The sequence below is a fragment of the Macrotis lagotis genome, chromosome 6 (assembly GCF_037893015.1).
Source record: "Macrotis lagotis isolate mMagLag1 chromosome 6, bilby.v1.9.chrom.fasta, whole genome shotgun sequence".
Classification (NCBI taxonomy): Eukaryota; Metazoa; Chordata; class Mammalia; order Peramelemorphia; family Peramelidae; genus Macrotis; species Macrotis lagotis.
In genome coordinates, this window is record NC_133663.1 from 104,817,474 (window position 1) to 104,961,652 (window position 144,179).

Consider the following 144,179-nt stretch of genomic DNA (forward strand, 5'->3'; position numbering starts at 1 on the left):
ACCTAAAATGTCATTAAAACTCAACCTTATCAGAAGCAGGAATTTCTTCAAAGATATCTCCCAGAAGTGGTTATTCAATCTTCAACTGAATATTTGTAGAGATAAAACCATTAACTTATGCTTCAGAATCTTCCACTTTTAAAGATAAAATCTTCTGCAAATTTTATCCATTGTTGCTATTTCTAACCCTCTGGAACCAAATAGAACAAACCTAATCACTCTTCCCTATGACATTTCAAATATTTGAAGATAGCAATCATGTGTCTCCTAAATTATCTCAACTTCATCAGAAATAGTCTTAACTTTTTGTCCAGTTCTTATATGATATTGTTTCAAGTCTCTCCATCATGTTCCTCATAGGAACTTAGATTTAGACATGAAAGAAATCTTATCAAAGATGCAATCTAATCTCTTTTTAAAGATAGACAATTGAAGTCCAGTTAGCTGAAGTGACTTGTACAAGGTCATGTGTGTAATAAATATATATACATTCATATACTTTAACTCCCAAACTGTTTTGACTTAATTTGTAAGACATTAAGTACTCCATGCTGGACCATGAACCTATTAATTTCCCCAATTTATAAATCAGAGGAAAAATATGAGAAAAAAGAGATTTAAGTAAGTGAAGAAGAGGGAGAAATGAGGAAATTGAAGATTGTGTTCTGAGGTGTGGGATATTAAAAATTCAAAACCACGGAGGTGGTAGAGTAATGGGAGATGGTAAGATCTAGGTTATGTCTATTCCTGTGGATAACTTAAGTAGAATAAATAAATTACAAGTCATGGGATGGGAAGAGTTTAATAAAGTGGAAGTCCAGGCAATTTCTAGAGAAATGTATATGTATAATCAAATTCTCAATATAAGGGCTGGGTAGAGAAAGATCATAAAATAGAAACAGAAGACCTTATAAAGGAGGGTGAAAGCCATGAAGGCTTGTAGATCAAAGCAACAAGATACAGTAAGATAATATAGAGTTGGAGCAAATCCCAAAGGAAGAGAGTTTGCTGAATCCTAATTTCAAGTGAAAGGGTCAGAAAATAGTGAAGGAGAACAATGATTACATCAATTTCTTTAGATCCAGTGTAAGGAATAAACAAACAGGCCTAGAAAGAATCACAAGAAATATTTTATTTTAGTGTCTCTGTATCTTTCCTGAATCCTTTGCCTTCAGTGATGAAAGGTGATGAAATCAGCACCTGTCATACTAACGTCTTTAGTTTGTTTGTTTTTTTACAAAAGACTTCATCAATTTTGTTCAATATTGTTTTTTAGTAGAAACAATTGCACCCACATAAATCACCAAAAGTGGACAGCAGTCATGTGGTTTGACAAGTCCTGGTAGTTTCTCTCTTGGGTTTTATGTGGTGACTCAGGAAGACAGCAGAGTTTCTTGTTTTTACAGGGATCAATTGCTGCCTCATCAAATCCTCAGCAGAATGCTAGTCACCATTTTTGGGTACCTTCTTCCTCTGACAGTGTATTGTCTTTTACATGACAGCACCAGTAGTTCTGTATCATTACACAGTTATTTCCTCTTCAGGTGGTCCAACTGCTGAACCACTTTGGGAAAAGTGTCCTATCAATTACACAATTTTTAAGTGTTTAGCAATTTTTCCTTTTCCTTCTCTTCTAGTGGCCAAATTTTTCTCCCTCCAAACTCCTCACATGCAGCAAGCTCCCTCCTCATCTCCATTTTTTACCTCTGATACCTTTTTTTTGTTCTTTTTTCCATTGAAATCTTTCTGTTTTTTAAACTATTTCTTCATTCCTCTCTACTAGGTGAAACTTCTGCAGGTTCAGTCGAAGCAAAACTACTTCCTGGAATAACATTACAGGTATACAACAGGATTGGGATTTGAATCCAGGATTTTAAAATTCAAATCCAAGATTCATTCCATTAAGTCATTACTGGGTGTAGGGGAAGTGGTAGGTGTAAAAGAGGGAATTGAAGACTTCTCCAAATCAACTCTCCTTGATTCTTCCCAAGGTTCAAGCAATAAAATATATCATTTGTTGATATAACAGATACTCAGATTTCAAAATCTAGCTTTTAAAATCTAAATTATGACTTGTGGTTAAATTGTAATCAATTCTAGGTGAAATATTCAATCTGGATACTAGATGGGCAACCTTGGTTTAGAGAATTAAGAAATTAATCCTGTTAAAATATAACCACTTTAAAATGTCTTTGAAATATTGAAAGATGAATGATTTCCATCCTAAAAAATAATAATCCAAAGTATTTACCACCTATTCCTTTTTGTTTTATCCTCCCTGGGTGGGGGAGATCCTTATTCACTTACAGGTGATTTAAATTCATATAAATTCATTTTTAAGGAATTGAGCCCTGGAGGCTATTAATTATTAGAAGAGTTACAGTACTTTTATAAATGATACATAGCAATGACTGCTAGAAAAGAATGGATCCTATCCAAACAGCATGGAAATAAATGTTGCATTGATATATAAGGGAGGCTGTTTTAATTCTATTATTATTATTACCATTTTTTTAAAAATAGCAATACAAGTACACGGTAGCTACCATAATTATTGTCATAGGTTGGAAGGTTGCACGAAAGCAAGAACATTTTTATAGATTAACAATCTCTTGAGGCTGTGGAGAACCAAATGGGTTTCTCCTCTCTTAGGGGGGAAAATTGAGCTGAAACTGATTAAATCTGAACAACCTCAGCTCTAGCATTGAGAGTCTAACGAGGAAATGCGATTTAGAAGCTGTAAAACTCATCCAGTTCAACCACAGTAAATACTGCTTTGCGGCAGTGAAATCTTAATTAGTATTTGCTGCCAGTTAACTATTCCAGTGGTTAAGAGACACTGAGCTAGCATTATTTGCTTTTCCAAACATGCCCTTCCATTGTCCTAGTCTTTTGCATTGCTTATCCTCTCCCTTTAGGTTTCCAGAGGGAAAGCTATCCATAAATTAGAAGTAACTGACCACAATATTATATAATTATTGTCTAACTGCAGCAGATTCATCATCTTTACTTTTTCATTTCCTATTCACAGTATCTTATTGAATACAATATCGGAGCCTATTTCCCTCAGGTCAGGTAAAGTGAAAGAGTGTTTATTATAGATGACAACAGGCATCTCTCATAGAATGATGCAATAGAAACTTATGTTACATTAATCAATGTATTTGTGATTCATTTAATCATGTGTGACTATAGTTTGTTTTTGAAGAACTAAGACATTTTCCATTTATCATCATATTACCTGTGCAAAATCATCTAATTATGTTCCAAAGTGTCGTTATAACTATAAGAGTAGAAAGTATTATTATCTCTCTTATAACAGGGGAGTGGTAAGAGAAAATAACTTTTTAAAGTTCATTACCAAGACATTGTGGCAGCTAGGTGGCTAAGGGGATAAAGCACTGGATCAAACACTTTTTGACTGCATGACCCTGGACAAGTCATTTAACCTCTGTTAAATGCCTTAAACACTGGAGAAGGAAATGGCAAACTAGTAACTTTGCCCAGAAAGTCCCCTGGACATTATTGACTTATGATGGTCCACAGGGTCATGAAGAGTCAGACTCAATGTAATGGCTGAACAACAACAACCAAGACCGTAATATAATCGCAAAGCATGGATTCTTATGGGATGAACTAAAGCACCAGAAGATATAATTCAAGTATACCTTACAAACTAATGAAAATAATCAGATACTTTGCTACACTATCCTCTCAGTCCCTCCAGTTCATAACCTTACAGAGGTCCTAGACTTTTCATTGTCTCTCGTTGTCCTATATCTAAGCTGTAGCCAAGGAATTCTCTTCTTTGACACTGCTATCACTATAGGTCAAACCCTCATCATCTCACTCCTTGATTATTTCAGTAGCTTGATGGGAAGTTGACTTGGCTCAGGTCTCTTCCCACCCCAAACTGTCTTCTATTCAACCACTACAGTAATTTTCCTAAAACACAGGTCTGATCATGCAACCCCTTCTCAATAAACTCTGGTGGCTCCTATGGACTCGAGGAGCAAATACAAAATCCTCTAGCATTTAAAGACCTTCCAAGCTCAACCCCCTCCTACCTTCCCAGTCTATTTATATCTTACTTTTTTTTCATAAACAAGACAATACATTTCTCTGCTGTAACCATTTTCTCTGACTACTAAACTCCTTGAATTCCTTTATGTCTTAAAAATAATGTCACCTTATACAGGTGAGATTTCCCAACTCCAGGGAAACTAGGTGGCACTGTAGTCCTGAAATCAGGAGGACCTGAGTTCAAATTTGACCTCACTAGCTGAGTGATCCTGGGCAAGTCACTTAACACCAACAATATTCCCAAAAATAAATAAATAAAAAGAGATTTCCCAATGCCAACCCTTTCCATCCCTCTTGATTCCAATGCCTTCCCTGATATTTCCTATTCATCATATATATAGCTTCCTTTGTAAATATTTGTATTTTGCCTTCCTCATCAAATAAGATACTGCTTAAAGACAAGGACAGCTAGGTGGTGCAGTGGATAGAGCACCAGCCCTGGAGTCAGGAAGACCTGAATTCAAAGCCAGCCTCAGGCACTTAATAATTACTTAGTTGTATGACCTTGAGCAAGTCACTTAACCCCATTGCCTTGCACAAAAACAAAAAACAACAACAAAAAAAGACAAGGACTTGTCTTTTACCTCTTTTTTGTGTCCCTGGTGCTTAGAACAGTGATTGGTTTAGGCACTTAATAATATTTATTGTTTAAATAATTGATTATTCATTTCTTATCACATATAACATCCTATTACACTCACAGTCTATCCTATGTTTTAACCAGTTCTCAGGCACTGGGTTGATAATTCATTTCCAGCATTTTGCTAAAGTTGCTATTTTTTTCCCCTGAAGTCACTATTATCTAAAGCACCTAGATTCTTGATGTTCTCTTTAACACATAGCAAGGGCAGACTTCCTGCAGTACAGATATGAAGCTAGGAAATTATAGAACATTTGGTTGATAATAATAGCAAGCAGCATAGGATATTTTACCCTCTCATTTCTAGAGATCATAATGTTGAGGCACTCTTTGCACTCCCAAAGGATACTCAATGCAAATTGTGTAAATCATTATGCTAATGAAATGGGAGCCAGTCCTCTTGAGCTATTGTTGATGTCATCTCAGTCCTCTTCAGTGTGGGGGGGAAACAAAGAGGTTGTGAAGCCCAGGCCCATGGGATGCAGCTGAGTAAGGACATCAGTCAAATCTCTATTTGCACTCTCTCTCTCCTAGAATGAACTTTATTTTGGTCATAGATTAGGAGATAAAAACAGTGTCCTAGATGTTAAATCATACTCTCCTCTTTTATAAATGATTATTGCCATTATTATTATTGTTAATAGCAATAACTTCATTTTTATTGAGTTTTATACCTTCACAGTGCCTAAACACCTTTCATAGCTCCTTGCTTCATAAATATTATATGTTGAATAAGGACAGTTATATGAATGAATGTATGTATAAGATAATATGAATTCTATGTTTAAAATGAAGAAATGTGAGAATATAGTACAGATATTATAAATATTGTAAAAATTATGAATTAATCTTCATTAATTAAAATTAAAATGATTAAGCAATATTGTATATAGAAAATTGTTAGGCAATGGAGGAGAAGCAAAATTTAAAGATAATATGGTTTGTGCTATCATGAAACTTAGAATCTTGAAGAGGACCAAGATAAATATATAAAATTACAATGACCTTTATGATAAGGCAAATTAAAGTGACAAGTTAAATAAAAAAGAGGTTATATGAAGTTTAAAGGCAAAAGTCATTATTCAAAGTAGGAATCATGGAAAGCTTCATGACGAAGGTCGCATGTGAATTAATCTTTTTAGAGTTTGGTAGGAAAGAAACGAAAAAAATGAAACTGAAAATCTTGGAACTGAAAGAAGATAGGTAATATTCAGGGGCAGTGTGATCTAACTTGAATTTTATAGTTATTTTGAGATGATTGATATGAGATAAGAATAGAAAGATCAGATAATGGAAGGTATTTAATAGTTAAAAACATCTTGAAGAGGACCAAGATAAATATATAATATTATAATGTATTAGATCTCCTTGTTTTCCAGGATTTTGGAAGAGACAACATATGAATATAAATAAGAAATATACAGGATAAATAGGAGGCAATCTCAGAAGGAAGACCCTAGAATCAGGAGCTGGCAAAGGTTTATTGAAGAGGGTACAATTTTAGTAGAGACAAAGGAAACCGATAAAACTAAGAGACCAAGTTAAAGAGGGACTGCGACCTATAAACCCTCCTACCTACCTACCTACCTACCTGCTATTTAAAAATCTAACCTCCCACCTCCTTACAGAATGCATCCATTGAATGTTTACCATTATCTCAGATATAACATATTCCAAACAGATATCAAACACTTCCTTGTTTAATGACTATCTTGGTTACTCAAACTTCTTCTTTTATTTTTTCCCTTTCTTTCATGCTCTGTATAAAAATAATAATGAGGTTCTATCAACTGTTCTTTCAGAATAAGTTACATATGTATCCTTACTGAGTATTGTCATAACTGTCTTGAAAATTAAATCATGTTAAGATTATTGCAGTAGTCTTTTAACTTGTCTCTCTCCTTCCAGAGTCCATTCCTTTCCATATAAGACAACAATCATTTATAAGTACTTAATATGTTCTAGGCTTAGTGCTAAATAAGGAATATTTCTCCATGCAAGGCTCTCACAATCTAATGAGGAAGACAACATGAAAACATTTATAAACAAACAATATATTTAGATAATACTTGGAGATGATCTCAAAGTGAAGGTATTGACATTGAAGGAGAAGGGAAAAGATTTATCTTGCAAATATACAACTGGTAAAAATGTTTGTTCAGCATGTTATTTTGTTTTGTGTGCAAACACATGCACACCTTACATCCCCCACCACCACCACCGCTATAACCATAAAATCCAGTGACTTCCCTTTGCCGTCAGAGTAAAATCCAACTCCCTGGCTTCCCATTGAAAGCTTTAAATAATCTGTGCCTACTCTACCTAGACATTTTACATACCACTATCTATCTATTTAAATCTTCTGTTCAAACTGGAATTATATCCTTAAATGTTCCTCACTTGTGCCAAAAGAAAAAGATTATGACCTTTGAAAAGTAGACAGGACCAGGACTCAGAAGGCTTATACATACTTACATACATATATACATACAAACACACACACACACATTATAAATATATATATATATATATATGTGTGTATATGTATGCTCTCTCATTATATTATTATTATCATTATTATTATTATTATTATTATCAATATCATTACCATCTTCTTCACTATTCACTGTGGAAAAGGGAATAGAGAGCTGATAGTCAGGATAATCCACTTTCAAATCCTAGAGGTAATATACCCTGAGTAAATCTCATAGTCCCAGAAATGTGCAAAGACTACAAGTACCTAAAATGAGAGAAGGAATGTTTGTCACTGAGTCATCCTTATAATGACCTACAAAATTATCATCTTTGATAACATGTGAGGTTTAAGTTCAATGTCAAGTGATTAGTCATGTTATGTCCCTTGTTGAGAATTCTGTCCATTCCTATACTCACTCCATAATCTTTACAATGGACTTCAAGATGAAATTCAAATCTGTCTTTCATATGGGCCTTATCTGCTCCGTGAGCAGTTCCAGCTTGTGTGAACTCCCCTTTCTCCGAATTTCAATCATTCTTATTCTATTCCTTCAAGTACTATTTATGTTCTATCCTACTATTGTCAAGGTCATTCAAGTAGGGTACTCAAGTTTAACTCAGAGGTAAGATTTTCATTCTGAAATTCTTATTTAGCTATTATATGTTTGTGTATAGGTGGATATCTACACACATATAGTATTGGTAAATTCAGAAAATTCAATTTGGTAAATAGTTATTAAATACCTATAATATGTCAGATGTTTTGGTCAATAGTCTGCTAAGCTGAGTCTTTTTACCCTAATTAGTATATAATTAGAGAGCATAGGTCACATTTCATGACTTTTTTTTAAGTACTCTATTGTTTTACTCTGCATATGCTGTTTACTCAATAGAAGTTTGCTGAATAAATATTTCAAACTTCTCTGTACAAGAACTTGTATCACACATTCTGCCATCTAGGAGAAAAAGACCGTCAGATAGCCCCTTTTTTTGTTGTTGCAACTGTACAAAATAATCTTGCCTACACTGGAGAATCAGGAAGGCAGGAAGAGTACTCTTGATAAGTAATTGTAAACACTCTCCAGGATTAAAAAGTGGAAAATTTAACCCCTTTTCTAGCCACATGGAACACATGGTAGAAATAGGTGTGGTAAGAAATACAGAAACACAGTCATGTTGCCCATTCAGCTCACCAGTGACAGCAGGAAAACAGTTTCCCAAGCATATAGCTACTGTTCCTATCATTCTCATCCCCTCCTAGATGCAGCCATGCTAAATATGCTTGCACAATTTTCCTTTCTACAGGGCTCTCAGTATGAAACAAAACTCAATGTGCATAAATAACATAATATTGTCAAAATTTTTGATACCATGCAATTTTTTTTTCATATTCTTATGATGAGGAAGGGGGAGGGAGAATCTTCCTTACTGTCCAATAGGTCTTAAATAATAAAGTTTACTTTGGAAGATTAATCTTTTTGTTGTTGTTATTGGGTTTTTTTGTAAGTCAATGGGGTTAAGTGGCTTGCCCAAGGCCACACAACTAGGTAATTATTAAGTGTCTGAGGCCAGATTTGAACTCAGGTAGTTCTGATTCCAGGACCGGTGCTCTATCCACTGTGCCACCTAGCTGCCCTTGGATGATTAATCTTTTTTTTTTAGATTTTTTGCAAGGCAAATGGGGTTAAGTGGCTTTCCCAAGGCCACACAGCTAGGTAATTATTAAGTATCTGAGACCGGATTTGAACCCAGGTACTCCTGACTCCAAGGCCGGTGCTTTATCCACTACGCCACCTAGCCGCCCCCTTGGATGATTAATCTTAAGAATCCTGTTCACACACCTGTACCCTAATGTCTTAAATCATATCCCACCTTATGACTTATGGCTTTGACATGGAACTCTGAGGATTCAGTTAATACTGAAATCAATAATTCGGATATTAAAAAGGATATGTGCTACTAGAACAAGGTAACAATATAACAATTGAAAGAATCCACAGAACCCTCCAGAAGGGAGACCCCAGATTAAAAACTCCAAGGGCTTGTAATAGCCAAATTCCAGAACCTTCAAATAAAAGAGAGAATATTTGCAAGCAGCAAAAAAGAAAATAATTCAAATACAAAGGGAGCACAATCAGACTAACACAGTACCTATTAGCCTTAACATTGAAGGATCAGAAGAACTGGAATAACATGTTTCAGAGAGCTAAGGACATGGGATTACAATCTAGAATGTACTACCCTGCAAAATTCAGTATATCCTGTCAGGGAAAAAGATGGATGTTCAATGAAATCAGGACTTCCAGAACTTCCTGACATAAAGAACAAAACTAAACAGAGAATTCATTCAATTGCCTGAATGACTGAAGAGTTACATAAAAAAAGGGTAAATGAAAAAGAGGACTGAAAAACAAAATTGTTTTAAACAAACGTTGGTCCCAAAAGGGGAAGATATAACAATTCTAATTCTTTAAACCTTTATTTCTCTAAGGAAAATTAGAGGGTAGAATATAATTGAAGAGAATGAACCTAAAAGATATGTGTAAAATTGGGTTTTGTCTCTCAGTTGAAGAGGTCCAAGATCACATCACTATGTTTGAGACAAAAAGCCCTGAAAAAATAAGTAGGAGTGTTAACTTAAAAAAAAAGATATATGTGTGTGTAGGTACCTTCCTCTCTCCTTTCCCGCACCTATTCCCTATTCTTGTTTTAAAAGACTTTAAGCAAATACGATCTGGTGCATTGGTGAGCACCAATGTATGTTTTTAAATGTACATTTTTATTATCAGTTCTCAGGTGTAAATTGTTACAGCTTATCAAAAAATATTTTTTAGGTATTCTAAATCACAGACTTAAGATAGATATGAAAAGGTCATGATGTCCATCCCTCTGTCTTTGGGAAGAATTGCACCAAATTTTAATGAGAATTGAAAATGTATCCTCTAAAGAAACTCTGTGTGCCTGTGTGTGTGATAGATAGAGAGAGAGAGAGAGAGAGAGAGAGAGAGAGAGAGAGAGAGAGAGAGATCATTGCCATTGATGCCTTACTGTACTCCTGATCATATGGTTTTCCTCTCTATTTCTCTAATGAAACTTCTCTTTTCCCCTATGTAACAAGTATTTATTAAAATACTTCTCACCACATTGCAGAGGATTACAAAGGCAAACCCCAAAACTATCCCTACCTTAATGATCTTATTGTTACACATTCTCTTTGCAAAGTCATTTATGATGTTCTTATTACTAAAACCAATGACTTTTTATTTTCCTCATACAACTTCCTTGACCTCTCTCTATAGGATTTGTCCTCAGGATTAACACTTGGGTTGCATCCTTTAACTTCCTTGATAATGTACTCTTCCTTTCTGACTATTCTTTATTTGCCTCTTTTTTTGTTTCCTTTTCTTCCTCTCACTCTTTTTACTTGGTTATTCCCCATAGTTCTGTCCTTTTTTTTGTCCCTATACTTTCTTTCTCTCTTTGTGTTACCTTATCCACTTACATTTCTTTCACTATCACTTTTAAATCTCAATCTTTAGCTCTTCATTTTCTCAGAGCTTTAGACCTATTTTCACTTCCTACCACTAGGATATCATGCTGTCACTTCTGTCTCATCATTTTCAAAATGGAAATCATCATAAATCTGATTCCTGTACTTCCCTATTTTTTGCTAATATCATCAGTCTCAAAATGAGCCAAATTTATAATCATAAATCATCTTTGATTCCCTCTCCCATCCACCTCCATTCAATTACATTTTAACAATACAATCACATTTTAACACTATGTAACAGCCACTTTGTCCAGTTTTGAGATTGCATATAGAAACAAATAATATTATCACTGCCTTCAAAGAGCTAACAGTCCAATTAGAGAAGACAACAAATGAACTACTGGAAAGAAAGGGACATGAATTTCTCTGCAGAGAAATGCAATAGCAACTAATTTCTCCTTATATAGCACAAAAGGCTCACCTTGGGTCTGGAGAGCCAGACCTTGAGTTTTTATTTTTGGTGATGTCAAAGTAGTCATAGAATGAAATCACACTGAAGAGTGCAGGAAGTTGCAGCAGATAAGGTAAGAGATTTTTTTGTCAGGGTTTAAAGGGAAACTAAAGTATCATTCTACTTTGCATGGGTACGGCACACTGGAATCTACAACTGTACTGATTTTTCTGTTTCCATCTTTCTGCCACTAAACTTTCATTTAGCCTAAGAATTTTTTTCCTGCCTCTACTATAGCTTTTCTATTTTATTTACTTCCTACAAAATTCTTATGCCTTTCTGATTGTATTGTCTTTTAAAAATGACAAAACAGATTGCCCATTAATCAAATATGAAAGCTTTGTTCTGGTATTCGAGGCCTCCAACAATCTGATTTCAATATATCTTTGTAGCATTATTTTATATAATTCTTCTGTATTCTAACTAGATCATTTTCCATCCCTTTCTCTTTTTATCATCAACTCCCCCTCTATTTATAAATTTTAAAAATGTTGACTCATAACCATAATGGCAATCCCTCTCCCCATCTCTTTATATTTAATCCCTCCATTCTTTCACATATGAGCTGTGTCAGTTAAACTGTGAAACCTTCCTTGATCCTACAGAATGATAATGCTTCTTTCTTCCTCTATTTTTCCATAATGTATTTGCTATATCTCTTTATTGCACTTATCAGATTCCCACTCATTTCATAGCTATTTGTGTGCTTAGTAAATATGCCTTTTAAGCTTTGGGACTTTTTAAAAGACATATTCTATATTATATCAATTGTGTGTCTTCAGGAAGAATCCAGTATGGTTTTAAAACATTTTTGTTTAATTGAATTGAACTGAATTGAATTATCTCATCATTGGAGATGGAAATAGTAATGGAGAGATGGAGCATAACTATAATATATTTAAAGAGTGGTGGTGATATTTCCCCTGATATTTCTTTTCTTTAAACAAAATTAGCATCATATTAATGTTTCTTTATTGTGGTTCACCTAAAAATACATAATGTAATGTATTTCCTCATAGTATCATCATCATCAAGAAAGTATAATGTAACAAACATAACACTGTGGTGGAGTTTAGAGTTTACAAATTCTAGGTCTACCTCTTTCATTAGCTTTTTGATCTTGGAAAAGTTTTTTTAAAAATATTTATGAATCAGGCATCTAGGTGGTGCATTGGTCAAAGCATCAGCCTCAAAGTCAGGAGAACCTGAGTTCAAATCTGGCCTCAGACACTTAATAATTACCTAGCTGTATGGCCTTGGGCAAGCCACTTAACCCCACTTGCCTTGCAAAAAAAAAAAAAACCTAAAATAATTTATGGATTCTCAACCAATCTGGAGAACAATTTGGAACTATGCTCAAAGGCCTATGAAACTGTGCATACTCTTTGATCCAGAAATACCCTCTAGGTCTATATTCTACAAATATAAAAAAAAAGTCAGGGGGGCAGGGGAACATAATTGTACAAAAATTTTTATAGCAGTTCTTTTTTTGATGTATAAGAATTGAAAATTGAAGTGATGCCCATTATTGGGGAATGGCTAAACAATCTGTGGTACATGATTGCACTGAAATATGATTTTTCTATAAGAAATGAGAGGTAGGAAGCTTTTAGAAAACCCAGAAATACTTGTGTAAACTAATGAAAAACGAAATAAACATAACCAGGCAAACATTGTACACAGTAACAATAGTATATTGTACAGGAAAGAACTGTGAGTGACAGAGCAATGATTCAAGACAATCCCAAAGGGTTAATGATGAAGCATATCTTCTGAGAAAGAACTGATATTGTTTGAATTCAGACTGAAGTACATTGTTTTTCACCTTCTTTCTTTTATTTGTCTATATAAATGATTAATATGGAAATGTTTTACATGATTGCTGTTGTATAACTGATATTGGATTACTTATAGAAGGAGGAAAGGAAGAGAGGACACAATTTGCAACTCAAAACTTTAAAAAAATGTTAAAATTGTTTATCATAAAATTTGGGGAAAATGAAATGTGTTAAATTTTTAAAAGGATCGCAATTTTGTCCTTTCTAAAATTGCAGGATTATTAGATGAACTTTAGCTTTCCTTCCTAAAATTCATGTTAAATCCTAGCTCCACTATTTTCTAACTGTGTAAATATGGGCAAGTTTTCCCTGTGAAACTCAGTTGCTTCATCTGCCAATTTGGGTGATAATTTCTGTTTTGTCTTTTTCATTGTAAAACAAAATTTTCAACCATCATTGCTCAAATATTTTAATCAGCTCTTTATTTCTTGTTTCCATCTGTCTTCTGATAGTTGTACCTTTAACAGGGTACATGAGCATCCTTTCAATCATAGTGTCTTAGACTTTTTTATGTGGGCAACCATGCAGTCTCTGGCCTGATCATTTCTTCCAACCTCTCACACCAGCAGATCTAGGTTCCTAGAAAAACTAGCATCACCATGCATTTATACTCAGATTGATTCAGGGTTCCATGGCTAATTTTGATGAGAACACATATGTCCATGTCCCCATTTTATATTAAGCCCCAACTGAAATTCTTCCTTTAGAAAACAACCCTATCAAACATTACATTGACACATTTGGATTTTAAACATATGCATTTATTTAAAAATGAGGCAAAGGAAATAATGATATCACACAAAATGATGTATTAAAATAAATAAATAAATAACAATAGATCTTAAATTTACTCATATTTTTGGATTAAGTCTTCTGCCAATGTTCTCAGTATTTGTAGGGACAAAGGGCAAACACTTACAGAAATCTAATGAGACAGAAGAAAGGGAATTTCAAGTAATCAGGGTAAGACTCAACTACAGATCAGTACATTTCACTATTCTCTTCCTATTTCAAGAACCATGCATAAAAATTACTTGATATATCTAGAGTCTATCTTGAGTAGATGCTTCTATTGTTGGTTGAGTAGATTCATACCATTTTTGACCATCATATCACTGGAAAGTACATATTAGCCAAGATAGTTGATCTGAGTGATTTTCTCTTACTCTCTACTTCCAAACTGTCCTTATGCTCAGCTTTTCGTTCTATTCTTTAATATTATTATTAAAAATTTGACTGAAAGTGCGACTATCTTATTAAATTTGAAATGGCATAAAACCAGGAGATACCATTGATTTTTTTAATGACAGAGTCCATATCCAGATAGATTTCCATAGGTCAGAATCTTGAAAAAAACTTTAATAAAGTGAAGTTCAATGGTGATAAATCTGAAGTTCAGACAGCAGTGTCAATGTTCAGTTCAATAAGTAGAGGGTGCTGAAATTATAGATAGATATGAAGTTATGTAGTAAAGATATGGAAGGTTCAGTTTGCTACTAGCTCCATTTAGCAGTGTATCATGACAAACAAAAAGGGCTAATGTCATCTTGGGTTGCATTAAAACAAATGTAGAAGCCTATTATTTTTGCCCTATTTAGAGAATAGCATGATACAGTATAATGCATTTGGTGTTTGAGACTTCAAATCACAGCTCTACCTTTTATTATTTTTTGACCTAGGGAAAGTAACAACTTTTCTTTTGCCTCAATTTCCTCATCAGCAAAATGAATAGATTAGGTGACTTCTGCAGTTTGGCTTTAAATACAGAATCATATACATACATGCATATATATATATATATATATATATATATATATATATATATATAAAATTTCTTCAACTTTAGGTGCCACATTTTTGGAAGGATATTGATATGTAGTCTACTGTTATTAACACAAATATGACATATTTTAGTGTCTAAAGTTACTCATTTATAATGGAAGTTGCTAGCTCATGTTTTCTCTCAGAATTGGAATTCTTTTACAATCTGTGTATTTGTCCTGTTTATATCAGCATGGTAACTAAACAATTCAACTATCCAATTAGACTAATTATAAAATCAGGAAAAGAGAAGGGAAAATATCTCAGCTCCTTTTCTGTAACTGATTGTGGTAATGGATAAGTGGATCCACCAGCTCACAAACTATTTTTAAGCATTATGGATGTAATTATACAAAAACAAATGAATAATATGCCATATTTAATTAGTAAATGCCATGTTTCAGGACTGAAAAGTCTACTTAAATGAATCTAGATATTTTCTTCATGTGTCTTTTCCATATAAAAATCAATCTTTTCTTATCTTCCTTCACTAAGATACATTTTTTCAATTCACTCTTTTTATTATACATACAATTTAGACTAAACAATTTCATGGGTCTTGACTCCAATATATTTACCCAAATGTCTATGGCCTAACCTAGTTGAAAATGGTCTTAGAATAAAAATTAAGTTTTATATATCCATAAGACAGACCCAAATCTAAGGATACATAAATGAAAATATTCACATTCTATATTTCATTATAAAATGTCATTACAACCTACTCAGTTAATTAGCATTTATTAAGTGCCAAAGGTTGAGAGTTGGAGGAAACTGTGGAAGCTAGGAGACATAGGTATATAGAGACAGTGTCACAGACATGGGTGGCAGTCAGTGAAAATGATTAGTATCAAGAGGTAAAGTATTATGTATAAGGAACAGCAAGGAGGCCAGTATCATTGGATTGCAGAGTATGAAAAGAGGAAAAAGGTGTAAGGAGACTGGAAAGACAGGCAGAGGTCAGGAATTGAAGGTTTTTATAATCAAACAAAGAATTTTATAATTTATTCAGTTGTAGAGGTAGGAGTGTGGTCAGATAGCAGGATTAGACTGAAGTGAGAATTGACTGGAGGAGGGAGACCAGCTAACAATCTGTTGCAGTGGTTCAGGCATGAGGTGGTAAGAATCTATTCCAAACTTCTTTAAGTGTAAAAAAGAGAGGACAATTAAAAAGGAATGCTATAAAGATAAAGTAGATAGGCTGTGGCAATAGACTGGATTAGGAGGATGAGAGAGAAAAAACTAAAACTGATATCTAAATGATAAACTTGAATGACTTTGAAAATAGTAGTCAATAGTAATAATGAAATAAGGAAGAGGAAAGAATTGGGAAAAATTAATGAGTTTAGTTTCAGTTGTGTTTAAGAAATCTATAGGATATCTAAAGCAAGATTTCTCAAAACCAGTTTGAGATGTAGGTTTAGAGGTCAGGAAAGAAGTTAGAGCTGGACAAGTTGATCTGAGAATCATCTGCATGAAAAAGATAATTGAAATCATGTAGCCTGATGAGGTTGTCCTTTGAAAAAAAGTAGAAGAGAAGAGGGCCCACAAGAGAGACTTAGACTACCCCCATTCTAAACATATTACATGGATAGAGATCTAGAAAAGGATACAGGAAAGGACTGGTTAGATAAGTAGGAAGAGAACCAGAAGGGTCATGAAAAATAGAGAAAGAAGACACTATTAAGGTAAAGAGGATGATAGCCAGCAACAAAAATTATGGAAAGCTCTAGAGAATAATGAATAAGAAAATACTAAAATATTTGTCACATGTATAAGATACCATCAAAAACTTTGGAGAGAGAGCAGAATCAGTTGAATGTTGAGGTCAGAAGTCATATTACAAAGAGGTAAGAAGTTAGGAAGATGAAAGGAAGTGAACTGTATTTTATAATTGGTCTCAAAATATAATCATCAAAAAGGGAAGAAAGATATAAAATGATCATGAGCAGGAACAGAACAAATGAACTGTTTCTGTTTGTTTTAGAATTGGAAATAAATGGGACTATCTGTAGATAGTAAAGAAGCAGTCAATAGACCGGATGATTGAAGATTAATGAGCACTGAGGAATTATTGAAGGAGTAATTTGATGGAGAAGACAATGCAAAGGGATCACTTGAGGCTAGTCTTGTTAAGGAAAAGGTCCATTTTTTTCATATAAAATGTAGATGAAAAAAGAGATGGCAATAGAAGGTATCCAAAAGATATGAAAAAAGTAATAGGGGGAGAAGAATGAGCTCTTAGTGAATAGTTTCTTTTTTTCAGTGAAATATGAAGCACTGTTTTTAGCTAAGAAAATGGAAGAACTGGGGGATCAGTTTGAGGAAGGATGAAAACATTTGAAAAAGTAATTCTGATAAGTGGAAAAGTGAATCAATTAAGGAGGATTAAGATTTCCTTGCAGCAGTGTGAACACCATTAAACCAATCAATATGATTTCTTGATATCTCTAGTTCTGTTCAGTAACATGTAAAAATGAACAAAAGATAATTGATGGCAGAAATAATGCAAGGCTAGAGTTTGGAATGGTAAGATCTTCAATATGATAAAGTGAAAAGGGAATCTAAAAAAGAGTACAGTGTAAAGTTTAACTGGCTTACCAGCATATTGAGCTAGGAAGGGAATATATCTTGTTCAGGGGTGATAGCTTAACAAAGAACTGAGAGAGTCTTTGAAGTTACAAGATAGAAAGAAAGATGGAACAGAAAATGAATGGTTTGAAAGAGGAAATTTCAGAATGCAAGAACCTAGATATGGAACATTTTTGGGTGAAGGAAAAATCAAAGGTATGATTCTGTGTGTAGCTTTGGTGTAGTTGAGGGGTAAATTATAAGAAATGTGTAAGTTAGGGAATTTTGAAGTTAGGGTATTTGAGGGCCTATCAATATGTATTTGTAAGTCCCCTAAAATGAAGGCAAGATTTGGGAGAGAGGAAGTACTGAACTTACTTTTGAAGGAAGAGAATATATCTATAGACAATAGCTACTATAATTTAATTGGGTTTTCACTAAATTAATCTCAAAGAAAGAGTTACTAAAGGATAGAGGTAGAACCTGACAGTGGTAATGGAATACAGTTTTCTTAGCTACTCTTTTTTCCTGATTTTTTCCTGATTGCTCTTTCTGTCGCTCCGCCCAGGGCACTAGTCCTAGTAAGAGAATAGATATACTCCTAAGCAATTGTTAGAGAACTAGATTTCTATCAGTTTTTTAAATATCTTTCTTCATCATAAATTCTTTTAATATCATTTTATAATATTAATGAAATAAGTGAAATGTAAACAAGACAGGATGAAATTAGAAAATAAGCTACAAATTTGAGAATTTGGAGGATTAAAGGAAGTCATTGGTCACTCCAGATTTTAGTTTCTATAACTGTACTATGGATATAAATGACAAAAACAACTAAATTATTTTTTTTTTCTGAACCAGACCTGCATTTTTTCTGGTATAGGAAATTCCTGGTGACAGGACCAACTATCTATTTGTCATTCTCTACTGATCATAGAGGCAATAATGCACAGGAATTTGATATGGAAGGGAATTTAGTAACTATCCAGTCTTAGTAGCTTATAATACATGACTTCCTCAATTTTACACATCTTGCTAGATAGGCACTGTTCTGTATAAGTGGTTCTGATCTAGGTATTATACTCATTAAGAAGGGATAGTATAGAGAGTAGATAAGAGATATCAGCACTCTGGAGTAAAAAGTGGTTTTTCCACTTTTTTGAGATACTAGATTCTTATATGAAGGGGCTAGGGAGAGTGGGGGTGAATGGACTATGGAAAGGTCCTACTCACAAAGAAAAGAAAGGTTTTCATTTTTGAACATTTCAGTATTTAATGTTGTCATAAATCTAGTTTTGTTGCAATATATTGATAAAAGATGAAACATTTATTTTTGTATCCAATTATTTACTCTTCCACTTAGTTTCTAAGTACATAGAGTTAAGTGAAAACTTTAATTTGTATTTGAACGTAGACTATAGATTTTCAGTCTGATAATAGTACCATAATCAGAACATTTACCCATATATTTATATGTCCTCATATATATCCACTCATATGTATAAATTTACATATACATATATCTATTTATACCTCTATATCTATACATGTGCATACATATCTACATAGACGTAGATATAGAAGTCATAATAGTCTTTCAGGGTTCAAAGGTATTTTCTTTATTGTTAAATTATTTTATGTTTTCCTATATCATTTTGTTGCTAAATTATTTTAGGATTAGCATATATTTCAGGAAGCAGAAAAATAACTACATAAGTGTTGATGGACTTTGATAAATTAAGTGAAATATTTTCATTTACAATTGCATGTCAAATTCTTGCACATATTTATGAGAATGTGTTAGGTCTACAAAGATTCATTAAGTAAAGAAAACAATATACTGAGTTTAAAAAGGAACTCATATATTCTTCTTAAAACAACACCACAAGTTGGATAATGATAATCAAATTGATTGTAAACAAGTAGAAATAGATGAAAATTATGAAATGTAGCTCCACAGATCTTTAGAAATACAGTTAAAGTGATATTTTAACAAAAGAAGTTCAATTGCATCTCATTTTCTAGGAAAAGCTATTAAGGAAAGGAATATAATAGAAAAGTTTGAATTCTTTGTTTGATGCTCCATAAAAACAAATTCAAGAATGGACCTCTGATCTAAAATGTTTACCCAGTGCCCTCTTACTAAATCTATTATCCTACAATGCTATTTTATTTTTCTCTGGCACCCATTCCTGTCTGTCTGAGCCTTAACATTTGATCATCAGTCCCAGAAAGCTGATACTCCAATGTGTTGTCTGCTACTGTAAAAAGACTTAAGAGAAAATCTATAAGCAGATAGTTTGGAGAAGCTTTCTACCCTTGGAACTTTCCCCAAGGAAATCTCATGTTGGAACTAAATAGAATCGCATCACATTCACACAGTTCCTATTTAATAACAAGAAAATGGGAGAGCAAATCAGCAGAGTAACCAGTGGTTTCATTTTATCAAAAAGAAACAAGTATTTCCCATCAAAATTACCTGAAGAGAAATTGAATAGAGGAATAGAGTTATAATGCAAGATTCTGAGTGGACATGCTAGGAAAAAATATTATTGCTGCCCTTTTAACATTCTTGAAAAGTCTTCCCTGATTAACTCAAAATCAGATTTCTCATATTTTTGTAACACTAAATATCTTAAATATAGGTTGTATCTCTGAAATAAATATTTTATAAGCCTCATTCTCTGCTCCTCTTAAAAGACCACATAAACAACTGGAAAAGATGATTTTAGCAAGTTTAATCATTAGAGTGTGGGTTTAACATATTAATAACTAAGCAGGAAATAGTAAAGTAATTGGTTGAGGAAAACACAACATGCAAGTGAATTCAATTGCTTCTCCATTTTAAAGTCAGAGATCAAAAATCAAATAATAATTTTGTTTTGTCATCAAATTGTTTATTTCGAAATAAATTGTTCATTCATTTTGCCTCTAACAATCATTTGTTAATGTATAAATATGGTTTGTTAATCCAGTGATGCAGTCATTGTAAACATGAGGGAGGAGGGGAGAGTTTGTTTTTTCTATAAAAACGCAACATCAGAATTTCAAAGTAGCTGCGACAAATAATTCCAAAATGCAGGTACAACTATTATATCTAGAGAAAAGCTTACATTTTCTTTCATCTCTACTGAAAGTACATCATGAATCTCAGAATACAGACTCATAGATACATATAAAGACTTGGACAAGGATAACAGGATAAGGTATATCTATAACTATGATTATGATAATGAAGCCCAAAAGAGAGTACCAGGGCTGGACTGGAAAGACCCATAAATATTATCTAGCTTTATTTTCTAAACTATCTAGTTCTTGTAAATTTATCTTTCTAAGATGCTACTGGAATCTTTATCTTTTTTCTTTTTTTTTCCCTTTTTTTAATTCATTTTTTTCATCCACATCCACATGTATGTTTTTAAGTTACAAAATTTCCTTCCCTTCCCACACCCTCCCCTCAGCAGCAGTTGGGTTAGCATTGTACATATATGTTTATGATAAAAATGTTTACAGATTAGTTATTTTTGGTAAGAGGAATTAGGATTAAGGGAAAGAGATACATAAAAGAAAATTTTTATAAAGTGCTCATCAGATTCTGAAGAGTTGCTTTTCTTTGTTTTGTTTTATTTTATATATATATATTTTTTGTACTGTTTTACTTTTCTGGATGGGGATAACATTGTCCATTGCCAGTCTAATATGATTGTCCTAGCTCTCTGAACTGCTGCAGATTTGCTGCTTTCCTCAAGGTTGGCCATCTCACAATGCTGTTAATGTGCACTTTATTTTTTTTCTAAAAACCAATTCCAGACCTAATGTTTAACTGATTCTACTGACTAAAAAGTCAGGATACCTATCACTTAAAATATGCACTGACATTTTCCATACAAAAGCAATTGAGATTAGAAAGTTTTTGCTTTTGTTTTAATCAAATTCATAAGCACCTATTGATAGATTTTCAAGTAATTAACTTAGTTAAATTTTGTTTCAGTTTAATAGAAAAAATGCCCATCCTGACCACTTTCCTAGTGATAAATCTGCAGTGTCTTTGTTTGTGCAACAGATTTGGACAGGATATTCAGTGCTCTAATGAGTTAGTGACCCATCTAATCATTAATCACTCCACAAATAAACTTTGTGCTAGTGAACTTCTGTTTGACTATAGGTATTAAATAAGGCTAAAAGAATACTGTTTATCAGGTAACATTGAATCTCTCATCTTACATATGAAAATGGGTAGAGATAACTGTTATTTGAACCAATATGCATGGTTCCAGGGGAGCAAATTGTGAATATCTGTTTTTCTGTCTCAATTACTCTGGCTGCTTGCCTACCTCTGTTTGACCCTCTAGCTTTGTCTTCCTGTTTCACTTTGTTTCCTACTCTGTGTTCCAGTCTGTCTATCTCTGTCTGAGTCTCTCTTCATTCTGAATCTAAAACAGCAGGGATTTTTAAGTTGGATCAGTTTCAGTAACAATTCCTAATGACAATAATCCATTTTAAAACAATTTGTTATCCTTTTCAAAGATAACAAGATCATGCAATTTAGTTGTACACAGCTACTTCTTTTCAGTCCTTGAAGACATGAAAGTCCTAATTACCCACTCATCTTTGGTTCAAAAGATATTACAATTTTTAAAATCAAATTCTTCTGAAAAGTACCAAAGACTGAAATCTTTGCTTGATGGGAAAATGGGAAAAAAGTCATTTTTCTGACTTGATACTATCATGTACTTACTTTGATGTCTAAATATTTATTACAATGCTGGATGATTCTACATAAAGTATTTCAAATTACTACTAACAGTACTTAATGATTATGTGGCACTTTAATCATTATTAAGCATTTAGGGATTACAGTTATTCCATGAAGCATCTTGCTTAGGTAAATCAGTATTACTGTCATTGAGGCCATTTCTTTATTCACTCAGAAGAATAAATGAATCAGAATAAAGTCTTTCATTGAGGTTTGACATAGCCCATCTTCACAATAATTAGGGATTGATGTTGCCATATCAGTCATATGCAATCCATATTGACTTTGAGACCAGATGAATCTGAGACTGTGCATATTCAAGGTGAAGAGGTCAAATTCATTCTGATTTACTTAGCTAATTTGTCTACAGTAAACAAAATGAATTTGCTGGGAATTCCCTTTCTTTTCAGATTTCACTTGAAGAAGTAGCATCATGTTTGAACTTAGAAGAACCAAGTTCCAAAAATTAACTGTATCTTAAACTTTCTGAACCTGTTTCCTTATCTGTATAATGAAGGCACTTATAAAAATCTATATTATATAGTCTGTAACCATTTATTGAGCCCTGAAAGTTCTAACTTATATTAAAATAGGCCCTGTTTACTGAACTAGATGCCCAGAAAAAATAAGCAATGTAACTTATAGTTCAGTCCATGTTACCCTGTACAACCAAGACGATAGACTAGGGGTCAAGAATCAGAAGACTTCTATGCTTTTGACTACCATTGTATGTTATTGATAGATTCATATATAAGAAAGAAATAAAGGGAGAAGTGAAAGAAAAAAAAACTTATGCAAATAAAAAAGAATGAAAAAAGTCAGAAGGGAAGAGTGGAAAAGCCATACTAGAGAAAATGCAAAACTACAAAGAATAAGGAGCGATAAAATATTTCAATAGGTAAAAGTTATTTGTTCTTGATACACATTGTGTATTGTATTTATTTCATTCAAGGTATAGGGTATCCTACTGATCAGAATAAGAAATTTGGATTATTAACTTATTTCTTTTGATGTTATTCTTACTGTTCATCCATTTCCTTTACATCAGTTTTTTTTTCTTCTTAAATAGAAATCTTATGAAAGACCCCCCTATTTCTCTTTTTTTCTCCTTTCTTCCTTTCCCCCCTCTTCTCTCTTTTCCAGGAGTCTTGATCCAGTTCCATCTCTGTTGATTTCATTTTATTTATCACATTCCTGATGTGTTTTAATTATTGACACAGCTCTCCTCTCCTTTTTCCCCCAGCATTATGGAAAGAGGTAGCAAGGGTATAATGCTTCTACCTCTAGAAGGGGCTGCATTCCAGGACTATATTGAGAACGACTTTCCTCAATCTCTCTCAAAACTGACATCCATAAAATAGGAGCTCTGAAACTAACAAACTATAATTAAGAGGAAAAATTATTTATGACAATTTCTTTCATACTCTATGCTCCAGTTTAGTGATCTGTGCTATGTATTTAAAAAAAAAAAGAATATCTCTCCTGACCTTTTGCTTGATGTCTGTAATTCTCCTATAGCTTTTTATCCCTTAAGCTTAAGACTTTGATCCCTGCCAAAATGTAAATACCCCTGGGACAATAATGCTTCTAGCTACCAGGAATTTTCTCATTGTGCCTGATGTTTTTGTTTTTATTTATTTATTTTCATCCCTATGTACATGCACATTTCCAAGTTACAAAATTTCCCTCCACCCTCCCTTCCCATGGCCCTGCCTTCAGCAGGAAACAGTCAGGCTAACATTTTACATACATATTTTATTAAACATCTTTACAAATTAGTACAAATTTTAGGCATGAAGAATTAAGATTAAGGAAAAGAGAGATACACAAGAGATAATTTTTATATAGCATTCATCAGATTCAGAAAGGTTTTTTTCTTGTGTGTTTTGTTTTGTTTTGTTTTTCTTCCTCTGATTGGGGATAGCATAGTCCATAACCAATTAGATATAATTGCCCGTGCACTCTGGACTGCCAAGAGGAGCTGCTTCCATCAAGGTTGCTGTTATCACATTGTTGTTGATGTGTACACTGTTCTCTTGGTTCTTCTCCCTTCGCTCAGCGTTAGATCCCATATGTGCCGGGTTTTTAAGACTTCCCTGAAATAGACTTTGATAGTGAGTAGGATATTATCAGAAAGGCCAAAGCCCTAAGAAGCATGAGACTGTGAAAACACAAGACTGTTTCACATTTTGTTTTCAGATGGACTTTGTTTAAAGATTTTTCCCTCCTTATGAATGTTCAGTTTCAGAATAAAGCAAACATAACTTATCATCAGAGATGGCCAAAACCAATTGTTGAAAGTTGATTGTTTTTTTTAATTTTTATTAAATTTTCATTGTGAACATTTAAACCTTGGAAATTAACAAATGCTTCATTTAGGACTTGTTTAATTATTTCCTTGACTGTTTAGATTTTTGCAAGTTAAGAAGAAAATGTTAATAATACAAATTAAACTTTAAAAGTATAGATATCCCCTGGAGAGTCATTTGTTAAACATTTAGCAGCACATTTGTGATTTGATTTATTCCTAGCACTGAATTATAATACTAATTTCTCTTTTTGTCTTTTACCTGAATATTAGAGGGCAATAGAGTGTGGCAGAAGGAGAGAGTCTGAGAAGAGCAAGAGTTTTTATTTTTTTCTTTTTTTTCCCCTGGTCCCCTTTGATCTACAACTAAATAAAAAAAGATTCTTCCCAAATTAGGTTATTAAATAATTCTTAGTTTATGAGACAGTTATGAGAATTAATAGAAATTCTAAATCATTTTTCATTTTTTGAAAAAAAATAGTTTTTCTAGTGCTTACTAGAGGTTTGACTTTTTGATTTGAGCTTTTTTCTTGCTTCCTTGCTTCTGATGTTCCCTGAGAAAAGAAAGTACTGTGGTATACAGTAAATGACACCAACTTTAGAATCAGACAACCGATTGTACTTAGAGTTGTGCCATTAACTAGTTGCATGACTTTGGACAATTAATTTACTTGACCTTTCCTCACCTCAGTTTTCTCATCTGCAAAATGAGTGGGTTGCACTAAGTGGTCTGAAATCTTTATGTCTTACAACTCTAAAATGCTATCATATTTTGCAAATTGGAAAGATAATTATGTGCAAAGTAATTTAAGCTTCTTTGAGGAAAATACATTAAAAATAAAAGTATCAATGTTCCATTCATCAAATGTGAAAATGAAACATTAAGAGGTTAAGTGACTTGCCCTAAGAAGAACATCTAGTCAAAACCCATAAATGGGTTTTGTATGTTGAATTCCTAGCTTTGAATTCATTTTTCATACCATAAGGCCAAACATCCTTTAAAAATTTCAAATATCATACTTAAAAAAACTATAAATTTAATTTCATTTTCAAATTGCAAATGCATGAGGATACAAATCTAATAATCAATTTCTTATCTCCTAAATATCATGGTGGGGGGAGTTTTTAAAAGATATTAGTTTAGTCTTTAATTATATGTGAATATTCCATTAAGATTCAATTTTCCAAGAAGTTTACATAAGGTTATTTAAAATACATGATTTGGCTATTAAAGCCCTCTGTGCTTGAGCCCTTTCTTACATTTCTAGTATTCTTTCACTTACCACATATTCCCACCATTTCCTCAATCAAGCACACAGACATATTTTGGAATGTACTGACATGGGTCTTCTTGGTGCTTTTTTGCACAAGACACTATAAGTGACCTGGATATTTTGTTTGCCTGTACCCACTGCCTGGAATGTTCTCCCTCTTCATCTCTGCTTCCTAGATTTCCTGTCTTCTTTCAAGATTCAGCTAAACTTCTGCTTCTAGAATAAGCCTTTTCCAGATCCTAGGTCTCCCTAAATGACTTCTGAGATTTTCTTTAATTTTTCCTGTTTTCACCTTGTTTTTAAATAGTTGTTTGCATGATGCACAGTGAATTTCTTGAGTGCAACAAGTTTTTCTCCTCCTCCTCCTCCTTGTTATTACTATTATTATTAATATTATTGTCCTTGTTCTCATTCTTCTTCTATTATACACACACACACAAGGCTGAATGTCTAATCTCTCTTCAATTATTGATGCATGCATTATCATTATGGTAATAATTAATATGTATGGGGGAGGAATATGATCATAGTCCATGAAAATGACTAAGTCAATCATGGTGGAATGGAAAGAAAACTAGATTTAGAGTAATATGAATCTTGATCCTGGCTTTAAACTCTGTGATCATTTATTAATCACTGAGCTTCCCAATGCCTCATTTTCCTCAACTTTAAAATCTATGAGCTTTTATTTCTTTGTCTGACATGACTCTATATAAGGAATTTGGGTCGAAGTCATAAATGATTATATTTGATAGTGTGTGTAATTACATAGACTCACACACATATCCACATACCAATACACAACTTATCTGCCCACATTCTGATATAGTAGCCATCTACCTCCTAGCTGTTCTTTGTATAAAAGACTCCATCTCTTGACTCTGCTAATTTTCTTTTGTTCAATTGATATTTTACTTTTTCCATATACATGTTATAATAGTTTTTCAACATTCATCCATATGCACATTTGTAACACATACATGTTACAAAATTTCTTTCCATCCTCTGAGATTTTTCATTGTCTTTCATGCTTGGAATGTTTCCCTTCATCTCTGACTGTTGGTTTCCCTGGATTTTTTCGGGTCCCAACTAAAGTTCTATTTTTGAAGCTTTGAATAATGTACTCAAGAGATTGTCATTTCTTCTAAGATTTTCCTCAATTTATGGTGCATATTTCTTATTTGAACATATTAATTTGTATGTTATCTTCTCCATTACACCAAGTCTTTGAGAATAGACATCTCCCTTCTCCTCCTATAAATTTTCTCCATTATAGATTTTCATGACACTATTTGTTTCTGGTTTGCCTTCTACCTGTCTTACTGCTTTTATTTCAGTTTTCTTTGCTGTTTTTTTTAAATCATCCATACCATGCTTCTTATCTGTGAGTTTACCCCTAGGTTCAGTCTTGAATCCTCTTGTTTTCCACCTGAACTCACTCTCATTTAGTAGTTTCATATACTTCTATGAATTTAAATATAATCTAGACAGAATTTCAATAGAAAATTCTGAGTGTTATTTACACAGTCATAGTCTCTAATCTAAGCTCTTTTCCTAAATCACCAACTGCCTAGTAGACATCCTGAATTGGATACTCTCTAAATATCCCAAACTTAATTGTTGAAAAAAGCATTTAATAAATGATATTTTTATCCAGAACTCATCTCCCAGTCCTACCTTCCAATTCTCCTATTTCTCTGAAAGGCACTATCATATTTCTGTTCTCATTAGTTCAAAATGTTGTTGACATTATTCTTGTACTAACTCACCTCACATGGCTAATCATTTACCCCAATCTTTGCAATTTCTATTTCTTTAATATCTCTCATATCCTTTATTCACATCAGGATGAGGCCACCATAGTGTGGTGACTACCACTCTATTTATTGCATGCCCTCTTAGCTCTCACCTTAGTCTATTGAAATGCCTTCTTAATCAACTTCCTTACTTTGTCTCCTTCTATTCCTGTCTATTATCCATATAGTTACAAGACCATAATGAAATAAAGTTATTTTCGCAGTGGACAAGCCTGGGCATAATATTACCATGTTCAGAAAACTTCAATATCACCAAGATGCCTAGAGAATCAAATATATTTTCATCTGTCTAGATATTAAAGTCTCATATAATCTGGCTCTATTTTACCTTCTTAACTATGTATTGCATTGTCCCCTGAAAGATAATTGCTCCTTACATACAACACTCTATCTCCCATCATTCTGCCTTTGTGCTGACTGTTCCACCTACCTAGATTTAGGGTGGTGTGGAACCAGCTCATATAGACTTCAGAATCAATATTAAATTTTCAAAGTTAATTTTAAAACTCAGAAGTAGGTAAATATTAGACGTTAGGGTTTGATTTGTTGTTTTGTTGTCTAAATTTAAAATGATGGCAAAATATCTTGGATTAAAATTAAAATTATGATCTGAGTATATTTTTGTCCTGGTTAGCAAGTTGTTATAGATTTACGATATTTCTTGGTCTCCCAAGGTACACTCTTTATTGTTTTGTGTTGATTTTACATATACATATATATAGGTACATGTTATCTCTCCCCTCCCTCTGCCAATCAAATGTCAGCTCCCTTGAGGGTAGGAATTATTTTCTTTTTATGTTTGTATCTGCAGTGCATAGCAAAGTATCTGGAACATAATAAGTTTTGAAAATATGTCTTTTGTTTACCTAAATCCTAATAAGAACTCATTGTAAAAAGGTATATTCATGCAAATAAAGGGCCATAAGTCAGAGATCATAGGTATTGACAGTGGATAGAACATACATTTATTTGATAAACTTGCAAGACAGTCAAAGCCTGACCTATCTACTTACTTAAATTGACCAAATGCACCTGAGGTATAAATCTTGATGTCTAGCCAAAACATAATAACTTAGAAGAAGGAGGGAGAGGGCACAGACACTGGACCATGATAAATTCTACCTTACCTGATAGGTCAACTCCCTGTCTTTTTAGTGGCATAGAATTACACTGGCTCATAGAATGTGCAAATTATGAGCATAGGAAAGTTTCTTTGAGGAGACTTAAGGGTAGCACCTGATATCTGTGGTAGACATATTCTTGATACATTGCTGAATTCAAAGAAACCAAAGACCTATGATTTTGAGCACCACATTGCTTCTATGATGAGAGGACCACATCATTTCTCTCCTTTAAGATCCTAGAAGCAAGAGTGATTGATCTCTCTGTTTATCTTTTCAAAAATTGGCCATAATACCTGCACCTTTGAGGGCAGTGTAAAAACTCTTTGGTAACCACAAATACCAGAAGAATTCTATTGATATTTTATGATATATTCCTTAAAAACTCTCTACTTCCCAGTGAAGAATAAACATCGATCTTAGATTACAGTAAGTACTGAGCAATTTCTCTCAGTGTCTTCTATCTACTAAAACATAAGCAAACAATCAAACATTTGATAAGAACATAAATTTAGAGTAGAAGGCATGTCACAGGTCATCTAGCCCACCCACCCCTCACTTTGCAATTGAGGAAACTCAGGCCTAGAGTAAACTGCTTTCTTATGGTCACTCAGGTAGTAATAGAAGCACGATTTGAACTTAATTTCCCTGAAAATCAGTGCCTTTTCCACTCCATCTACTTAACTAGTCTATAAATTCATTTCTTTTTATTGTTCTGCAGTCTCTACATGGACAAAAAATTTCTAATTTGTATAATTATTATAACATATTTCAATTATTTAATCTGTTGAATAAGATATAATATGTTAAAATGTAAGAAGTTAGATGAGTCTCTTCACATATTTATTATGTATATATTCATATTAAAATATAATTCAGAAGATCCGCATGTCATTGTTATATCTTGGCATTACTGTCACAAATAACCTCTTAAACTTTATGAGATTATTCTTATTATCTATAAAAAGGGAACAATGGTACAATGCAATCAGAAAGTAAACAAGATTTATTAAATGTTTCCTATAGACCAGGTACCATGGTAACCACTGGAAATGTCAAATACAAACAGAATGGAATATAGTTTTTACCCTCAAAGGGCCTACATTTTATAAGGGAAGACAACCCAGAAAAATGGAGATGAAATGTGAGATGGGAGGGGAAGAGGAAAGGGAAGGGGTCATAGTAGAAAAATAAGTGAACTTGAATCAGTAGGACAGACTAGAGAGTAAAGAAAGCATAATTTTGTCCCCAACCTATGTCATTGGACTGTTGGGAAAAAAATGTTTTATAAATTCTTCTACTTGTAGAGTTCAGAGTCAGCTTAGACAAGGATGAGGAAATGATGTTGACAGCAGTGAAAGTCATAAATTAAATTCAAACAAAGTCCCCAAAAGGAAGGAGAGAATAGCCATTCCCCACCCTGATAGGATAAAGAGTCAGTTTTTCAGAGAATAAATGTATGGTATTAAGAAACTATGCATAAGATGCACAGGATCATGGATAGGACTCTGCACTTACCTAAGGCTATTCTACTCCATCTTCATTTTCTCTTTTCCCTCCCAGAAACTAGGAAATCTCAATTTAAAAGGCAAGTAGAAAATGTAATCTTCTGTTTTAAAGGAAAAGATTGCTTTTTTTGGCACTTTATGTGTGTGTGTGTGTGTGTGTGTGTGTGTGTGTGTGTGTGTGTGTGTGTGTGTTTATATTGGGGCAGGGAGAGGGACCAGAAAGTACAGGGAGTTTTGCCTTGAAAAATTAACTCATAGTAAGTACTTAATAAATTCATAAATTGATTAATTAATTGATTGATTGAAAAGACATGAAAGTAGGCTTGGACTTTCTGCAGTTTTTATGAAAAATAATTTCTTCTCTGTAAATGGATAATTTTGTTCGGCTCTATTGGGCTAAACTACCAATTTCTTGGTGCTAAGCAAATCAGAACATGAGACTAGGAAGGTACCATAAAATCAGGGAGAGACCATATGAGCCCTGTGGCATCAGGTTCCACGACTGCTTTGCCAAATCATTCTTGTAGTGAACAAGCTTGACTTTGGGTGCCTCGGTCGATCTAACTTATCCATCTCATAGGATTCAACAGATTTGGAGAAGGGAGTGATGATGGAAATATATTTGAAATCTATTATACATTTAATCAGTGTTTGTTCAATCAAAATCCTCATATGCTTTAACGAATAGTATTCTCTAAACTAATTCTCTAGAGTATTGGGTTGCTAGCTATAGGCTAGATGACATACTGCAAAGCCATATTGTGACAGTGTGTTTCTAGAATCTTATAACCTGAAAAAGCATGTGGTCCCTAATCATTGGGCAAAAAGCTTCCAGCTATCTATCCCTAAGGCACTATTTGTTATGCATCTCCTGATAGATGAAAGCTATATACATCTTAGTGAACGAGAATAAGAACTGGATCTGGGAATAAAATGATATTTCCTTTCCTAATGAAAGCTGGCACATTCTTAACAATTCGTGACCCTAGAAAGTTTCCCATAGAAATTAAAATTTGCATGATATTCCTCTGGTCACACAGCTAATATGCATTAGAGTCCAGACTTGAATAATGACCTTTCAAGGTTTAACAGTTGAGGAAACTGAGGCAAACCTAAATTAACTTGTCTGCCCAATGTCACAAAGTTACTAATTATCTGAATCTAAATTTAAAATTAGTACTATGTTGACTCCAGGTCCTGTACTGTATGCAGCACACCACCAATATGACTCAGAGAAATCACCCTTGAGCAAGCAAAGGAAGAAGAGAAAGATCAGGTGATATTTCTTTAGTTAGGCTCACTAATCCCCTTTCAACTTCAGAGAACCTAAGTAGAAAATTCAATACTCTTTAGGTTTCTGGAGCCAAAGAATTAATCACTTAGTTGCCAAGCCCTGCTGGATGAGTCTCTCTGAACTAGCTTTGCTGATTGTGAATCAACAGATAAAATCTGGTTCCCCAGCCATACTCACAGACTTTTGAGCTGAGTGCTTTTAGAACATGTGTTCTACTCAAAGAATCTAGAGTTGGTTTATATAATGAAGATGAGGAAATGATGTCGACAGCAGTGAGAGCAGTAAGTTAAGTTCAATCAAAGCCCCCCAAAGGAAGGAGCAGACAGTTCCCAACCTAGTAAGATGAAGAGTCAGCTTTTCAGATAATACATTGAACTCGAGAGTATGAAAAGGATCTAAGGAATACTCTCATCAGTACAATCACAAATCTGGAGCCATAAAGATCTCAGAGGAAGTTCAGCCCTCCAATTTTACCAGTGAGGAAACCGAGACTCAGAGAGGTTGAGTGTCTTGCCCAGTTCTACACAACAGGAATAGGAAGGTCCTGAATCCAGGTTCTCTGAGTCCAAAGCTCATATCCTTTACATTGTGTCATTATCAACATTTTATTCATCTTGAAATGAAAAAGTCTGACATATGCCTAAGCAGATAGAGGGGAGCAGAACCAAATATTTTCTCATGAAATGTCAGTTTTTCTATTCTACTATGTTATGGAAATACTAGTTTTATTTCTTAAGTTTGGAATAAAATTAATTAATTAAAAAACAAAGTACTTAGCACAGCAAAAAAAAAAAAGTCAAGGAAATTATTTACTTTATTTGCATCATTCCAAAAAGCCATAAACAAAACATAGAAAGCATATGCTTTCCTATAACAAAGGTCTGTGCCCAAATACTGCAACATTCTTTCTGTTTCATTGTAGCACTCAAGACTGTCTCCATATTTTCTAAACCTCATCCGGGCTTGAAAATGCATAATATTTAATTTTTGCCCCTCTGTTGTCAATCTGCTTTTCTCAGGGAGCCTATTATGAATAGAAATTTCAAAGTCCAAAATGTTGGAGGTGGGAAGAGACAAAACAGATTTTTGCCTCTTCCTAATGTTCTCTGCAACATGTGAAAAGCCCTGCAGGAAATAACATTTTGGACGGCAAACTCTCATTACCACATTAATTGCCTCTGTCATGACAGTTTGGGCATCAGCAAATGGTTGGGCTCCTACTGTGCTTCTCCAGAGAGCAATGAAGGGCAAAGAAAAGTGGGTTCCTTGTTCCTCAATCAGCCTGTACCCCCAAAAAAGGAGCTATTCCTTGAAGTGTGTGTTAGATGAGTCTTGGCCATGGGGTTCACTCTTAGATTTAGGTAAGTATGTGTTCTATAAAATGATTAGGAAGTTATTCACACACAAAGAGAAAGAAAGGGTGGGCTGGGGAGTGAGGTGAAGAATAATATCACATTTCTAACAACACAGCTCTCACCATAAGTGAATTTTTAACTAAGTAGTGTGTCAAAACTGGAGAGATGAGGGAAAGGGAGTCAAAGATAAAAGCTCCAAGTGTGCTCCCCGCTTCACTTACTCTCCATCTGAACATTCGCCATATAATCAGTGGGACTCTAGAGGGGACAATTTGAACAGAGTGGAGAATAAGTAGCATTTGAAGTTAAAGAACACATGGAAGAAAAATCCATTTCAACTTTTTTTCAAATATCATTAGCTTTTAAATTATTCTATTTAATTAATATAATTAACAGATTGAGTAATGCTAGTCAGATTGGTTGAAGATGTGAAGTGTTGTATAATGAATATAATTGTTATTCGCCCACTTTTTCAGCAGCATAAAAAGAAAAACAAAAGATTTTCATTTATTCTCTTTTTCTTACAACTTGAGAACCATTTGTATCCTTGAATCATAAAGCGGTGAATCTAAAGTAGAAGTTAATGGGCAAGACAAATGAGAGACTGAAGACCACAGGAAAATAAGCAACAGAAAAATGTGTAGTAGAAAGATTTACATTTATATTTAGAGCAATGAACTTGGGTTTAATCTTGCTTTACTACATGTATGATCTAGATTAAGTCATTAAAGTTCTCTGATCCTTAGTTTTCTCAATTGTAAAATAAGAGAAATGGACTAAAGGTCCCTTCTTGTTCTAAATTTTATGCTCTTCAAAGTTGACTTAAAATTATCTTAGATCTTAAATGAAATAAATATCTACCTATTTAGGAATATTTGGGGAAAAGAGAATTAGCATTCAAATATATATATATATATATATATATATATATATATATATATTAGCATGAACTTTTCTTGCTTAGACCTGAAGATATGATGTATTTGGATGAAAAATTAATATTGTCCCTCAGTTATAAATTTTAGGGTCATGTAAACACAGATTTGAGTATGATGGTATGTTCATTATCTGTTGTTAAAGAATCATTCAAGTTTCTATGGCTTCATTTCTTCAAATGGAAAACATAGATAATTAACAATTGATTTTAATTCTCTCATTTGCAGGGAGACAGTGAAGTATCAAGTCCCTGTGAGAAATACAAAATTTCTGTTAGCAGATGTGACTCTTTCATATGCCAAAGGGAGTCATCTGTCCAGGGGCAGCTTTTTGAAGCTAATCAACTTGTCTCTTAGTCACCCTATTTGAGGAAGGGAAGTAAGGAGAGGAAAAAGAACATTAACCCTTTCCTTCTCCATTATTTAACAGTCAATCACAACAACTAAAAATGAGGATCTAGGTCCAAAAAGGTAGAGTTGTTGAATTCATTGCCACCATGGAGGTGATTTCAGTACACACAAGTTAAAACTGATTACCCAAAGGGTTATAAATTTGTTCTTGTAGGAAAACGTTCGCAAATTTATCCTCTGCATATATTTATCTTTTCAATAGCAACAAAAATGACATCATGAATAGGTAGAATTTATATACTACTCTAAAATTTGCAAATATTTTTATCTCATTTTATTGTCACTACAAATTAGGAAGGCAGGTGGTATTATCACCTAAACAACTAATTATCCAAATACCTAATGTCACATAACTTGAAAGTATCTAAAGCTGGATTTGATCTGAAGTCTTTTTGACTCCAAAATCAATGCCATCATCCACCATACCAGTTAGTCTGCAAAAGCTGAATTAGCAAGTTGTCCTCATTTTGATTTTGGTTAATCATTAAATAACACATTTCATTATTACTTTGAAGGCAGATCTATTGGAGTCAACTAAAAGAATGGCTAATTCAAAAATTATAACATCCAGGTTTTGAGTCAAATCATACATTTTAAATAAATTCTAGTTACAGTTATATATGCATATAAAAAGACATACTGTAGAATTATATATGAAACTATATAAGGTGGATGATTCTTCAATATTTTAAGAGACTATGATTTGGAATAAACTCTGCACAGCAGAAAAAAGCAATGAAGACCTGGGTTCACACCCCATTTTGTATATTTACTTCCTGCATTAATTTTAGCAAGTCACAACCTCTCTGGGCATGATGTCCTGTACCTATAAAATGAGGGGGATATGATTTCCAGGGTTACTAAATCTGAGACTTATGTGTGATTTCATTGGCATGGCTAATTGCACCATCTATACTTATTATAAAGCCTTGATTTAGAAATTTCATGAGATATTATCAAGAAAAAAATATATCTTTAACTTTTTTAAACCATTAACTTATAAAGGATAACAAACAACCATAGCTGGACCAAATGAGCCTTGGGAAACTAACCCTCATCTACTTTTGGATCTTCTACTTTAGTGCTGAACCTATATACTCAAACCGGGTTCAGTCTTGAGAAATTTAAGAGTGGAACTTAAAGTAATTTAAAGAGAGGAGTAAGGCTCCTTTTCTTGAATTCTCTGGCTCTTTACCCCTACCTCTGTGACCAAGAGAATCATTTAAAACCTACATTGACTAATGTCCAGAATCTTCCTCTAAGTGGATAGGAAAGAAAAGGAAATTCAATATACACTGTAAATCAGATATAGGACACCTATTTATTTCCTTTATGCAACAGAACTGCCAAGTGCAAAAGATTGACAAGCCCACCGCTCATAAAGAAAAAAAAAGAAACAACTTAAGAAGCAGTAAATTACAAACCTTACTATAGTATAGTATAGTCCCTAGTAGATTATTACTATTCCTAGAGGAGTTTGAATACTTAAAATTGTCTAACATGAAGCATTTTTTAAAACTGCTTTTCTTTGGAACTATAATGTCTCTCTCAAGATCATATCTTTTGGCAATCAGAGCAGTTGGTCTGCTTTTTCTTGTCAGTGATCATCCTCTTCTCCAAGAGATGCTATAATGGATGCAAGTGGCATCTTCTTTGGTATAGTAGGAACTTACAGATGACCCTCAAAATTTCTGACCTCTTAAATTCACAAAATGACTTCTAAGGCTGGAAACACCTAGCATAGGATTATTGTTAGTTCACTTAATTTCAAGAAAGAAACACAAACTTAAACAGCATCTAGGAGGTTGATAGCTATCTCAAACTTACTTAGGTATTTATGATCAATTTGTCTTTACTACTAGAGGATAGAACAAACCTCCCCAATGTCTTCTGGGAAGCCCATCTGGAGATATTCAAAGATTCTTGACAAAGGGAAACAAAAAGGAAGAAGAGAGGTTGCTCTTTTTAAAGAAGTTGGAAGCTTTTCCTAGCTTAATGTCCCCCTCCTTTCAGAATAAATCTACCCCCAACTTCAGAGACCCTCATTCAGGGTAACTTAGTCTTTAGTCTTTCTTTTTAATTGTTTTCTTTTCTCTTTTTCTTTTTTTTTAGTTTTTTCTTGGCAAAGCAATGGAGTTAAGTGGCTTGACCAAGGCCACACAGCTAGGTAATTATTAAGTGGTTGAGGCCGGATTTGAACTCAGGTACTCCTTACTCCAGGCTCAGGGCTCTATCCACTGTACCACCTAGCTGTCCTAGTCTTTAGTCTTAATACAAGTCTTTGAGCACTAATTGAACATGTGTGACTCACTTGAAAATACCAGACAAGAGGCAACGAGGTGGTACAGTGGATAGAGTCACAGCCCTGGAGTCAGAAGGAACTGAGTTCAAATATGACTTCAGACACTTAATAATTGCCTAGCTGTGTGACCTTGGGCAAGTCACTTAACCACATTGCTTTAAATAACTAAAATTTAAGAAAAAATGGACAAATGTATCACTAAAAGAAGTCCTGCCTCCATGGGCATTGCTCTTTAGCTCTATTTAGAGCCAAAGGCAGTGATGAGGGAGGAAGGGGATTCCCTATAAAGGACCTTTCTTAGATGAACTATTCTAGGTCACAAATGGGAGGCAAAATTTCTATCACTGAATTGACACTTGAAACTACCACATTTTGAAAGACTATGTTACCAAGCTATATAAACAATATAACCACATATGAAACATTAAATACCTATGTAAATAATATAATGATGATGACCTCAATTCAATTGTTATTCCTATAGTGCCTCCATAGAAGATTACCTTGCTTTTGACTTTGTTTACTAAAATGAATATGACTATTTGACATGACAAATGAGAAATTTATCCCTTTCTCCTTCCATTTTAAAAATATTTCTTACACAGATTTATTCCTCAAAACTAAGAGGAAAAGATTTCATTTTCATAACTAACCTCTTTATAATTGTTCTCAAATTTATGTCCTCTTGCCTTATTCAGACCAATCCCTCAATTATCCCCCTCTAAACCTTCAATTATTTCCTATGGACTATTTTTTCTCAGTTTTCAATGAAAAAAATGACAAAGGTTTGGTTGTCATAAAAACAACACAATAAATACATGCCTTTGATTCTACTGACCTGTCAAGCCAAGCTACATGCCCTCTCCTTTCTTTTAGGGGGAAGAAGGGAATAAATATCTATTAAATAGCTACCATGTCCTAGCTAACAATGAACAAATTTTATGTCTAGCTAGCCTTTGAGGGACAGACATATATTTGACAGACAAAAATAGATAAGAAATGGAACACTCCTAGTATTAGTGATTGATGCATTGGATATCACAGCCCTTGAGACATAGAAGGTGCTTAATAAATAGTCTCTCAAATTTATTTATTAAAAGTCACAAGAATGGGAATTGGTCTGTGATTTTCCTGGTGAAGGAATTTTGTCTACCAGTAGGATCGACACCTTTTCTGAAATTTCTAGCCTTAAAGAATTACCTAAAGGAAGCACCTAGAGAACCTGTTCATCATCACATAGTCAATATTTGTTAAAAGCAGGACTGGAATTTTGGTCTTCATGGCTTTGAAACTTCCTCTCTACTTTATATGATTGGATATAAAAAGCATGAGAACAAAATACAACAATTTTATAGGGAAGCATTAAAAGCAAGAAAGAGATACTTAATGCCAAATTAATCTCATAATCAATAAAGCCTGAGACTCAAGTCCTGCTTTTGACACATACTGATGATTTAATTATGTTCAAAGTATTTAACTTCTCAATGTCCCCAGGTATGCCTTAAAGATTATAATTTGCAAAGGAGGTATCTATCTACATTTTTGAAAGAAATTTCCAAATAGATGAGGAGATTAGGGAGGACTAGTATCTCTGGTGTGAAGGTTTAATGAGTCTTTTTCAGAACAGCTCATCCCCTTTTTAATATCCACCCTCCAACCAACTCTTACCTATGGCTTTGAGATGTTGAAGTATTCTCAGAGGCCACAGCCTGGTAAAAATCATCTCAGCAGACAAAATTAACCAACTTGAGGATAATTGCCAGGACTCAAACCCATTGATAAGTTAGAGGAATGTCTACCCGAAGCATGTGAAGATTTCCCCCAACAGAATACGTAGATGAGTACAATTTATTCCGATGACAGTAAAAGTAACTAAAGCAGGTTCAGTGAAGCCCTTTGAGCTTGGTCAGGCATCTAAGACACCAAAGTCATTTACTGCATCTCAGGTCATCCCCAGTCATCCTGATTTTTATCTTCTCACTGGATTTTGATGACTGATGAGTGAGAGAGGCTGATAATTTTGTGCAACTCTGTCTCAAGTAAATTCAATAAATACACAATAAATCACCTCATGCTATCATTAGTCTTCTTTAAAAACAAAGGATGAACAATAACAATAAAATAAATTTACTCAGTGTGAATTATCTATACTGATGAAAATCTCAGGACTGATAAATATATAGAAAGGCAACTAGGTGACTGAGAGAATAGAGTACTAAACTTGGAATCCAAAAGAGCTAAGTTCTCAAACACTAGTTGTGCAACTCTGGGCAAGTCACTTAAACCTTTCTTTATCTCACTTTCCTCATCTATAAAATATAATAAGATTTTATGTTATTAATGTAAAAACTGTAAAATATAATAATAGCACCTATATTATACAATTTTTATGCAAAATACATAAGATGATATTTAAAAAGTACTTAGCAAATTGACTTACATTTTGTAGGTCCTATATGGGAGGTACTACATAGGTGCTTATTTCCTTCTCCTTCTATTCTCTCTCTCTCGCTCTCTATGTGTGTGTGTGTATATATATATATATATATATATATATATATATATATATATAAATATTTATTGTATATATTTCCACAAAAACACACACACACACACACACATATATATATATATATATATATATAGTTAAATTGTCTAATTTGGCTTGAATTATATTATAGATTGGTCAGCAAGGTCACAAATTAGATAGAGTTCTGAGGCTAGAGTCAAAAGGATCTGAGTTCAAATTCATCTTCAGAAACTTTCTGGCTGTATGATCCTGGATAAGTCACTTAAGCCTGTTTGCCTCAGTTTGCTCATCTGTGAAAAGAGGTGGAGAAAGAAATATCAAACCATTGGAATATTCTTGTCAAGAAATCCTCATATAGGGTCACAAAGAATCAGAGATGAGAACTGAACAATAACAAATAGCTCCTATTACCCTAAGGAAAGTAACAATTAAAAACACACATTTTACATTACTTTAAGGCAAAACTTTGTGAAACAAAGCAGGTATGGAAGATTGGATCAGGAGAAGAAAGTCCTCAAATATAAAGTCTTAAGAATACAAAGTAGTTTAGGGAAAATAACATTGACCTAGGAGTCAAAGCTCACTCACTTCACTTTTCTGGGCTTCAGTTTATCCTTATGTAAAATGTTAGTATTTAATTAGATAATCTCTGAGATACCTTTTAGATATAAATCCAGGGTTTGAAGCAGTCATTTTCTACAGGGCAGTGATTTGATAAGAACTTGACCTGTGTCTCTACCTCTGGGCCCCTCTCCTCTACTGGAAGACTCGAGGTCAATGTGCAAATTCAACACATTTGAAAATGAAATTTATCATCTCTTCCACACTGTATTCCATTTCCCAATTCCTAGATCTGCCTATAGTCTCTGATTTCCCAATTCTAATAAATCTTCCATTAATCTCCTAGCTATCAAATTGGTGCTAAATAAAACAAATTTGTCTTCTCATTTTCTACATAACATTAATCAGTTAGCTAATGAAGCTAATTAAATAAAATGAGTATCTGAAAAATAATGATACTTAAAAATGTTAATATACACTTGACTTTGGATGGGTCTATACATTTGAATTGAAGAATCAAAGCAATTGTCTATATAATGCAAAGTAAAAAAATACTTAATCTCACTATTTGAATAATTGAAGTAGTATTGATTATATTAATCCAGATAATAACTTCATTTCTCTGCCCTGCTTTCTTCATATTATCAAGTCCAAGATCTGGTCCTTTAGCTAAAAATTATATATGTATATGTACACATATAAATCTAGATTTACATTTATATTTATTTTGTGTTTGTATAGCAAACTATTAGCAATAAAGAGACAGTTAGATCAATGGGAAGAGATTGATGAGAACATCAGTGGGTCAAGGCAGACCTTGAATGACACAGTATCTATTATTCATTTCCCAGTCATATCCAGCTCTAAAGTTATGGGAAATGAATTGACAGACAGGACATGGAGGTAAATTGCCCATTCTGTGATATAATCTAATACCGCAGAAACCTTTCAGAAAGGAAGAGATACCACAAAAACCATTTTTATAGTCAGCATCCTAAACACTGAATTGCCCTTAGTAATGTAGGAGACATTGTAGACCTTTTCATTTTCAGAGGTCACAAATTGGCAGAACTTGATGAAACATTATATGGAACTGTAAAAAGATCCCACAACCACCAAACTTCCCTGGAGACTTCTGTGGCCTCTCAAATTCTCTCACAAACCATTTCTGAGGCCCTAAGATCTGAGGGTGAAAAAAATATAACTCATCATTGGCAAGTGGTTGTGTCCACCACCCGCTCTTCAGGTACAGTAGGACAGACAGCTCAGAAAATTTATCCAACGTTTAATCTGATTTCTATGACGGCCCACCAGGTTTCTCATTCAGTAACCAACATCTATTAGTAAGTAACAATCTATGTGTTCAGTTTAAAAAAATCTGGAACAGTAACAAATGTGTTGCAGGAGCTGCATGAAAAGATTATTGAGCAGCTCACCCCTTGTTCTCTCTCTCCTGTGCTTCATGCTCCCAATGAGACCCATTTGGGCTATGTGCCACCTGAGATGGGCAATTTGACTATGTGCCATGCTTTCACACTTCCTTAATTAGATTGTCCATGATTTCTAAACCAGCTGATAGAATATAGAAAATATTCCAGCTTCTGGGCTTACATAGGCTTCCCATTTTTCCTTAGTCTGACAACTTCTTGGCAAATACTTGAAGATTAAGCAGAAATGAACCTTGTCGAACACAGGTGGGAGGTCAGAGAGGTGGAGTCAAACCTTCTATAAAACAGAATAACAATTTGTATAATAGTCAGCCAATCGGAACTTCCAAATTCAAGTCCAAGTGTGAAGAGATCCCAAACAATAAAGGCAACCATCCTCTCCAAATTCTTTAGAAGGAGAACCTCATTGGGGGATGAGCCAGGATGCTGCTGGCTTGAACCAATCCATCCATTTTTATCTGCCTGCCAGAGAGAACAAGGAGCAAGTTGCTCAGAAGGGACTGATGCTGTGGCTATTGCTGCAGGAGCCCATCAGTGAGGCTGTACATTGGGCATGGGGAAACAGGATTCTTGTGGAGTGTATGGCAAAGCATCAGAAAAGCAATGCTTGTTGATATGGAAGAGACAAGCAATTAACCTGAAAAAAGAAGGAATCACAAGCTGCTGACCTGCAAATTTATTCCTGTACTTTAATCCTTCAGGCATCTGGGAGGAAATCAGTACCTCTTGATGATCTATTCTCTCCACAGAAGCAGACTGAATCCATTCCATAAGTAAAAACAGATTTCAAAAATATTGCTTGGAACACACTCCTAATTTCTTATGTGAACTGTTATTTTAGCATATGTAAAACTCAATGTATAAAGCTAGTTATAGGAAATGGACTGCTGGTACTGGAGATGTTCTTTCCCAAGTACCCAAACTCCTTATAAGCCTCTCTATCTAACAAGGTAGGCACTCAGAAAACAGACTTACATAAAGACTTTTTAAAATTGGTTTTTACAAGGCAATGAGGTTAAGTGAGTTGCCCAAGGTCACACAGCTAAGTAACTGTTAAGTGTCTGAAACAAGATTGAACTGAGGTCTTCCTGACTCCAGGGCTGGGGCTTTAATCACTGCACCACCTAGCTGCCCCAGACAAAGAGTTTTGAATTTCCAGAGCTTTGGTTTGTTGAAATGTTTTTTTAAGAATTCAGGGTCACATTTTGAGAAAGGTTTGAGAAGGCACAGAATGGAATTACCTGGTGATTAAAAAAAAGTGAGTTCAAATCTGGCCTCAGACACATAATAATTACCTAGTTGTATGACCTTGGGCAAGTCATTTAACCCCACTGCCTTTCAAAAAAACAAACGAAAAAAGAATATCCCAAATGGGGTCACAAAGAATCATAAATGACTGAAATAAACTGTAAGATCCATTTGTGAAGTATGGAAAAAGTTTCTTGAGTGAATTAGAAAAGAGACATTGCAGGGGTTAAGGGTTTGGGGTAGGGAGGATTGGTTACACCCTTGAGAATTTTAAATATTTTCTGGTGCTGGCATTCAAGGAAGGGACATATTTCAAGAGTTGAAGTCATTCCTAGTTGGAAGTATCCTGGTAAAAAAAGACCCTAGTGTCTACACTTTTAGGTAGAGGATGAAGGACCCTTCCTGCATTTAGTATGACTAGGTTTTAGGGAGGGCTAGCAGGAGAACTGGCAAAAGGATGGGGATACACAGGCTATGTTCATTATCTCTTTGACTTCTATTAAAGATATCTCCTTGCTCATACAGGGGCAAAAGGTGTCCACACCAATTGACACCAATGTCACATTCTCAGTTTTAAACCTTCTGCCTTATCCCTTTCCCCTGGGAGTTGTGGAGATTTCTAGTGAGACCATTGTAGCCTGTGTTTCATAACCATTCTCCCCTTTTATTGTAGAAATCAGGGCCTTTCATCCTTCTATTCTACTCTTTAGACAGTTTCCCTAGACAGGCAATTCCATTTGACCCAGGAGAAACCACTTTCCTGTGGTCCTTATCCCTGACACCCTCTGTAACATCCTTTTGACCATCTGGCTCTTGATAAGGGAAAGGAATTTCCTTGTCCTTTCCCTCTACCTCTTTGGCCATGGTATCTTAGAGTGGTATTTGCTGAGTAGGAGACAAACGCTTTCCCCCTGAATTTGTAAATCACTATTTAGACATAGACACATAGAGAAAATAACTGAAGACAAGAAATACATGTAAGGGAGTTTACTTCTGGAAACAGAGAAGATGGGCAGCTGTAGTGGACAGAGCACTTGGAATTAGGAAGACTATCATCATGAGTTCAAATCTAACTTCAGACTCTTATTAGTTGTGTGATCCTGAGCAAGTTATTATACTCTATTTGCCCATTTCCTTTTCTGTAAAATGAGCTGGATAACACATCAAACTACTTGAGTATCTTTGCCTGCCAAGAAAATTCCAAATGGGATCATGAAAAGTCAGTATTGAAAAACAGCAGTTAGCAAAAAAGAGAGACAACTGTCCAAGGAAGAGAAGATTAGTTACTATTTGCTAGGCACTATCTTAAGTGCTTTATAGATATTATTCTCACCTAATTCTCACAACAACCTTGTGAGGTAAGAGCCATCATTATTCCTATTTTACATTGGAGAAATTGAGGGGAAGCAGGTTAGGTGACTCTTGAAGGTTTTGTCATCTAGTAAGGATTTGGAGTCATATTTGAACTCAGGTCTTCCTCTCTCCAGGGCCAGGGTTATATCTCTTACACCACCTGGTTGCCAAGAAAGAACTTGCTCTTGGCAATAAAGAGTTGAGGTGTGAAGGATAGACTCTGGGAAACCACCTCTCAGAGATGCTGAACCAAAGGGGAGCTTCTTGAAGGAGAAAAGAAAGAATACAGAAGGCAAATATCTCTAGAGGCATAAATTATTTGTACACCTGTGTTTCCTAAAGTATGTCTTACTAACATTTTACTTGAATCTTTCCAAGGTGGAAAAGTTTAGCTATTTAAAGTCTTTTGGAGGCATGATCAGTTTCCCTAAACTCTTCCCATGAATACTGTGAATGCTTATGGGAGAGGGCACCATAGATTTATGGCAGGAATATTTTGCAGTTACTGTTCTTTCTATGCCACCTGAGTAAATATCAATGCTTTGAGCTAATTGGCACAGCTATAGATTTAAAGCAAAAACTTAGAGGTAATTACTTGAAATTGTGAATAGCAACCTCTGAAAACCTAAACCAAAAAAGTGCAAGGGGGCGGCCAGGTGGCGTAGTGGATAAAGCACCGGCCTTGGAGTCAACAGTACCTGGGTTCAAATCCACTCTCAAATACTTAATAATTACCTAGCTGTGTGGCCTTGGGCAAGCCACTTAGCCCCATTTGCCTTGCGGAAAAAAAAAACCATCTAAAAAAAGTGCAAGAGTAGAAGGTATTCTATCTCTTTATGCACTATAAATAAGGACAGAATATTTCTCACCTGTACATAGGATAGGGATAAGGAATGAACTTATGAATGCATTAGTACAGGGAACACTCAAGTTGGATGGAGGAGACTCCCTCTAACAATGTAGTTTGAAACCTTCTCTGAAATTTTCTAGTATCAAAAAATTGCCAAAACAACTGAGAGGTTAAGTGATTTGGCCAGCATCACTGACACATCATATGCCAGATCTCCCTGTATTTGAGTGTGATTCTTTATCCACTCTTCCACATATTGTTTCTCTATATAAGACAAATGGTTAATAGTAAAATGTTTCATATGCATATTAATTCTCTACTGAAATTATAACATACAAATGGAGGTTCAATCTTTTCAAATCTCCTCCCATTTAATAAAACCCAATGACTTATTTTCTCCAAAATCAGACAAAATTTATCTGGGTGACTTTTAAAGTCCTTCAAATACTGTATTCTTCTACCTTTAGAGTCTTCTTATATCTTACTCCTCTTATACCTTACTGCTCTTTAGATACTCTTTGATCCAGTGATTCTGGCATCTTTCTTGCTGTTTCTGGAAGACAACACTCGATCTTCCAACCCTGGAAAATTTCATTGACTGTCCCAAATGCCTAGAATATTCTAGTACCTTTATGTTACATCTCCTAGCCTCCCTGACTTCCTTCAAATCTCAGCTAAAGTCTCATCTCCTGCAAGATGTTTTCCCACATATCCTTATCTTTTGACTTTCCATCTCAGAACAACCTCAAATTTTATACATAACATATATGTAATTATATAAGTAATCATACATGTATATACATGATTTTATTGTTTTCATAGTATATATGAAAAATACATATACACAGATGTATGTTCAAATAAGACATATGCATGCACCTACATTTATATATGCACACATACATATATGTAATGTGCATTTGTGTATTATGTGTATGTATATTTTGCTTATACATAATGATTTACTTATTTTGTTAATTAGACTTGGAGCTCCTTGAGAACAGGGATTTTTTTGCCTTTCTTTGCATTCTCAGTGTGTTTAACAATGGCTGAAACAGAATAGGTGGATTACAATGACTTGCTGATTGACTCACTAATGTCTCTATCCACTCACACTACTTCCCAGTGTAGAAAGAGATAATATCTTTCTTGTCCTGGACTGATTTTTTTTTTTTTTTTTGCTTTGGGACAAGTGATCCGTATTCCCTTTGTTATCTAATACTGGCTTCTTTGGCATTATGGACCACTTGTCCATGACTCCAGAGTTGTTATTGCTGTAATTGATACAGGTCTCCAGGCTCTCTTCAAAATAAGAATGGTAAAGAAACTCCAAACAAGGATGTATCACAGTTTCATTTTTCCTGAGTAACTTCTTTGGCTATATCCTTTCCTAGAAGTAAGAAGTAGTTAAAAGGGCCAATATCTGGGACAGGTTCTTTTACCAATAATATAATAAGCATCCCATTCTGAGCTATCAGTAAAGTTCAGTTATTTGACTCTCTTCTCCTCAAATATTTCTTGGTAAATAGGAATTTGTTATAAATGTTATAAATGCTATAAAAATTCAGCCTTAATTTCTAAGAATTAATGCAGAAATATGAAGATTTATCAGAGAAAATGGAGATTAAAAGATGCAAAAGAAGCAAAAAAAAAGGCTTTAAGCCATGACTGTTTCTATACTCCTAAATTTTAGGATTTAACCTACTGTGGCTTTCAGATAAAATAAGCTATAGCCTCTCCACAAACAGCCTAGCTGGCAGAATCATAAACAGTACCAATCTGCTTACTAAATGCAACATTGGTTTGTTGGTAGATGAGCTACCAAAATTAGATTAAAATAAAAGTCAAAACAAATGTTTTCCTAAAGACAGAGCATATAGTAACCATTCCTTTGATAAAATAAAGTCCCAGGGCAGCTAGGTGGCACAGTGGATAAAGCACTGGCCCTGGAGTCAGGAGTACCTGGGTTCAAATCCGGTTTTAATAATTACCTAGCTGTGTGGCCTTGGGCAAGCCACTTAACCCCATTTGCCTTGCAAAAAACCTAAAAAAAAAAAAGCAAAAAATAAAGTCCAGAAAGCAAAGGGAGAAAATAAATAGTTAAACATCTCAAAACTGAAACTGATATTTTTTGAACAGCAGTTGATCATTAAAATCTAATTCAATTAGCTACTAATATCCAAATACTGAAAAACATAAAATGTTTCAAAACATATTGGATGAAAAAATATCTATTGTTAGAGGCAAAAAATAGCACTGAAAATGACTGGATGCTCAAATGTAGGAGATATTCATTGAGTCCATAAGAAGAAAGAGAGAAAAAACTAATAGCTATCCACATTCCCACAAAAGAAGCTGATATTTCAAACAAGTGATTCTATGATTACCTTCAGATTGAATACTAAAGTTCAGACTAATCTGCTTTTAGACCAAACATGCAGAGCTTGGAAACAAAGACTGTGACAAATCTGTATGATTATATGCTACAAAAATTTTTTTCAGCATTATGGATCTCTGAAATCCTTGATAACCATAAAAACAAAGTAGAAGCAGTGATTTTTGTACTCTATATTGGTAGTTAACACCAGGATTGTTAAACATAGTAGGAATTAGCTACCTCTTTGATTTTAGAAAATAACATTCATGGTTTCTCACAACCTCTGATCTTTAACCCCAAGCTCCTTTAGCTTTCTTACTTTAATCTTCAAACATTCATGTAACTTAATGAACACATATCACATTCCCAACTTTGTTTACTTAAGCAACTGGTAGTTTAAGAATGCTTTTCATTTCTACATCCCTAAAAGGCATTTTATGAGCAAGCAAACTTGCATCAGTGAAGTCATATAGTGAGTTCGAACATCAGAATTTGTCTTACATGCATGGTCTCTTCAGATGGGAAAAGGAAAAAAAAAAACTTCTCTTATTTCTACTCAAAATGTAGAGAGCTTTGGAATAATAAGACATGTGCAGGTCACTGCAAAGCAAAAGATAACACAGTGGCAACCTGAATATGTTTGCTGATGTGTTTAAAGGGATTATGTTTCTTTATAATACAGTGTATGCAACTAAAAGAAATTGTAGAGCCGGTGATTCATGCAATGAGAAAAAAATACCAGTGCCACTGAAGACCAGACTGAAATATGAGTTGAGTTGAATGATAGAAAATAGAATCATTCTGTAAGACACAGGTCCTTTCTGACTGGATTCACACAAAAATAATTATTGAGAAACAGATGGTAACTGTTGAATTTGCACAGATGCAAAGAAACAAAGTGACCATGTTTTTTTAAGGAGAAAAAAACACCAATTAACCTGTTATTTAAAAATTGTTAGAAATGGTTACAATTTTATATTTTATAATTTTTAATACTTTTTAAAGATTACCTTTTATCTTTCATAGTCACACTACATTCTCAACACACACACACACACACAGACACATTCATAAGAAGATGATCTGAAGGCTATTTTGTAAATAAAATTATAAAAAATCAATTTGTATACAAGGCTGTAGTCAAAGCAAGGACAAAATATTAAACCATTATCCTTCTAGTTTTCTACCAACATGATCTTCATTTCACTGATATTATTCCTTGCGCATTGTTATCACTTTAGTTGTGTCTGACTCTCAATGAATACATTTGGAGTTTTCTTGGCAGACATACTTGGGAAATTTTCTATTTTCTTCTCTGGCTCTGGCTTTACAAGATGAAGAACTGAGGCTATTCCAGGTCACACATCTAATAAAGGGTTGAGTCTAGATTTGAACTCACCACCATGGTCTCACTGACTTCAGTCCTTCAAAGTACCTACTGCATAACCTAGCTTCCCCCCTTGCATGTAGCAGGCACTAAAAAATTGTTTGTTGATTGAAAAAGTGATTTTGAGTTAGGAAAAAAAATTAATATTAATTTGAATTTTAAAGAAATGAGAGCAATAATGAGAAAATAGCTTCATCAACAACAGCCTCTATCAGACCAACTCTATTTTTCTTTTATTTTCAATCTCTTCAGCTGCTATATATTATTGCATTATATATCTTGTAGATTACAGAAATGTCATAGAACTACATCGTTTAGATTTAAAGAAAATTTTTGACCAAATCTGTCAGGCAATTCCTGTGGAAACAAGAGAGTTGGGCCTCTATGAAATCATAGGTGAATTCAGAAGTGGTTGAAATATAGGATAGGAAAAGTCATTAATGAATCATAACTCACTTGGATGAAATTGCTATTGAACCTTGAATGTGGATTCTCTCTTGTTCATTTGCTATTTAACATTATAATCAATGATTTATATGATGGCATAGATGGGTTAGTTGTCAGATTTGCAATGACCAATAGGGAGGGATAGTTGATGTGTTGAGTTAATCAGAGGTAAAAATTAAATAGAGTATAAATATAAAGTAGAATATTGAAATGTAGCTAAAAGTAATAAATATAAAATTCTATGCAAGAATCAAAAAGTAATCTTCAGAAAAAGATAAACAAGACAACTTTGAAACTAACATGTATAATTTAGCATACTTTGAAAAGAAATTCTAAGTAAAGATTTGAGGTTTCAAAAATAATCCTCCTTATCTGTATTACTTTAAAATATTCTTATTTTGGTTTTAATTGTATTCACTATACAAATAAAAATTTTAATAATAACAAATAATCAGCATGAGAAAGATTTGGTCTACAACTAAAATATCAATGTGATCTCAGCAAACTATTGATATTAAAAATGAAGAGAAGAAAAGGACATAAATGAAGACTACAAAATTAGCTTAGAGAATTAGAAAAGATTAGAAAAAAGGTAAATGTCTTAAGCTTTTTTTAGAGGATAAGAGAAGATTTTGCAAATTTTAATGTTGACTATAATCACTAGGAAAATTATAGAAAGTGATGTTTAGTTAGAATCTAGAAAAAGAATTGTTAATTACTGAGAATCAGCATTGTTTTTATCAGAAAAACAAAAAACAAAAATCCTGTCATGGTAGGCTAATTTTCCTTTTTTATAATTGTTTTTACTTCTATTTATATTTCCATTTAAAGGTAATCTTCAACATTCATTTTTGCAAAGGTTTCTCCCTCCTACCCTAGGATAGCAAGGACTCTGAAATAGGTCATATATGTACAATTCCTTTACATATATATTTCCACATTAGTCATGTTGTGAAAGAAGAGTAAGTACAAAAGGGAAAAACTGAGAAGAGGAAAGCAAAAAACAACTATAGAAAAATAAAAAATAGATATCTGCATTCAGATTCCTTAGTTCTTTAGCTGAATGCAGATGACATTTTTCATCACAAGTCTTTTGGAATTATCTTTGCTTCTAACATTTCTGAGAAGAGCTAAGTCTAACATAGTTGATCATTTCACAATATTACTATTAAGGTGCAAAATGTTCTCCTGATTCTCTTGGTTTCACTTAGTAATAGTTTATGTAATTTCTTTCAGGCTTTTCTGAAATCTGTCTGCTTATTTTTTCTTACAGAACAACAATATTCAATTATATTCACAATACCACAGTTTGTTCAGTCATTCTTCAACTGATGGACATCACCTCCTTTTCCACCACAAAAAAGAACTACTATGTATATTCTTATAGATGCAGTTCTTTTTCCTGTTTGTGTGATCTTTTGGGGACATAAACCTATGACTGAATCAGTTTTATTGCCCTTTGGGTATAATTCCAAATTCCTCTCCAGATTGATTGGATCAGTTCACAACTCCACTACCAATTCATGAGTGTCTCAGTTTTCTCACATCACCTCCAACAATGATCAATGATAGGTGTGAATTGTTTTAATTTTCATTTATCTAATTGACAGTGACTTAGAATATTTTTATTTGACTATAGATAGCTTTAATTTCTTCTTCTGAAAACTGCCTGATCAAATCCTTTGACCATTTATCAATTGGGGAATGATTTGCCATCTTATAAATTTGTCTCAGTTCTATATATTTTTTTGAGATTGAGCCTTTATTAGAAATACTGGCTGTAAAAATTGTTTTCCAGGTTTATGCTTTCCTTCTAATCTTGATTAAATTGGTTTTGTTTGTGTAAAACTCTATCAATTTAATTTTGTCTTAATTATCCATTTTGTATTTTATAATTAGAAGTCATTAATTCTGCAGTCAAAATAAATGAGTCCATTAACTGTATATCTTTAGAAAATTTGCATATTTACAAAAGTACCTTTCCCACTGTCTTATAGCTACTTTTTGTCAAGGTTTATATTTGCTGATGCTCACTACAAAGTCATGGACAAAATCAAATTATTATGTTTATTGGGAAGGGAGGGTAGAAGGAAATTATATAACATAACAATATACATATACATGTGGATGAATGTTGGAAAAACTTTATGACATGTTTCTGGAAAAGTAAAATATCAATCAATAAAATAAAATAGAGTACCCCTCCAAAAAATAGTTATTCCCTTTGTCATGCTAGTTGCCTCCTTGTCCATGAAATTCAACTGAAAAAAAAAATACAAGAATTCTAAATTCTGATAAAATTAATTTGTAATACCAGGAAGATTATTCAACTTTCCCCTGAAATTAGCATAGAATCATAGATGTAAAACTTATATTAGTAACTATTGGTGGCAGCTAGGTAGCACAGTGGATAGAACACTGGCTCTGCAGTCAGGAAGACCTGAGTTCAAACCCAACCTCAGACACCTAGCTATGTGACCTTGGCCAAGTCACTTAACCCCTCTGTCTAAAAATAAATTTTTCAAAAGTAACCATTTCATCCAAATTCCTCATTTTGTAGATGAAAAAAAGCCTATTGATTTTGACTGTCTTGGCCAGATCTTGTTCATTTTTTTTTCAAAAAAGCAGTCTTGTGTTTCTCATCTACCCCCCATAATTAAAATAACAGAAAAATAAAATTATGGACAGATTTTAGCTATGTGAGATCATAGATATTAATAGTTGAGATAAAGAGTTTAAACCATTTCCTATTTATTTTTTCAGAGAAAAAAGAGAATGCTTTATGATCAATAACTGGTGGATTAATGGAAATGATACCTAGATGTTTAAACCGCCTTAAATCTTGTTTATAATTGAGTATCATTATTTTAAATAGTAGTGATTAACAGTTGTTTATGCTTGCTTATTTTAATAAAGGGTTTCTATTTTTATATAATAGTCCTAATTGAGTAGTACAGTGTGTGGCTTGATTCAGTTAAACACACTTATAGAAAGCTAGAAGTCCTACTTTCGTCTGCTGAAAGAAAGTTATGTAGCAGAAGGTGCTAGAGAAAGAGACTTTGAAATGAATAAGAAAGGGAAAAAACTGAGAAGGTGATTGAAATAGATGTTTGCTTATGAGGATAAAGAGGAATTTAGTTCGTGGAGGAGAAATTGGGAAGAATTTGGTGTAATATTGGAGAACATTGAATCAAAGGAAAAGAATGGGTCAATCTGAAGAAGCACAAAAAAGAAAAGAATTTGAAGAGAAGAATCCTGGGAGAAGGTAGAGAATAAATAAAAGACAAGCACAACAAATTTCTCTAAAACAAGATAGGTGACTAGTACAACAATGGAAAGGGAAATAGATGTGACTGATAAGTTATTAGTAATAGGTGAAAATGAATAAATGCTTCAATAGTGGCATAAGAGGTTCATTGTAAAGCACAATATCCAATGATTTGTGGTGAATGTGCAATATTTGTATTTTTGCTTATAGTGATTCCTATCTATGATCATAGTATAACTTGGTTTCCCTCATAAAGAAGGTTGGAGTCAGCTGACAAGGTGTTCCTGCAAATTGGGAAATTTAGGGGACTCATTGTCTGTTCCAGAGAGATCTCAGCTAATATGTCCCAGTTAGAGGCTGCCTCCAAGGGAAAACCATCCAACATATCAGGAATCTAAGCAGATTGCATGAGTCCCCTCAGTTCATGAACTTGATAACTGCCACTGGTGGCTCCATCAAGTTGGGCCAGGAAAATATTAAAACCAAAACAAACACCCCCCTCCAAAAAGAAAACCCATTGATATCTCAGGCATATTGATCAAGCTGAAGAAGGAAGAGATGGAAACTCAGGGGAAAGTGCTATAACTGGAGATGGTAGAGTATGAGAGGTGACTGGAGAAGCTTCTCAAGAGACATTATGGATCAGTTGAGGAGGAGCCGAGATGGTGACATGAAGAGATCGAGTCTTAGGAGCTCTCTGATAAAAACTCATAAGCTAAGGACTCTAACTAAACTTTCGAGAGACAGAACCCACAAAGGGACCCAGTGAGGCAGTTCTCCTACTCAAGGTAACCTGGAAAAGAGCAGAAAGGCTCTGCTCCCCCAGGGTCGAAAGGGTGGCCCACCGGAGGGGTGGCCCACCAGAGCGAAAGAACTTCAGCCTCCGGGAGGCAGGCCCAGGCCGCTGGGAGTGGAGGCAGCCCCAGGGTACTGGGAGCCGAGGCTCACAGCAGCGGGGGAGTCTCCTGAGCTACACCCCGGGGAAAACTGGGCACAAAGTGGGGGAACAGCGGGGGACCTCTGCCAGAGCGAGCACGTGGAGCGCAGCCCTCAGGGCATGCAGGGAGCAGCTTGGTCTTTCAGCAGCCCAGACCTGGAAACAGAGGCAGGGGAGCTGGTAAACAGGAGCCCCCAGGGCATGAGCCCATTGAGCTGAGGGAGGGGAGTGAAGAGAGACTGCAGAGCTCTGTCCTCTGCCCCTGGAACAGGACTCTGGGGCTCTCACCACATTCAGATCCTGATCACAGTCTAGGCCCCCCATAGAACAACAGGGCCCCCCCACCTTGGCCCCGAGGCAGAGGGGGGAGCTTATGGTCATTCACAGACAGGAGGGAGGACAGAGCCTCACATACACTGAGACCCTTGTGGGAGTGTCCCAAAAGCTCAGGAAGCACCCCCAAAAACAGGCTTAGACTGGGAAAATGAGCAAGCAAAGAAACAAGAGGAAGACCATTGAGAAATATTTTGCAAATGAGCCCAAGAAGGATCAAAATACTCAGTCTGAAGATGAGGAAGCACAAGCTCCTGCATCTAAAGACTCCACGAAAAACAGAAATTGGGCTCAGGCTATGACAGAGCTCAGAAAAGACTTTGAAAATCAAATGAGAGAGTTGGAAGAAAAACTGGGAAAAGAAAGGAGAGAGATGCAGGAAAAACATGAAAATTGAGTCAGCAGCTTAGTCAAGGAAATCCAAAAAAATGCTGAAGAAAATAGCATGCTAAAAACCAGCTTAGGTCAAATGGATAAAACAGTTCAAAAAGTTATTGAGGAGAAGAATGCTTTAAAAAGCAAAATTGGCCAGATGGAAAAAGAGATAAGAAAACTCTCTGAGGAGAACAAATCCTTCAGACAAAGAATAGAATTCAGGGAGATTGATGAATTTCAATACTTCAAAACCAAAAAAAAAAAATGAAAAATATATCTCACTGAAAAAACAACTGATATGGAAAACAGACTTAGGAAAGATAAATTAAAAATTATTGGAATACCTGAAAGTCATGATCAGGAAAAGAGTCTTGACATTTTCAAAGAATTACTACAGGAAAATTGCCCTGATATTCTAGAAGCAGAGGGCAAAATAGAAATGGAGAGAATCCATCGATCCCCTCAAGAAAGAGATCCCAAAAAACCAACCCCCAGGAATATTATAGCCAAGTTCCAGAACTCCCAAGTCAAAGAGAAAATATTACAAGCAGCCAGAAGGACACAGTTCAAATCTCGTGGAGCTGCAGTCAGGATCACACAGGACTTAGCAGCAGCTACATTGGAAGCTCATAGGGCTTGGAATACAATATAACAGAAGGCAAAAGAGCTTAGAATGCAGCCAAGAATGAACTACCCAGCAAGGCTGAATGTCCTCTTCCAGGGAAAAAGATGGACTTTCAATGAACCAGGGGAATTTCAAATGTTCCTTTTGGAATGGCCAGAGCTGAACAGAAGGTTTGCTCTTCAGATATAGGACTCAGGTGAAGCATGGAGATTGGAGGAAAGGGGGGAAATATGAGGGACTTAATGAGGATGAACTGCATGTATAGAAAAATGATACTGATAATATTCATATGAACCTTCTCAGTTAATAGAGCAGGTAGAGGGAGTTTTTATAGTTGAAGCACAGGAGAAAGCTGAATTCGAAGATAAAAAATGGTGTAAAAATGGAGTCAATAGGAAAAAAAGGGAAATGGAAGGGGAGAAAGAAAAGGGAGAGGGGGAATAGTCCAAGATATTTATTACAATGAGCTATTGCAATGATATGGAAGGGGGGAGGCAAGGGGAATGAGGGAACCTTTGCTCTCATCAGAGGTGGCTAGAGAGGAAACAGCAAATATACTCAATGGGGTATACGACATCTGGAGTAAGAAGGAGGGGGGGAGCAGGGGGAAGGGGTGGGGATATGAATAAAGGAGGAGAGGATGGACCATGGCGGGGGAGTGGTCAGATATAACACATTTTCTTTTTTACTTCTTGAAAGGGGCTGGGATTGGGTGGCCTGCCCAGGACCATAAGGCCAGGTGGATTCTGAACCTAAGGGGTGGTATGGGGGCTCAGGGCTTCTTGGCCCCAGGACCAGGGATCTGTCTGCTGTGCCACTCAGTGACCCTACAGCAGAGTCAGAGTGAAAGAAGAGAGAAAATATAGTGCATGGTAATGGAGAAATAAGAAAGGAGGGAGTTGTGATCAGCAATGGCAACGTTGGAAAAATATGGCAGTAACTTTTGTGATGGACTTATCATAAAGAATGAGATCCACCCATGACAGAGTTGTTGGTGTTGGAACAAAGACTGAAGCACATTTTTTGTTATTATTTGGGGGAGGGTGCAGGGCAAGTCGGGCTGGGTGGTCTGCCTGGGGCTGCATAGCAGGGTGATCTTTGGGTGTTTGGTGCTGGATTCGGACCCAGGTGCTCCTGGCTCAAGGGCCAATGCTCTGTCTGCCAACCAGCCACCCCTACTATGATTACTATTTTATCTTATTATGGATTTTTTTTTCCCTTCTTTTTGGTTTTTGCAGGGCAGTGGAAATCGGGTGGCTTGCATGTCACATGGCTGGATGATTATTGGGTTTACGAGGCTGGATATCGACTCTGGTGTTCGTGGCTCCAGGGCTGGTGCTTTGTCCATTGTGCTACCTGGCCATACCTACAATTATTACTATTATTTTTTTAATTTTAATTTTTTTTCTCTCCCCTTTACTTTTTTTCACCCAAGCAAGTCTATCTATATTCATGGGGGGAGGGGTATTTTGTTTACTTGTAAACAAGAATATTTTATTAATGTAAAAAACATTTGTACAAAATGAGAATAAAAAATAAATTAAAAAAAAAGAGAGACATTATGCCCCAGCTGGAGTAATTGAGTAGATGGCTTAGTAGGGGCAGCAGTTAAGTCACCCCATCACCAGCTCTCCACAGGGTGGGGAATCTGATCGTCTCCATTAGCTCAGAAGACCACCCTGGTACCCAAGTTAGATATCCAACATGAGAAGAAGGATGGAGTCAACAGATCCACCTTATGGATTCTAAATTCTATCTTTAAAGAGAAAAAGAGACTGAGGGGCCCTCCCTGACACCAGGGAGATCAGGTAGATTCCTTCCTAGCTCCCTTTTACTCAGTGACCAAGCTATTGTAGGCCTTGGGGATGGAGAAGAAATGTGGATCCCAGAACCAGGAGTTACCTCTGTTTTATACATTTCATAGCTAGATTTTTCCACAGTTTTCTGTGGCATCTTCTTCACCCTCAGTGACTCTGACTCCCTTTGGGGCAGTCCACTTAATGGGCTCCTGAGTAAAGCAGGGGGCAGGAAGCTTATTGAGAAAGATTTTCATTGCTCTAGAGCCAGTGAGTGGCACAAGAGATGTACTGGACATTTTCCATCCTAGATGTGATTCTTTATTTATATGCAATAAAAAAAAATTGTCTTAATTCAGCAAGGTTTCCTACCAACCAGAGCTGGAATCTTTAGCGGGGATACATGATGTTTTTAAAATATGGAGTTAAATCTTTTCTCTACTATTTTATATTCAGTGTGCTGGGTACAGGGTCTGCACTAGGCCTGACCTTTACTGTCTCTTTATGATTACAACTTTTTGGGGAGGTAGAGGGGAGCATTTAGCAGCATCTCTAAGGAGATTTTTTTAAAAAAGAAGAGTCCAACAAAGTGATATAGCTTATTTGCACAGTTGTTGCAGGTGTAGGTCACACTTATGCTTGTATACGCAATTATTCATAAGTGTACATGTACATGTATGTGGGATATATTATATGTATACATATATACATCTATGTGCATAATATGTATATGAACACTTGATGGCTAGCTAGATCACTAAATATACAGGTAGATAGGTAGATAGACATACACACACATACACACACACAGAGACATAAACAAGCAGGAAGGCAGACAATCAGTCAGCCAGCAGCCAGTCAGACAAACAGTCAGACAGCCAGTTAGCGAGACAGACAAACAGACAGATAGATGATAGATAGATTGATAGATAGATAGATAGATAGATAGATAGATAGATAGATAGAAAGATAGATAGAAAGACACAGACAAACAGGCAGGCAGACTGATAGCCAGACAGCCAGTTATCCAGTCAGACAGACAGCTAGATACAGAGCTAGAAAGGAATATCTGATGTTTAGAAGGGAAGCCTCGTTATCAGGAAGTTACAGTGGACAAGAACATTGGATAGAAGAGAAATAGAAGTTCAGTATAGATTGAACATAACTATAAATAAATTCTTAAATAATTGGAAGCTAGATACTCAAGGAATGATTAAGTAGATCTACAGGTATAGCCAACTGAGAGATCATAAAGTAAGGGTAAAAGAACAAAGAGAAGATGAGCAATGGTTAATTTCTTCTTGCTTAGAAGTACTGAGACCTATTGATAATAAAAATAGAGAGATCTGTTTTTTTTTTCCCTTGGGTGGATATCAAAGATATAATAGAACCTTCCAAGACTTTTCAAAACATATGACTACTGCCCACTTCTAGTGAATCACATAGGTCCATATGCTTCCAGATGGAATTTAGAATTGCCAAAGATGAAAATGAAGACCAAAGGAATACAGGTAGTGTTTTCTTCATATCAAAGCAAGGGATAAATAAGAGAAGAGTTGATCTAGGAGGGAAAACTGGCCAGAAAAATCATGCCTAGAAATGGAATTTTGAACCAATAAATTAAAATAGATAAATGACAGTCTTTTGGCCATGCATAGATTTCAGTAACAAATGCTGTTAGGAAGAAATTTACCCAGAGCCTTTCTAATCTAATCAAAAGTGCTTTAAGTGATGAGGGAGACAGAAAACTGACTGCATATATTCAGAAAGCTAGTTTGTCAGTCAGATGAAACCTAATAGTGATTGAGATACCTGGGAGCTGAAGGGGAACAAAATTTTTGGAAAAAAAAGGAGATACACAAATGCATGTATTCAACTATATACAGTGAAATCAAAATTTAGGCAATGAATAAAAAAAGTACAATTAGAAGTCCTAGTATATTAGTATATGGAAGAAAATTGGTGAGACTTAATGGGATGAGGCTTATAGATGGAATGTTGCTTTGAATGAATATATATATACATATATATATATATATGTGTGTGTATATATATATATACAAATGGAAAGAAAAAAGATAAGAAAAGGGGAGGAAAATCATTTTATATTAAGTACAAATACTCACGTGAGAAAATCTAAGACCCAGAGGGGAGAAAACATGATAGAGACCATTTGAGTGAAGATCAGTGGAGGGAGAAAGAGAAATGACTCTATCCCACAGATACCTAGAAGGAGACAAAAATAAATGAGTTTGGGAAATAAATCATAATACTGGAATAGGGGCAAGATATTGCTGTGATGAGTGTCTTCAGTTATCTAGGTATCTGCTGGAACTCTCACTACTGAAATAAGAGCAGTTAGTAACTCCTTTGCTTTATTTAATGATAATTTCATAAATGTCAAAAGATGGAGGAATCCACAAGGGGAGATTCTATTCCAGATCTCCTTCTCACTAGAAGGGAAGCATAGGCTGTTGAAAGGCAAAAATGATGGGAAGGTTCATGGTGCAACTGACCACTCCTTTGTAGAGTTTGTGATAGAGATGAAGAAGTAATTAAATAAATTGGCATATGTATGTGCATATACATATAAATATATGTCATCAGGGAACTGATGCTATGACAAGCACATGTATTGGATTTGAGTGAGTGACTTGCCCAAGGTCACACCACTAGTAAGTGTCAAATATCTGAGATCAGATTTGAGCTAATTAGTTCAGTTGCTTATAGAGTGGTAATAATGCCAAGTTCACAGGTTCAATTCCCATAAAGATCATATCAACATATACATCTATATAGGTTATATATATATATATATATATATATATATATATATATATGCATGCAACTTGAAGTTTTGAGACATAGACAGACAGATAGACAGGAGAAATAAACATAGGCAAAAAGAAACATCCCAGGAAGAACAGGAAAGACTAAAGAATACATCTAAAAACACAGAAATAATTCCAATTAAAAGGAATAGACATAGTTACCTGAAGGCACTGATTTGGATCACAGAAAACTCACTAAAGAAATTAGTTTTTTTTTAAAATATGTTTGATACAATAGTTGGAAGTTAGATCAAATTATAGAGAAAGATTTCATAAGCTTGTTATGATATAATAAGAATAGAATCAGATTGCTAAAACTTAAGGTAAACTGAGTTTCTCAAGGAAAACTAAGGACAACAGAGACAGGTTTTAGTTACTTTGTTTCATTATATAACTATCTTGAAGAAAAGAAGAGCAACAGAAAAGGAAGAGGACCTTGTTCTATGTGACAGAGATAACAGCTAATGCTAGAGGTAGCAAGGCTGAAGAATCCCAATTTTGCTTCAAAATTCTAAGCTAATAAACTGGATGTAACAAAACTAGCTACTAGGAAGTAGATTCCTAATAAAAAGAAGGCTACAGAATAACTGGTTTCTTTGATGAATTTGAGTCATGAGGCTAGGTGAAATATATCCTCAGCTAACAGAAAGGACTTGCAGTTATGATTGCTGATCCACTGTCAGTGAGCTTTGAAATATTATGGAGAAAGACAGAAGCACTATAAGACTTGAGAAGGGCAAATGTCCTAGTTTTGGATGATTTTGGAAGGAATAGAATCTGAAAAATATTTATAATTCAGTGAGGATGAATTTAATTCCCTCTAAAATTCTAGACTGTAATATTAGAAATAGTATAGTGAATATCTAAAAAAAGAAACATGATTAAAAAAGAGACAACTGGGCTTCATCAATAACAGGGCAGACAAAGCTTATTTAATAAAACAAAACAAAGCAAAATCCCTCAATTATTACACTGGTAGGTAAGAGGAAATAAATACTATATAGCTTTAGAGGCAGGTAGGTGGCTTATTGGAAAGAGCACTGGGACTAGAATCAGAAAAAAATGGTTTTGAATCCAGCCTCAGACACTGACTAGCTGTATGACCCTGGCCAAATCATTTAAACTTTCTTTGCCTTGGCATCTAGGTAGATCTCTTGGCTATGATGTGAGGAAGACATTTACCCAGAACCTTACTAATCTAATCAAAAGTACTTTAAGTATTGAGGGAGGCAAATCCACTCCAATATCTTTGCCAAGGAAACCTCATGCTTATTATTGGGGTGATATGATTCACAGAATCATGAAAGGCCAGACATGACTGAACAACAAAAATGTAATTTATTATAATTTTTGCAATGGTTTTGTAGAAAAAATGAAGAAAGGTAGGCTGGAAGATAATGTAATTAGTCAGATTAAAAGCTTGTTTAATAATGCCACTTAAAGTACCAGTCATTAATGGTTTGGGGCCTCCTTGATTTTAAAAACATAGGCCTCTGCTTCAGGTAAAGTTGGGGTTCATAATTAGGATTAGAAGAACAAAAACTGCTTTGTTAATTTACATTATTTCCCCCTTCCTATCTACTTCTGTGCCAAGCTTGTCCATATAAATATACAACATCTATCTAACTGTAAATTTTATTCTGGATAATCTTCATTAGTCATCTACTTGATGATTACTAAATGTCTGTAGCATTTTTGAATGACTGTGATCTCATTTAAGAGGCACTACATTGTTCTAGGGCTTAATGTAATCAGCCCAACACCTGCAAGGGACAACTGCAGAACTTCATCATTTTATTTTAGGTTTTTGCAAGGCAAAATGGGTTAAGTGGCTTGCCCAAGGCCGCACAGCTAGGTATTTATTAAGTGTTTGAGACCAGATTTGAACCCTGGTAGTCCTGACTCCAGGGCTGGTGCTTTATCCACTGCGCCACCTAGCTGCCCCTGAATTTCATCATTTCTAAGGGATCCCTTTTCCAGTTGAATTCTGCTCCAAACCTTCTTTCTGAAAATAGAAGCATTTTAATAAGTGTATATTCCCCTATAGTATTTCTTGATTTACAATAATGTTCATCAAGTTATCTATTCCTGTTTTAATATCTTTCAACAAATATTGAATGACTTTGACAAATTAAAATCTTCAATGGGACAGATCCTTTAAGATGAGGTTTTGTTCTACCAAGTCAAACACTTAAAAAATTGTCAGCAAACAATGAAAATACCATAATCTGTCATTTATGACATTTTGAAGATATTAGTCACTATAATAAATAAATAAACACACTAAAATAAATACATATGTGTTACTATAAAGAATAAATAAATACATATCCATTACTTAAGATGAGAATTAGCTTTATTTCCTCAAAGATATAGTAGTATTTATATACAACATCATTACAATTACATGGGAGACGCTGGCAAAGGACTGCCAAGCAAGATATGCCTGCATCAAGCAAGGTCCTGTGCTCTGTGAATGAAGCAGAATTGAGGTAGCTAAAAGGATATGTTCCCAAATTTAGAGGTCTCTTATACTACAAATGTTAATGTGAACTCTTTGTGTCTGACCTGCAGTAGAATCTCCCAAGTCCCTATTCATCTGATCAGTCACAATCAGACACACTATATCTTGACTCCAACATAGTGTTAATATTTTGGTCCTCTGAGTATGAAGGCCAATAATCATTAAAATACAATGATACGGCTCTCTAAGATTTTGGGTTATGCCAAATCTCAGTAATATAGTGAGTGACTGCTATATTAAAAGTCTGAGAAAGAATTATAATTTTTTTTGTTGCAGGATTATTCAGAAAATGATTACTATGATTTGATTCTCTAATAGACATACCTTTGGATGATCATAGATCTACATACCACATACACTCAAGGTAAAATTATAACTATTTAAATAGCACAATGTATTAAAAATAAGTGAATATTCTTCAAACTGTAATTCTATTTCATTCTAACTCAAAAGACTAAGGAATCTGATATCGTCTCTTTTTTAATTCTCTAGATAAAAATGCTATTAATAAAGACTATGGACTGACACTCTTGATGGCTGTTATTTTAAAGAACATCTTAGCCCAGAGGCCTGTTAATTACAGACACCTCCAATTGTTTAGAGCTGGAAAGAAATTTATTGAGATAGATCATTTAGTCTAACTCCTTTATTTTATAGATAAACTGAAGTTTATAGATGACTTAAAGAGGTGAAGAGATTTGACTCCAATCTAGGGAGAAGAGATTGCTATTCTAGGGAAACACATTGGTGAATCAAGACTTTTTTAAAATAATAATTAAAAAGGAGCCAAGAAATCATCATTTGCAAGACAATTTGACAGTTCCCATCAGACAGTATAATGAGTAGTGAGAAACTACAGAAGTAATGAGAACAATTATCCTCAGGTTATTTATAATGCAGACAGATTCAATAATACAAAATGAAACAACAAGCATACCAAGGATGAGAATAGGTACCAATTCTGAAAATGAAGTTTCAATTATTAACCAAGGTCTTATGCCTGAGAACTATATTAGCTAGTATTTTTTCCAAGAAAGTATCTGAACCAATAAATCTGATCAAAAAAGGAGGTGAATTAAAAAGAGCATCAGTCTGTAAATAAATATGTATTAAGTATCTACTTTGCTCCAGATAGGGGCAGGCAGATTAATCACTGTACCTGGAGGCGGGGAAAACTTGAGTTCTGTTGAGGCTTAGACATTTACTAGCTATGTGACCCTAGGCAAGTCATTTAACATTGTTTGTCTCAGTTTCCTCCTCTGTAAAACAAGCTGGAGAAGGAAAATGCAAAGTACTCCAATATTTTTGCCAAGAAAACCTCAAATGGGGTCATGAAGAATCAGATACAACTGAAAAATAATTTAGCAAATGTGCCAGACACTGTGGCAATCCCTGGAGGAGGGTGGCATCAGAGATATCATAAAAGGCTGTACCCACTTAGCTGAAATTTCCAAACATTTGTGGGTTTACAGAAAAGATAACAAAAAAGGATAGAAATGTGGAAAGGGAGGATTTCTGTAAAAACAAGTGCTCAAGAAACTTAAGATAAACACTGTGTGTGGGGGCAATGAAGAGAGTGGATGTGGGTTGTGGTGAATAAGTGATTAGTCACCAGAGATTTGAGTGGCAGGGGAGTACAGATTGACTTCCAGTTCAATAGATAGGAGACACTCAAGAGAGTGGGCGTGGAAGCAACAAGAAATTCTCACTCAAGTTGCCCAGAAGCAGTCAGTCTGAGTTAGCAGTTAAATCAATAAAGGCAAATTGTTTGCAGCTGCTCTCTGAGTATTTCTCGATAAACAAGGTTTTGCTATTAAAGATTACAGAAAAGAGAAATAATAAGTGTGGGTTAATAAATCACATGTTGATCCCATTGAGAAGCAAGCCTAACACATTGACTGGTTCTGCATTGGGCTTTCATAGACTTTAATCCTTATGAATGTCCTTCCTATGTAGACAATGATGATGATCAAAGTTTAAAATTTTTGCCTATACTAACCTTTAATATCTCCCTTTTCTTTTTTCCTTGTAGATACTGAAGCATTGACTTAAACACTACCAAGTTTGGATGCTTATCTAACTGTACTAATAGAAAAAGAAAAATTAAGAAAGGTCAAGATAGAAATTTTTCTAGAAATAAAATTTATCAAAAAATGTTATCAAGGTATGCAAAAATGAATGTTTTCTTTCCCAATTCTCCTTCTCCTTTCCTTAAATCAATTACTTACACACACACACACACACACACACACACACACACACACACACACAGAACAAACACACAAACATAGAGTAAAGATTAGGAAAATGAATGGATATGATAAAATGTAAATGATAAAATCTAAATTGGAACTTTTAAGACTCCAAGAATAATTATAGGGACTGAAGAAAGATTTTTAACAATATTTCAAATAGATCAAGTGTAAGAACAGTTGAATTCAAATTCCATCTCTGAACTTTGCTTACCTGGGTGACCTTGGCCATAACATTAATCGGCATTGGTCTCAGTTTCCTCATTTGTAAAACAAAGAGCTTGCACTAGGTGATCTCAAGTTCCCTTCCAGATTTGAATCAATTTTTTTTATTAACTTTATTTCAATGACATGGAATTGTGTATAAAATGGAAACTGACCCTAATAGTGCATCATTGGGAAGAGGAACAAAGAAGCTGTGAATAAAGAAGTCATCTCATGGGGACTGAAAACAGAATTCTTTTCCAAATCATAGAAAAGGGCAATTCAGAGAATTTTTGCGAAGAAATTCCAGGACTTCCATCCAAGACAGCATATGGGTAACTTTGAGGAGAGTAGATTGGACCTGAAGCCAATGGGATCAGAACCAGAACTGATGGAGACAAAGATCCCGCTTCTCCAAAAACCAAAGGAGAGATAGTTCAGGTCTAAGCCAATGGAGTGATTTTTTTAAAAAAGTAGCAACCACTAAGGTTTGGAACATGTTTTTAAAGCTAATATGAACAAGATTGCATTGAGAGGATTTCTAACTAAATTCAGATCCTTATTTTTCTGAATTTGCACTTCATTTTCTCAAAATAATTGATTTATAACCATCAGGCAGGATATCATTAGGCTCAGTGACCAGTTAAGCTTCTAGACTAGCTGAAGGCTGGCTCAGTGTAGGATAGTTGCTAAGAAGGTGCATCTCATAGAGGCATGATTAACTTCCCAGAAAATAAAAAAAAATGTTGGTATTTCACACTAGAATAAATAAAATATCACCAAAAACAAAAGCAAAATCTGTGATGTTGAGGAGAGGGTCAGAGGAGTGAGAGTGTTGAAATAGTCAATGAATTTGCTTTTTTAAGAGATTTGTTCTTGAGGTTTCTTTTTTACACCCTCCATCCACTCTTGATTCTCAAAGGCATAAACTACTGGAACTTAGAACTATCTCATCTGACTAACTTTGTGGTGATCAGTTATGCTTCATTTCTTTACAAATGTCTTTAAACATTGATTCCCCCCACCCACTAATATAGGCTGCTATTCCTTCTAGGTCAAGTTCAATCTGAATTGGTGAATTTGATGTATTTAAGTTTGATTCCAACAAATCATACAATCAAAGATTTAAAGCTGGACGGAATTACAGATATGACCTAATTCAATCCTCTGCTTTTACAGATGAGGAAACTGAGGCCTGGAAAGCTTCAGTGACTCCACTGGCACTGTATAGATTAGTGTAGTAGAATAGATAGGATTATAAGCTTCATTTTTTGAACTTTAAACTTAGAGCTCCACAGCCTATCACCATTATTTTAAACAGTCAAGCAAAGAATTTCAGAAGTGGAAAAGAATTATTTTATTTTTTGTCTTTTTTTATTCTCAGTTGCTGACACATAGTAAGCACATTGTAAATAATTATTGATTGATTAATGCTTAGTCTCAAAAACATACTTGAGTAAATATTGCATAGTCCCCTCAATGAACAAAAATGTTTTCTACAATATCCCAGCAAGGTTTTTATATATTATTTTCACCCATATTCACGTGTATATTTTGAAGTTACACGATTTCCCTCCAACTTCCCTTCCCAATCCCCTCCCCTCAATGGTAGTCAGGTTAGTATTGTGCATACATATCTTTGATAAACATGTTTACAAATTAGTTATTTTCAGTATGAGGAATTAGGATTAAGGGAAAGAGATACCTTTTTATAAGAGAAAAATTTATAAAGAGATAATTTTTATAAAGTGTTCATCAGATTCTGAAGGGTTGGTATTTTTTTTTTGTTTTTCTTCCTTTGGATGGGGATAATATAGTGCATAAGAGATAAATTTATAAAGAGATGAGTTTTATAAAGTGTTCATCAGATTCTGAAGGGTTAAAATTGTTATTTTGTTTTGTTTTTCTTCCTTTGGAAGGGGATAATATAGTCCATAACCAGTCAAATACAGTTATCCTGAGTCTCTGAACTGCTGAGAGAAGCTGCTTCTATCAAGGTTGTTCATCTCACAATGTTTTTGTTGATATGTACCTTGTTCTTTTGGTTCTATCCCCCTTTGCTCAGCATCAGATTCTGTGACTCTAGAGTCCAACCATTCTTTCTTTCTTATAGAACAATAGTATTCCACAGCATTCATGTACAATAACTTGTTTAGCCATTTCCCAATTGATGGACATCCCCTCACTTTCCAATTCTTTGCCACTACAAAAAGAGCTGCTATGAATATTTTGGAACATGTAGGACTCTTCCTTTTTTATAATTTCTTGTGGATATAGATCTAGAATTGGAATTTCTGAGTCAAAGAATATGAACAGTTTTATTGCTCTTTGGGCATTGTTCCATATTGCCTTCCAGAAAGGTTGGATCTGTTCACAACTCCGCCAACAATGCATCAATATCCCAAACCCCCCCACAAACTCTCCAACATTGATAATATTCCTTTTTTTTCATCTTGGCCAGTCTGATATGTGAGGTATCATTCACTGTTATTTTGATTTGCATTTCTCTAATCAATAATGATTTGGAGCATTTTTTCTTATGATTATATATAGCTTTAATTTCTTTGAAAACTGTTCATATGTTTTTACCATTTATCAATTAGGGAAGTCCCAGCAGGATTTGGCAAAGTCTGCTTGAAGAACTCCATTCCATTCCCGAAAACCACTACTTTCCAAGGCAGCTCATTACACTTTTAGATGACTCTATTAAGATTTTTTTTTTTACATTTATCCTAAATCTACCTATCTACTTCTTCTCACTGACCATCAGTTATCTGGGGCCAACCTGAACAATCTAACTATCATTCTCTGTGCTAAACTTTTTTTTTGTTTTCTGTTTATTTAAAATTTCAATACATAGAACAAAACAAGCATTTCCAAAACACATTATAATAAAAACAATGATGATAGGGATAGAACCCTTTTCCCCTAAAATGTTCTCTAGATTCAATATCCCAGGTTCCAAAATATTGAGCCCAATCTATACTATTCTTGTTGCTCTCCTCCTGATCATGGAAGTATATATTTATAGGTCCAGGTTACTTGAGTTACACACTCACTAGATATGTGAAACTGGACAAGTTATTTAATCATTCTGGGTGTCAGGATAAAAAAAAAGATATCATTGGTAAAAAGTTTCACAAACCTTAAAGCTCTCTGTAAATGCTAGCTATTGACAGCTAAAGCTAGCTATACCCAAGATCACTGAGACTTTCCATACTGATGCTAATCCTTTCATGAGATCACAGAGATTTTTGTGAATTTTCCCACAGAATAAAGACTATTAATAAGCACTGTGATGATAGACTCTGAATGAAAATTCTGAGGAGACCATTATTTGTGAAGAGCATTATTTGCTTTGAGATTACAGTCTTGAAGAAGGAGCTATAAAACAACTTTAGGATACAGAAAAGAAGTTTCAAACACAAGAATTATAAAAATTATAAAGGAGGAGACAGCCATGTGTCAGAAAAGCAGACAAGTTGAAGATGAAACAAAAAGTTGCAACAGTTGAAAATAGTGACATCGAATTAAAAGTTCTCTCCTGCTTTTCCAGATCACAAAAAAAAAAGACTGTCTGCAAACCCCATGGAAGGTTTATACCTCATCTTTTTAAATTCATTTTTTCTTTTAAATTTGTCTGACATTTATCTTTATCTTCCTCCTCCTTCCCTCTCCATATAAAAAGAAAAAAATAAAAAAAAATATGTGACAAATAGGTATAAACAGAGCAAAACAAATTCCTACATTGGCCAATTTCAAAAATGCATATCAACTTCTTCAACTTGAATCCATCACTTCCCTTGTCTGGAGAGAAGTCCTCTGGATTCCTATCTGGTCATTCTATTGAACAATTCTCAAATCTTTTAAAGCTATTTGTTTTTAGAACATCATTATTATGCTAATTGCTGCCCTGGTCTCCTTGATAGTTTGACTATCTTCCTATGATGTCTAGGGCAATACATTGTTTAAATGCTGTCTGTTTCTATTTATAATTGAATTGCTATAGCAATGGTTATTAAAAAATAGTGCATCACTATTGAAGCAATTTTGTCTAAAGTATCAAGAAGAAAAATGACCCGTGGTTTTCTCTAATTTAGACTAAAGGAAGAAGGGAAAGACTGAACCCATGTGAGAAAGACTATTCAAGAGCATAAACTGTAGACTAATTTCAATAGAGAATTTGTCAGTAGTTAAGCCAATAACACAGTGAGAAGTGGAAATTTGATGTACTTTCTCCTGAATGGACATGAAAAATAATGTCCAGAACTTAGTATTCTACTTATGACCCACACATCTCTACATGTGAATATAAATTTACAATAATGTGCCTCTATGTATATTTGTTTCTGTGGCTTCTCCCTCTTAGGTTTACCATTGAATCTATTCAAGAAAAGAAAATTGTTAAGTCATCTTTATTATTGCCTTCTCCCTCAGTCTTTTCTACTCACCATAAACCTATCATTCATGCCTATACCTGTTTAAAAATATTTTTATTTTTTTATGCTATGCATATGTCTAAATGCTATGCCTATGCATATGTCTAAGTTAAAAAATTCCCTTCCACCCTCTCTTGCCACCCCTCCCCTCAGCAGCAAACAGTCAGGTTAAAATTGTACTTAATATTTTTGTTAAACCCCTTCACAGGTTAGCCATTTTTGATATGAAGAATTAGGATTAAGGGAAAGAAATACATAAGAGATATTTTTATTTTTTAAAAAAGTGAATGTAGTGTGTCTCAGATTCTGAGGGATTTTGTTTTGTTTTGTTTTTAATTTTTTCTTGCTCTGGATGGGGATAGCATTGTCTGTAGCCGGTCTAATAGGGTTGTCCTAGCTCTCTGGACTACTGAGAGAATCTGCACCCATTGGAATTGAACATCTCACAATGTTATTGTAAATGCATACATTGTTCTCTTGGTTCTGTTCCCTTAGCTCAGCATCAGATCCCGTAAGTCTTTCCATGCTTCTCTAGAGTCTGACCATTTTTGGTTTCTTATAAAACAATGGTATTCCATAATATTCATACCTTTTTTATAGAATGATGGATATATATGTACATGTTTACACACACACATGTTTTTATTTATACCTTTTGTTCAACAATACAGTTCCAGTTACTTCTCAGTTACATTTCAGAGGATCACATATTTCAAATTAGAAGGGGCCTTAAAGCCTTCCTATTTCAATTTTCTCATTTATAGTTAAAGAAATTGAGGACCAAAAAGGTCAAGTGATTTATAGATGGTCACATAGTTAGTGAGTGTCAGAGTTGGGAAATGAGTTCTAGTACTTTCTCTTTGAATTCAAAACCCTCTCCCCTAAAGAATGCTTCAAGGCCATATTTTCAAGTTTCCTTTGTGTAGAGATGATGTTTTCTTTTCCTTTTCTTTATTTGTCCTTCATTTTTGTAGAAGACCACAACCTCATGGAGGTCATGCCATGACAAATACATGAATTTAGTTTGAGTGAGGGATTGCTGTGTTAAATCACCAATCTCACTTTCTTCTCCAGAACTATCTGGATCCAGTGGCCAGATATGAATCAGGATGACTGTAAAAGCATGGGAGGCCATCAGGATTAAGATCATACAGCTAGTAAGAGTTGAGTATCTGAGCCTGGATTCAAACTCTTGTCCTCCTGATTCCAGGGCCAGTGCTCTATCCACTGGGCCACCTAGTTGCCCCTCCAGAGATAAACAAATGATTGAGTCACCATTAGGTATTACATTTACATTTGTTTACTCAGCAAAAATAATAAGAGTTAACACTTACATATACTGGTCACTAGGATAAGCATTTGGTAATCTTCATCTCATTTGATCCTTTCAACAATCCTAGGAGGTAGGTACTTTATCCCAATTTTTAGAGATGAACAAACAAAGGTTAAGTGATTTACAGGGTCACAGTTAGCAAATGTTTGAAGTAAGATCTGGTAGGTGGTGCAGTGGATAGATCACTGACCCCATTGGATTCAGGAGGCTGGGAGCTGGAAACTGGCTTCAGACACTTGCCACTTACTAGCTGTGTGACCTTAGGCAAGTCACTTAACCCTGATTGCCTTGCATCCAGGGCCATCTCCAGTCATCCTAATTCATATCTGGCCACTGCACCCAGAGAAAGTAAGGCTGGTGACTTAACACAGCCTTCCCCTCACTCAAATCCAATTCATATGCTTGTCATGGAATCACCTCCCTAATGTTATGATCTTCTTCAAAAATGAAGGACAAAAACATTATTAAATATTGAAGCACAATTTGAACTCGGGTCTTCCTAAATCTATATCCAGAACTCTATCTATTGAAGCATCTAGTTGTTTTCTTGAAAGGATATGGACAACACTTCTAGGAGGTAGATATTTAAAATACCAAACTAAGTTTTTTATACATGAATCCTAGGAGCACACTTAAAATACATTTCAATCAATTGATTAAAATTTATTAAGGGTTACCATGGTCCTATCAATTTGCTAATCATATTGATCTTTTTTACTTCACTATCACAGCCATTTCCAGGAAAAAAAATCTTACCCTTAATTTATTGAATAAGACTTTCCTTGTGGAAATGTGGGGGGGGGTATAAGGAAAATTAATAGACTCATCAACCATGAATGATAGTACATGAATTATTCCAGAACCAAAGATCCTTACCTTTTCAATAAAAAGAGATACATTTCTACTCATAGGAAAAACTCTAGAAATTTAAACAGATTAGTCTCATTGATCTTTCCTTCTTTACAGTAATAATCATTGTATATCCCTAGTCTGATTTTCCTCTCATAATTCTGCATCAATTCAATCAGTCAACCTTTCAGTCAATAAGTATTTATTAATCACTTCCTATGGGCCAAGTAACATGCTTAAGTGCTGATAATATGAATACAAGAAAAAAAGATCTCTTGTGCCCCAAGGGGGCAAATGTGGATGGATGGATGGAGATGTGGGGAAGGAAAGACCACAAACAGACGGGCACTACAAAGCAGGGAATGGGTGGGGTTAAGGGACCTGTCACAGGGGTATAGTAGATAAAGACTTGTAGAGGTATAAGCAGTGCATCTTAGAGAGGCTAATTTAAATACATCAAATGCATCTTCTCTTAATTCTCAGTGATTATTATTTCTTATGTTATAATAATATTTCATAGCATTCATATATTACTCTTTCTTTAGCAATTTTCCAATAGAACACTTTGTTACCAGCTAATTTGTCTCAACAAAAGTGCTGCTATGTATGTTTAAGCTATATTTGAAACCTTTTCCCCTCTCTTTAACCAAGTTTGGATACCTATCTTAGCATAGTAATATACAGGTTGAAAGGTATATAAATATTACTTTTTTACCTAATTTAATGTTATTTTTCTAGACTTATTGGAAAAATTAACAGATATGTCAATAATTTATCAGGTGGTTGTCTTCTGAGAGTCCCTACAGCTCATTTTCCCCCATCTTGTTATTTTGGTAAATCTATCATATGTGTGGGGAAAATAATTGTTTAATTTGTATTCTCCTTAATAGTAGAGATTTGAATTCATTATTCATATGTTAACCAACAGCTTACAATTTTTCTTCTGAGAACTACTTACTCACATACTTTCATCCTGTATCCTTTTTGGAATGACCTTTGCTATTATAAATACCTTTGGTTTTTGTATAATTGGTGTGTTTAATTCCTTTTATAGCTGGATATTTGAATTTTATTGAACAGATATAATATTTTTTCAATTAATAGTTTCTATCCTTTGTCCATTTGCATTGTTTGTTCACAAAAATATTTCTACTTTCACATCATCAATATTATTGTGTGACATCTCTATCCCTTGTTCAGTTGTTCCTTTTTAGTCTAGCAATAATTGAGCTATTTCTATTTATTTTTGAGGAATAAAAATTCGATTCCCCCTTTTCCCACTTATTCTTCATTTGTTCCCTTTGTGATTACAAACCTTTTATATTTTGAAATGAATTTTGTTATTTTGTCCTGGTCTATAAAATACACTCTTAATAGTTTGATTGTTGTGGCACTAAATTATAAATTAATTAAGCATTTATCATCATTTAAAAATATTTTCATGGCAAATTCAAAGAGAGCATTTTTGATTTAGAGTGTGTCTATGATTCTGGAAGAAATTTCTAGAGCCTCTCCTTTAGAGAAAGGGTCCTATACCTCCTTTCCCCTATCTGTCAGCGAAAGATGTTGCCTTTTGTTTTATTGAAAAATCCACAACAACAGCAACAACAAACTAACAAGTCTTTCACCATAAACTCCCTTTTCTTCATCTCAATACCTTTGAAATGATCCTCCACTTTTTCCTCCTTTAGGCAATGGTAATGTAATGACTTTTCACAATGCTAAAGGAAATTCTTCTGTGTCCTCAATCTTTACCACTCTTCTAATCTCCAGGTGACTGTTCTGTTAAACTCTCTCTGTGTCTCTCTGTGTCTCTGTGTCTCTGTGTCTCTGTCTCTCTGTGTCTCTGTGTCTCTGTGTCTCTGTCTCTCTCTCTCTCTCTCTCTTTCTCTCTGCCTCTGTCTCTCTGTCTCTCTGTCTCTCTGTCTCTGTCTCTCTGTCTCTCTCTCTCTCTCCATCTATTAAGTTGTGTTGTGGTTTTTTCATACTATCTTCGAATATACTAATTCTTGCCATCATTTATTTTCAAATAACAGACCAAAGGAAACAATGAACTTGACTAATTCTTACTGTCCCCTCAATTTATGACCTTTTATATTCTTTTTCTTAGATAAACTTCTAAACAAAAGCTTTCTACACTAATGGTCTCAACTTCTATTCCTCACCTCTCAGCAATATGGCTTCTGATCTTATCAATTATCTCAATTTATTTTCAGTTGCCAGTAAAATCAGATAGTAATTGTAAAACATTTTGTTAGCACTCTGAGTGACACATAGTTGGCATTGAATAAATAAATGCTTATTCTTTTTCTGTCTTCTTTCCTTTCTCCTTCTTCCTTCCATACTTCCTTCCTTCCTTCTTTTCTTCTTCCTTTCCTTACTTCATTCTTCTCTGTCCTTTCTGCTATATTAATCTTTAATTAGTTGGAGGAGGTTGTATTTAATGTTTGAATAAAATATAGCAAAACTAAAAGAATATTAGTATTAAAAAGATTGCACAAGTGATTAGGTGGCACAGTGGAAAGACCATCAGACCTGGACCAAGAAGATTCACTTCAAATATGCCTTCAGAATACTATGTGACCTCGGGGAAGTTATTTACCTCAGTTTCCTCATCTGTGAAATGAGCTGGATAAAGAAATAGCAAGTCATTACAGTATCATTGTGAATATTATTTTTTAAATTATTAAAGAAACAAAAAATTTTGATTTGACAGAATGAAATGTCATTTTACATTCTCTTCTAAATGAGGTTCTCCTATCTATATATCAAAATTATTATTGAAAGATAAGGAGGAAATGGGTTAAAAACTAGAAGAAACTTCTGAGGATATCTTGGCCACCCTTCTCGTTTTTCAGATGAGAAAACTTTAGAACTAGGAAGACTGAATAACTTGGTTCAGGTCATATATATAAATGGCAAGTTTTAAAAGAAGAATTCTGATTCTTTATCCATAACATCAATGCTTTTTTCACTATCTCAGTGTAAATTTAAAAATTAAGCTTGGTCTTTGACCATCCCACCACCACCACGATTCCCACAAAGTATAGAAATTGCAAACAGATACCAAATAGCATGCTGGATCCTATGAAAGAAGATGTGACCTCAATGATATAAAAGACTAGGCCAGAAGACTTTTCCTTGTACTGCTACTCTTTTTGAAGACCTTCTTTCTTGATGTTTGTATTCATATCTGTGTGCTCACAATACAGGTGACATCTTTAAAAATATATACATACTTTTCAGATTAGAGGGATGGGACAAAATGCCATTGACATCAAAGAGCAGCGAATATAATGGATAATCAATTGACTATCTAATATTTTTAAAATTTTAAAATTCTATTAAATTTTAAATAAATGAAAGTGTTTCTAGAATCAGGGACCCCTTAGGCCCAGAGGAACATGTCCTCTACCCGCAACACTAAGAAACAAATCTACACCAGCTGTTTCTGAAATCTTTCCATGTGACTGGAAGCCAGCAATTACATGCCAAATTATCTTTCAATAATTTTGATTATTTGGGTTAAGATACATAAGTTGTGTCTGGGTTGTCCTTTACTTTAGAATATAGCTGCTGACTTACCTAAAAAGCAACCATTTAGATATCACTTGCTGGTAAATGGTAGGTTATGTTGCTAGAACAGCTTAATCTTGTCTCTTGTCTCCAATAAAACAGCTGGCCCTTCCAATCACCAAACCTTTTGATACATATGTGCATATGGAAGAGTCTCAAACTGGGATATATGCATTTCAAAATAGAACTAAGCAGTTCCAAGTGAATAATAAACATTAAATAAAGGCTTGGTGATGATGCCATGTGAGTTTCTGATCAGGGTACTTTCAATATAAATTTGTTTACCATTTAAGAACTATAAAAAATTCTAATCATGCTGTGTCCTCAAACTATCAAGTTGGCCTCCATTACCAAGATATGGCTCTGAAGTGTGAAGTTTATTTCATTGCTCATTTATTTTATTCTCTGCTTTATTCATTTGTTTTCATAGGCTGTAGATCTTAGCTTTCTCCGTCTATGTAAGTATTGTTCTTGGCTGTTTTCTTCTACCTTTTTTTTATTTCTTGTTTTTGTGGGCACTATGCACAATGGCATTAGGGCAATCTATTAATATAATTAATGAGGTTTTTTTGTTGTTGTTAACACAATGGGGTAAAGTGACTTACCCAGGGTCACATAGCTAGGTAATTATTAAGTGTCTGGGTTATTATTAGTGTCTAAGGTAATTGTAACTATAAGGTAAGTGTCTAAGGTAATTATTAAGTGAGGTCAGATTTGATCTCAGGTCCTACTGACTCCAGGACTAGCTCTTTTTCCACTGCATCACCTACCTGCCTCCAGTTTTTGGTTTGTTTTTTTTTTAACTTTCTAGGATTGTGATATTATTGTCCAAATATTTTACATATATACACATATTTATATGTATATTAGGAATATTCATTATATATGTTCACATGCATGCATATGTAATTGTATAAATACATATATTTTCAAATATATGACAAATATGCAAATGTATGATACATATGTATATATTTTACATGCATATATTATAGCTGTCAGTGAAGCTACCATTTAAAAAGCTGCAACTTTTACATATTTCCTTGGAATAATATCAATCCTTAAAAAGCATGGATTGAAAAACAGAATCAGGAAGCTAGGTGATATTAGTAAAGAGAGTGCCAGATATAAAAACAGAATGATTTGAGTTCTTATATGACCAAGGGGAATTACTTCCTGAGTGACCTTGGGTAAGTCACTTAAGCATGTTTGACTCATAGTCTTCCTCTGTAAAATTAGATGGAAATGGAAATGACAAAACCACACTTTGCTAAGAATCTTTGCTAAGAAAATCCCTAATTGGGTTGTGAAGAGTCAGAAAGAAGCAATTGAATAACAAATGATTGTGAAAGTACGAAATATAGATAGATAGATGCATAGATCCATAGATCCATAGGTTCATAGGTTCATAGAAACATAGACACATAGATAGTCCTATAGATGGATGGTTAGATAGAAGATTTCATTTTAAAGGACAGAACTGAAAAAAATAGTCAAATACTCTCATATGGATGTGTGAACTCATCATCATGAATATTACCTTCTTTTGTGAAGTTTGAACTTCAATCTATGCTGCCTATTTTGTGTAACTGTTGCATATTGCTGCCCATAAATTTGTTATAGGAGATGGCAAGCAAAGTGTGTTTGAAAGGGTTATGACAATAGCATTGTTCTCTAGGAGATGAATTTTGGGGTGGTATTTGGGATGCAAATCATGAAAATCATCTACTGTGTGGACACTGTTTTAGTACAAGTGGAAGTCACTTATAGAACTTTAGAAGTATCAGATCATTCCAATATAAACTAACTTCCCTACTATTTCTTTGTGAAAATGAAAGTTTAAACAGGGATTATTATCAATATTTCTCAATTCTTCTGCTCCCAGATGGTGTTCTGAGGGGAGATGTTGGGCAAAAAGTGGTGCTGAGAAAAATCAATAACTAAATGTGAAAAAAATTGAGCTTAATCTCTTTTTTACCCCCCTCTTCTTAATGACTTCATGACCCCCCCCCAAGTAATCATATTTTCTTTTCCAACAGGATCAGTCAAATTCTCATTGGCTTAATGTGTTTGAAGGCAGATACTGACCCTGACTTCAATTGTATATTGTATGGTATCACTGAGGTTCTACATAATTACTTCTATAGAAAAATATACAAGGGAAAGAAAGATTTAAAGTTACCTACTCAGATAGCATGGTGTTTTCTGAGTTGAGTAAAGATCAGGAGGAAGTGAAACCTGTACATTTTGTTTCTATGTACAACTGAGTCAAAGTTCCAGATGTTCTATCAGCTAATATATAAGTCAGACTAGTCTTCCAAGGATACACAGAGACTCTAACTTGGGGAACAAACAACAAATTTTGTCAGAGAGTTTGTCCTTGACACATTCAGAAACTCCTGAATCCAGTGTTTCTAGAAAATATGACATTTCAAAAGGACAAATTCAAAGGGCCCTTTAACAGCCTTTAACAACATATAACACACATACACACACATACACACACATATATGTATATATATATACATATATGTATATATATATATATATATGTACATATAAAGATATATGCATACCCTCCTTTTCCTTTGAAAAAGGTCTTCATGGCCCAGAACCTTTTCGTTATCCTTCTCTTTGTTTCCTGGAGCTTGCTTAAAAGATTGCCTGCTAAAACACCCGTGGCTAATTAGATCAACCTTTGCCAGCCCTTGTTTCCTGTTTGGCCCTATTTACCCTCTCTTTTCTTTTCAGGAACAGTAGTATGGATTCAGAGCAAGTCCCTAGCTCCCCCAACTGATGAAAATGTCTACAAAAAAATTCTGCTCTTTCATTAGAAGTTTTTTAAGACTATTGGCTGGTTAAAAATTAAGATATCCCTGCACCCAAGCTCCAGGTTTATGAACTTCAGTCTAGAGTTGCCATTTACATCTTTCACATGATCTGGTTGGAATTAACTCTTTCTACCCCTTATACAATTAACACCTATTACCATCCTATTGTTACTCATTATAGATATGAATTCTTATTAAACTATTAAAGTATAAAGTATTTTATAAGTTTTCCCATTTCATTCTCAAAAAACTTTGAAATAGCAATAATATTCCAATTTTACAGATGGGAAACTGAGGTTCAAAGAATATAAATATGTAAGCAATGTATTGTAGTTTCTGCAAGGCAAACAGGGTTAAGTGGCTTGTCTAAGGCCATACAGCTAGGTAATTATTAAGTGTGTGAGACCGGATTTGAACCCAGGTACTCCTGACTCCAAGGCCGGTGCTTTATCCACTACGCCACCTAGCAGCCCCATGAGTGAAGTTTTTAAAAGCATTGTGCTAATTATTGAGGATACAAATAGAAAAATTTGCCACATTTTAATGTGATGAACAATTCACATGGAAAGTTTCAACAGCAAGTCAGATGGAACTGTTTTCATGGTCCTTAGGGTACAGGGGCAAAGCAGATGTTAATGACTCTTCTTTATGCCATTGCCACTGACAAAAATTATCTGTTTCTAAAGTTAAATCATTTGGTGGCAAGAAATTTCTGTCTTCTGTCAGTGTCAGGAGCAGTAGAACCTTCAGGAATACTTGTCATGCTGCATCTCCAAAATATTGCTTCCCAGGATGAAAAGAGATTTCATGGGGCTATTGTTTAGGTGTTGCTATTTTCAAGACCCTTAGATTTGTAATTGTGGCCTCTCTGAGGGGAGATGTTGGGCAAAAACATGGTGCTAGTTTGACGTCCTATCTTTCTGTCAGGGTGTGTTACAGATTCAGGTAGATTGGAATGGGAATAACATGGCTCAAATCCTAGTTCAGCCACTTATCAACTGTGTGACTGCAAATCAAGGGGATTGGATTAGATAATGTGTAAGTCCTCTTTCAGATCTGAGTCTGTGATCATAAATGACCTGCCCAGGATTTCTTCTCCAGTAAATCAAATGCAGAATTTAAAATCAATTCTTCCTGACTCAAAGGGAATAATCCTATGCTCCCCTTAACCCATACAAAGGGCAATGGAAAAACAAACAAACCAAAAAAGGGAAATTGTAACAATTAGAAGCTTTCCAATTTTGTGGTCATTTTGATCACTACTATCACCACAGAACAGTATATATTTCATTAAGATTTCAAAGATCATTAAAGTTTTTTATTATACATTTCACAAACTATTTGGAATATGAATATTTCACTATTGTATATTATGAAGCAGTATTGGCTAGTAGTATGGTTCCTAAGTGTTCAAAAGAATCAAATCTAGTCAACAGGAATTTATAAAGTGGTTACTATATGATAGGCATTATGTTAAGTTCTAGGGAAAAAAGTGAAGGCATATTCTGCCAAGGAGCTAACCTTCTATATATAAAACATCAGCATGGTGAAGTTTAAGAGAGTTATGAGTAGAGAGGAGTGACTGTAACTGGCTTCAATAGATTCAAAGTTGTTGCTATAGGAAGAATTTAACAAATAGATGATGGGTCTTAGAGGCCCAGGGAGAAGACTGTACCCATCATTAAAAAAAATTCATCTACACACTCAGTATCTGTGTATTTATTTATGTAATGAATACTGTGTTAATACATGTTAACATTATAAAATTTACAAAAATAGAAATCAAAAATAATTTGATAAAGTTGAAAGAATATTTGAGCTTATAAAGACAGTTAATGGAAATGTGTTGAATAGAGTAACAATACGATTTTAGACTTGCAGTTAATGTATATCTATTTAGGAAGTGTGTGGCATATGAATTGGTCTGGGAAGATAATTAGGATGAAGGATATGAATTAGTAGGCTGTTACTGTGGTCCAGGTTAGAATGGATAGCAGCCTGAAAGAAGTGGTTATTCTCTGATTAGAGAGAAGAATATGGATCTGAGATATTTTCTAGAGATAGAGCTGACAAGACTTGGTAATCAATTGCATTGTGAGTTGAGTGGAATGAGTACAAGGGCAACAAGATTGTGTAACTGGTATCTGAAATGATAGAGAGGGTTAAGGAGAGGGCTAAAGAGAGGGATGAGCTGATATTAATTGAAGTCCATACTTAGTTTCTCATTTTGTATGACAGGCTGATCTATTGAAAATGAAAAAGAGATAAAGGATGTCTTATTCATTATTAGATATTTGATCAGAGAAAAGAAAGAAATCAAAACAAACAAAAAAACACTAAAACTTTGAGACTCAGTTTCCTCAACTTTAAAATAAGGATTATAACTATTTCTCTCTCTCTCTCTAGGTTATTTCTATTATCAAATGAGTATAGTATGCACATGTTAAAGTAGTACCTAATCAACTCTTTTTATGATCTCTGTTAAGCTTCATAAATAAAAAAAACCCTAAAACTACAAGAAATAAAATTTCTTGCCAATTGTTATATAATTGCTAAATTTCAAAGGCAGCCTGTAGGCCTGCACAGTGGCTCAAAATAAGTGCCCACATTTAGAACAAGGAACAAGCCTGCAGGACCCGCTAAAGGCCTTCCCTACAGAATGAATTTGAAATGTCATAGGGAATATTTGGGAGATTGATTCAAATACAGAATTCCATCTACTCCTGCTAGTGTGTTCATCTTCAGAAATCTGAACATCATGCTGAACAGGGGTGGGACTGACTAGACACCCTTCTTTATTGGGAACCACAATCAATAAGGCCACAAGAAATGCAACTGAATCCCACTGAATATGACCTGAAATGGGAAGCTACAAAATCCTTGTGGAGTATTTCAGAAGTTTCAGCAAGTTTACAACCACTCCTTTTTCCTTTAAAATTGCCCTTTTGAGCTGGTCTGAGAACACATTTCATTTGAGTGAGTGAGTGAGTGAGTGAGTCTTCACTGCCACTGAAATTTTGCCAAGTGAATTATTTGTGGGGAAAAAAAAGTTTCTTCCATTGACACAGCCAAATGTCTCTGCAGATGCTTACACCAGTTGGCCTCCAAACAACAGGAGACCTATGACAACATTTTCAAACATGTTTTCTCTGTCCCATAAAAGTAAATAAACATAATGCCTCCCCAAACCCCAAAGCATCATTAACATTTCCAGTTTTTTTTTTAGCAAAATAATGTCTATGACAAATGAGCTATTTGACAAAGGGAAAAATAATAGTGGTTATTGTACATGTGTATGTGATCCAATATGTAAATACATACATTTACTTATAGACATGTATACATATACATATATATACAAATATTAATAAAATGTTAATGAATTTTATGCTGTCTATTAGTGTATTATATAAACACATACAGAGACATAATATATGCACAAAATCCATCATATTGTTTCTCAATAGAAAATAGACAAACAAAAGATATGTGGTTTTTCTCAGAATAGGAAATTTCCAGTACAACAATGCCCTCCATAGACAGATACCAATTTGTCTATAGCATACTAGATAAGAATTAAGTAAGTATTTAAGGGATATAGACATCAAGTGACTCAGTTGGACATACATCATATATCAGAGAGAGTCAGAAATCTGATCTTCATAACTCAAAGACTAACCTTTAGCTACTATGCCATGATACCTCTGTCTTTTTCTATTTTTTTCTTTATGATCTCTGTCTTTAAAATATAATTATTTTTGAAACGTGTGTATATATGTATATTTACATATATAACTTTACATATCTAGATGAATTTATGTCTCTGAAAATTATATGTGTATATATATATGTATGTCTGCTTTAATTATATTTTGCTTCTTAAAATCAACTCCACATTGAGATTCATAATAGATGAAATATATTTGTGAGCCATTGTATATTTAGCCTTCAAACCTAACTCTTTATCATTTAAAAAACCAAAATGAATAATAGCCTTTGATGGACAATAGAGCAAATACAGACTTTTATTGAGGTAAATGTGAAAATATATTTATACAATAGGTTAATATTGTTCACTGAAGGGAGTCCTGGTAATTCTTGAATTGCAAAATTAATAATAGCTAGTGTCAACTCTGTGTTTTTTCTTTATCAAAAAAATTACATTCAAATGAATGTGGGAATTAATTTATGACATGTAAACTTGTCATTGCATTCACTGCTAGTGAGGGAATCAACAAAACATATCTCCATGCATTGTTACTGATTTTCAATTGCTCACTTCTGAAGAAGAAAGAAAGAGAAATGACCTGAGTCGTATTGTGCTATTGCGGCCAATCACAAAACAGGATTTTCTTCTCTGGCATCAAATATTGAGGCCACAGAACATGCATTAATCATAAAACTATTTCATATACCTTTATTGTGAGTTTGTCCTGAAAGGTTATGGAAACAAAAATATTTGCAGAAATAATGTAGTCAATAAGCCACCTGAGGGAACCTATGCTTGGAGAACGACAAGATAAAGAATATTAGATTTAAATATAAAACTAGCTTTAGGAAAGCAGTATCCAAATTTCAGCTCTTTCTGAACCAAGATGAGTTCAGCTAGTGTGATTTGACTATTAAAAATAAACCTAGAAATGCATCCAATGCAGTGACTTTCTGAATTATAGCCACGTATTCAACCAATTTATCAGTGTAGGATAAATGCCTTGTTAATAAGTATTCATTCATTAGGAAATTGCCTGAGAAAATGAAATTAACTTTTTTTATTAGTTCCTGGGATTAATTAGTGAATACCTATTGATTAAATTGTTGACATTAACAAAGAGAAATGCATTATCAATGGGGATTAATGAAAATTTTATTAATTTTCTTTCTTTTCAATGCTTGCAATACATAGGGGTAGGAAATCTAGTATATTTCCTTGTTGTTTATTTATATATTATGTGATTCTCTCTCTCTCTCTCTCTCTCTCTCTCTGTCTCTGTCTCTCTCTGTCTCTCTCTGTCTCTCTCTCTCTCTCTGTCTCTCTCTCTCTCTCTCTCTCTCTCTCTCCTCTCCCCTTTACTTTTTGCAAGTCAACTAAAATTGTGAATACTTATATCCCATCCTTCCTTCTGTTCTTATCACTGACTAACATCATGTTTATTTCATGCTCAGATGATACTAAGCAATCTTCACTCTCTAAGTATATGATGGTAAGCATGTAACATGTTGTTCAGCACTATTTTTCAGTTAGATTTAGAATGGATATTATTTTATTGGGAAAGCACATAAACAAGAAAGATTTGGGACAGAGATAGAGGTGTTATTTGCTTTATAATAACACTAACCGGAAATCTGTATAAAATCAACATGACCGGAAATCTGTATAAAATCAACATGTAGCAAAAGGAGAAAATAAATATTGTCCATTAGCTCTTCTATTAACTACCATGTGAAGCTGGAAGGTAAGAAGAGCTGTAGCCAGTGAAGAAATAACAATGAGCCTGCTTGTCATCTTTTTCCATATCCCATACAGAGTTGAACTGAGCTTCTCCTTAAGTAAAAAAAGATATGCCATGCTTTGCCTTTGGATTTGAAATTCAAGATGCAAAGTTCAATATTATCTTTCCTCCCCTTTACCCTCTTACCTTTAGTTATTTGTATGAAAGTTACTCAGAAGAAACTCTAAAAATGATTATATTCTGAAAAATAACTTACATGGAGTCAGGTCTCCTTGGTCTGACACCATTATGTTCCAAGTCTTTATGAAGTTGATATGAACACAAATTACAACTGCACACAAATATATATATGTAACAGGAATATAAAAATTGTGAAATTGAATTCAGTAACCTCTGATACAACAGCCAAATGTAAGACACAAAGAGAAACAAGGTAAAACTACTGAAAGAATTTATAAAGGAAAAAGAATTATTCTTGTCTGTGGCCAATTTGTCTTCAGGGCTATGTTTGGGATCTCAAGGGAATTGATATACTTCTGTCTCACAACTAGGCTTGTATCCCTGGAAGTATACTACTATAGCTGCCATATCATTGTTTTCCCAGAGAGTACCTAATGAAAATGCATTAAAGTAAACTGTATTAATTAAATCATAATGTTCTGGAGAAAGGTGATACTACTATTATTCTTATGTCATCATTAACACTCAGAACTGGAAGACAACTCAGAGAAACTGTATTCTAACCTGAAACTGGACCATAATCTCTCCCTATCCCATAGCATTCCTTACAAGTCATCATCTAGCCTCCAACTATGGACATCTACTGATTAGAGCAGACTACTTCTTTTAACATTTTTTTATTTCATTAAATAATTTCCAATTAAAGACAAAAAAATTAGCATTTAAATTTTTTGTAATTTTGAATCAAAATTATTTCCTTTCATCTCTTTCCTCACCTCTCTTTGAGAAGGCAAACAATCTGACATAATTTATACATATACCATCATGCAAAACATGTTTCCAGATTTTAGTAATCTGCTATTTGATAAACCCAAAGAGCCCAACTTTTGGGATAAAAACTCTCTTTTGATAAAAAAAAAAACTTCTGGGAAAATTGGAAGTTAGTATGGAAGAAACTTAGATTAGACCAACACCTCACACCCTTTACCAAGATAAGATCCAAATGAATACAGAATTTAGACATAAAAACAATACTACAAGCAAATTAGAAGATCAAGGACTAGTTTACCTGTCAGATCTATGGAAAGGGGAGCAGTTTATGACTAAGGAAGAGATGGAGAACATCACCAAAAACAAGCTAGATGATTTCGATTACATTAAATTAAAAAGCTTTTGCACAGATAAAACCACTTTAAGCAAGATCAAAAGAAATGTAGTAAACTGGGAAACAATCTTTACAACTAATGATTCTGACAAAGTGTTCATTTCTAAAATATACAGAGAAATGAGTCATGTTTTTTTTTTAAAGCCATTCCCCAGTTGAAAAATGGTCAAAGCATATGCAAAGGCAATTTACAGATGAGGAGATCAAAGCAATCCATAGTCATATGAAAAATTGCTCTAAATCATTAATTGTTAGAGAAATGCAAATTAAAACTTCTCTGAAGTACCACCTCATATATCTCAGACTGGCCAATATGACCAGAAAGGATAATGATCATTGTTGGAAGGGTTGTGGAAAATCTGGAACACTTTTACACTGTTGGTGGAGCTGTGAACTCATCCAACCTTTCTGGAGAGAAATTTGGATCTATGCCTGAAGGGCATCAAAAATGTGCATACCCTTTGATCTAGCAATACCACTACTGGGTCCATAACCTGAAGAGATGATGAAAAAGGGTAAAAACATCACTTGTACAAAAATATTCATAGCAGCCCTGTTCGTGGTGGCAAAGAATTGGAAATCAAGTAAATGTCCTTCAGTTGGGGAATGGCTTAACAAATTGTGGTATATGTATGTCATGGAACACTATTGTTCTATTAGAAACCAGGAGGGAAGGGAATTCAGGGAAACCTGGAGGGATTTGCATGATTTGATGCTGAGCGAGATGAGCAGAACCAGAAAAACACTGTAAACCCTAACAGCATCATGGGGGTGATCATCAACCTTGATGGACTTGCTCATTCCATCAGTGTAACAACCAGGGACAATTTTGGGCTGTCTGCAGTGGAGAATACCATCTGTATCAACATAAAGAACCATGGAGTTTGAACAAAATTCGAGGACTATTCCCTTTAATTTAGGAAAAAAAAAACAGATATCTTATTGTCTGATCTTGTTATCTCTTATACTTTTTGTTTCTTCCTTAAGGATATGATTTCTCTCTCATCACACCCAATTTGGATCAATGTACAACATGGAAACAAAAATAAAGACTGAAAAATTGCTTTCTGTGGGGGGTGTGGGGAGGGAAGTAAGATTGGGGGAAAATTTGTAAAGCGCAAAATAAATAAAATCTTTAGTAATAAAAAACATGTTTCCATATTAGTCAGTTTGCAAAAAAATTAAAAATAAGAAAAATAGGGAAAGCAATAAAAGAATGTTTTAAAATGTATTCAGAGTTCATCAATACTCTTTCTAAAGACTAATGCCATTTGTCATCATGGGTTCTTTGGAACTGATTTGATTGTCTTGATTAACTTTTTTTTTAGGTTTTTGCAAGGCAAATGGGGTTAAGTGGCTTGCCCAAGGCCACACAGCTAGGTAATTATTAAGTGTCTGAGACCGGATTTGAACCCAGGTACTCCTGACTCCAGGGCCGGTACTTTATCCACTGTCTTGATTAACTTAACTATTTTTTTTATTATTGATCATCCTTACAATCTCTCTGTTACTGTGAACAATATTCTCCTGGTTCTTCTTACTTCACTTTGAATCAGTTCAAATAAGTCTTTCCAGGTTTCCTGAAGCATCCCCACTGATTACTTATTATAATACAATAGTATTCCATCACAATCATAAACCAAAACTTATTCAGTTATTCTCCAATTGATATGCCATCCTCCAACTTCAGATGCTTTGTTATCACAAAAAGATCTGTTATAAATATATCTGAAAAACTACATCCATTCCTTTCCTTTAATCTCTTTGGAATACAGATCTAAGAGTCTTATTTCTGAATCCAAAGTCTCTACACAGCTATATAGTCTTTGTACAGAGTTCTAATTGCTCTCCAGAATGGTTGAATTAATTCATAACTCTCCCAATAGTGCATTATTGTACCAACTTTTCCACTTCCCTGCCATCATTTTTCATTTTCTTTTTTCTGTCATGTTAGGTAATCTGATAGGGGATAAGATATAAAGTTTTCATTAGATTTAGAGTAAGAAAATTTCTTTGAGATATACTAGTTTAGATCATAGATTCAGACTGGAATGCACAAAGATTATGTATGCTTATTCTCTCATTTTCCAGATGTGCGAAATGAGGTCCATAAAAATTTAGTGACTTTCCTTAGGTTACTTATGTGGTAGTTACTATAGTTTTGATTCCACTCCTATTTTTCTTATTCCAAATCCAGTGTTCTAGCCTCTCTTCATGGACAAAATCATTGTCTATTCTTGGAAGACTGTTTCTTACATAAAGGAGTCAATTTATTCACCTTGGCTTCAAAGTCTAAAACTAGGATCAGTTTGGTTAAATTATAGGGAATTATATTTTGGTTGAATATGTGGAAGAAATTTTAGCCAATTGGAACTATTAATTGTTAAATAATAATAAAGGAGGCAGCCAGGTGACACAGTGGATAGAGTATCAATCCTGAAGTCAGCAGGAACTGAGTTCAAAACCATCATCAGACACTTAATAATTACCTAGCTGTGTAACCTTGGGCAAGTTACTTATCCCCAATGCTGTGCAAAAATAAAAATAAAATAAAATAAGTAATCATATATTTGTAATTATCAATCACTAGGTTGTAACTTCCATGTCACTGGAGGTTTTCATGCAAAAGTAGTAAAACAGGAAATGATACTATAGAAGAAATTAATATATCAATTATGCCTTCAAGTAGATGATTTCTACCAATTTTATGATCCCATGATTCTGTGGGAGGACAATGAATAATAAATATCTTTTTTTATCCTAAGTATAAAAGGCATAGCTGATACCTTCTTATACATAAATGAGTTTTTTCATACTGCCTAAAAACATTTCCCCCATATTATTATTTTATTTATATTTTCCTAAATCACATGGACATCAATGAACATTGTTCTAAAATCAATTTTAGTAATAGTTTGTATGTAAAGCTTTGCTTTCCATTCAGAATCCTCCTATATATTTTATGACAACTGTCCTCTAGCTGTTATCTTTGCCTATTAAAGAGAAAATAATTGGAAGCAAAAAGAATTTGAGGTGACACAGACAATAAGCAGTAATTATTTCTGGAGTATTTAATTCAATTCATCAAGTGTGTTTTAAGGGATTACTATGTGTCTGAGAGTCTGCTAGATCATAAAGATAATGAATTTTGAGCTAGAAGGGAATCTTAGAGTACTTCCAGACCAATAGAACCTGCTATTTTATAGGCGGAGAAATTGAGATCTAGAGACTAACAGCTAATGTTATACAGGGAGGGAAGTAAAAGGGAAGTTGTCTACTCAGATCTGATGACTTTAAATTCAATGCATGTTTTGTGTGATATTACACACACACACACACACACACACACACACACACAATGCAGACTTCAAAGAACTGAAATCTATTCAAAAGGAAATGAAATAGACACAGAATAGTAAATTCAAAACACCTTCAAAGTAAATTTGAAGTAATCTTGATAATTAAAGGAATGAGGGAGTACTTACAGTTCAAGATGATTGGCAAAAGCCTCATGGAATTAATTCTTGAACTGATTCTCAAATGAAGATAGAGATTCCAAGACATAAAGAAAACCATTGCTGGCAGAAGATGGAAGTGTTATCTGAAAAATGGCAACATACATTATACATTATGAGGGGGGGAGAGATGTAAGTCTGGAAAGTCCAGACAGTAAGTCTGGAAAGACCAATTATAATCGAGTAATGATTATATACTAAAAGGAGGACTCTATTTGTAACACTATAGGCAATAGGGAGCAAATCGACCTTCTTGATATAGTTGTGGGTAAAAGAGTTATCCTCTTTTCTCTTTAAAATATGAGAAATGGAGTCTGTGTGTGTGTGTGTGTGTGTGTGTGTGTGTGTGTGTGTATGTGTGTGTGTTTGTTTTATCTAGAAATTTTCTCAACTTCTTAATAGCCATGATTAAAAGTCATAGATCAGGAGATAACTGTCTTACTGTTGTGTATTAAATAATTTTTATATAAATATATACATACTTAAGCATTTTTAAACTAACCTCTGACAGGCATAGGCTGAACATGTAGCTTAACTAATATAGTGTCATCATAAATATTTTTCCATCAAAATCCACATATAAATATGTTTTATTTATAAGTGCATATTTATAGTACATAGTCTCAAGCCAAGGAAAAAATGCAGAATATAGAACAGTCTCTTCAGAATTGAAAGCTGTGGCTGCTTGAGACAAGGACATCAGTAATAATAACATTCAAGCTTCCGAGAACACCACAAGCTGCAAAGTTTATTGTTCTACCACATGCTGCAGACTTTATTATTTCTAGAGTGAAATCTACAAACATAATGAAATTGAATTGAATATCTAAACTTGGATATGTACCTTGAGGGCACTTTACAAATTCTTACAATGAGAGTCCAAAGAGAAGGCATATGAGCAAGGGACAGAGAAAAATATAATCACAAAAGGAAACTACTAAAAAGAAGAAAAAAAGAAGATTCGAGATTTGATGGAATAATGCAATGGTATTTCTCTCACCTACTCTGTAGACTGATCAAAGAATTTGATATGAATATTTCTTGGTTTACCAGAAATAAATTGAGTTTTATAATAATAAATAATGTTCTGCATTTATAATCTTTGCAACTCAGTGTACAAATATAAATCACATTCAGAGCTATGTCTGGATAGATCAATGTCCACCCAAGTAAATGGAATTTGGCATAGAGTTTTTTTTCCCACTCAACATTCTATTACCTTTGATAATTAAGGACACAAAACGTCTCCTGGTTTTATCTAAAGTCCCCAATACATGACATTCTATCTCCTGTTTCTGTACTTTTGTATAAATTGTCCCCCATGTTTGAATTCTCCTCTTCTTCATTTCTGTCTCTTGAATCCCTAGCTCCCCTTAAGATATTGCAAGAGACTATTTTGATTCTCCTAGTTATTAGGACTCCCTGAAAAATTAGTTGCAAAATTATTTTATTTAAATTTCTCAGATATTTTTTTGTCCTGAACAATCTAAGTGTGCATCTTTCATTTATTTTGAAGAACAGAGGTGTCTGAAAAAAAGGCAGAGTAGCTCAAAATTTAACAATATGTATACACATGTTAATGTGAAGAAATGACTGCTGATTAATCCATCTTTTGAGGTGAAGGAATGTGTGGAGTAGGAAATTATTATTTCAGAACAAAGTAAGAAGTGCCCCACAAAGGGATATCTCAGTCTATTACTTCCTCTGCAGTAATAATGAAGAGCAAAATGAGCAGAACCAAGAAAACATTGTATATAGTATCAGCAATATTGTTTTAAGAATGAGTTTGAGTGAATAACTAATTTTGACACTTATAAATACCCAAATTGTCTAAAAAGAAAATTTGAAGAAAGACACTATCTACATCTAGAGAAAGAACTACTAGGCATGTATAAAATAATTTTACACACACACACATATATATATATATATATATATATATATGCCTATTTATATTTGATGGGGGAAGAAAAAAAGAAAAAAAAGAAAAAACATTTACATGACAGCTTTATTATATATTTAAAAGGAATAGCAAGTTGGGCAAAATAGATTTGCAGTTTCATTTGCAATCATTTTTATTATACTATATTATAGAAATGCTTATTTTGCCTGATAAATTTAAAATAAAAATTAAATTAATAATTTATTATTGTTTAAAATTACTTTCATGTTAATGAATTAGTAACATCAAATGTGTATTGTAATATATTTTAGAAAAAGAATGGGAAGTCCATATATGATGCTAAGCCCATATCTGAATTTTTTCCACTAAAGGAGATAATCATCTTCTTAAATTTAAACATCACAGTAAATGATCAGAAATTAGAAACATTACTTGATAGATGTTCTTAAACCTCTTACTCTTTTCCTTGATATTATAGTATATTGAAGTCCAGCACTTGGTAAAAAAGTGTAACAGTAGTTTATGATACCTATTGAAAGGAATTGTAGGACTGAAAAAAAAAGGTTATGGAAAGAATGTGGGAGCTTTGAAGTCCTGAATTCAAACTCTACCGCCAACAATTCATATTATTATGACAATTATATGAAGTTGTTTTGTTACCAGTTTTGTTATCTCTAAGATAGACTTGATGATACCTGTCTCCCAGAGTCACTGTGAAAATCAAGTGAGATAATACATGTGAAACAGTTTGTAAACCTGACATGTTATGAAAATGTCAGCTATTATAATTACCTGAATCAATAGATTAAAATGAGAGAGAAACCAAAGTACTTTGATGTGCTGTTCAAAAAATCTTGAAAAACGTGTGGGGTGACTCTCCTTTTGATATCAGTAATGACAACATTATTCACTGAAAAAGTAGAGAAGGAACATGCCTTGTTACTTGTCAGCTGTTCTCATAGCAGCTTCTGAGTTGTCATCTTTATTATCTTCTAAGGCCATGTAATAATTCGAGAGAGAGAGAGAGAGAGAGAGAGAGAGAGAGAAAGTTGGCAGTGACAGTAGTTTCATCAAACATGAATATCAAATTAATAATGGAAGACAATCATGTTCTAAATAAAAATCTAGTCATCAAGATGGATAACATGATTTAAAGATGAATGGGCCTTTTTGAATCATTCAGTCAAATTTTCTCATTTTATATGTAATAGAAAAATTCTGAGCATACACTAGCTGGATTTCTGTTGCTGTATAAGCAGCATCAAGATTTTACCAGATTCATGACCTCTTTCTGCAAATCTATAGAAAACAGGTTATCATTTTCATTCATAAACGAACCTGTGAATAAATCATTCTCTATGTCTATATACAAGTAGCATGAACGCAATAAGCCTTGGACTTCAAAAGATTGGTAAGAAGGTCTAGGAATATGAGAATACAAATTATTGGAAAACCATAGAACAATCTCTATGACTAGTGACATTATTCCCTATTTTTTGGATTTCCTTTTATGAACCATAATCTTTCATTATAAATAAGGGGAGGAACTTTCTTTGGCAGACATAGAAATGGAAAAGAGTTATTGGAAGAGTATAGAGTCACAGCTTGATAAAAATATGCATTCTTATGACAGAGAAAATCATACTTGTATTTTAGTAGTAAGTAGAGATATTTCTCAGGTTTAGCTCTATAACTATAGCTAATTCTCTAAATATCTATATCACATCTGATTATTTACACATATACACATGTACATGTGTATATATACATAGCCATATAAGAGAATGAAATGAGAAAATTCTGTAGCTACATCCTGCCATATTTTACCTCATAAAAATGTAGAGGTATTCATTGAGATAGTTCCTGTTATGATTGTCCTTTGTTCTTTTTTCTTTTTAAATTTTTTTTATTTATTTAAGGCAATGGGGTTAAGTGACTTGCCCAAGGTCACATGGCTTGGCAATTAAGTGTCTGAGGCCGAATTGAACTCAGATCTTCCTGACTCCAGGGATGGTGCTCTACTCACTGCACTATCTAGCTGCCCCTTGCCCTTTATTCTTGAAGAGGATGAAAATGATATCATTATTTTGGGGACAAGGTTATGTGTATGTATGACTAGTAAGATCAAAATAAGCTTAGAAAACTCTACCATAGGTTTGGCAAAGATAATTCATATGAACATTTCTAGAGGAGATGCCTTTATGTTTTTACATCTCATGTAAACTTTGAGCTACTACAATTCTGCTTGTCCTACAGAAAATTGCCTTTTTTTGATGCAAGCACACCATTCTAGGCAATCCTATGTCAGTATCTCCCATGTCTCACAATAAATGTTAAAGTTCTTCAGAGAGACCATAAATATTCCATGTATTGCTTCTTCTGACTTCCACAAGAGCCCTTGCCTTGTGTGAGTTCTCTAAAAAATAATCTTTTATACAAATATATGTTTGGCATTCAAACAATGTAGCCAGTCCATCAGAGTTGCATTCTGTTAATAGAGTTTGAATCCCTGGCAATTTAGTTCAAGAAAGAACCTCATTATCTGGTATCTTATCATGGCAGATGATCTTCCGAATCTTTCTAAGACAATTCAAATGAAAGCAATTTAGTTTCCTGGAATAACACTGGTATACTGTTCAGGTTTCACAGGCATGCAACCATGTGCTTAGCACAATGACTCTTTATACTTTCAGTTTGATAGGCAATCTAATATCACTCTCACACTTTCTTCCAAAACCTCTCAAATGCTGAACTAGCTCTGGCAATTTATGTATCAATCTCATCATCTATGTGTATATCCTTGGAGGTATACTGACAAGATTAGAAAACATAACAGCAGCATTCAAAATTTGTTGGTTTGTTGTAATCTTAGAATGATAGATTATAATTCTCCCATATCTATGTTTTTCATTGACCATCTTCCATGCCTAAAATGTCATTTCTCTTTGACATATTTTTTCCTTCAAAAATTAGTTCAAATGCCACTTTGTACTGTGAGATGTTCCTTGTTGAAGCTATTTATACACCCCAAATACATTTTACTTATTTTGAATATATTTAGTGTATGCATATATATGTATGTATATATATGTGTGTGTGTTTATGTATGTATTATGTATATATACATGTATTTGATTCTTCCAGTAGAATGTAAGCTCCTTCAGGGTAAGGACTTGTTTAGTTTTTGACCTTGTAATCCCAGTGCCTGACAGAATAGAATCTTAAAATTGTTTGTTGATTGATTACTACCTGCTAAAGGAAGCATATTCCTGAAAATTTTCCTCTCAAAAGATTCTAGTTTTGTCATAATAGATTCTGGCAATGTGATCACATATAAAACATTTCTCCCATAGTAACTTAGGAACTGTTTGATCTTTTTGCTTCCAGGTTGCATATGCTTGTGAAGGGGAAAGGAGAAAGAATACAAATAGGATCAAGAATAGAATGGAAAGAAATACACAGATAACAATTATAACAGTGTATGTGAATAGTATAAACTCTCTGAATAAATGGAAGTAAATAACAGAGTGGATGGATCAAAAACCAGAATCTTACAATAAATTGTTTATAAGAAAAATTTTTTATGTAAATATTTTATTTGTTTTTCCAACTATTTACCAACCATTTTTTTCAAGGTTTTGAGTTTTACAACTATTCTCCTTCCCTCCCCACTCTCCTTGACAGAAAGAAATCTGATATAGGTTTTACATTTGTAACCATGGTAAACATAAATGGAAATTGAACATGTGAGAGAAGAATGAGATGCAAAAGCAAGAAAGAAAGCATTAGAGATAACAAAATTACATAATACATGTCAACTTCAAAAAATTGAAGATTATAAGCTTTGGTCTTCATTTTTCAAAGTTCCTTCCCTGGGTATGGATTGTATTTTCCATCACAAGTCCCTTAAAATTGTCTTTGATTATTGTACTCCTGAAATGAACAAATTCATATAGTTGATCATCACCCCATGTTGAGTTAGTGTAATGCTCATTTATTCAACCATTTTCCAATTGACAGGCATCCCCATAAATTTCCAATTCTTTGTCACTATAAAAGGAGCTGCGATGAATACTTTTGTACATGTGCAATTTTTACCCTTATTCCATGATCTCTTCTGGAAGCAGACCTAGGATGGTATTGCTGGAACAAATGGTATTTAATATTTTTACTGTCCTTTTGGCAAAATTCCAAACTGTTCTTTGGAAAGGTTGGATCAGTTCACAAATTCACCAAAAATGCATGTGTCCCAGATTTCTCACATACCCTCCAATATTGGTCATTTTCCTTTCTGGTCATATTGACAAATTTGAGAGGTGTGAGGTGGTACCTCAGAGATGCTTTAATTTGCATTTCTCTAATCAATAATGATTTAAATCAATTTTATATGATTAAAGATAATTTTGATTTCTTGTCTGATAGTTGCCTTTCAATATACTTTGACCATTTATCAATTGGGAAATGATTAGTTTTTTTAAAAAAATTTGACTCAGTTCTCTATATAGTTTAGAAATGAGTCCTTTGTAAGAAATACTAGTTGTAAAAATTGTTTCCTAATTTACTTTTTAATCATGGTTGCATTGGTTTTGCTTGTGAAAAATAAAAAGCTTTTCAATTTAATATAATCAAAAATATCCAGTTTCTGTTTTTTCATAATGTTTTCCATCTCTTTTTTGGTCATAAATGGCTTCACTTTGCAAAGTTCTGATGGGTAAGCTCTTCTTTGTTCTCTTAATTAGTTTATAATATTATCTTTTATATCTAAGTCCTGTAATCACTTTGACCTTATCTTAGTATTGGGAGTGAGATGTTGGTCTTTTTCTACTTTATGCCATGCTATCTTCCAGGTTTTATCAAAGAGTGAGTTCTTATTCCAGAAATTGGAATTTTTGGATTTATAAAACAATAAATTTTATAGTCATTCACTGCTGTCTCTTTTGCACCTAATCTATTCTATTGATTCACCGCTCTATTTCTTAGCCAGTATCAGAGAGTTTTTATGATAGATGATTTATAAAATAATTTTTGATCTAGTTTGAGTAGGCCACCATTTTTTTCATTCTTTTCATTAATTTCCTTTATATTCTTTTATATTTTTTCTAGCTCTCTAAATTAATTTTTTGGAAGCTTGTTTTTTTGGAACTAAATAAGTAATTTAATGTAGGTAGAATTGTCATTTTCATTATATTAGCCCAGCCTATCCAAGAGCAATTGATGTTCACCCTGTTAATTAGATCTGGTTTTATTTGTGTGAAAAGTGCTTTATAGTTATTTTCATGAAGCTTCTGAGTCTATCTCGGTAGGTAGATTTTCAGGTATTTTATGTTGTCTGAAGTCATTTAAATGGGATTTCTCTTTCTATTTCTTATTGCTGTATCTTGTTAGTTATGTATATGGAAATGCTGAAGATTTCTGTGGGTTTATTTTATATCCCTCAACTTTGTTAAAGGTGCTAATTATTTTCAGTAGTTTTTGGATGATTTTCTAGAGTTTTCTAGGTATACCATCAAATCATCTGCAAAGAGTAAGAATTTTGTTTCTTTATTAACACTTCTAATTGCATCAATTTCTTTTTCATCTATTATTGTTAAAAGTAAATACAATATTGAATACAATATACAATATTGAATATTACTGGTAATAATGGGCATCCTTGTTTCACTCCTGATCTTATGGGGAATACTTCCTTCTAGCTTAACCCCATTTCATATAATGTTTATTGCTGATTTCAGATAGATACTGCTTATTATTTATAAGGAACAATCTATTTATTCCTATACTCCCTAGTGTTTTTAGTAGGAATTGGTGTTGTATTTTATCAAAAAAAAATTTAAGCAGTTACTGATATAATCATATGGTTTCTGTTAGTTTTGTTATTGATATAGTCAATTATGCTGTCAATTTTCCTAATATTGAACCAATCCTGCATTCCTGAAATAAATTCTGCTGGGTCAAAGTATATTATTCTAGTGATAACTTGCTATAATCATTTTGCTGCTATTTTTTTAAGAGTTTTGCACATCATACCAAAATGTATGGGATGCAATCAAGGCAGTTTTGAGGGGAAACATATCTCTAAAGTCTTATATGAATAAAATAGAGAAAGAAGAGATCAATGAATTTGGATATGCAACCAAAAAAGCAAGAAAAAAGAACAAATTAAAGATCCCCAATTAAATATCAAATTAGAAATTCTAAAAATCAAGACAGAAATTAATAAAATTGAAAGCAAGAAAACCATTGATCTAGTAAAGAAAATAAAGAGGTGGTTGTATGAAAAAACCAATAAAATACATAAACCTTGGTTAATCTGATTTTAAAAAGGAGATAACCAAGTAGCCAGTATCAAAAATGAAAAGGGTGAACTAAGCACAAATGATGAGAAAAATAAAGAGCTATTTTGCAGAACCATATGCTAATAAATTTGATAACTAATGAAATGAATGAATATTTGCAAAAAATATAAACTTCCCAGATTAACAGAAGAGGAAATAGGATACTTAAATAACCCATCTCAGAAAAAGAAATTGCAGATGCCATCAATAAATTCCCTAAGAAAAGTCTTTAGATCCAGATGGATTTACAAGTGAATTTTACCAAACATTTAAGGAACAATTAATTCCTATTCTATGTAAACTATTTTTAAAAATATGAGAAGAGAAGTGATAGGATTGGGGACAGAGCCAAGATGGTGACAGAAGAGCCTCTCCTAGGTGTACTCTCCATAATATTCCAAAAATCTTAAAAATCATGACTCTAACTAAATTTTCAAGAGACAGAGCCCACAGAGATATCCAGAGAGGCAATTATCTAGACCAAGGTAACCTGAAAAATAGAAGGCTCTGTTCCACAAGGGGTTAAAGGGGCATCCCACCAGAGTGAAGAAACTTCAGCTTCTGAGAGGCAACCACTAGGCACAAATTGAAGGATCAGCAGAGGGGACCTCTGCCAGAGTTAGGTCACAAAGCCCAGGCCCTCAGGGTGGTTGCAGCAGTCAATGTGGTCAGCTCTGCAGCAGCAGCAGCAGCAGCCCTGGAAGCTCAGATCCAGGAAACAGAAGCAGGTGTGAAGCCTGCAAGCAGGAGCCCCCAGGCAACTGAGCCTTGAGTGCTCAGCCCACCAAAGGGAGGAAAGTGAAGAGAGACTTCCAAGGTTTGTCCTCTGTATCAGGAATAGGACTCTGGAGCTCTGACCACATTCTGATCCTGATATCAGTCTAGGTCCTCCATAGAACAGGGCCCCCACACCTCAGCCCTGTGGTAGAGGGGTGTGCTTGTGGTCATTCACAGACCAGGAGAAAAATCAGAGCTTCACACACTGAGGGGGTGTCCCAATAATACTCAAAAGCTCAAGAAGTACCCCCAAACCAGGTAAAGGCTGGGGAAATGAGTAAACAGAGAAAGAAGAGGAACACCATTGAGAAATACATTGTCTATGATCCCAAGAAGGATCAAAATACTCAATCTGAAGATGAGGAAGCACAAGCTCCTGTATCTAAAGACTCCAAGAAAAACAGAAATTGGGCTCAGGCTATGACAGAGTTCAAAAAAGATTTTGAAAAGCAAGTAAGGGAAATAGAAGAAAAATTAGGAAAAGAAATGAGAGATGAAGGAAAAACATGAAAATGAAGTCAGCAGCTTAGTCAAGGAGATCCAAAATTATGCTGAAGAAAATAACATCTTAAAAACCATCATAGGTCAAATGGATAAAGCAGTTCAAAAACAGATCAAAAAAGCTGAATTGGCCAGATGGAAAAAGATTTAAGAAAGCTCTCTGAGGAAAACAAATCCTTCAGATGTATAATGGAACTAAAGGAAGCTAATGATTTTATGAGAAGTCAAGATACAATACTTCAACAACAAAAGAATGAAAAATTAGAAGAAAATGTGAAGCATCTCATTGAAAAAACAACTGATCTAGAAAACAAATTCAGGAAAGATAATTTAAAATTTATTGGGATACCTATTAAAAATTATTGGGATACCTGAAATTCATGATCAGGAAAAGAGCCTTGACCTCCTTTTTAAAGAATTCTTACAGGAAAATTGCCCAGATATCCCAGAAGCAGAGTTCAAAATAGTAATTGAGAGAATCCACCAATATCCTTGAGAAAGAGATCCCAAAAAATAACCCCCAGGAATATTATAAGCAAGTTCCAGAACTCCCAAGTCAAAGAGAAAATATTACAAGCAGCCAAAAGAACAAAATTCAAATATTGTGGAGCTGCAGACAGGATCACACAGGACTTAGCAGCAACTGCATTAAGCTCTCATAAGGCTTGGAATATAATATTCTGGAAGGCAAAAGAGCTTGGAATGCAACCAAGAATCAACTACCCAGCAAAACTGAACATCCTCTTCCAGGGGAAAAGATTGACTTTCAATGAACCAGAGAATTTCAGTTGTTCCTGTTGAAATGACCAGAGCTGAACAGGAAGTTTGACTTTCAAGTACAGGACTCAGATGAAGCACAGAGAGCAGAGGAGAAGGGTAAAAAAGTGAGGGAATTAATGATGATAAGCTGCATGTATTCCTGCTGAGAAGAATGATACTGATAATACTCATAAAACATCTCATTTAATAGAGCAGTTAGAAGGAGCTTATATGGATGAAGCACAGGAGAGATCTGAATTTGAAGACATAATATATTGTAAAAATGGAGTCAGTGGGTAAAAGAGAAATGTACTGGGATTAAGAGAAAGGAGAAGTGGAATAGGTTAAGATATTTTATATAATAATATTTTTTATTATTTCAATGAGCTATTGCAATGATATGAAAGGGGGAAAGGTGAGGGGGAATAAGGGCACATTCATTCTCATCAGAGGTGGCTCAGAGAGGAAACAGCACATACACTCAATGGAGTATAGACATCTAGATTAAAATGGAGAAAAGGGGGACAGGGGAAAGGAAGAGGATGTGGGTGACTGAGGAGAGGGTGACTCATGGAGGAGAGTGGTCAGATATAACACATTTTCTTTTTTACTTCTTGCAAATGCCTGGGATTGGGTGGCCTGTCTGGGACCACGGGGCCTGGTGGTTGTTGGGCCTTAGGGGTGGTATGTGGGCTCAGGACCTCTTGGCCCCAGGGCCAGTGATCAGTTTGCTGCACCACTCAGCTCCCCTCCAGCACATTTTAGAAGAGGGACAGAGTAAAAGGGGAGAGAAAATATAGTATATGGTAGTGGGCATGTACAGGTGGAGGGAGTTGCAATCAGCAAGGGCAATGATGGAAAAATATGTAAATAGATTTTGTGATGGACTTATCATAAGGAATGTGATCCCTCTGAGACAGAGCTGGTGGTGTTGGAACATAGACTGAAGCACATTTTTTTCTCTTTCTTTTTATTTCTCATGAGGGTCTATATTTTTGGGGGGTGTGGGTATTATGTTTACTCTTAAAAAGAATATTTCAGTAACACATAAAAATTCATTTATACAAAAATAAAAATAAATAAATAAATTTAGAAAAATAGGATAAGAAGGAGTTCTGACAAATTCCTTTGATAGGACCTACATGGTGCTGATACCTAAACCAGGAAAAAAAAAGAAAATTAAAGACTAGTCTCCCTAATGAACATTGATGCATAAATTGTAAATAAAATTTTAAGAATAAGATTATGACAAGTTATTACTAGGATAATATACCATGATCAGGTAGGATTTATACCAGGTAGGCAAGGATGGGTCAATATTAGGAAAACAATCAATATAATTGAACATATCCATAGCAAAACCAACAGAAAATATATGATTATCTCAATAGATGGTGAAAAAGTCTTTGATGAAATACAACATCCATTAATATTGAAAACATTAAAGAGTATAGGAACAAATGGAGTTTTCCTTAAAAAAATAAGTAGTATTTGTCTAAAGCACCAACAAATATTTATGTAATAGGAATAAACTCAGAACATTTCCAATAAGATGTGGGGTGAAACAAGTTTGACCATTATCACCATTACTATTGAATATAGCTTTAGAAATGCCAGTTCCAAAAATAGAAGAAAAAGATATTGAAGGAATCAAAATTGGCAATGAGGAAGCAAAGTTTTCATTCTTTATATATATGATGGTATACTTAACCAAGAAAATCATCTAAAACATTCCTTGAATCAATTAACAAATTCAGTAAAGTAGCAGGATAGAAAATAAACTCACATAAATTATCAGCATTTCTATATATGAGGAATTAGGATTAAGGGAAAGAGATACATAAAAGGTAATTTTTATAAAGTGTTCATCAGATTCTGAGGGGTTTGGGTTTGGGTTTTTTTTTTTTTTTGGTATTTTGTTTTGTTTTTCTTCTTCTGGATGGGGATAACATTGTGCATAGCTGGTCTAATACAGTGTGCCAGCTCTCTGAACTGCTGAGAGGAGCTGTTTCCATCAAAGTTGTTCATCACACAGTGTTGTTAATGTGTACATTGTTCTCTTGGTTCTGCTCCCTTCACTCAGCATCAGATCCTGTAGGTCATTCTATGCTACTCTAGAATATTACCATTTTGGGTTTCTTAGAGAACAATAATATTCCTTAGTATTCATGTACCATAACTTGTTGAGCACATTTAAAAAAAATCTCATGTATTTATTTCCCTTATTCTGAATTCCTCTTAGAGAAAATGACTACTCTGTAAACATGCTCAACACATATATGTAAATACAAAATTAACCTGACTGTTCATCAGTGAGTGGAAGGGGGTGGAAAGGGAGGGTGGAAAGAAATTTTGTAACTTAAAAACATACATATGCATATGAAAGAATGTTGAAACACCTTCATAACATGTATTTGGAAAAATAAAATATCAATAAAATAGATAAAAGATTAAAAATAAAATAAATTTTTTGCATCCATAATCATTAGAGAAATTGATCTACAATTTTCTTTCTCTGTTTTAACTCTTCCTGGTTTAGGTATCAGCATCATATTCATGTTATAGAAAGAATTTGGCAGAGTTCCTTCTTTATTTTTTCAAATACTTTATATAGAAATGGAACCAATTGTTTCTTGAATGTTTAATAGAATTCACTTGTGAATCCATCTGGCTCTGGAGACTTTTTCTAATGGAGTTCATTGAAGGCTCCTTGAAATTCTTTTTTCTCAGATAGGGTTATTTGAGTATTTAATTTCTTCTTCTTTTAACCTGGACAATTTATATTCTGGTAAATTTTCATAAATTTCACTCAGATCATCAAAATTTATTGCCATACAGTTTGGTAAAATACACCCAAATCACTACTTTAATTTCCTCTTCATTGATGGTGAATTCACCTTTTTTAGTTTTTATACTTGAATTTTCTTTTTCTTTTTTTTAATCAAATGAGCCAGATATCTATCAATTTTATTGGCTTTTTCTTAAAAACCAACTCTTGGTTTTATTTATTAATTCAATAGTTTCCTTTCTTTCAATTAATTTCATCTTTAATTTTCAGAATTTCTAATTTTGTATTTAATTTGTGATTTTTAATTTTTTAGTCACATGTCCAGTTCATTGACCTCCTCTTTCTCTATTTTCATCATGTAATGATTTAGGGATATAATATATCTCCTAATAATGGCTTTGGCAGCATCCCTCTTATTGTGATATGTTGGCTAGTTACTGCCATTGTCTTGTATGAAATCATTAATTCTTTCTATGATTTGTTGCTTGATTCACTAATTTTTGAAAATTAGATTAGTTTACAATTAGCTTTAGGTCTATCTATGTCCCTTTATTGCTCATGTTTTTTTATTTCATCATGATATGAAAAGGGTACTTTGAATATTTATGTCTTTCTACATTTGATTATAAAGTTTTTCTGCTCTAGTACATGGTCAGTTTTTGTGTAGGCGCCATGCATCACAGGAAAAATTTTCTCCAGATGTCTATCAAATCTAAGTTTTCTAATATTCTATTCACTTCCTTAATTGCCTTCTTGTTTATTTTATGTTTAGATTTATCTAATTCTGAGATAGGAAGGTTGAGGGCCCCCATCAGTAGTTTTGCTGTCTCATTTAGCTTTTTCTCTAAGAATTTGAGTGCTATGCCACTTGGTGCAAACATATTTCCTATTGAAATTACTTCAATGTTTATGATATCTTTTAGGATGATATATTTCCTTCCTTATTTCTTTAAAAAAACCTTATTTTTGCAACTTCTTTTTCTGAGATAAGGATTTCTACTCCTGCTTTTTTCACTTAAACTGATCCATGATAAAATCTGTTTCAACCTTTTACCTTTACTCTGTATATATCTCTGCTTCAAATGTGTTTCTTTGTGAGTAGCATATTATGGGATCCTGGTTTTTAATCCTCTCTGCTATCCACTTACATTTTATAGGAGAGTTCATTCTATTCACAATCAAAGTTATGACTAACTCATTATTGCTCTCCACACCATCTCCCTTCTGTTTCTACCTTCTCCCTTCTTTTACCTTATCCCACCTCCCCAGTATTTTGCTTCTGAATTTCACCTCTCTTAATGTCCTTAACCCCTCTGTCAATCACCTTCCCTTTTATTTCCATTTTTCCTTTCCCCCTTCTTCCTTCTCTCTTTCTCTTCTATCAGTTCTTCCTTGCCCCCCACTTCTGCTCCTAATACTTGACACTTAAGATGAATTTCTAAACTGGAGTGTGTGTGTCTGTTTTAATCCATTTTTGAACCAAATCTTATGAGAGTGAAATTCAGGCAGTTCTCACCTCCTCCCTTCTTCCTCTCCATTGTTAACAGTCCTTGGCATCTCTTCATGCAATTTAATTCATCCCATTCAACCTCCCCATTCCTCTCTTCTCTACTGTCCCCCTTTTTTAATGAAATGTGTGTATATATATATACATATATATGTATATATATATATGTATATATTTAAAATCATTTCATCAAAGCCATAGAGATACCATGAATGCTCATAACTTTAGCATAAGAATGTTCCCTCTAATAGAGTTGCAGTTCTCAATAGTTATGAGAATCTTCCTCTCAGGTGGGGATGTGATGTAACTGGTTTAATTTTATTGGATAACAGTTTTGTTTTTTCTTTTCGCCTATTTACCTTTTCATTGAGTGTCGTTTGGAGGTCAGATTTTCTGTTTAGCTCCTTTCATCTGGGAAAAAATGAAAGTCAACTATTTCAACCAAATGTCCATTTTATCCCCTGAAAAAGAAGGCACAGTTTTTTTTTCCCCTGGATACTGGATTCTTGGTTGTAATCCAGTCTCCCCTGCTCTCCAGAATAGCATATCCCTTAATGATGATGCAACCAAGAAATTTGTAATCCTGACTGTGACTCCTTGATATTTGAAATGATTCTTTCTGGCTGCTTTATCTAATAATTCTGGAATTTGACTACAATATTCTTTGTTGTTTTCATTTTGGTATCCCTTTTAGGAGATTGATGGATTGTTTCTTTTTTTCCATTTTTTAAAATTTGTTTTTTTCACCCATATACACAGGCATATTTTTAAATTAAAAATTTCAGTCTACCATCTCTTCCCATTCCCATCCCCTTAGCAGCAAATAGTCAAGTTAGTGTTATACATACATGTTTTTGATAAACATATTTATGGATTAGTCATTTTCAGCAGGAGGAATTAAGTTTAAGGGAAAGAGAGACATAAAAGATAATTTTTATAAAGTGTTCACCAGATTGTGAAGGGGTTTTATTTTTTGGTTTGGTTTAGCTTGGTTTTGTTTCTCTTTTAATGGCCCCGGATAACATTTACCACAGCTGGTCTAAGACAGTTGTCCCAGCTCTCTGAACTGCTGAGAGCAGCTGCTTCCATCAAGGTTGATCATATCACAATGTTGTCATTAATATGTACATTGTTCTCTTGTTTCTTCTCCCTTTGCTCAGCATCAGATCCTGTAACTCATTCCATTATTCTCTAGACTCTGACCATTTATGGTTTTTTAATAGAGCAATAGTATTCCATAGTATTACTGTACTTGTTTAGCAAATTTATGGGCATCCCCTCAATTTCCAATTCTTTGCCACTACAAAAAGAGTTGCTATGAATATTTTGGGACAGGACTTTTCCTTTTTTAAAATTTATTCTGAATATAGACTTAGAATTTGAATTTCTGGGTCAAAGGGGATGAACAATTTTGTTGTTCTTTGGGCATAGTTCCATATACTCTCCAAGAATGTTGGATACATTCCTAACTCCACCAGCAATGCATCAATGTCCCAATCTTCCCACAACCTCTCCAATATTCATCACTTTCCCTTTTTCTCATCTTTGCCAATCTGATAGGTATGAGGTGATACCTCATTGTTGCTTTAATTTGCATTTCCCTACTCAATAATAATTTGGAGCATTATTTCATAAGATTATATATATATATATATATCATTAATTTCTTCATTCAGAAACTGCCTATTCATATCCTTTGTCCATTTATCAAATATGAAATGAGAACTTTACCAAAAGTCCTAACTGTGAAGACTGCTGTGAAGTGCTTTTCTTCTAATTTTAGCAACATTGATTTATTATTGCAAAACCTTTTTAGGTGGCATAGTGGATAAAGCACTGGCCCTAGAGTCAGGAGTACCTGGGTGCAAATCCGGTCTCAGACACTTAATAATTACCTAGCTGTGTGGCCTTGGGCAAGCCACTTAACCCCATTTGCCTTGCAAAAACCAAAAAAGACAAAACCCTTTTTTAATTTAATGTAGTCAGAATCATTCATTTTGCATTTTATAATGTACTCTAATTCTTGTTTGATCATAAATTTATCCCCTTTCCATAAATCTGATAGAGTATTTCCTGGTCTATTAATTTATCTATGGTGTCACCTTTTATGTTAAAATCTTGTACCCACTTTAAACTTATTTTAGTATAGGGTGTGAGATGTGGGTCCAGGACCAGTTTTTGCTATATTATTTTTCAGTTTTCCCAACAGTTTTTTGTCAAATAGTGAGTTCTTATCCCAGAAGTTGATGTCTTTGGGTTTGTCATATTTGCTATAGTCATTTTCTGCAACTTCTATTTAAGTTATCCTCATCCACTGATCCATCACTCTATTTTTTAACTAGCACCAGGAAGTTTTGATAACTACCACTTCACAGTATAGTTTTAGATCTGGTAGATCTAAAAAGTCACCTTCCTTTGCATTGTTTTTCATCAGTTTCCTTGCTATTCTTGACCTTTTGTTGCTCCAGATGAATTTTGATTTATTTTTTGTAGTTCAGTCAAGTTGTTGTTTGGTGATTTCATTAGTATGGCACTGAATAAGTAATTTAATTTGGGTAGAATTGTCATTTTTATTATATTAGCTTGACCTAACCATGGTTCAGTTGATATTTTTACAATTATTTAGATCTGACTTTATTTGGATGAGAAGTGCTTTAAAATTGTTTTCATACAGTTTCTGGGTTTGTCTTGGGAGAGAGATTCTCAAGTATTTAATACAGTCTAGAGTTATTTTAAATGGAATTTTTCTTTCCATTTCTTGTGCTTGAGCTTTGTTACTCATATATATATAAATGCTGATGATTTATGTGGGTTCATTTTATATCCTGCTACTTTGCTGAATTTGTCAATTGTTTCAAAGAGGTTTTTAGATGATTTTCTTGGGTTCTCTAAGTATACCATCGTTTTATCTGCAAAGAGTGAAAGTTTTGCTTCCTCATTGCCAATTCTGAATCCTTCAATTTCTTTTTCTTCTCTTATTGCTACATCTAGCATTTCTACTACTACATTCAATAGTAATGGTGATAATGGGCATCCTTCCTTCACCCTTGATTTTATTGGAAATGCTCCAAGTTTATTCCCATTACATATATTTGCTGATGGTTTTAGAAAGATACTATTCTTTTAAGGAAAACACCACTTATTCATAAACTTTCAAGTGTTTTTTAATAGGAATGGATGTTGTATTTAATCAAAGGTTTTTTTTTCAGCATCTATTGAGATAGTCATAGGATTTCTGTTTGATAATTATATGATCAATTATATTGAGTGTTTTCATAAAATTAAATCATCCCTCTTACCTGGTATAAATTCTACCTAGTCATGGTGTGTAATCCTAGTAATAACTTGTTGTAGTCACATTGCTAAAATTTTATTTAGGATTTTGGCATCAATATTCATTAGGGAGATTGGACTATAATTTTCTTTGTCTGTTTTGCCTGGTTTAGGTATCAGCTCCATGTTGAGGTCATAAAAGGAGTTTGGCAGAACTCCTACTTCTATTTTGTAAAATAGTTTTTGTAGAATAGGAATTAATTGCTTCTTAAATGTTTCATAGTATTCACTTGTAAATCCATCTGGACTTGGAGACTTTTTCTTAGGGAATTTATTGATGGTTTCTGCAATTTCTTTTTCTGAAATGGGGTTAAGCATTTTATTTCCTCTTCTGTTAATCTGGGAAGTTAATATTTTGTAAGTATTCATCCATTTCACTCAAGTTGTCCAATTTATTGGCATGCACTACAGCAAAGCAGCTTCAAATTATCTCTTCAGTTTCCTTTGCTTTGGTCACCTTTTTCATTTTTGATACTGATAATCTTCTTTCTTTTTTTTTTAATCAGATTAACCAAAGGTTTGTCTATTTTATTGGCTTTTTCAAAAACCAACTCTTAGTTTTATTTATAAAATAAATGGTTTTCTCATTTTTAATTTTATTAAACTCCATTTTAATTTTCAGAATCTCAAACTTGATATTTAATTGGGAATCTTTAATTTTTTCTTTTTTTTTCTAAATTTTGTTAGTTGCATAGCCATTCATTGATCTCCTCTTTCTCTATTTTATTCATATAGGCATATAGAGATAAAAAGTTCCACCTCAAAACTGCCTTGGTTACTTTTCATAAATTTTGGTAGGATATCTCAATACCCCCCTTCAGTGTAGCTTAAGATAGATTTTTAAATGAAAATGGGAATGTATCTTGTTCCTTCTCTGGGCCAAATCTATGGAATAGAATTTACTCATTATTCACATTCTCCCTTCTTTCCCTCCATAATTTTAAATCTTTGCCTCTTTCCCTGGTGTTATTTATTGTTCTAGTACTATTAAATCATAAATCACAGTGTGATTTTTTGATTGCTTGATAAGCTACTAATGTTATCTAGTATCATCATAGATGGATTGCTTGATTGCTTGATAAGCAGCATTGACTCAGCTTATATTGCTATAATTATAATGATTTTTTACCTTACTCCCTTTTGAAGGACTCTCCAAAAACACACAGTCCTTCTCATTGGCCAGACTATCATCAGAGATACATCATTTATTGAACTATTTTTACCCCTCCCCCCAAGTCTAATTTCTCTCACACTTTGTCCCTCCCACCCAGGGTACTTAGCACCTTGTTAAGTGACCCACAGACTAAGTCAAACTTTGATCTAATTAACTATATAAATCTTATGTACTGGGTGGTTCTGAAAGTCTCACCTGAGAATGTTATAAATGATTGTTAGGAACACTAACTCAGGACAGCCCAGTTTATGATGCCCTCATTATACAAATTGCTAAGTTTTTATCAGTACAGTGGAATTAAAGTGGGTCAATAGATAATGAGACACTTTAGTTTAAATTTAACACCTCTGATTTTCATTAGGAGGTTTTTGTCTCAAACATAATATCATCTTGAACTTCTTCAATAAAGAAACAAAATCAAACTATATCCATATCATTTAAGTCTAGTCTCTTCAATTATATTTGACCCTTTGATTATCTTAAGAGAAGTAAAGTTCTAAAGAATTAGATGTGTTATATCTTCCCTTTTAAGGTTGTATACGCCTTGATTAACTTTTTTGTGTTTGTTTTTTTCTTCCCCTTTGCATTTACCATTTTATGCAATTCTGGCAATCATTGATGATGAGCATTGGTAATTGAATTCTCCCTTCACTTCTTGTCTTTATTTTGTTGAACATACATCTTTTTCCCTGACAGTATAGGCTGAAATTTGCAGAACAGGACATTCTAGGTTGTAATCCCAGGTCCTTTGCTCTCTAATATATGTTATTCCAGGTCTTCTGATCCTTCAATGTTGAGGCTAATAAGGACTGTGTGAGTCTGATTGTGTTTCCTTTGTAATTGAATTATTTTCTTTTTGTTGCTGTAATAATCTCTCCTTTATTGAGAGTCCTGGAATTTGGCCATAACAGCCCTTGGAGTTTTTATCCCTCTTTCTGGAGGGGTTCTGTGTATTGTTTCTTTTTCTTTTTTTTTTTTTAGGTTTTTGCAAGGCAAATGAGGTTAAGTGGCTTGCCCAAGGCCACAAAACTAGATAATTATTAAGTGACTTAAGCCAGAATTGAACTCAGGTATTCCTGACTCCAGGGTCAGTGCTCTATCCACTCCTCTGTGTATTCTTTCAGTAATTATACTGTTTTCTTGTTCTAGCAGATTTGGACAGTTTACCTTATAGTTTCCTGCATGGTGATTTCAAGGTTCTTTTTCTGATCTAGGCTTTCTGGTAGTTTGATGATTCATTGATTGTTTCTCTTGGATCCATTTTCCAAATCATTAGTTTTCCCTAAAAGGTAATTTACATTTTTTTCAGTTTGTCCAGTCTTTTTATTTTGTTTGTCAGAATCCTGTAGTCTCATAGATTCATTGGTTTCCATTTGTTCAATTCTAGTTTTTAGGTTTATTTTCTTCTATTACCTTTTTAAAAAAAAATGCATTTATTTATTTATTTATTTCTATCTTCATGCACCTGTATATTTTTAAGTTACAAATTTCCTTCCACGATCCCTTCCATCACCTTTCTCCCCTCAGTGGCAAACAGTCAAGTTAGCGTTGCACATACATATTTTGGAAAAAGCATCTTTATATATAGTCATTTTTGGTGTGAGGAATTATGACTAAGGGAAAGGGATACATAAGGGATAATTGTTATAAAGTGTTCATCAGATCCTGAAGGGTTTGTTTTTCCCTTTTTTGTTGTTTTATTTTGTTTTTCTTCCTCTGCATGGGGATAACATTATCCATAGCCTGTCTAATATGGTTGTCCTAGCTCTCTGAATTGCTGAGAGTTGCTGCTTCCATTAAGTTTGATGATAGTACAATGTTGTTGTTAATGTGTACATTGTTCTCTTGGTTCTGCTCCCTTTGCTCATCATCAGATCCTGTAAGTCATTACATGCTACCCTAGAATTCAACCATTTATGGTTTCATATAGAACAATAATATTCCGGGTGGCTATGTTGCTCAGTGGATAGAGGACCGACCTTGGAGTCAGGAGTACCTGGGTTCAAATCCGACCTCAGACACTTAATAATTACCTAGCCGTGTGGCCTTGGGCAAGCCACTTAACCCCATTGCCTTGAAAAATCTGAAACGAAAAGGACAATAATATTCCAATGTACCATAACTTGTTTAGCTATTCCCCAAATGATGAGCATTCCCTCAATTTCTACTTCTTTGCCCCTACAAAAAGAGCTACAGGAAATATTGTGAAACATGTAGGTCTTTCCCCATTTGTTATAATTTCTTCTGGATCTTGAAATACCTTTTTTTGTTTCTTTTTAAAAGTGTTGAATTGCCTGGTTAATTTTTCATAATTTTCCTGTATGACTCTTACTTATTTTTCCATTTTTCTTCTTCCTCTCTTTTTTGGTTTTTAAATTCTTTTTTTTTAAACTTTTTGATGAGCTTTTGTATTTGAGTCCAATTCATACAATGTTTTGATACTTCCCCTGTGAGTGATTTTTCACTAGTTTCATCATCAAAAATGACATTGCTGTCATCTTTGCATGTAAAATAGTTTTCTATAGTGAGCTCTCTTTTAGCTTTTTTTCTCATCTTTGTTGTTTTTGCTCTGCTCCTAGGATTTAGGAAGTATAGACCCAAGCTTCTTAAAAATTTAAAGTTTTTTTTTTGTTTTTTTTTTTTTGCTAGGGCTAGGGTCTGATACCTGGCATGTCATTGGCCAAGCTATTGTCTATGTAGTCCAGGCCTTGCTTTTGCAGAGGTTTATTTCCTTCTTCATGTCCAGGTTCTAACTTAGCAGTGGTTCGTTGATGAACCTTTCCTCACTTTTGCTCTAGTATTCCCAGGTTTTGACTTCATTTGGAGTTGGGATGCTCAAATTTTTCTTTGGCTAAGTGCCTCCTAGTGGCTTTTCCGCCCTTCCACATCCTAGGATTTACTTCGTCGTTTCCCCCCAAAGAAACAGACCTTGAAAAATACAAAAATGATATCTACCATTGAAAGCTTCCTTGAGTCTTCTCTTTTTGTTGTAGTTTGAATGTCAGAAAAATGGCTTCATTTATCTTTGATAGGTAAAAGCTCTGGGAGCACGTTAGCTTCATGCCACCTTCTATGAACAAATGTATTCTTTCAATGATTATTTTGCCCTTCTTCCCCAGGATATCAGGGAAGTTCTCCTTTTCTATAACCTGACATTTGTAGTCCAGGCATTTTGATACCTTGAAGGAAAGGTATCAGGTAGTCTTCTGACTCTTTAATTGTCTCATCTGAATCAATTTTCCCGGTCAGTTTTTTACCATTGAGAAATTTTACTTTTTCTTCTATTTTTGTAATTTTTTTGATTTTGTTTAACAGGTCCTTGGTGTCTCATGAAGTCATTAGTGTCCCCAATTTCTAATCTTTTTTTAAGAAAAGAATTTATTTGCTTACCTTTTGCATCTCCTTTTCCAATTGGTCATTCCTATTTTTGAATTTATTCTACTTTTCCATTTGTGCAACGATGTTCTTAAAGGAATAATTTTCTTTTTGCATTTCTCTAATTGTATTTTATTTTGTTTTATTTTTTTGAGAGAGGGAAAAAAATCGAGTATTTCAGTTTGTGTTAAGATTCCAATGGCGCTGTCTCTGGGATGACTTGCCTTCCCCATCATAGCCACCAGAGAAGTTGTTTCAATATTTTTCCTACAGTTGCTATCACTAGCTGTAGTTCCCTTCACTCTATTTCTCCTCACTCTCATCTGTGCCATTCTCTCTCTTTTCATCCTATCCCTGTTCAGAAGTGTGTTGTATCTGAGTACCCTCTCCTTTGATCTTCCTTCTCTTCTATCACCTATTCCCCCCCCAACTTCTCTCCCCTCCCCTTATCCCATCCCTTTCCTCTCATTTTCCTCTAGGGTAAGAAAGATTTCTATATCCTATCGAATATGTTATGTTATTTCTTCCCTGAGCCATTTCTGTTGAGAATGCCCATTCATTCCTCCTCACTTCCATTTTCTCTTCCATTGTGTGAATTTTCCCTTGTGTTTCTTTCCCAATTTTTCCATTTGATTTTTAAACTCCATTTTGATCTCTTCTAAGAAATCTTTCTGGGCTGGAGAGCAAATCATATTCTCCTTTAAAGCTTCACTGTTTCTTTCCTCCCTTTCTGAGCTAGTAGCTTTATCTACAAGGTAACATTCAATTGACTCAGCTTTGCCCTGGTTTTTTTTTTATTTTGGAATGCCAGGTTTCCCTTAGGTCTTTTGTTGGGGGACAGGATTCTCTGCAGACATTTGGTTTTGTGATCCCTTGAAGTCTTGCTTCCAGGAGTTAAGACTGATGGAATAACTTTAAAAAATATATTTATTTCATTAAAAAGGGGGTTTCTCACTGGACCCTCTGGTAAAGAACCACAAGCTTTTTCTGGGTTGTCTAGGACAAGCTATGAACACCTGGGACTGTTTCTGTGTTTCTACAATAGCAATGATGGCTCCAGCCGTAAACATAGGAGCCTCATTGGAAACATGGGGGTGTTCTCTGCCTGGGTCTTCCAGATCAGTCAAACTGGTCAGATGGGCCATACTGGAACTAAAGGAAGCTGATGTCTGCCCACTGTGTACAATCCAATGGCTTCCTCTGTGGTTCTTGGGTAGTTTCACTGATCTCACTCTGCCATCCATGTCCTGGGTCTCTGTTCTTTACTCTGGGCTAGCCCATGCTCCCTCATGTCAGACAGTTCTGGAAGATGCTCCCTCCTATCTTTCTGTGAAGTCTATCAAGCCAAAATCTGTTAAGAGGCTTGATTCATGTAAAGTCTAGGGAATGCCTGGAGAGCTTAAAAGAGTGCCTGGCTTTCTCTCTCTCCTATTTGACCAGATGTCCCCACCAAAACCTCTTAAAATAAAGACACACACACACACACACACACACACACACACACACACAGATAAGGTAAAGAACTGGAGCAGAATATATCATAGTTGAGCTGAAGTTAAAATAAAAGATGGGGTAGCAAAAAAAGGGGTAACTATCCTAATCTGAGATAAAGTAAAAGCAAAACTAGATCTAATAAAAACAAATAGGAATGTACAACTTCCTAAAATGTGCAATAGACAATGAAGCAATATAAATATTACCATATATGTGCCAAGTATATCATATCCAAATCCTTAAAGTAGAAGTTAAGTGATTTACAGGAAGAAATAGACAGTAAATTATATTAGTGGGGAACCTAAATGATCCACTCTCAGAACTTGGTACATCCAGCCATAAAATAAATAAGAAATGAAGTAAATAGAATATTAGAAAATTTTGAAATGACAGAAGTGTGGAGAAAACTGAATGAAAAAAAGAATATGTTTATATTTTCAGAACCACATAACATCTATTGAAATATGAACCATGCAATAGGACATAAAACCTTCAAATTCAAATACATTTTTTTCAGATCATAATGAAATAAAAATTGTATTCAACAAAGGTAAATGGAAAGATTCATTCATTAAAATTAATTGGAAACTAAGCAATCTTATCCTAAATAATGAGTGGATCAAGAAACAAATCATAGAAACAATCAATAAATTACTTAAAAGGATGACAAAAATGAGATAATATACCAAAGTTTATGGAAATAATCCAAGGCAACACATAGGGAAAAATTTATTTTTCAAATTCTTACAACAAAATGGAAACAGTACAGATCATTAACTGAACATACAATGAAAAAAATACTAGAAAAAGAATGAATCGAAAAATCCACAATTGAGCACTAAATTGGAAATCCTGAAAATCAAAACTGAGATTAATAAAATTAACAAAAAATAACTATTGATCTAATGAATAAATATAGAAGCTGGTTTTATGAAAAAAACTCAATATGATTAGATCTGGAAACAAAAGAAATCATTAAAAAACACCAACATGTGCAAAAATATTTCTAGGTGCCCTTTTTTGGTGGGAAAAACATTGGGATGCCCATCAATTGGGAAATGGCTGAATAAGTATGTTATATGACTATTGCAATAGGCAATGATGAATTCACAGATTTCAGACATGCTTGAAAAGTCTTGTATGAATTTATACAAAGTGAAATGAGAAAAACCAGAAAAACATTGTACACAGCATCAGCAACATTGCATATTGTTCAACAATGATTTGATTTAGCTCTTCTCAGCCACACAATGATACAAGACAAAAACAAAGGGTTCATAAAGAAAAATGGTATCCATATCTAGATAAAAACTGATGGATTCTGAATGCAAATCAAAGAATATTTTTCACTTATTTTATTTTTTTCATGTTTTTCCCTTTTGATTTTTTTCATAACTGTGACTAATATGGAAATATATATAAACTATATCAAATTCCCTACCACATTCAGAAAAAAGGGAGGGAAGAGAGGGACAAAAAAAATCTTATAAAAATGAATTGTTTTCACATGTAGGAAAAATAAAATGCTATTAAAATGTACTCTTTATTTTTATTTTCTATAGGGCAGTTAGGTGGTATAATGGAGTAAGGAAGACTCATCTTCATGTGTTCCATTCCAGCTCCAGGCATTTTCTGTGTGACCCTGGAGAAGGAAATGGCAAACCAATAAAGTATCTCTGAAAATACTAAATGGGGTCAAAAGGAGTCTGAAAATGTTGACTGAAAAATAATGTTATGTCAATTTTTAAATATTGTTCATTGTATAAATATTTCATGGGACATAAACTTTTCACTGCCAAATCCCATTCAAAATTGAATGGTTTTTTCTTTCTTTCTTTCTTTCTTTCTTTCTTTCTTTCTTTCTTTCTTTCTTTCTTTCCTTCATTCTTTCTTTTTTGTTTTATTTGCTTTATGAGTTGTTGCTCTTTGGTCATTGAATTGGAGCCTTGATTCCTTGGAGAACAAGGGAAACTGACACATTTTATTCCAGTCAGATTAAGCAAATGAAGATCATAAAATACACAAACTGATCTAAGTTTCAATTCATGGATTCATGCAGTGTTAAATATACAACTGAGGTTTATATTGTCTTGCTGCGACAGCTATCAAGTATTTGAGAAAATGTGTTTCTTTCCAGCAAGAATTCTGTTTAGGAGCTGGAGTAGTCATAGATATATTTTAATGTTCTTATCTGGAAAACGATTTGGTTTAAGGAAATTCACAGAATAGCACTTGCAGCAGCTATTTCTTCACCCCATTGGACCACTAGCAATGTTAGTCCTCTCTCTGGTCTTTGTAATATACTTCACATAGTAAAGGAAACACATTCAATTCACTAAGTGGAAAAATAGGTTTTGAAAATAATAATTCATTTTTTCCCTTTTACTTTATTTTCAGCCACCCATGTTTCATTGACTAGGGTTTTCGTTTTGAAAAGGCCAAACAGCAGGAGAACGTAAACCTTGTTTCCTGAGGGAAACTTGCTATCATTATTGACCTGCTCATAGAGAAGGAACTGCTGGAGATAAGAGAACACAAGGTGAGGCCTGGCATGATTTTACTTTGACTACAAGAAATTCTTTTTAGTGATCAATGTTTATACATTGCAGAATTATGACTTTTATGTTTTCTTTTCAATCTGGGTCAGACAATCAATGTAACAATGCTATTCTTCCATACACATCTGTTTTTCTGTGTGACCACAATGATATCTGTTTTAAAAAAAAATCTAAATTTGTTTTGGATTTGTTCAAAGGATACAGTTAGGAAATGGATTTATACACATAAGTGGCTTATATCACATGTTTTTCTTTGGAACTGTTATTGGCGGGAGAAACAGATAGCTGATGAAAGAAACACATATTCCTTTTGTAGGAGAGTCAGTTTCTAAAAATGGGACAATGCTTATCTATTTCTTGATGTTAATAGATTTTTAAGTATTTCTTGCACTCTTTTTGATGGGGAGATGATTAATTGAAAAAATAATTGCTATTTTAAAGGTCATTCTAGGATTTTGATTTTATTCAAAACTCTTTTGGGCCATGTTGTACATGAAAGCTCTGAATCAGAATGCATAAACCTAAAATCATTCAGATTTATTAAGATATTTTTTTTCTCCTCCAGAATGGTTGGGAAAGCATCATTCTGGCTAATTCAGCAAGATGGTTAAAATATCACAAAGTTCTAGAGCAAGAAGGGATTGTAGAGGTCATCTAGTTCAATTACAATAGTTTCCAAATGAAAAGGATGAAAAAAATGTATCCCAGAGACATTAAATGACTTGCCCAGGATCACAATGGTAGTAAGTAATCAAGTTTGAATTTACAACCCTGTTTCTCTGACTCTTTTTGGGTGTCCATTCCATAGTATCAAAGACTCATAAATGAAAAGCAGAAAGGACCACAAAATTCATTTAATTCTAATTTTTCTCTATAAATATGAGTAAATTAAGACCAGTGACATTACTTACCCAAAATAATAAATATAATAAAATAAAGCCAAACCAATAATGAAACACAGTTAATCTGAATTAACTATTTTTTTCTACTAGTTATCCCTTCCATATTGTGATTTTTGCCACCATGGTTTCTATATATTGTGCGTTTGCATAAGAAATTAAATGAGAAATTTTTGCAAGTTTTGCAGAAGTCACAGACTTCATGCAAAGCCAGCAGTGTATGTCTATGTATGTATTTATATATGTATGTGTGTATGTCTAAATACATACACAAAAATGTGTGTGTGTGTGTGTGTGTGTGTGTGTGTGTGTGTGTGTGTGTATATACAAACACAAATCCACATATATTTTACAATAAAGTAATGTAAATAAACCATAAAAAAAGGAAAAAAATAGACTTTTTTCTCTGAATGGTGGTACTATGGAATGAACACTGAAAAGAGTCAGAGAAACTGTGCTGTAAATCCAAACTTGGTTACTTACTACCATTGTGACCTTGGGTAATTTAATGTCTCTGGGACTCATCTTTTTCATTTGCAAACTTGTAATTAGACTAACTGACCTCTATAATCCCTTTTAGCTCTAGATCTTTGTGATATTTTAACCATCTTGTTGAATTAACCAGAATTTCCAGACATCTCAAGAAAAATTTTACATGGATTTTCCAGGTTGCTGGGGCCTTGTCCCCTAACCCCTATGATGTGAAGTAATAATTGAACATTAAGCTGTCAATATCTATTTTCTTCACTTTCTATCCCTCTTTTCTCCATCCTTCTATCTTTTTTCCTTTTTTTCTCTCTTTCTCTCTCTTTTTTATCTTTATTTTTCTCTCTTCTTTCTCTGTTTTGTTTTTTATTTCCTTTTCTTTATCTTTTCTTTTTCTCTCTTTTTCTGTCTGTCTTTTCTGTTCCTTTCTATCTTTCTCTTTTTCTTTGCTTCTATTTCCTTTCTTTTTTGACTCCGACCTTCCTTCCTTCCTTCCTCCTTTATTTCCTTCCTTCCTTCTTCCCTTCCTCCCTCCTTCCCTCCCTCCCTAATTTGGATATATAGTAGCCACTCATAACCTAATCATTATACTAATCCACAAAAAACTTTAAGGTCTTTTATTCTTCCCCTACATGTCCTGGTTCAACCATCCTTAGGCAACTTGATGATTCTCTACCCCTTAGAGATTACTGGAGCCAAACCTAGTGTTGAAAATAATCAGCTTTAGTCTTACTGTAGTAATGAATACAATAGCATTTAAATACAAAGTGCTTTAGATAAGTGTCTTGATTTTATTTTCATAATAGCCCTAGCATGAAGTTGCTGCTAATTTCCCAATTTTATTGATAATAAAATTGAGGCAAAAGAGAGAAAATGACTTAATAACTGTCAGGAAGCTGGTAAATGACAGGATCTGAACCCAGATCTTGCTGACTTCGTCTGGCATTATATTCAGCCCAATACCTTGATTTTATAATTTCTTTTAAATTGTTATAATAATTCTTTTTAAAGTCAAAGTTATGCATTGCATAAAATGAGTCTCTTTGTTGATGTAGGAGCCCATCCTTTATCTAGTAGTACTCACAGTCATCCTAATAAACATCAATTCTTACTTTATAGTTCTTTAGTAAAAGGTATGAAATTTGTGCTGTGATTTACTAGCAGTTGTTTATTGAAAATATATCTCTGTTATTAGTTTATTTATGCTGTTATTAATCCCTATTTCATAAAAAGTACATAACAAATACTGGTCTTGAAGTTTCTGCTTCTTTGACTTTTAGATAAATAGGAATTTATTGAACTTATAAAAAGTCTTAGTGGAAGAAGTTGAAACTAAAATGGCACGCTGATATTATTTATTCAAGCATCAATCCCACCCTCAGTAAACACTTATTGTGAGTCTGTTATAAACAAAATATTTTGCTAGATATATTGAGCCATACAAAGATAAATAAAGACATAGTCCCTGCCCTCACAGGGTTTAAATTTTGGTAGATAATTAGCTACATTTCTCTTCTTTGACCATAGATCATTGGGCCCAGGATGCCCACTGAAACTTAATGAAACTCAACCTTACTGATAGTTTTTTGAAATTTCTATTAATATTAAGATACATAAGGATGGAGAATGGAGAGATAAGGGAGGCGATGTGTAAAGGATAGCCACAGTGTATTTTAGGATACTCTCCAAATAGGAGAGGAGCAGCAGAAGTGGTTTGTTTTAAAACCTTTTTCTCCCACATCAAATTCTGCAATTGTTGCTATAGACTTCTCTAAGTATCAAACTATAAGGAATAGGGAAGGGAAATCCTGCTAAGCTTTCACAGTATTTAAGAATAACTACAGTTTGTTAAGCCATATCTCAATTGATGGGCATTCCCTCAGTTTCCATTTCTTTGCCACCACGAAGAGAGCTGCTATAAATGTTTTTATACAGGTGATGTTTTTACCCTTTTTCGTAATCTCTTTAGGGTATAAACCCAGTAGTGGTACTGCTGAATCAAAGGGTAAGCACATTTCGTTGCCTTTGGAGCATAATTCCCAATTGCTCTCCAGAGGCTTAACAAACTATGGTATATGTATGTGATGGAACACTATTGTTCTATTAGAAAGCAGGAGGGATGGGAATTCAGGGAAGCCTGGAAGAATTTGCATGAACGGATGCTGAGTGAGATGAGCAGAACCAGGAAAATCATTGTATACACTAACAGCATCTGCTGTGGAGAATGCCATCTGTATCCTGAAAAAGAATTGTGGAGCTTGAACAAAGACCAAAGACTTTCTATGTACCTTTAATTTAATTTTTTTTAAAAAATGTCTTATGTAATTCTGATATAACTCATACTATATGTTTCTTCTTTCAGGAACTTAGATTAATGCAAACTATAGGAATGACATAAAGACTAACAGATTGCCTTCTGTGGGCGGTGGGGGGAGGGAAGCAAGACTGGGGCAAAAAATGTAAAACAAAATAAATAAAACCTTTCTAAATTAAAAAAAGAAAGAAAAGCAAAACAAAACAAAAAGGATAACTAGGCTTTAACCTAGGCTTCTACTCTACTCAGCACATATTTATACTTTTCTTATATTGTTTAACTTTTGCAATTGATATTTCTTATATTCATAATTCTTTTCTTCTGCAATTCAGTCTTTTTAAAGGAGTGATATAAACTGGTTCTCCTGAAAACCAATTGTTCTTTGCTAGTAAATTACCAAATATGCTTGGGGGATAAGGTGTAAACCATTGAAGTCATATTAAGTTCTTTCTGGCCTTTGGTTCCAAATGTATACCCAGCTATTAGGGGGTTACTTAGTCATTGTTCAGGAGGGGACTCAAACTGTTCTCATCCTTTTACTTTCAATTTATTTAACAATAGACATATGCTCATCAAGTGCCCACTTTTTTAAAGATACTATTAAATGCCTTAGATAGAATAAATAGGAAAACAATAAATAGTAGTCTCTGCCCTTAAAGAGTTTATAATCTACTTGATTATATTCTATACAGAAAATTATTATATGTGCAAAGAACAAAACAAAACATAAAAAATATAGGCTACATTGTAATTAATCAATAAAGGGAAAACATTGGGAGAACTTCTTACAGAATGTGCGATTTGAGTCAGGACTTCAAGGAAGCCAGAGAAGGGAGAAGGTGCATATGAGACAGCTTATTCTCCCTCTAATTCCCTGGGACCATGTGAAAAGCAAAGTGATAAGGTAAGAAATACCTTCTAACTGCATTTTATAAGTATTTTTTCATTCTTACTTTAAATTTCTGAACACTTGTAGAAATTTGTATGCATGCTGGATAATCAGAAGTCAAATACCAATTAAAAAAAAGAAAAATTGAAAAAAAGACTTTTCCTTTTTATAGGATCAAGCATTGCTTGGTAAACGCAAATACTTCATAAAGAATATGCTAATAGAAAAATATCAAATGATTGATACCCCCCCAAAAATGCTACAAAAACTCAGAGGAAAGATAATCAGAGTGGCTAAGTGTCATGGGGCAGTTGCAATTGGAATTTTGCTAAGATGATTTCAGAATATCTAAGTATTTATTATTTAAATTTTCTTCTAGATTTTGCTTATTTTTAATTATAGCCACATTTTGAAGGAATTATATTATCTACATTAGAGTACAGTTCCATTCATTTCTTTCTAATGGAAACATTAGTCCATTTTTCCCAATATAACCATCTATGTTTATAGGGAATTGAATGCAAAGACAAAATGAAAAACATTCCCTATCCTCAAGGAACTTAATTTCTAGTGGAGAATATCATGTGTAAACAAAGGTATATACAAAATTATTTGATTAGGGAAAGATCTAACAACAATGGAAGGCTTTAGGAAGTAGAAGTGGGGGCAGCTAGGTGGAGCAGTGGATAGAACACTGACCTTGGAGTCAGGAGTGCCTCAGTTCAAATCTGGCCTCAGACACTTAATGACTGCCTAGCTGTGTGACCTTGGGCAAGTCACTTAACCTCATTGCCTTAAATAAATTTAAAAAAGAAGAAAAAGAATCAAAGGAAGTAGAAGTGAAACTTAAAGTAAAACTTAAAGAGAAGCCAAATATTCCAAGAAAGAGATGTGAAAAGAAATTGAATTTCAGGTATATGTGTATCTGCTGGTAAGTCTGAGTACATATGCATGAACTTGTTTGTGTTTGTGTGTGTGTGTGTGTGTGTGTGTGTGTAAGGGAGTTTCGCAAAGGCACAAAGGTGTTAGATGGGATACTGAGTTGGGAGACCAATCTTCTGTTTAGTTATTATAATTACAATTCTTAATAATTATAATAATTATTATGAATGAGAGACGGGCATTTGAAGTGAATAGGAGAAAGAAAACAGCCTGCATTAACTATAGGAAATTGTTCAGGGCTTTTCAGCTCCCAACTTACTCTATTGGGCAAATACCTATCTTTTAAAGTCAAATGAACTTCCAGTGATATTATATGGTTATGGATTATAAATATCGCAATCTTGAACGAATCAACTGCAGATAATATAAAAAAATCAGTATAGAGATACATAGTGAAATATAACCATTTCCAGTGATGCATTATGTATAAAAAGTAGCAATGTGAAATTATTGAGATTATATGTAATTGAAAAAAGGACAGTCATGGCAAATGTGAGGCATCGATGTAAAGGTTTGATCCTCCACTGGTACCTACAAAAGTCTAAAAATGAGGTGTCAAAGGATGAGAGTCAATCAGTAAATACTCATTTATTATGTACCTACTATATGTCAGATACTGTATTAAATATTAGCCATACAATGAAAGGGAAAGTATAGTTTCTTCCATCAAGAAATGCATAGTCTGTTGGAGAAGACAACATGCAAACAACTATATAAAATAAGCTACAGATAAGATAAATTGAAAATAATTAAGAGGAAAAGATTTAGCATTAAATCAATAGAAAAAGGTTCTTGTAGAAAGTAAAAATTTAATTGTGATTTGAAGGAAGTCAAGAAGTATAGACAAAAAGGATGAAAATTCTAGATATAGGGTATAGTTAGTAAAAGTGCCTAGAGTTGGGAGTTGAACTTTCTTGTTTGAAGAACAAGGAAATCAGTTATGACTAGATCACAAGGCTCCTGGGAGTCTGGGAGTCAGCTTGTCTGTTAATGCAGTGGGATAAGAGTCAGTACTTTACACCATTGGTACAGAAGCCCATGGCAAAGAGATCATAGATACATCGACATATTTAAGTTTCACTACTGCAATGAATAGAACACTGGGTTTCAAACTGAGAAGACTTACCTTCATGAATTCAAATCTGGCCTCAAAATCTTATCTGGGTGACCCTGGGCAAATCACTTAACTCTGATTGCCTCAGTTTCTCATCTGAAAATGAGCTGAATAGGAAAATGTCAAATTGCTCCAGTATCTTTACCCAGAATATCCCAATGTGCCAATCCAAAGAGATGGACATGACAAAAATTACAAAAAAAAATCTCATCTAATACTGAAACTACTTTATCTCATTGTATAAATTGTTACAATGCTGTTAGATAATTTTAAATAAATGAAAAATTATCTCAAATCACATGAAGCATTCACTTATAAACTATTAGCTAATAGTTAAAGAACAGTTTAAGATGATTCTTTCTTATACCCTTTCAAACTTAAACAGGATATACAGACTTGGAATCAAAAGACCATAGAGCAAATATGATAGCAAATAGAGAAATAATCTGATCAAGACTTCTCATTTTACAGATGAAAAAACTGAGTACTGAATTTGCCCAGGGTCCCAAAACTAGTAAGCAGGAAAGTTTAGTCTAAAATCACATTCTCTGATTGAAAATGCATTGCTTTGTTTTGTTTCTTTTGTTATAAAAAATGATTCAGCCAACAAGTATTCCATATCCCCATGCAATCAAATGTATTATAAACCTGGATTCCAGTACAATCTTTGACTAAAAAAGTTCTTGATTAATTTAAGATGACATGGATTTTTATTAGGAAAAAGATAATATTTATCTTATATCCATGAGTCTACAAATGGTAATCAGAGATTGATCTATGTGAAAATGCAGGGTTTGGGTTCCATACATTCTATGCGGCAGAAATGCCTAGTCAAATGAACAGCTACACTCCAACCATGGTACTTAAATCCCTGTTAACTGAAGTAAGTCCCACCCTTCTAAGTAGGTTCCCACACTCTACCCCTAAAGTCACTCCTGATTTAATTAACTAGAGTCTCTAAATGCTCTAATTACTGGGACACTTTGAAGGTCTTTCTTAAGAACTTTACTCTTGATTGTAAAGTGTGGGAGACACTGACTCTGAAATACCCAGAATAGGATGTCCTTATCAGAGAAAGTTCTAAGCTAAGAAAGGATTAAGTTAGGTCAAAGAAACTGAGACACATATGTTTAGAGTAAACACCCAGCTTATCTTCTGGACTTTTTATCTCAAACATAGTGATGTCATTTTGTTCAATGGAAAGACAAGTACCAACCATACACATATCCTCTAAATCCAAGCTAATCAATTATATTCCACCCTTTATCTATCTTAAGAGAAATACAATTATCTAGAGTTGCAAATATTATATCTTCCCTTATAGGGTTGTATACACTTTTATGTTCTTGACTAACATTTGCTGTGTTTTTGTTTTTGGTTTTTTCCCCTTCTCATTTATCTTTTTAAGCATCTCTTGAGTCTTATATTTGCAGATTAAATTCTTTGTTGAGTTCTGGCCTTTATATCAGGAAATGTTGGAAGTCCTCTATTTCAATGAACATTCATCTTCTCCCCTTATAGAATATGCTGAATTTTTCAAGGTAGTAAATTCTTGGTTGTAATCCAAGGTCCTTTGTCCTCCAATGTATGGTTTTCCAGCTCCTCTGGTCCTTCAATGTTGAAGCTATGTAAGTTCTATTATGTTTCCTTTGTATTTAAATTGCTTCTATTTTTTACTGCTTTCAGTATTTTCTCTTTATTTAAGAATTCTGGAATTTGGAAGTTTTTATCCAGGTGTCCCTATCTGGAGGTGTTCTATGTGTTCTTCAATGACTATTTTGACTTCTTGCTCTAGCATATTTGGACAGTTTTCCCTGAAAATTTCCTGAAAGTTGTTTTTCAATTTCATATTTTGATCTAGGCTTTCTGGTAGTCCAATAATTTGTAAGTATCTCTGTTGGATCTGTTTTCCAGGTCATTAGTTTTACCTAAAAGGTGCTTTATGTTTTCTTTAATTATTTTCAGCCCTTTTACTTTGTTTGATGGAATCTGGTAGTCTTGTAGTTCATTGATTTCTATTTGTCCAATTCTAATTTTAGGGGTTTAATTTTTTTCCATTAGTTTTTGTGTTTCCTTTCCTAGTTAGTGAATTTTGCTTTGTTGCTGAGTTGTTTTGCTTTTCCATTTGGTTATTTTTATTTTTAAAGGAGATGATTTCTTCCTCTCTTTGTTGGTTTTTAATGTTTTTTCTAAGAACTTGGAAAAAATTTAAAAACCAACAAAGAGAGGAAGAAGAAAATGGAAAAAAGAAATGAGTCATATAGTAAAATTATGAAAAATTGAACAAAGAATTCCTCAAAACAATTTATGAATTGGATTTGAGTCCAATTCATAAACTGTTGTGAGACTTCTCCTTTAGGTAATTTTTCATTAATTTCTTCTTATTAATTTGAAAAGTTAAATTTTCATGATGAGTTTTCCCCATTCAACAGTCTTTCAATTTACCCAATTCTGTTCATTTAAACTTTTCTAATTTATGCATTTTTATGTTGTCTTGAACTCACCTCATCTTTTTTTTTAGGTTTTTTTCAAGGCAAATGGGGTTAAGTGGCTTGCCCAAGGCCTCACAGCTAGGTAATTATTAAGTATCTGAGACCAGATTTGAACCCAGGTACTCCTGACTCCAAGGCCGGTGCTTTATCCACTATGCCACCTAGCCGCCCCTCACCTCATCTTTCTTAAATGTACTCCTTTAGATATCACTTTTTTATACTTTTAAATTGATTTTTTCTTTTATTTTCCCAATACAAGCTATGAAAGGTTTTCAACATTCACACACACATGCATATTTATAAGTTACACAATTTTCTTCCACCTGCTCTTCCCATCCCCATCCTCTCAGCAACAAATGGTCTAGTGAATGTCGTACATGTGTATTTGTATATAACATGTTTACACATTAAACATTATCAGTATGAGGATTTGGACTAATGGAAAAGGAAAGAAAAAAACATGAGAGAAAATTTTTAAAAGTAAAGTAAACATAGTATTCTTTCAGATTCTTTAGTTTTTTTTTTTTTTTAATTTGGATATGGAAGGTGTTATCCATTACAGGTCTCCTGTGGTTGTCCTTGCCTTATGAACTGCTGTGAGGAGCTGCAAACATGAAAGTTGATCAGCTCACAAAGTTGTTTTTCATGTGTACAATGTTCTCTTGGTTATGCTACCTTTTCTCAGCATCAGTTCTTTTAATTCTTTCCATGTTTCTCTAGTGTCTATTCGTGGCTTCTTATAGTAGTATTCCATAACATTCATATACTATAACTTGTCCAGTCATTTCTCAAATGATGGCATACCCTCAATTTCTAATTCTTTGCCACTACAAAAAGAGCTGCTAAGAACATTTTAGAACAAGTGGAACTTCTCTCTCTCTCTCTCTCTCTCTCTCTCTCTCTCTCTCTCTCTCTCTTTTGGCTATTTCTTCAGGATATAGGCCTAGTATTGTAATTTCTGGGTCAAGGGGTAAGGTCAGTTTCATTACTTATTACTTCTAGGGAACAGCTCCATATTGCTCTCCAGAATGGTTGGATTAGTTCACAACTCCACCAAGAACACAATGTCCCTCATCTCCTATAACCTTTCCAACATTGATCTTTTTCCCTTTTTGTCATATTAGTCAATCTGATAGCGGTAAAGTGGTATTTCATAGTTCTTTTAATTTGAATTTCTCTAATCAATAATGATTTTATAACCTGCTTTATTGTCCTTGATCCTGTTTCTTTTATTACCCAGAAATTAAATCTAGACCTATATTGGTTTCAGAGATTATCATCCTTAATTTTTTTGTTATTTTCTCCCAAACTTTGCCAAATTTTTCTTATCCAAATTCAAACTCCAAGTTCAAATTTCTTCCAAGTCTCTATACCCTTTCCTCCTATTTTGCATTCTTTTCAGTTGCTTCTCTTTTCACTTATCTCTCTTCACCATAATCTACTTTTGAATAAAAAAATAGTATTTTATTTCTTCAGTTACATGCAAAAAAAACCCCAATTTTAACATTCTTTATTAAAACTTTGAATTCTAAATTCTCTCCCTTTTACCCTTGTCATGCTCCCAAATTGAAAAAATAAACATGAAATTTGATTTCATGATGAAAATATGGAGAACATTTTCATAATAGTCATGTTGTAAGGGGGGGGGGGAGAACAAATAGACTCTAACTCCCCAAAAAGAAACATCTAGAAAAATAAAATGAAAAAGGTATTCTTCAATCTATACTCAAGTATCATTAGCTCTTTCTCTGGGAATGAATAATATTCTTCATCTTAAATCCGTCAGAGTTGTTTTGAGTCATTGTATTGCAATGAAAAAAAATCGCATCTTTCACAGTTCACCATCCTATTGTTTTGTTGCCACTTTTAAACACAATACATTTCATTTAGCATCAGTTCATCCAAGTCTTTCCCAGATTTTCCAAGAGCATCCTATTCATCATTTTGTAGAGCAGAATAGCATTCCATCATAACCAAACAGATGCACATGCTGAACCATTTCCAGCTAATGGGCAGCCCTTAATTTTCAATTACTCATTTTATGTATATATATATATATATATATATATATATATATATACATATATATGTATATGTGTGTGTGTGTGTGTATAAATATAGCCTTTCCTTTTTTGTTTTTCATATCTTTTGGGGGTATAGATCTAATAGTAGCATTGCTTCATACAAAAGGTATTCATGGTTTTATTGTCCTGTGGTTATAGTTCCAAATTTCTCTATAGAATGAGTTGAAATAGTCCATAACCCTACCAACAATCCATTAATGTCTCATTTTCTCTAAATCCTCCTTAACCACTCAAAATCTTCTTCCATGAAAGTCAGAAATGGAGATTAGATGAGAGACAGGAAATAACAAGGACATTAACCCCTTTTTAAACCATTTTTTTCCCCTCTTTTCAATACTGATATAGTGTTTCAATTTCAAGTCACAAGACTTTCAGTTCTTAAAGTTGGTCTTTGATTTCGAAATTCTAAGCAGGTTTTTTTGGTTAGTCATTCAGTTGTGTCCTATTCTTCGTAGGACCACAGTGTTCATTAGTTTTATTGGTAAAGATACAGGAGTATAACGTAGAAGGTAAATGACTTGTCCATGTATCATACAGTTGGTAAGTGGCTGAGACTGGATTTAAATTCAGATTTCCTTCCTCCAGGACCAGTGCTCTTGCCTCTGAACCACCTAGCTGCCTCTTCTAGTCAAATTACTGAAGTCACTAGATCTACTTTTCTAGATTGTTGTCAATACAATTATATCAATGATATGTTTGAAAAAAGTATTACCTTGGGGCAGCTAAGTGGTGCAGTGAATAGAGCACTGGCCCTGGAGTAGGAGGACCTGAGTTCAGATGGAGATCAGACACTTAATAATTGCCTAGCTGTGTGACCTTGGACAAGTTACTTAACCCCATTTCCTTAAACAAATAAAAAAATGTAAAAAATGTTAAAAAAAATATGTGTTACCTTCAAACTCAGACTCTTACTACACAAGTATAAGATTTAGAAAATACACAGGGCAAAAATTAAAAGTATTTTTCTCCTTTTTTTCATGAATGCTTTAAGCTATGGAGAAGGACTTAAATTCTCAATTTTGAGCTTTGAAGTGGGTCATCTAATCTCTTCATCTGACTTCCAAAGGAGAAAGTTATAGGAGAAATGGGAAAAGAAAGGAGAGAAGGGCTCAAGATGAATAAGAGTGAAAAATGGTAAATTTTAATGGTAAATTAGATGAAGTATTTAGGCTCCTGAAGTAGGCCAGAAGTTGAATTTGGGCAGGAGAAATATGGCAAAGTTTGGAAGAAAACAATGAAATTTTGAAGGACAGCAACCTCTAGACCCACTAAGTGCTTCTTAGCACATTGCTAAATATGGGTGCTAAGCACAGGTGCAATAAAGAAAGGCAAAAAAACATAAACAAAAAAAAACAATCTTTGATCTCAAGTTCAAAGCCTAATGGAGGAAGACAAAACACAGAAAATGGAAATCAATAATCTAACCCTCCATTTCCCTGGTTATAGCAAATCAAAGTTGAAAGAAAATTTTCTGCTTGTGATGAGTGCAATTTTTATCAGAAATGAAAAGGAATATTTATTCTCATCTTCCCTACTATAGTTCTTAGCATAAGATCTTTCTACAATTTTGTGATCAACGCTAGTTTGTATGGCTGATGCTCTAGAATGTATAATACATTTATATGTATTAATAGAACTTTGTCTATAGTGGGCTCTAGTTTATTGTACTAAATCCAGCTAAAACTTTGAGAGCAAAATTTATCATAAGCCACAATGATGTCCAGACAAGCTGGAGATCTACCACTTTGGTAGATTTTTCAGATGACTCTCTTTGGCAATAAAGTTTTATGTACCACTCTTTTCCTAGCTGCTTTCTGCACTAAAGGTGTCCTGCTTTCTCCTGTAATTTCAGGTATCCTACAAGAGTAATGCTGAGTCCCCCCTACTAGCAGACTTTTATTTCTCTGGAATTCTGTGACATTGTTAGCTTGTCTTAGTATAAAAATATTTGGAATGTCTCCAAGCTAAGTCACGGCAGTCACTGACTTTGTTCTTTTTTCAGAATGTCTCTAGGTTTTACACACTGCATTTTCTTTTATTGTTGATGGGTGGAAGTGTTCCTTTCTGGGGAGTGAAGAAGGAATGCACCCCATGGTCTTTTAAAAAAGTCCTTTTCTGATATAACATTTAGCAGTAGCACTAACAGCTTGATCCTTTAGAAGAATTCAAGCAAACTCCCTCCTTGACAGGGGGATACCTATTGCTTGCCAGCCTGAGAACAGCCTCAGCATCTTCTGATCTCATCATTAGCGATGAAACTGGTAACCCACTTCTGCAAATTGGCAGATTGAGTGGGGAGTCTGAGGAGCAAAGTGGCAGTGTTGCCTTTATCTCGGTTTCAGACTTAAGAACATTTTCAGCTTTTTAGTTCTACTGCAGGGTACAGCAGGAAGAACTTATAATGGAGGAGAGGAGGAGGAGAAAAATCACAAAACTAATGATGAAAAAGACTCTGCTAGTTTTAGCAGAGATGGACCAATACTAGACCACTATGTTATCTGAGGATTGGTAGATTGACACCTCGATGGAAAAAACAAAATCTATTTTCTTTCAGATCCTTAATTTATGCAAACTTTCAAGGATGAATCTTCTTCAATATGTTGACCAGATGACTAATACCTGACTTAAATATCAAAAATGCCATGGCATTGCACTAAGTTATGAGTTTTTGTTTGTTAGGCTCCCTTTAAGTTTTTTTTAGTGCTTTGTTCAACTGCCACACTATTGTGTGGAGGGGAATATTGAACTTTTAATACATTCATCATCTCAGTCAACAAGTATTTTAAGTGACTACTATGGTCTGTTCTCAGAGATCTTCTAATGAAGGAAAATACATAAGTACACACACACACACACACACAGAATACAAATAAACATGAATCAGGTAAAAATGAATCATCAGCATTTCATTTCTAAATAATGCTTGGACAAGAACTTTTATTGAACATAGTAGAGGTATTGCTAATGTTTATTTGTTCAACTTAAGTACTCTGGGTTTCTATTCTATCCCCCACACACAGGAGAAAATAAAATAGAAATATTTTCCTCCCCTGTCCTTCATAATACCACAAAAATTAAAAAATCTGGTTAAAAGTCAAATGTTTTAACATATTTGTTTATTTATTTTCAAAAAAAATTCAGAAAAGAGTCTAGAAAGGAATATTTCCCATTCATAGAACTCAAATTCATATGGAGATTAAAAACTTTAAAATCATCTTCTAACTTATTTCCATCTTCTGCTTTATGAGTTAGATTATGGCTAATGTCAAAGTAGTCTTTAGCAATGGTCAGCCAGAAGACTCAAGGAAGGGAAACAATTTATTTTTGCTAATAAACTCCTCATCGAGATAATATGCCCATAATAGCCTCAGGTGTGAAAGAAGAAAGTGATCAAAAGAAAAAAATAAACATGATTAAGAGTAAAGTAATTGAAAAGAATATGTATCAATCTGCATTCAAGGTCCATCAGTTCTTTATCTGGATATGGATAGAATTTTCTTTTAGGAATACTTTGTACTTGTCTTAAACTGAGTCATCCATAGTTGATTATTACATGGTATTGCTGATAAAATATACATTGTTTTTCTCTTTCTGCTCATTTCACTTTGCCTTAATTAACACTAGGCTTTTCAAGATTTTTTCTTGTTCAATCTTTACTGCATAAGAGTATTCTGTTACATTCATATACTACAATTGTTCAGTCATTCCTCAATTGATGGATATCACCTCAATTTTCAGAAATTTTTCTACTACAAAAAGGGCTGATATAAATAATTTTGAACGCATAGGGTATTTTCATTTTTTATACTCTTTTTTGGTATACAGACCCAGTAGTGGTATTGTTAGAACAAAAGATATACACAGTTTGGTTGCCCTTTGTTGATAATTTCAAATTGCTCTCCAGAATGGTTGAATCAATTCACAACTCCACCAATAATGCAATAGTGTTCCAATTTTCTGATATCCTTTCAACAATTCCCTTGATATACTTAACTTTTTGTTCTTTCAGATGAATTTGTTTTTATTTTTTCTATCTCTATCAAGTAATTTTTTGGAAATGTGATTGATATGTCAATGAATAAGTAAGTTAACATAAGTGTTATTGTCATTTCTATTATACTGGCTCAGTCTACTGATGAGTAATTGATATTTTTTCCAAATTTCATGAAAAGTGTTTTGAAATTAGCAAACTCTCTTTTCCAATGCAGGTCAGCAACTTTTCTTTTCTCTCTCTCCCTCTCCCTCTCCCTCTCCCTCTCCCTCTCCCTCTCCCTCTCCCTCTCCCTCTCCCACTCCTGCTCCCTCTCCCACTCCTGCTCCCTCTCCCACTCCTGCTCCCTCTCCATCTCCCTCTCTGTTTCTTTTTACCTTGTTCTGATTTTTTTTATACTAATTTAGAAAGTAGCTAGGGATATGAAAAGTAAATAACTTTCCAGAAATAATACACAGTCCAGATTTTCATGATTCCCAGGTCAACTACCTATTTACCAAGGAAGACAAAATAAAAACAATTATTGTCAATCAATAAGTTTTTATTAGGCACCTTCTATGTATCACCCACTGCTAAGTAGTAGGGATACAAAGAAAGCATCTGTCAAAGAGTTCATGGTCTATGTACAAACAAGATAAAAGTGCTAAGATAGATAATCTATAAAGATTTCTAGTATTAGCCTTAGTATTAAAGAGGGTAAGGAATATCCTCTTATAGACAGTGGATTTTATCTGGAACTTGAAAAATTCCATGGAAGTTAGAATGTATAGATGAGGAGGGAGAGAATTCCACAGATGTGGGATGACCAGGGATAAATGTTGTATCTGAAGAGACCCTACTTCCATTTGAGGAAGACTGGTTGGATCTTATTTTTCTTAATAGCATACAATTAATCAGTCCTTTTTTTCTGTCTGCAAAATCAGGAATCTCAAGATATATTTTCAATCTTGTAAGAGTCTTGTTATATAATCCCCATATCAAACATGAAAAAGTAAGCACAAATAAATGGGAATACTTCAGAAACTAACAAAATGAATTTATTAATGACAAGAAGAGATTTCATGTCTCTTGGTGCCAAATTTAATATGCTTCCTACTATCTCAAAATATGTAATTATGATACTGGAAAACAGATATAATATATGGTAGCTTCTAATTCCAGTAAGGCTGATGAACTAAATGACCTGATTACATGATTGGGACTACAAAGAGAAGCTGTAGTCAGTGTTCTGTACAGACTAACACAACATTTTGTTTAACAGAGGAAATTAGTTGAAAGTTATCAGGTCCATTTTTGGAGCACTTTTGTTCTGTACTTCATGAGTGCAATTAGTTTTAATACATTTTTATAAGCTTGAAAGATTCATAATTAGGCTAAACCTGACAAATTGTTGAAAAAATCTTTGGGGCATCAGAGTCAGATTTGAAAAGCAAGAAAGAGTTTTTTGTTGCTAAGGGGAATGGTCCAGATGTTTAAAGAAAGGTGTGGGCTTGGGAACAGCAGTGGGAGAGGGCTATAAATCAGTTTGTGTCTAGTTCAATCAATCATAAACTCTTATCACTGACCAGATCCCAGTTCTGATTTACATTTCACAACTGGGCATGGAAAGTTAAAGTGGCATCAATAATATAATTCTCCTTAATTATCTGGAACCCAAAATAACTGGAAGTTTGATGTACATGTAATGATTTCTGCTGAATCTTGTCTTACATGGATGGATTTAGGAATATGAATTTTGAGAAGAAGCAAAATGAAACAAAACAAAACAAAAAAGAAAAAAGAAGCCCAGCTTCATATTTATTGCAATTTTCTCACATGGAATAGAAAACACCTTTTTTTTTGTTTCCACACTGACATATTTCTTACTAATGGCATAATTACTTCAATAGGTAGTATTAATTAGAAATTATGTGAAGTATGAAGAGTGCCTGGTAAAGGAATACTTAATTTACTAAATAATTTTGACTTAAATGATTATCAGCTTGAAATCAGAAGTTGCTAAAAACCACAATTTTATCAGTGCCACATGATAGCATAATTGCTCAATTATCAATTAATTACAAACAGCAGTGGCCTTTCTTTTTCCTTAGAAGTAAAACAATTTTTACTCTTTACCAAAATGAATATTTATAAAGCAAAAGTAAATATCCTGATCCTTCACTAAAATTGTAGAGGCATTGTATCAAAGTAAAATGGATAGGACATTAAATTTGGTCTTTGTGGACCTGGGTTCAAATTCCAAAACTGCTTCTTGCTAGCTGTGAGACCATAGACAAGTCTGATCTTCCATTTCCTTGTCTTAAAGAAACTGAATGCCATTATCTACAAAATATCCATCCTCTAGCTATGAATCAAGGAGCCTAAGGACTGTAAAGAGAAAATCTGAATATCAAAAAGACCCACACATGTATAAGAAAATTCATAGCATCTCTTTTATTGGCAGCAAAGAATAAGAAATTGAGAGTATGCCCATCAGTTGGAGAATGGTTGTACTCGTTGTGGCATAAGAATACAATGAATATTATTACTTATAAGAAATGTATGTCAGGAAGATTTCAGAAAAAAACTGTAAAGATTTACATGAACTGATGCTGAATGAAGTAAGCAGAATCAAGAGAACATTATACATTAACAACAACAGTGTGATGATTAACTGTGATTTTAACATTTCTCTGCAATGCAGCAATCTAAGTCAATTGCAAATGACCTGTGATAGAAAATGCATATCAAAACATAATGTCTTCAACTTTTATTTTTTGCTTGTTGTTTCTCATTTTTCTTTTCCTTTTTGTTCTGACTCTTTCACAGCATGACCAATATGAAATGATATGTAACACTGTACACATATATCCTTGATCAGGTTATTTGCTTACCTAGAGTTTAGGGAAGGAAAGAGAGTAGGGAGAAAACTTTACAAAAATGAATGTTGAAAATTATTTCTACGTATAATAAGATAAATAAGTACATACATACATACATATATACATACATACATACATACATACATAGGTATCCAGTGCTCAGATTTTCACATCTGAACGGAAACTATCCTATTGATCAACTTGAACAATAATATGTCTATCAGAGACAAATAGCAGAGATGGATAGTAAGGTGGGCTTAAGGGAAATAAAAGGAAAATTAAAGAGGGTAAGAATGTTTTTAGGAAATAGTAAAGCATACTTAACTAATCCTTAAGTTTTCTTGATGACAGAAAGTAAGGAAAGATTTCACCCCATTGGGTGAACATGAACTTTTGGGAGAACATGGGCAAGATTGATGTCATCATGAATATTATTGAGTATCTAAGTCAAATTATAGTAAAAGAGAATTGGGGACACATGTGAAGCAGCAGAAAGAGCACTGACTGGAATCTTAGGGAATGTATTGAAATTTTATCTTTCTGATGTGATGTTCAGTTCATGTAACTTGCAAGTCATTTAAGTTCCCTGAACTTCGGGTTCCTTATCAGCAAAAGGAGGAGGTTGGACTTCATGGCATCTATGATCCATTTCAGTTCTCAATCTATAGTCCTATGAATAAAGATGATACTATAAACCAATGACACATTCTAGTTGTCTGAATATGGTAATGTGATTGAAAAATTCTTCGAATGACATGCAAACATCCCATTGGCCATTGCCATATGTGAAATAATGGGATGGCTGATTTAAATGAACTTCATTTTGCTTTTTAAAGAAATTGAATATCTTTTATGGAGGTCTAGCATTGAACAATAGAAATCTTAATGAATTCCTTAATTCAGTCATTGAAAAATCATTAAACACCTACTATGTAGGAGACACAATCAGGGGTCAGTTAAATGATTGTTGCTATCTCCTAAGAGAAACAAACAAATATAAGGAAAGGATTAGCAAACCAAATACAGTAACCTTTCTTGAATGGATGAACAAAACATTACGATATTATCTCTGAAATACATGCTGGAAATTTCCCTGTTATTAGGAAAATATAATATTGCTGTATTTGCATTTAATTTATTCCAAATACCCTATACTGAGATTAAATGCATTCTTCACAAGAGTTCATTTCAAGAAAAAATGGAAATGTTCCTTGGTATGCATTACATATATGCCAAAACTTTGTGTAAATTAGGATTGCTATGGGGACTACTTAGGTTGGTTGGTATTACCTTCTGTCAGGACCAAATGGCTTGAAGACTGTAGGGACCCTTGAGAATTGAGCTTATTGAGATGCATTATTTGAATATTTATCATTTTATTCATTTTGAGGAGATAGGTTTTTTTCTCTCTCTCAGAAATAGGATGCATCTCTCTCTCTGACTCTCAATTAGAAGTTTAATGCTTACAATGGTGAATGCTGCTCCTAAACTATAAAAATGGTAGAATACATTGCTTCAAGAATCATCTGGAAATATGGTTAAGTGATATGATACAAATTGAGAAAGGATAAACTTTCAGTGAGTGTTTAGTTTTATTTCCTTTGGAAACGAGGATTTTAAAAATAGCAACAACAACAACAACAACAAAACCTGGCAGTCTGACTGTACCCTTGATTTTTTTTAATTACTTTTTATTCCCTGGGCTAATTTTAAGATCATTTCATTGAGAACGTGCTAGAGCTAAAAGGCAGGTTTAGTTCCATAAATTAGATGCACAATGAGAAAATATCTCCCCTCCTAAATTTCCAATACAGCTTACTTTTACAATTCAACTTTATAGAATGCCTGCATTTGAAATTGCAGAGTGAATTTGGAAAAAACGTAATGTGGACACATTTCAAGACGTTCTTGGACCTCCATACCATGCTGAAAATCAATCAATATTTATTAATCTCTCAGTATATGACAGTGTACTAAGCTCTGGGTAGATAAAAGGAGGCAAAAGATATACCCTGCCCTTAAGGAGTTTACAGTCAAATGGAGAAGTCTGCATTCAAATAAATTAATTACAAAACAACTTATATAGAGAATAAATAAGTAATGTTTAACAGAAGAAAGATATTCAAATTAAGAAAGGTTAGGGAAATATTCCTCTAATTTAGTTGAAACTGAAAGGAAGGCAGGATAGCAAATGATTTCACATTCTATGATTTTTGTAATTGTGCCAAAGTTCAAGAGCTCCTCTTTGCTTAAGATTGCTAAAATGAGCAATTTATACAGTGGGTTAAAAAGTGAGACAGTATGTTAAAATCAAAGACCTGGGTTTTAAACCTAGTTGTATATACAAAATGCAAGTCACTTAACCTCTGTGAGACTCAGTTTTCTCATCTATAAAATGTAGATAATACAATTTGCACTATCTATTTTACAGGGTTTCTGTGCAAAAAGTAAAATATATATTAAATTACAAGAATGTAAAATATAATAATACCAACAGAAATGGTAGACATTGTATAATATTGTGTGTGTATATATATATATATATATATATATATATATAGTCTGCATAATTCAAAATAGAGGTATTCCTTGAATAATTCAAGAAAGATGTCTTCTTTTGTTTACTTTTTCATTCGATAATCTAATAATAAAGACATTGCATTTCATTTAGCATAAGACTCTGCTTCTTTTTTTTTTAATTTTACATATAAAGATACTGAGTTCCAAAGATGGAAAATTACATGAGTGTTGTTATAGGCTCAGCAACATAAAAAATATTACAAAGTCACCTGTGATTTATAAAGCACTGTGAAAGGTGTAAGGAGAAACAAATCAGACATGGTTCTTCCTCTCAATCAGTTTAAAGTATAGCCACTCCAGTTGAGATAATCATAGTCATTTGTAATTTAGGTAAGAATATTAACTCCAAGTTGATAAGCCTGAGTCTACCAGTCCAAAGCAAGTATGGTAATTTGATGATGATTGATGACCAGAGCTTAGCAGGTATGTCTTGCAACAGTATCTGTACTTTGGTAAACCACAGATCAGTAATGGCCACCTTATCAAAGAGGCATTAAACAGTTTTTCTTGAAGCCCACTATTTTCCTAAAATATTGGAGCTTATCTCACTTCTTGGAAAATCAGATTTTTCCTTGGTAAATTGTACTACCTATGGACTGAGAGAGACATTAAATTGCAGTGTCCTCTTACCAAAAGCCTACTCCATTGTAACAGTTTTTTAAAGCTTTCATCTTCTATCTGGAAGAATTTTCTATTCTTCCCATGACAGTGGACAGAGGACAAGGACTAATATAGAACTGGATTAAATCTGATTGAAAGGTCCAGTTGTTGCAGTTTCAACATGGGTATTACAAGTTGGAAATTGGAAAATAACTATAAATCAGGGCTTGGTTCATTATTTTTATTATATAGATTTAAGAAAATGATGCAGGAAATAGTAATACAGATTAAATTTAAAATTTGTGATGAGACCTTTTTTTTTCCCCTTCTGGAGAGCCAGTTAAATATTTACCAGAATAACATATCATAGGATCCTAACTTCAGAAAGTATTCTGGAATAAGAATAATCCTCCTACTATTTCCTCCATGAACCCAGTAATCATTTAAATTACTTTTTAACTTAATCCATTGCCATAATTAAGGAAAGACTATTGTGATCCCAAATGTACATGTCAAGAAGGCTTTCCAAAAACTATTTCTCCTCCACTTTAAGCACTCAACCATCTCATCTTTCCTCCATGGTTAAGGAGTAGCAAAGGTATCTGATATTTGTCTTTTTTGTTTTTTAGATTATACTTGTCACAAGAACTCTATTTATGGGAGGTGTGGCCTACATATTTATAGGAATTTTTTTGGTAACTATTGTTCCTGCTTATACTATCTTAGTAAATACTCTTTCTACAAAGCAAATGTAATCTTCATGTAATGTACCCCAGTAAAGGTTTATAAGTAACACTAGAAATTCTAACCCCTAAGATTATCCCTAGAGTTCTGAAAATAGTAGTTGTTATCTGTTCTCTGGGGAACCCCAAACCACAAGTTCAAATGCCTATTTAAAAAAATGATGGAGGTCATGGAATGGTGATACATAGGTTAGGTTAGATTTTCCCTTTTAAGTGGTATAGATATTACTCTTGAGATTTAATTAACTCAGGAGACCAAGGGACCAGCAATTGATATAGCTTCCTGGTAGCATGAGTACCAAACTAGGCAGGGAATAAGGGTCTATATCTCCTTTCTTAGGCTTCTGATCACAGACCATCAAGATTTTAAAAATGGTACAGGAATGTTGTGCTAAGCAGAATCAAGGCTAAATCATGAATGAATATGCCTTTTCTGCTTCAAATGGCCTTCCCTGGCTAAGACTAAATAAACCTTTTGGTAATGGTTAAAGGTACTAAAAGTATCTCATTTCATAGTTTTGAAAAGGCTTTATTAAAAATCTGGCCTACAACAATGAAAATATCATCATATTCTCAAACCTACTCCCCAGACCCTAATAATAGAACAAGAACATTCCCTTAAATATGGAGATCAGGGAACAGAGTAAAGCAAAGGTTTTAAACAGGAAAAAAATCAGAAATAAGAGATATAAATATAGATTGGTTAAGCACACATGGAAAATCCAGGTTACAAGTAGGATCAAGCTAAAGCTGAAGGGAAACATGCCTTTAGGCCTCTGGGCATGTTTTCTTCAATGGAACCTTGATTCTTAGATAAACTCCATTAGATCTAGCTAGATGATTTTTATCTATCATCCTCTAAGATCCTCATACATGCTTCCATGTGTTAAAATTTGTTTGGATGCATGTTTTTTTTTTATTTTATTTATTTATTTTGAATTTTACAATTTTTCCCCCTTTTCTCGCTTCCCTCCCCCCCCCCCCCACAGAAGGCAGTCTGTTAGTCTTTACATTGTTTCCATGGTATATATTGATCTAAGTTAAATGTGATGAGAGAGAAATCACATTCTTAAGGGAAAAAATAAAGTATAAGAGATAACAAAATTATATACTAAGATAATTTTTTTTTTTAAATTAAAGGTAATAGTCTTTAGTTTTTGTTCAAACTCCACAGTTTTTCTCTGGATACAGATGGAATTCACCATCACAGATACTGCAAAATAGTGCCTCATTGTTGCATTGATGGAATGAGCAAGTTCATTAAGGTTGCCCATCACCCCCATTTTCTGTTAGAATGTACAGTTTTCTTCTGGTTCTTCTCATCTCACTCAGCATCAGTTCACGCAAATCCTTCCAGGCTTCCCTGAATTCCCATGCCTCCTGGTTTCTAATAGAACAATAGTGTTCCATCACATACATATGCCATGGTTCATTAAGCCATTACACAATTGATGGACATTCACTTAATTTCCAATTAACAGGGCTGCTATGGATTTTTTGGTACAAGTGATATTTTTACCCTTTTAAATGATCTCTTCAGGGTATAGACACAGTAGTAGTATTGCTGGATCCAAGGGTATGCACATTTTTATTGCCCTTTGGGTGTAATTCCAAATTGCTCTCCAGAAAGGTTGGATGAGTTCACAGCTCAACCAACAATGTATTAGTGTCCCAGATTTCCCACATCCCTTCCAACACTGATCATTGTCCTATCTGATCATATTGGCCAGTCTGTGAGGTGTGAAGTGGTACCTCAGAGACTTTAATATGCATTTCTCTAATAAGTAGTGATTTAGAGCAATTTTTTATATGACTATGGATCACTTTGATTTCCTCATCTGTAAATTGCCTTTGCATATCCTTTGACCATTTTTCTATTGGGAAATGGTTTGTTTTTTATTTAAAAATTAACAGTTCTCTGTATATTTTATAAATGAGGCCTTTGTCAGAAATACTAGTTGTAAAAATTGGTTCTCAATTTACTACTTTTCTTTTGATCTTGCTTACAGTGTAAAAGCTTTTTAATTTAATGTAATCAAAATTATCTAGTTTGTTTTTAATGATGTTCTCCATCTTTTCCTTGGTCATAAATTACTTCACTTTCCATAGGTCTGACAGGTAATTCCTTGATCTCTTAGTTTGCTTATAATATTGGTTTTTATGTCTAAATCCTGTTTCCATTTTGAATTTATCTTGATAGGGTGTGAGGTGTTGGTCTAATCCAAGTTTCTTCCATACTAACTTCCAATTTTCTCCACAGTTTTTATTGAAGAGAGAATTTTTATTTCCAAAACTGGACTCTTTGCGTTTATCAAATAGCAGATTACTATAATAATTTCCTGCTATTGCACTATGTCTATTTGACTGATCTACCACTCTATTTCTTAGTCAATACCAGAAAGTTTTGATGACTGATGCTTTATAATATAATTTTATATCTGGTAGGGCTAAGCCACCTACTTTTGTAATTTTTTTCATTAAATCCCTAGAAATTCTTGAATTTTTACTTCTCCATATGAATTCACTTATAATGTTTTCCTAACTCATTAAAGTAATTTTTTGACATTTTGATTGGTAGGGCACTAAATAAGTAGTTTAATTTAGATAGAATTGTCATTTTTATAATATTAGCTTGGTCTAACCATGAGCAGTTGATATTGGTCCCAGTCATTTAAATCTGATTTTATTTGTGTGAGAAGTGTTTTATAATTGTTTTCAAAAAGTTTTTGAGTCTGCCTTGGCAAGTAGACTCCCAAGTACTTTATATTATCTTTGAATGAGATTTCTATTTCTAGCTCTTTTTTTTTTTTTTTTTTTTTTTTTTTTTTTTAGGATTTGGCAAGGCAAATGCGGTTAAGTGGCTTGCCCCAGGCCACACTGCTGGGTGTGTCTTAAGGTGTCTTAAGTTCTTAAGTGTCTGAGGTTCCATTTGGACTCAGGTACTCCTGACTCTAGGGCTGGTGCTCTATCCACTGTGCCACCTAGCCACCCCTATTTCTAGCTCTTTTTGTTGTATCTTGCTTGTCATATCTAGAAATGTTGAGGATTTATGAGGTTTTATTTTATATCCTGCAACTTTGTTGAAGTTGCTAATTATTTCTTGGAGTTTTGGGGATTCTCTAGGTATACCATCATGCCATCTGCAAAGAGTGAGAGTTTTGTTTCTTCCTTTTCAATTCTAATTCCTTCAATTTATTTTTCTTCTCGTATTGCTAAAGCTAACATTTCCAATACAATATTGAATAGTATCGGTGATAATGGGCATCCTTGTTTCACCTCTGATATTGAGAATGCCTCTGGCCTATCCCCATTGCACATAATGTTTGCTGATGGTTTTAGATAGATACTGCTTCTTATTCTGAGGTACAATCTATTTATTCCTACACTCTCTAACATTTTTGGTAGGAATGGGTGCTGTATTTTGTCAAAGTTTTTTCAGCATCTATTGATATAATCCTTCCTCCCTCCCTTCCTTCCTTCCTTCCTTTCTCTCTTTCTAACAAAGGCTAAAGTGGAAACATTTTATATGTATATATGTATGTGTATATGTATATTATCCTATTTGTTGCTTTCTCATGGGAAGGAATGAAGGCAGAGAAAGAATTAGAAACTGACTTTTTAAATTACAAACAAAATTTTATAAATGAATAAAAGAAATCTAATTTTAAAAATGATATATGATTGGCTTCAGAGTTCTTATTTTCTTACCATCTCTCAGACCCTTACAAGGTCTTAGAAATGTCTTTACCAAATTGGTTGATAGACTCATGCATCAAAACCAGAAGCTGACTCTGGCATTTCCACTCTTCCTAACAAGTAATCATAATTTTAACTTTTTTATTTGTATGTGTCTTTTTGTATTTCCACCAGAGTGTTTTTAAATTACTTTGAAATTGAATGGAATTCTGAGTGTAGTAAATATAAAATTTGTTTGCAATGAAGATATGAAGTTCCCCCTAAATAGTACAGAATCTGTACAACTTTTACATTGAGTAAATGTCATATGGTTATTTTTAGTTCATAAAGCACTAGAATTTAAAAAAATCAAGAAAATGAACCTTTGGCTTAGTCAAATTATCCCAGCTTTTTTTGGAAGATCACTGAATTGAGCTCAAAATCCAAACATCTTTAATTTATTATTCTATACCATACAGGATGCATCCACCTTTAATGGGTGGTTCTTGTCTGTTAGACATTGAAATAAATGCTTTGCTTTTCAAGTGTGTATGTAAATTAAGTATCCTTAGAAACATGAAAAATAAGGTAGGACTTATAAAGGGCATATTTAAATAGATTATTAAATACAAATGTGATCAAAGAGACTCCCTGTGTGAGTACACATTTATATTACCCTTCTGCTCCTTTCCATATACACAGATTACAATTTATAATGCATGTTTGTTTGTTTGTTTTTTATTTTAAAGAGAATATGCTATGTTTTCCTGAAAAGGAGATGTTTAATGAGAGGTTGGCCTACTATATAGCTATAGTCATGTTTATTCAGCATGAGAGGTTTTTTAACTACAGATCCTAACAGATTTAAAACCAAAGTTTAGTTGCCAGACAGCAAGTATTTCCAAACCATACTGTTGTATTTTTTTCCAAAATAAAATAATTTCCATCTTCACATTCTGCTTTTCCCCAGAAAGTTTTTGAGAGTTAAAGTACAGTTGCAAACCATATCAGTTAATTTAACTCTGTGATCTCAATCAAGAATAATTCACTGACAGGTCATAAATAATGTCTTCTTTGGAACACTTTGCTCTGTACAACCTCATTCTACATGATCAAGTATTTTGAAAACAAAGATTTGAGACTTGAAGGAAGGGAGAGGTCATACATTTAGAACATGAAAGATGTCCAGAGGTCTTTATTCCAGCACTAGTTCTGAAGCTGATTTTGAATACCACTTGTACTACCTTGAGAAAATCTAGTCCAATGCCTTAAATTTATAGAAAAAATTAAATTTACAGAAACTGAGGTCCATGGTACCTAAGATTACCTCTAAGATTCATTACAGATCTAGATTTTTGAAGCCATTTTTTTGTATACAGTAGGATTGTGAGGTCAAGGAACATCTGAAGGGTCATACTGTTAGTGGGAAGAGACAGGATTTGAAGCCAGAAGGTCTGACTGAAATCACTGTCCTTTTCATTAACGTATGGGAGATGTATAAGTGTAAGATTTCCAAAAGAATTCACTTTCTAAGATTAAATATGTCAATGTATTTCTTGCTCTTTGTATCAAATTTCACTTCCTTTTTTCCAACTTGAACTCTGAAGCACAGATATGTGTAAGCCAGAAACAGTAATATTCTCAAAACAATCAGTATTTGAAAAGATGAATAGAAATATTATCACTGATTCACTTTCAATAAACTTCTACTGAGAGAAAAGCATATAAAATATATAAATATATTTCAAATTCATATACAAAATATTCATAAAATATAATAATATAAAGAGAAAAATTACAGAATAGATGTAAGATAATTTTGATGGAGAGTATTATCAGTTGGCAGGGAGTGGACATTTGGCAATGAGTGGGGAGGGAGAGGATGAATATAGAAGATGATATCTGAGTTTAGTTTTTGGAGAAGTAAGAGAGTCTATCAGGCAAAGAAAAGGAAAAAATATACTTGACACAGGAGGATTGGTCAGTATAAAGGCTCAGATAGGAGATGCATTGTCATGTGTAAGAAGTACAAAACCAAATTGAAAAGATTAAGACCGTGGACAGTTTGGAGCCTGGTACCAATGCATTTAAAAGTTACAGAGAAGGGGCAGCTAGGTGGTGCAGTGAATAGAGCACTGGCCCTGGAGTCAGGAGTACCTGAGTTCAAATCTGACCTTAATCAAATTGTCTTGCAAAAAAAAAACACTAAAAGAAAGAAAAAAAGTTAAAGAGAAAAAAATCAATATTTTATTCTAGATACACAAAAGAATAATCAAAGTTTACTAGTTTGAGAGTAAGGATATGGCAGTATCAGCAAGGTTTTCTTATTCTTGTCTTGGTGTGCTCAACTTTGAGTAGTACACCACATATATAGTACTTGTTTAACAAATGATTACTCCAGGGGCAGCTAGGTAGTGCAGTGGATAGAGCACTGGCCCTGGAGTCAGGAGTACCTGAGTTCAAATCTGCCTCTGACACATAATAATTACTTAGCTGTGTGGCTTTGGGTAAGCCACTTAACCCCATTGCCTTGCAAAAAAAAAAAAAATCAAAAAAGAAAAAGATCAAAAAACAAATGATTACTCCAGATGCAGGTGGAGATTTGTTAGAATCTTGTAGTAAATGTAATACATTGTTACAATGGAAGATGTATTGTTGAATAACACTTCATATCTCCTTTCTTTCTTTTCATTTTTCTCCCAAAAGTCAATTGCAAGCACAATTTTGATTAATTGAAGGGTTAGGTTCTATTAGTTAAAATTGTGGAAGTTTAAAAAGCCGATTTGCAGAAACAACAGTGGAACCATTAGCTCCTATTGTGTGTTGCCATACACAAACACAAACACAATCATACTGACAATATCTTGTTGAATGGATAATAATAAGAATAAATAAGAATAAGAATAAAAAAGTATGACTTGAAAACCAGTAGGCAATATTTATCTCTTTACTTTTCCAACTAACACTAGAAAAATCTTCTAAGTACTTTGTTATCTGTAAAGGAATAGTGGTAGGTAATGAAAATTCTTTTTTGAATATCCAATAATGTCTATTTTCAAAATTCGAATATCACAATTCTGACTCATGCCAACAGATTGCCTTTTGGCTTTATTCTTGACAGATCTGTGTGAATCTTCCATGAAATAATGACTGTGGGACCTGGGTAGGGGGAGAAGAAAAACCTTGAACTCTCTAACTTGTTTAATAAAAATATTTAAAACCTAAAATATTTAGTATTTTGAAGCCATACTATATGTACTTGTGAAGTGATGCTTGCTGTATATCACTAATGACCTAGATTCTTTGCCTCCAGCTTCTTTAGTTCAGTTGATTAGGGCATGGTACTAGTGAAAGCAAGCTCATGGATTCAATGCCCACATGAGTCAATTAGTTCCAATCTATTCTGTGGCCATAGAATGCAACTCTAATCTCATTCAATCATCTTTGCAAATGGTAGTTTTTGGTCACACTCACAGGAATATTAGAACTAAAACACTGCTGGGAGAAAATATCTCAATATTCATATAAACAAGAAAAGAATTCAGTATAGGCATCTTCAAAAGGATGAAACACTTCAGAGTCAGATGCAACAGAGACTATTATTAGTCTGTATTTTTCTCAAGGCAGAAGGAACTGACCATGACGTGATTGATTTTTGATATTTTGAAAAATAATAATTACAAAATATTTACACAGAGCTAAATAGTTATAAAGAAATTCTCAATTGATCCTTTCTAGGTTTAATATGGTATGTAGCATCAATACAGTTGTGCCCATTTTGCAGAACACTGGATGCTTTAATGTCCTTAGTATTCTATTTAAACCATAGAGGTAGCTAAGTGAATGGAAAAGTAGACTTGGAGTCAGGAAGGTATGAATTCAAACCTAGCTTCAAACACTTATTCTAACTGATCTGCTTCATTTTCCACCTCTTTAAAATAGGAAATAAAACAGGACCTGTCTCCTAGGATTGTTGTGAAGATGAATGATAATATTTATAAAGCATTTTGCAAACTGTAAAAAAATCCTGTTATCAAGTACTGATCTAATGATTTACCTAAGAAAGTACAATTAGGTTATAGAACTATGATCTACAGCACAGGAAATTAGTCTTGACTGAGACTTTGGCAGGTATGGTGGATACTGGTGTAGAAAGATAGTCTTTGAACCACAGAATATTGAGCATGCAAATTGATTTAAAAGGAATCCTAAAGCCTTCAGCCTAATTTCCACTATGCTTGAATTCTTCATTTAGGGAATGCTTGGCTCTCATTTGTAGCCATGTTGCCTGAATCTCCTTTATCAGATTCTGACTCAGCCATTCCTGCTTCAACTTTGAACAGATTTTCTGTTATGAAACAAGAGCTAGAAATAGTTGAAATATCATCTCTCTCTGAACCACCCAACAGCAATATGGCCACAGCCACACATGCTCAAACGTGGCAACAATTTAATTGTAGATTCTGGATGTTAAAAATTTCAGTTTACAAGTTACTTTAGTTTAATGCATCACACAACAATTATGAAAACCTCTGATAACAGTTTTAAACGTAATCTCAGGGCCACTTATAAACTTCACTAATTTACTTAATCTATTATTTCATCTCTCTTTCATCTCCAAAATCTTTAATTTGGCTCATTTCCTACACATAGTCTCAGTCTTTTCATCCTAAAAACAAGACAAAAAATCCCCAGTGAATAAATGCATAAAAATAAATAAAAGCTTCTTTTGATTCATCATGCCATTAAATTTTATTAAATCTCTATTTATAGTTAATCTTGAAAAAAATTATATATGAAATCTCTCT

General features: G+C 33.9%; 1 long non-coding RNA gene across 1 annotated transcript; it reads right to left on the reverse strand.

The window, feature by feature from the left end:
• Positions 1-24,040: 24,040 nt before the first annotated feature.
• Positions 24,041-76,718, reverse strand: LOC141491776 (uncharacterized). The gene is made up of 3 exons (XR_012469757.1): positions 76,633-76,718; positions 58,175-58,274; positions 24,041-24,284 (listed from the first exon to the last, which is right to left on the reverse strand). It is a non-coding gene; the product is annotated as an uncharacterized LOC141491776 (long non-coding RNA).
• Between the last annotated feature and the right edge of the window lie 67,461 nt (positions 76,719-144,179).